Here is a 144,179-nt window from a genome sequence, read left to right as displayed (position 1 = left end):
TCATACATTTTCATGATCTAGCTGAGGCGGGCATTCCCATGCTCAGCTTTATAAACACATTTTGGTACATAGAACAGACAATCGTCTGATTGTAGACTGATAATTCTCTGCTGAAATTATCATCCTTTGAGAAGGATGATCATCTGCTGCAATGATGTACATATCAAATGTCTTAATATCCTGAATATATATCGCAGCCCGGATGGATGAAACTAGATCCGGGGTCTTCAATCTCTTCCGATCTTCACTCGATGTACAAGTCGATCCATGTGAGAATTTCTTGAAGTCGAACATGGAAAGACATCGCTTGATTACCGGTCAATGATGTAAACCGTTAACAAGCGCGAGAGGAATCACCGATAAGGATGATGACCCTCAAGGTACGGCAGTACAATTCACATGGTGGGAATAAAGGACTTGGCGTCGACCACCATGCAAAATCTTCTGGTCGAAGGTCATTGATGTATACCTGTCGCCGGAAGTGAGAAACTTGCCATTGAGGCATGCAAGTTTCAAAGTACTGAAGGGGTTGTTCCTAGATCAACTCCTTGGATAATGAGCTGATGTCGACAAGGAGCGATCCGTCAAAGGAGGGCCTTAATGAATCCCACATCAATGACACGGAACGGAGCTAATGATTGTGATGAGGTGAAAACAAACTGTGATGTATGATTCAGGGTGGCGGTCATGAAATGGATGAAGGACAATGTATGGCAGTGGATGGGACACGGTTGACTCTTTGCAGAACAACATATCTTGAACATATAACGACACTGATGTGATGGATCGGTAGCATTACCCCAAATGTGGATGGTGTGGCGAGGACCATGGTTATGAGACCGGTGAATGAAACAACCCAACCCGATGTGATATGGAGGACAAAGTGTCATGTTCAAGAGCGACTTGCTACCATTAATGCTGTGAGGTTCTCCCAATTTTTCCCCAGTCATTGCTGACCAGTACCTCTTTATTTTTGTCAAGCTTGAGGAGGATAACATATGCTTGTTCTATAACCTGCCCTTCGGGCAAGCCCATCGCTATGTTTTAACGAGCCTAGCGATAGGGAAACTCGTTCTTGTCTAAAGACAAGTTTGTCACTATTTAATGAATTTAACGAGTCTAACGACAAGGATAACTCGGTCCTTTTCATTTTTAGAGAGTCTGAAAAGGTACGTAAAGTCAACTCCAAAATTCCTTTTTCGTCATCTAATCCCTTCAGTCCGGAAAAGTATAAAACAATACAGAAGGGATGAATTTTCGATTGCTTTAACGAGCCGAACAAAACAAGCGCTCGATCTTTTTGTGCAATAATCCCTCAGGTCCAAAAAGATTAAAATCTAAAGGAGGGATAGCTTTCCAGTCGCTTTAACGAGCTGGAAGGCCAAAACTCGGCAATCTTTTCATACTTTACGAGTCAGTGAAAAGAGCTTAAAGACGACTCGTCTTTCGAGGAACGAGTGATGAACAGGGCAGCAGCAGATTCCAGGTACAGGTTGGAATATTCCAATCATGGCAGTGTCACAAGGATGGCTTAGTGAAATCACTCTTCGCAGCTGTTCCTCAAAATGGGTAAACAAACATATGGAGATGAACGATTGGCCAAATGAACGGATGGAGGTGAGACTGCAAGAACACGACCAAGGGCTTTAATATGGCTGTCAAAGGTTACATTTACCAAGGTTATTTACCGGTTCATTTTTTCTGGGTGAGCTTGAACTCTAGGGGAAGATTGCTCACAACTTATGTTTATTTTTTAACGAGCATGAACTATGTGCTAAAACTGCTCGGATCTTGCGTTTATTTTTTAACGAGCATGAACTATGTGCTAAAACTGCTCGAACATACCAGTCATAATACAAGAAACGCCTCAGGTGAGGTAGTCATATTTAAGGAGCTATACCTCACTAGTTACTCCAATTTGGCAAGTTTTAACTTTTGCCCCACATCCTTTCTTTATGCAAGCTGGAAACGGCTAATCCTACGAGTTTAACGGGTTAGACCTACAGGTTTAAAGGAAGGACCTAAAAATTTAAAAAAATAAATAGTCGTCCCATGCTTGCACTCCAAAAGGTTTGCATACCCCCAGGTATAAAGTATAATTTCGAGGCGCTGCCTCTTACTTATTATCCGAAAAATAGTTCTGTTCGCTGCCGCAAACTAAACTCTCTTTTCGGCGGTGTCTATCATTAGGTTGCTAAGGATGGTGACTACTTGTTGCAGCAATTTCATCTCTTTCTTTGAAGACTGCCCCTACTTATCCTTCAAAACATATTGTTTTAATGGGTGAGGCTTGACATTCAAAGATGGTGGCTACTTGCTGCCACAAATGGATCTCCTCCTTAGGAGAGCCTACTTTTTTAGACAAAGGGAGACGATCTTTTCGCTCACATAACTTTGACAAAAGAATTTTATCCTAGAACAACCCTCTCTTCCTTTTTCGGACGGGGTAAGGACTAGTCTATTCTTCTGCGGAAATTAACTTTATACCCAAGGTTTTCTCTGCCCAAGGCAGGCCAGGGTGCATGCCCCTAGGTCCCAGTTCTTTCTTTCCAAATTACTCGCATTCATCGGGAAGTAGAACCGGGGGTGGAGGCATTTCTTGAGTGAATAAGCCGTTTAGGGTTAGTATTTGACTATTCGCGATGCGAGATCCCGGAAATGAAAGTTGGTCTACGAGCTTGACCATCTTTCCTTCGTGTGGAAAACACATTACTCTAAAGAGTGAGGAGACTATAGCTCCCATGCAATATATATAGTCCCGTCCAAGGAGTAGGTTATAATCCAAGGGTCCTTGGACGACCATGACATTCATATGAACTGTCTTCTTCCTCAATGTAATGGGAACATTGGGGAGAATCCCTAATGGGCGACTGGTTCCTTTATCAAAACCTGATAGATTTCTCATCTCAGGTAAAAGCGCCGGGGAACCCAGTGCTTTCCAAGCAATAGAGGAAAGGATACTCACTGATGCCCCTTCATCAATGATGGTTCCAGCCATTACCATTCTATAGATTTGGACAATGATTCTGAATGGTATACTGGTTGGTAACCGGGGTCTACCTAGTTGATTCCAATCAAAGGATACAACTAGGTTGCTTGGTGGTGGGACCGAATACACGGCCGGATACGACCCTGACGATGTTCCTTCCTGCAATAAAGGAATGGGCGCATTGCCCTGATGCTCATCAGAGTCTGTGTTGATGAAAAGAATCTGGACGGTGTCATCCTTATTCTCTTCAGTGAGGGTGTCATTTGAAGATGAATCTTCAACGACGGTGTCATTTGAGGATGAAACCTCTGAAGGAAGAACCGGGTCAACTGCCGTTTCGACCTTTAGACTTTCGTCTGGTCTGGATTCAGTTGGTTCATTCTCAATGACCGACACTTCAGCTGACCACTTGAGCGGGCCAGCTGGATTTTCAACTATCGAGGGATTAGGCACGAGTTTTTGGTATCTAGGAGGAAGTCGTAACGGTGATACCGGACGATCTTCCAAAACTCTCTTCGCCTCGTCTAAGAATGGACATCGGTGGATGGCATGATCGCCTTCACACAACATACAGGGTGATCTTGGTCTCCCTTTTCGTCCTTCACTCTCGCTAGTTGATGGATTGCAATCAACATGACTACCAGAGGTTGATGCTACCGGATTGTGCAACCTGGGGTACCAGTCCCTTAGTATCCGGGGAATACAAGGACAATCACGATGGAAGTGGGTCCCTTTGCAAATGACACATGGCAATTTAGGCCCGGTCGGTGCAGTGTGTGGATTTTTGTCAGATGTCTTTTGCTTGCCCCCAGTCACCTTCGCCATAGGCCCCTTCTACTTCTTTTCTTTCTTCTTCTTTTCCTTCTTCTCCATGGGAGGCTGACTTTTGCCGGCTCTACCTTGTGAAGATGAAGGATCAGAGGAAGAAATGTAAGAAGTGGAAGGCTGGTGGGCAGCTCTAGACTGGTCTGACTGTTGATTCGACTACTCAGGATTTGTGGCGATTTGAACTACATTAGTTGAAAAGAGCCATACAGGTAGGCCAATTGTCAATCCTGGAAGTGACAATGTGGCCATATGAGGCGCACCAACATCTCCCCAAGAGGAGAAGGGATTGGGACTTCCACCAAGGTTACTTCCTTGGTTGGTGGGCTCCATACTTTTCAACTGAAAGATCAACGTGGGAATAACAGGTGATTATGTTCCGTTTAAAATAAATTTTATTAACGACGCTTTTAGACACAAACTTGCTTTTTCATGTTTTAAGAGTCGAGAAAAAGCTAAAGATGACTCTAGTCTCCTTCGATGTATTAACGAGCCCGAAGTGACAAATGCTCGGATGGAATTTTTCAGTTATAGAGTTTGAAAAAGGCCAAAAGAAACTTCTCTGGAGTTCTAGGCAGAGGGTGTGCCAAACTTTTCGCGAAACCACAGAATACGTTTTACGGTACGGGTGGTCGATTTTCGTGAATGCTGTGTTCACTGCATCGCGATCAGTAGGGCGACCGACACAGCTTCCTATGGATAAAGGATAATTGCCTATAGGGGTCTCCCAATATATACGCGACGGTACGTGGGAGCACAAGTCCGTATTAGTGCCACCGACTCTCAGGAGGAATCACCCACCTTCGTGGAGATCGACAGTCACTATGTTTAACGACGCCGGAACACGTCTCTACCTAAACCTCTATTTGTTTGCGTTATGTTACAAAGCGTTGTTATGTAAATTGGATTTATTTTAATGTTGATCTTGCTTAGCAATTTGCCTTTAAGGATCACCATGAGATGTATGTAACAAATTCCTGAATGCAGTCTAAGATGAGAAGCAAACTTTTCAATCTTTCAACTTTGAAAACCTTAACTACTGAGGGAAAAGAAAGGCAAATCTTTTCACACAGATCATAGAGCACACACTAAATGCAAATTTTTCCTAAATCGTCAAGCAAATAGTCAAATGCAAAATGCACAATGCATGTATTTTCTTTTCCCTTTCTTAATGTGGATGGGTTACAAAAAGAAAGTTGTTATATAACTTTGATTTCGATTTAAAGCGAAAGTAAACAAGCTTGTCCAAAATCAAAAGACACCTTAAGATTCACTTGCTTAATCACTGGAAATGCATGAAATCAAACCATAATGACGAAAGTAAATGACTAATCAGCTATGGACAGCAAACAAGCTAACTCTTCAGACCAGCAAAATGCCTAACACAGGTTCAGATCTAAGAGGCCAAAAGCAAGACTAGTTTACTTTTCGTTATGGGAAATTGTAAATGAGTAAGAAATACAAAGAACAAGTACAATTTTGTTATATAACGGAGGCAGAATGATGGCAAGTAATATTGGTTTCAGAACAGGTGCAAGACTGGTAACTGGCAGCCAAATCAATAGTGAAAACAGGCAAGAGAAAAGGAGGAAACCCCAACAGCACTAGGCAAAATTGGGCCAACGCAGGTGCTGCACAGCCAGTCTGGCTCTCAGCGCAGGTAGCCCCTTCGGGACCTGCGTTGCAAAGCAGGTAGCCTGTGTACTACCTGCTTTGGAAAACGAAAGTTGCGTTTTCACAGTTTCCAGGTCATAATTTTCTCAAAAATACACAGTTTTTGCTCAAATCAGAAGCAATCAGTCAAGCACACTCAAAGGGATGATTAGGAAGGTGAAAAGCTATCACTAAGAGCTTACAAGGATCCTTGTAGATCAGCTCTTCAAATCATGAACTTGCTCAGAAATGAGCCAGAGTAGCTGCCCTCTACTTCGCTTTTGATATAGTCAAAAGCTTTTCGATTTGGTACTCTCTTGTTCAGGAAATGAATAGCAAAATACTACAAACACAATCAAACAGATACGATCCCCAGCGGAGTCACCAGTTTGTTGTAGGGAAAAGTATCCGACTCGGATGACCCTATCCCACTCTAAGGGTGATAGTTCCTTAGCAACAACTGTAAAACAAACTACTTAAGGTTTACTTCTTTATGAAAGCAAAAGAGAATGGAGAAATGCACTAACCGTTGCCTTGCGCTTAATGTCGAATCCAAACTCTTCTCTTTGGCCGCTTGCTCCTAGCTCCCTGTTCTTTTGCTTGCCTAGCTACAATGAGATCCTGCAAAATAACAAAGAAGGAAACTACAAGAGGCATGCAATCATAACTGGTTCATGGATTAGTGTAAACCAAACATGCAATCATCACAATATATTATTGAAACAAGAGCACATAGAAGAACCTCAATAGCTTTTATTAATGAAGAAGTAAAGGTTCTGAGAGTATTACAACCATTGAAGGCTCCAACCCAGCAACACCTCCCAGCAGAAAGAATTTCTCCTCTTCACCTCTCTCAAACAATCACCCAATAGTTCTATAGTGAAACCAACAGCATATCATTACTTTGCACAAAATTCCAGCCTCCTGAGCTCATAGGAGAGAGCTCAATATATAGATGAATTGAGAAAGGATGAGTCAGCTTGCAACTGATGTGTAGCTGCCTTGTGTCCTCTCTCTCTTCAGTTAATCTTTAGTTGAACTTCAGTTCTTGAGTCCACTTGGAGAACCTTGCTTCCACTTGGAGAAACAGAGCCTCTGACTCATCACAAGGCGAAATACCTGATCCAAGTGTCATTTTTGGAAGATTCCAGAGCAATGACTCAGTGTGCCACATGTCCAAACTCGCTCAACGCAGGTGGCCTTTGCTCTACCTGCTTTGCAACGCAGGTACACCATGGAGGAGTTGTGTTTCAGCGCAGAAGCCTAGTGGAGCACCTGCTTTGATTTCAGGATTGCTTGTTTTTGAGTATTTTCAGGTGGAGAACTGATCTGAGAGCTGTTGGTTTGTTGACCTTGTTCCTCTAGGGGTAAGAACATCATGTTTAGGGAACTCTGGATCCCTTGGATTATTGACAATTCATGTCTGTTGCTGTAAGGCACAAAATTGTCTATAACAGGACTACGAATCCAAGATAATAATAGTCCTGGTGGAACACACCCTAAGAACCCGGGTGGGGTATGTTCCAAGAGAGACAATGATTAGGGGGTCTATAAATAATTGGTCTCACCAGCATTGATCTCACATATTGTGGAGAGATAGAGTTGTTAGTCAAGGCCTTGCTATGAGACAATGTTGTTTGATATGATGTTATACAGATGGGTTACCAATCCGATCCTTCTTATGATAAAATCTTTAGATTGAGAATGACCAAGTACCATTATGAATACCCTCCTAGTTAAGAGGGAGTGTTGAAAAGTGTAACTAGGCTCGGTCTTCATCATGACATGTGTAATTGTGATTTTTTTGTAATTGATGTAAATAAGAAACATAAAATGATTGTATACTTGACTCATAGTTTTCATGAACAATGATTTTATTTTTAGATGCCTCCCATTGTGAGAATTTAGCTTTTGTGATCTAATCATAAAAGGCAAAGAGAGTTAATGTCCTGTATGAAGAACCCTTATTAGGAACATTACTAATGTATATGAATCTATAGAATTGTCAAGAAGACCTCCAAAGACAATCACGAGTTATATTCTTCAAGTCGACCTTAAGACAAAGTAAAGAACTCATGTTGGCTCACCTAATTGGAGGCACACCTATTCGTATTCACAAGTCAGCTTATTTATATGGGACAACTACTATATATATGTGTGTTGGGTCTTCACATTTCATATAGTCAAGGAGTTTGGATCCCTCTGAAATTCAGGTGGCAAGATACAAAGATAATTTCGGATGGATAGTGGAAGTAACAAGTTTGGACCTCTGAAATTTGGGTGACAAAATATAGTGAAAAATTCGAATACCTCTTTAATTCAAATAGGAGAATGTAGTGACACGTTCGAAGAAGTTTCAGTTCCATAAAAGAGTTTGGACAAGGGTATAGAAGCTACAATTTAGTGTAATTACATAGGTCACAGTGTGGATTGGAGTAGAGAAGTAAGACAAGGTTTCGGTGATACCACAGTGATATCCCTTCACTCTCTCAAAACTAAATCACAGTAATGATATCAATGTAATATTTGTCTTACAACAAAGAGATCTCGGTGCTACCACAACAAAGAGAATTCAGTGCTAACACAAGAAGAAGGTCACAAGTGTGTGACAAAGTCTCGGTGCCATTATGTGAAGAAGGTCTCACGAAGAATGTCTTGATGCAAAGAAGGTCAAAGTGGAAGAGGAGTCAAGAAGAAGATTAACTTTCAAGAGAACTTGTGTCTTGTTCTTGGAGTGGGAAATAGGTCAAGGGTCTTGGTCTTGGTATTCATCAATTGGAATCTCTATAAGAAGAATTTGTGTGGGTTTTCCTCTCAAATAGTAAGAGGTTTTAGCCATGGCTCATAGCCTACATTCTATGTCTCTTGTCTATTTATGTTCATGAATTGGTAGTTGTTTGATGAAGAAGAACAATAATAACTTAAGTAAATAAGATATTAATTTAAAGTTGTAAGAAGCACTCACAAGTAGTTACTAATTGAAGAGAAATCACCTAATACATGATGCCCTAGATTTCTCAACACCTCCCAACTTGTTTCCTTCAAATATTAAATTACCTTGCACCAGAGGTTTTATTTTCCCTATCCATCACCAAAACCATGACACAATTAGAAGCAGTGTTCTTGATTTATTAACTCTCTTGCGTAGTTGCATGTATATTTTAAAATTAAGTTCTTAACACAATTTTTGAATTACCGCCAAACCCCACCCTATCAAATTAAAAGTGCATTTTTTTATCGACAAGCCATCAAGGTTATCTAGAATCAGTTGTGTTTACAACTTTAAAGGAGATTCATCCAAGTTGTTGATTTCCAAGATGACGCTCGTTATGTCACAACACGACATAATTTCCTTCTAGTCGACTGGAAATTTGATCTAGAAAATCCAATGTATGTAAGGGCCACTGCAATTAGAATGTGGATTGTGATTGGGATTAGTTTTGGCAGTTTAGGACCTTTCTATTTTTCTCGGTAAAGAATCATTAATATCGTAGTACCGCATATTATTGAGGCCTAATATTTCTAATTTGAGATATCTTTGGTCAAAGAGTGCTTTAAAAAGTTATGAAGACCTATGAGGTTACCTGTAAAAGATGAAACTACCCAATGAGACTCAACTTGGTCAGTTGGCCTTTGCATATATCTGATTTGTTAGTAGTTGGATGTTCTATATTGAACATATTATTTGCCATTATCTGGACAAATATATATATATATATATATATATATATATATATATATATATATATATATATATATATATATATATATATATATATATATATATATATATATATATATATATATTAAAAGTTAAAATGTAGTGAGTCATAGTCAAATTATTTATTATTTCCATTTATGATGTTGCTATCCATTAACTGATTATTATATATCAATTATTCTGTGGTTGAGTCATGAATGTTGGGAAAAGTGAAGCAAGAAATAAGGATCAGAGTTGTTTTATAATTTTTTTTATATATAAATAGTATTTATTTTTTGGAGAATGATGGATTATGGATTTTTTTAAATGTAAAGGATAATTGCAACTTGTAACTACAAACAGACTCCACTGGCTAACCAGCTCTAGACTTGCACTTGGTACTCTAGATTTTCAGGTGTTCATTATGGTTTGTAGGAATCCTCTTGGAATCCTTTTACTCTTTGTCCCTCGGATTTCTTTCAAGCTCAGGCTCACTCTGGGTTGGGAGACTTGAATTCACTGGGGCATACTCTGGTAGAATGTTGTTTAGTTTTTTTGTGTGCTCAGTCTTACTTCAACTTCTCCTTTGTTTGTGTGCCCTTCTTGAGTATGTTATGGATCATAAAGAAGTAATGCAAGTTCTTCAGGTGCACGAGGATTAATCAAGGATAACAAGGATGCCCTTGGCACAATTACATTGAAAATTCAGAATCATGATCACCAAATCACTTCACATAATGAATCTATTATGGGGATCCTATCCTATTTGAATCAGAAGGTTGCACAGTTGGAAGTTGAAAATGACTTTCTAAGAAACACGTAGCAAAGTCAGAATGAAATTTCAAGTGCTTCTAACCACATGAATTCAGACTCAAAATATCATGGTTTGATCAAGGAAGAAGACACTATTCAACCACTCTTTAAAGCCATGGAAATAGGATATTTTGAACCAGTGCAATCTGCACAAGGAATGAAAGAAGGTGGCAATTATAACATATTTTAGAATTTTTATGTATTTCAAGGTTTCACTGATACTAGGAAGTTCTTATATAATGTTGGAAATATTTTTTTAGTCGTCTTTTGTAAAATGAGACTTTTGGACGAGTATGATTATGTCTATCTGAAACTTTCAAGAACAATGTACTTGTGCTATTTATCTCCGCTACAACATCTTTTTTAATTAACATAAAAAAGTTTCTTCATTTCAATCTCAATGAAAAAAAAAACATAATTGCCTGAGTGAAAACAAAGATGGTTTGCAAGGAATTCTTTTTATAAACATAAAGGGAAGCATTCATTCTTTTTATAAATGTAAATGGAAGAATTAGTAGGCACGGTTTGTAGATTATTAAGGAACATTGGTTTCTATGGGGAACTTGTTATTAGTTTAATTATTTAGCCTATTTATATAAGAAGAATGATTCCAAATATGTAGGTGGACAATCAATTCCTTTGCATATTTTAGTAGTACAATGAATTCCACTATTAACCAAAAGATTAATTCCTCTACATTAGAATGTATTTACTCTTAGACAAGAAATTTTGCTTTACCTTTACTGCAACAATCTCTTTCAAACTCTAGATAGTAATTTATCTGGGTAAGAAGATTCTGTATTTAGAATTACAAGGGTAGGAATATAGAAGTTATTCATCATTGATGCTTCAGTAAAGGTTGATGAGCAACTAGAAAGAAGTCTGAGCATTGTGAAGAAAATAGGCACACAGTGGGAGGTTAAAGCAATATAATGGCACTCTAGCAATGGCGAGGTGATGAAATTTATGTGGCATGCGATGCATAAATGGCAAGTAAAAAGTATATCATGTTTATTGCAAGCACCATTTATGTGTATGCTTCTGGCAGAAAGGATACCGCCACTGAATATTAATTGGTAAACTCTTTCTTTGAAATCAATAGTTTTTGTGTATTTTACAGAGTCTAGACAAGACCTTGATCCATTCCCTTGAAATGTGAACCTCTTTTATAGTGCAAAACTTGAAAAAAAGTATGAACGTGAAGGGATTTAATCCTCTTCAAAATGAATCTATATTGGTTCTATATATGCATATAGCATGTGTAACTTATCATTTTTTTAAATGCATTTTTGAATGCATAAATGGATACAATGCCTTGAAAGTTTACTTGGACACCTGGATTGTGTAAACTACACCACATAAATTTACAATTCCAACAAATCTTCGCTAGACAAAATTTAAATTTAAATTTAAAACTGGAATTAATGGCTCCAAGAAAATGGCTCTAAATTAATTAAAAAAAAGAGGAGATAGCTAAAAATCTAAAACCAACCCCTTTCTTTATGTTGATTGCAAAATATCCTGGATTCTGAAGGTCACTCGGGTGAAAGATGATCTTTACTTAATCTCATTATCAACACACTAAATTTATTCATTTCCTATGTGGAATTAATGTTTCTCCTCATTACCTATCATGTTATAGCTTGGATATAAATATGTATATAAGATTTTGACATAGCGGTATGATTGGAGAAAATGATTTAGCCAGGAACGGCGGTTTGAGCAACATCTGTCAAATAGGCATGGACACAAGTGTGATATTGTTGCAAGCCTAAACAAATTTTGTCCCCTCCATCCTCTACCCTTTAGGTTGTTATCTTTCCTTTGTTGCAACATTTTTGAATTAACATCATAGGCATGTTCAATTCCTTCAGTGTATCTTTGCACCTTTAGGAACAATTGTGGTACAATGCTTTATTGATTGACTTTACAATTTAAACCATCCATCCCACCTTTTTTTCTATATTTTTATAATAATCCTAACAAATGAATATTAAACTAACAATTAAACTAGTGTGTCTAAATATTATTTAGATGGTACTCCCATGTATAGTTCTAGACAAAATTAGTGAAAATGTTCACTAAATATGTAGTAATCTTCCCTTCTTTTATGGAATATTTACGATTATAGTTGCAATTTCAAATTTATGTTATTTGTTAAATGTGACATTTCTAATTAGATTGTTAAACATTTTATAAATTGCAAAATCATTTGTTGACAAGTACTATGTTAGGTTGGCCATGTTTAATAGGTAAATTATTTTATGATAGATAATTTATTTTTAAATTCAAGTTTCTATGATCTATATCTTAAATAATGAGAAATACTTTCGGTAGAAACCATATCAAGAATGTTTGGTCAACGCGTTTTGAACTATCTAGTGTGGCTCATCATCAAGACAAGATGGATAATCAGATCATGGCATTAGATTAAATGAGAGTGTGATGCATAAAACTTTAATTATAACGGCTAGACTACAACAGTTACTTTTCAACAAGAATTATTTTATTAATAAGGAATACTTTTTTACAAAGAATGATTAATGTTATTCCTACTATATCACTATTTATTTTGTTTGATACATGGTTTCGGCGATAATCACATCGAAATTCATTCATGGACGTGTTTCGAACCAGCAAGTGTGCTTCATCATCAGGACAAGATGAAGAATCAGACCATGGCAACAGATTAAATAGAGAGATTGATCATTCCAACGGCTAGAAAGAAACAACCAATTTGACCAAAGGTAACGGCTATAATTGACTGGGCAACAACTATATTTGACCCGACCCAAATTTAGACAAAATTAGTGAAAAATTTAAGTAATTTATTAATATATTTTTATATTCTAAAAATAAACTAAAAAGGAAATATAATTACTAAACAATTCTAAGATAATAAAGAGAGGTCAAAATTAAAGAAAGAAATGCACGTCAAGATTGAAAAAAAAAAAAATACACAAATCTAGAACAAATAGAAAAAATCAAATAAATTTTAGTCGAAAAATTAAGGTCAAAATTAATGACCAGATAGAAAATAAATACTAAAAGATATAAAATAATGAAAAACCTAGTCAAAATCGATAAATGCGGAAAGGACAAAAAAAAATTAATTAATTAGTTGATTTTAATATTATTTCTTTTTTGGAAAACCAACCAAACCATATTGGTGGGCTGGAGCTCTGCAACTTGAGAAGAGGTTTGAAGTTGGCGCCAAGTTTTGATTTAGGGTTCTATGGTGGGTCATGCAGGGGGGAGCATCGCTCCCTCCTACAGTCAAGCCGTCACGGAGGGAGGCAAGGAGGCAGGAGGGAAACAGTTCAAAACACCGATGGAAAAGATTTCAGAAGCAAGAGGCAAGGAAACAGTGGGAAGAAATGAAGTCCAGAATCAGGAAGAAAATCAACAGAAAATAAGTAAAGAAAAGGAGAAGGAAGGTAGCAGCAGAAAAATGCCTCATACGAAAACTACGGGAGTCTGCAAACCCAAATCGAGCATCATCCCCTGGGTCATATTAAGTGATCCAGCGATTCAAGTGCACAGGGACCATATGAGAGAACATGCGATCATCTGCAAGTTCATGGGGTTATGGCCAACGGAGAGGGCTTTATACATCTGGATCAGGAGCCAGTGGAAGCCAAAGGGAGGAATACATTTGCATCTGGGTTCTAAGGGCTTCTTCACGGTGGTGTTTGCGAGCCTAGAGGACAAAGATAGAGTGTTTGAAGGGGGACCTTACTTCTACGTTGTGGCAGGACTCTACATGCGGCCATGGACGATGAATTTTGTTCCGGAACGTGAAACATTCACATCCATACTGGTTTGGATCAGACTATACTCATTACCTCTGGACTACTGGCAACCAGAGTCCTTGAAAGCCATAGGCAACAAGCTGGGGCATTTTCTGAAAATTTCATAGGCAACTCTCAAAGGTAAATATACTTCCTTTGCTCGAATATGTGTGGAAATGGATCTATCTGGAGCCCTTCCGGAAGCCATAATCTTAGAGGTATATGATGAAGAATGGGTGCAAATGGTGGACTATGAGCACATACCATTCAGATGCTGCAAATGTCATGAACATGGACATCTATTCAGAGACTGCCCCACAAACAACTTGGAAAGCAATGGGAAAACCTCTATGGACAAAGATCATGAGGGTTTTACCAAGGTTGGGGGCAAAGGGAAAGGGGGTAAATGATCACACAAGAAAACAAGCAAAGACAAACAAACAAGACACAACAGTTTCAAGATCCTAGAGGAAGTGGAGGAGAGCGTGGAGATAGTCCAGGTCAAGGAGAACGTCCTTAAGGAGCAGGATATGGAAGCTGAAATGGAGGATATCCCAGCGAACAACCAACAGACAGAGGAGCTACAAAGCTGCATGGAGATCAGCAAGGACCATGAGATGACTCCAAGTGAGGCAGGTACGGAGGACCACGAACTACAGGAGATTCTAGACAGGGAAAATCTAGATCTAGAGCAATTTCTGGAACAAGGAAAGAACAAAGGAGTGGACTCATTGCCAAAAGAAGATTATGATCGAGTCCAACAACTCTATCTATGGAGGGCACAATCGAAGGGAACTGGTGTCAAAAGAAACCATGAAAGCCAAGAGTAGAGTGGAGTCAAAATGATGGAGAACCCACAGACACTATCTCCAAAAAACCCAGGGAGGAAAAGAGGAAGGAAAAGACAGAATGAACTGCTAAATGAATGTGGGAAACTACTGATTAACTCAGGTAAGATGAAAGATCTTACCAGCTATTCTTTTACCAACCTTTCTTAATGAAGCTTACAACCTGGAATATTAGAGGTTTAGGCAATAGAAGGAAACAAAGAAATCTTAGTAGTAGAATAAAAGAAGAAAAACCAGAGATGGTCTTTATTCAGGAGACAAAATGTTCAATGGAGAAAATAAGAGAAATTCATAACAAATGGTTAATCAAGTATGATTATTTAGAAGTTAAAGCTAATAACTCTACAGGTGGGATTCTCACGCTGTGGGATCCACAAAATCTGGGAATCCTGGATGCTGAAGCATCCAGGAACTATCTTTCTGTGGTGTGTAGTCCCGTAGGTGACAAGGAGACTTACATGCTAACTAATGTATATGGCCCTCAATAGCAAGCAGATAAACTCAAGCTTCTTACCTCCTTGGAAGGTCTCAGAGCACGTTATCCCAATATACCCTGGATACTTGCAGGTGATTTCAATATGATAAGATCTCTCTCGGAAAAAAAAGGAGGCACTAGACAGCTTGGCAGAGACTCTGAAGCCTTCCAAGATTTCCTCTTGAACATGGGACTAGTGGACACCAAGACTATAAATGGAACCTTCACTTGGAACAACAAAAGAGGAGGGGTTTCCCAAGTGGCGTCAAAACTAGATAGGTTTATCATTTCTGAGGATCTCCTCCTTACAGGATCAGCCATCACAGCGTCCATTCTACCCTTTGGAGGCTCGGATCATTGGTCAGTTCAACTATAAGCTTCCTTTCTGGGCACTCCGAGAAATAGGCCTTTCAGATTCGAAAATGCCTGGCTCTCTCACCCCAATTTCACCAGTAACATTGCCAAATGGTGGAAGGAGGATTTGAATATTTAGGGTACTAAGATGTATATGCTCCAGTAGAGACTGAAACACATTAAATCCAAACTTAAGGATTGGAACAAAAAGGAATTTGGTGATATTATCAAGGCCAAAATGAGTACTGAGCAGAAACTCCAGGAAATCAACCAGATCAACATCACAGATGGCTTCAATGAGGAAAGGCAAAAAATAACTAACTCTTTGTAGGAAGAATGGGAGGAGCGTTGCTTACAAGAGGAAACATTTTGGAGACAGAAATCCAGAATTCAATGGATAAAAGAGGGAGAAAGGAACACTAAGTTCTTCCACAAATCCACTATGGCCCACAGGGCACATAACAGAATCACAAAGCTAAAGGATTCTCAAGGTATTGAGCTTGTCGCTCACAAGGACATGGAATTAACCCTAGTACAACACTTCTCTAACATTGGAAAGGAGCCATTGGAAAACAGATCTAGGTTCATTGATAAGTTCACCCAACACATTCCCAAGTTAGTCACCATCGAGGACAACCATAATCTCAATAGGCCAGTCTCGGAAGAGGAGGTCAGTGAGGTGATCAAGGAAATGTAAAGTGGAAAAGCACCAGGCCCAGATGGTTTCAATGTTGATTTCTTCAAAGCCTGCTGGGATACAACCAAACAGGACATCCTCGAGGTTGTTGAAGACTCAAGACAACACAAAAAGGTTTTAAAAGCACTAAATGCAACCTTTATAGCTTTAATCCCCAAAAAGGAAAATGTTATGACTCCAGATGGGTTTAGGCCCATCGCCTTATGTAATGTGGTGTATAAAATCATCTCCAAAGTGATAGCCAACAGACTCAAGCCATTGCTACCTTCTCTCATCTCAAAATAGCAAACAGGCTATGTGGAAGGAAGACAGATTCTGAACAACATCATCCAAGCACATGAGGTGGTACACTCTCTCAAAAGCAACAAGCAAGCAGGTATGATCATTCAATTGGACCTTACGAAAGCCTATGACAAACTCAACTGGTCTTACATTAGAGCCATTCTAAAAGCCTATAGCTTTGACCAAAACTAGATAAGATGGGTTATGGCACTAGTCACCTCGACCAGTTTCTCCATTCTGCTTAATACAGCTCCCTCTAATACTTTTACACCTTCCAGAGGGCTCAGACAAGGCGATCTGCTCTCCCCCTTCCTCTTTTTCCTCATGATGGAAGGGCTTGGTAGGGCAATCAAATTGGCAAATGTTGAAGGCAGAATTCAGGGGATCAAGCTCACCCTGAATGGAGAGGCTAACACTCATCAAAAATTTGTGGATGATATTATGTTGCAGCATATACCCATAGTTAGGGAAGCAAAGGCAATCAAAGATATCTTAAACGATTTCACTATGGCAGCAGGCACAAAGGTAAGCCAAAACAAGTCTAAAGTCTTTTTCTTTAACGCTAATATTGCTATACATAGAAATATCACCAGGATTCTTGGTTTTCACAGGGACCAGGTGCCTTCCAAATATCTTGGCATTCCTCTTACAGACAAACCTCTGAGTAAGCAAATATGGGAACCCATTTTAAACAAACATTAGGACAAAATTAGCAATTGGACTTACAGAGCTTTAAACTTTGCGAGGTGACTTTTGCTCACTCAAGCGATATTGCAGGCCATTCCCATTTTCATGTTTGCAGCTATCCCTACTCCTTAAGGTATTAAGCAGCAAATAAGAAGCATTCAAAGAAACTTTATGTGGGGCAGAGGGGAAGAGAAAAATAAGTGGGCTCTAGTTGCTTGGGACAAGCTCTGCAAGCCCAAAAGCCATGGTGGTTTGGGGCTGCATGATCCGGAAACTCTGAGTCAAGCTTCGGGAGTAAAGCTCTGGTGGCAATGGATCAAGGAGCTAAGAGCCCCCTGGGCCAAGCCTTGGACACAAAAGTATGCCAAGAACTGGCAAGAACAGGATCACATTAGAATGATAGGACAAATCAGGGGCTCACACATATGAAACATTGCGTGGGAGAACAAATATATTGTTCAACAACATTGTTTTTGGGAAATTCAAGCAGGGGACCGAGCTCATTTCGTAGAGGATAGCTGGCAACAGGAACCCATCCTGAACAGGAATGAACTGGCAGCCCTCAAGAGAGACACAGACAGCAAAGGTCTTTTATTAGTAAAAGATTTCTGGGATCAGGGGAGGGATAAGGAAAAATGGAGGAAATGGAAGGACCTAAGTTACAATGAAGAGAGCCCTCTGAAGGCCATGGCAGAGGTTCTTGCCATGGACTTAGAGCAGAGAAGGATTTTGGTTTCCTCCTCACCTAACCAATTAAGATGGGGAAAGAATAATGAAGGCAACTATAACCTCAAAGAGGCAAAACAGGCAATCACAGGATTTAACTTTGTAAATGCTGAGAAAGTCTGGCAGGAGTTGTGGCAAACTCCTCATTGGATGAAAATAAAATTATTTATTTGGCTAGTTCATCAAAGGAAAATCCTAACTTGGGAAAACCTTCTTAAGAAAGGTTTCATTGGCCCCTCTAAATGTCACCTTTGTGGCTCTCATGAGGAAATGATTGAACACCTTCTAAATCTTTGTTCCTTTTCTGCTAAAATTTGGGATTGGGTGGCCTCAAGCTTCAGATAGACCGACAGGGATAGGCTTAGCATATCCAACACTTTAACAAAATGGAGGAAGAACTTCTCAGAGAATGAGATCATCAACAAAGCCTGGATGCTTGTACCAGGCTTTGTCATTTGGAATATTTGGAAAGAACGCAATATGCGGATCTTCAAAAATAAAGCCAGAGAGCCCCTGCTTATAATCAATTAGATTTTAAAATAGCTCAAGGAAACAGTTAGGAGCATTCTGAGAACAACTCCCTCGAATCCTCCTCTGCCTCATGAGGAACACATTATTATTAATTTGGGTCTTCAATCCATCAACCCTCAAGGAATAAAGAAGGAAGTGAGAGCAATAGACTCTGGGGATTAGGGTTGGCAGCCCCCTCAAGAGGGCTTCTTCAAAGCAAATATTGATGAGCTTCTAATGGAAATCCCGGGGAAGCTGGCTTTGGGGGTGCCATCAGGGATACTGAGGGGCACACCAAATACATTTTCCATGGTCATGTGGAAAAGGGTACCAATAACATGGCTGAACTTTTGGCGTTGGATTAATGTTTGGAGATCCTGGTGGAGGCAAATTTACAGAATGTTATCATTAAAGCAAATTTGGAATTGGTCATCAAAGTAGCCAAGAAGATTCAAAATGGAACCTCACCAGATAAAGTGTCTAAGCACTTGAAGCTGCTGCAGGTTTTTCACCGTATCCACTCACACTTACAAATCCTTAAAACAATAAGATTTGTTCATGTTAGAAGGAAAGCAAATATGCTTGCAGATAGGTTGGCCAACGAAGGAGTGGCCAATAAGGACAGGGACTGTCGGCATCCATGGGAGTTGCTTCTTGCTGGGAAGCTACGAGAGGATTGTTTCATGCTGGCAAATGTAGATTGGGATTCATGGATGGACAGTGCTGATCTAGAGGACAGGGGTGAGGATGACATTGCCTAATCCGTCTTCGTTTTCTGATCATGGTTACTCTTCACAACTTTCATGGCTTTCGGATGACGGATGAAGGTTTCGAGTCGGGTAATAACTAAAATTGGACTACCGGTGTGCAGTTGGCTCAGCAGGTTTCTGTTAGCGACTCCAAGTGGATGGCTTGGAAAGGCAGGGCTCAGAATGGCCGGCAGGATCGGACGGATGGTCTTCAATTGGCGATACCACGAACGCAAAACCACAAGTGGTATATCGCACAGGCTTTGGATGGTATCTGGTTTAGTGGAAGGAGCACGCGATTCCACTCAGGGGGTTACACGTGGCGTTGTGATGAGAGAGGAAACCGCTCTCATCGCGTGGTTAACCTCCGTGCATCTCAAACGAGCGATATCTTCGTGGGGCGTTGGATCGGGCTGCTTCTTTCTATGGTTGGGATTAGTCGTGCGGGTTACTCAAGGTTCCGGACCTGATGGTCCATGATGGGACCCTCTGTGGGCCCGGCTCTCCACAAAACCAAATCCCATTTCCTTGAATGGTTATCGCGTGGCACTTTGTTGGTTTCTGGTTTTTTGGTTAATGCTAGTGATTCCAGTCAGGGGGTGACACATGGCAATGAGGGTAGAGAGGAAACTGCTCTCATCGCGTGGCTAATCCCCGAGCATCTTGGCCATGCGATATCCGTGCTAGCCGTTGGATCGGGACCTTGTCTTCAACGGCGGGGATTGATCGAGCTAGTTGCTTGCTGACCGCTGGTTCGGGGTGTCGGTCTGTTGCGCATGGGTCTCGTACCCGTTTGCTCAATGGACTCTCCTTTTTGTTGTTGTTGAGTCAATCTGGGGGTTGGTGTTAGCGCTTCTTTGGCCTGGTTGTTTCGGTCCTGTAAGCTTCCTTGCCGCCCCTACTATCTGGGGCACTCTGTATATTATGTAATTTACTTTGATTAATAGAAGGTTCGTCTCTTACTTATAAAAAAAAAATTGTTTTATTTGTTTAATATACAATTATGAATAAAAAATAGCAAGGAAAATAAATGACAATTTGAACACACACACAAATATATATAACTGAAAACATAATATAAACAAAAGTACATGTTTTAACAAAAAAACATAAATAAAGATATGTTTTTTTAATGTTTTTATTATTTTTAATTTTTAGTGTTTTTCTTTTTCTTTTTAGAATTAATGGCATTTTTTTATGTTTTTAATTTTTGTTTTAAGGTTTTTTTTTGTTTTTTCTTTTAAACTGTATATTTTATTTTATTTTATTTTATTTTATGTTTACTTAAAAGTTTATCTCAAACATTTTTTTTTAAACTTCAAATTTTATCACTTCTTGATATAAAATTCATAAAAATATGATAAATTTTCCTATTTTTCCAAAAAAAAAATCAATTTCTTTGTAATATTTTTTTATTTAACATTTCATTTTTAGCGAAAAGATATGCAAAATGTATATTTTTTGTCTAGTGTTTAAAATTATTATTTTTTAGTGACAATTATTTTATGTGTATTGAAGTATTAATTAACGATATATAAATATAAAAAAATCCTAACCTCAAAATATTAATGTTATTTTTTTTATTTTGCAAAAATAAAATGATAAAAAAACATTGCAAAGAAAAACAAAAATCACATGTTTAGAAAACTCTTGAAAAACAAACATGTTAGGACGAAAAACAAGAAGAGGAATAAGACAACTTGAAAAATGGTTAAATAATCAACATTTAAAAATAAAATTGTGCATACTTAAGACAAAAAAATTTAAAGTGTCAAAAATATGCCTTAAAAAAATTGTTGATGCTTTTCAAAATCTGCATGAAAATCACCAACATTTAAAAAAATTATCCACAATTAATACATTAGAAAATTTAAAGTGTTAAAAATAAACCCTATAAAAGAAGTGGTTGATGTTGCATCAACACTTTTCAAAATCAGCATGAAAATCACCAACATTTTAAAAAAATTGTTCATATTTGATACATAAAAAAATTTAAAGTGTCAAAAATATGCTAAAAAACAAATGTATTTTGAAACAACACTTTTTAAAATTGGCTTATTTTTTTTCTACCTCATAAAAACGAGTAATCATATCAGTTCTTGTTTCAAAGTTTACATTGTTATGTTGCAAATATAGTGTTGACACCTCTTAAGTTTGTACGAACCCCAAGTTGATAATTTAAGTTCGTAGCCTTAGGAGTTGCAACATTCTTGTTGCAATACTGAGGCTCATCAATAAGCAGAAGCATTCATGGAAAGAATCCAAAAGATACATGGAATACCAAAATTTTCACTAGAAATTTTTGGACTAAATTATTTTCTTATTTGGGTACTCAATTGCTTGCATCTCATCTTACCATCCTTAATTCCATGGAAATACTAAAATTGTTAATAAATATTTTATAAATATATTTACATTGCTTTTCATCTAATAAATGGGTTAAGTGGTTAACCATGGAAAATTAGTGGTGCAAGACATCCTTCCACATTTCATAAAAGAATGTCCCCATTTATGGGACTTTATGGTGGAACTTTTGGCAGTAATGTTATGACTGTTGAGAGAGCATCAGTTGTATGTCAAATTTAGTAAATGCAGTTCTTTCAAATAGAGGTTCATTATTTGGGGCATGTGGTTTCTAAAGAAGGTATAGCAGTGGACCTGGAAAACATCGGAGCTATCATGGAGTGGAAACTACTAGGAATATTGATGAGGTCAGATCATTCATGGGGTTAACAAGTTACTCTAGGTGGTTTATCAAGAAATTCTCATGGATTGCCTACCTTATTACATCATTGCCGAGGAAGGGAGAGAAATTTGAATGGACAAAGGAATGTGTAGCTAGTTTTGATTAGTTGAAGCAATTTCTTTCAAATACTCCAGTTCTAAAGATTGCAGATCCAGACAAAGAGTTCGTTCTATGTACAGATGCTTGTAAGGGAGGACTTGGTGTAGTTTTGATGCAAGAAGGATAGCTAATATGTTATGAATCAAGGAAATTGAATGAGCATGAGAAAAGTATGTGACACAAGACCTTGATTTGGCAGTGATCATACATGCATTGAATATGTGGAGACACTATCTTCTTTGCAGGAGGTTCCTATTGATGAGTAATCACAATGGATTGAGATACCTTTTTGACCAACCTAATCTAAATGTCGGGCAAGTGAGATGGTTGGCCACGCTCAGTGAGTTTGACTTTGAGATCAGGTACATATTGGGTAAGGAGAATATGGTTGTATATGTTCTTAGTAGAAGAGTGTAGGTAAATCACATAACAACTATCAATTCATATGGGACAAATTTACAGGATCAAATCTTATAGGTAGGAAAATAGGATGACAGGTACAAGGAGCTTAGGCACAGTTTACAACAACAAGGTACAGGTGAACATGATGTGGAATATCATCTCATGGCACATGGTTGTAGGTTTTAACCATGTATAGAAATTCCCTACAAACAAATTCTTTAAACAAAAAACTAATGTCGAGAACATAAAACCAACACAAACAAAGATTTCCCCCTTGATTCGAAAACCAGGACTACCAGATTGATTTTTCATTATATTCCTTTCACTGTTACAATACATATATATACATTCTAAAGCATTCATAAACCTCAATCCACTAACCCTGGATTAGAACCTAACCGTAGTTCCCTTGACTAGATCTACAAAATACCATGGGAAGAAAACCATCATGACCAAAACCATGAAAAGAATATAATACATACCCAACATTCTCCCACTTGTTTTTTGTTTCCACACAAGGGGGCATAGAAGTGCATAGTCATTGATCCAAGGCTACAATGTCCATTGTTTCTCTACACCAAGAAAACTTCTTAGTTCTCATAGACTTCGTCAATGCATCTAGAACATTCTTCAAAGTGTCCACCTTTACAAGCAACAAATTTTTGTCTTCAGCCATATCCCTCACAAAGTGATATTGAACATTATTGTTCTTTGTCTTTGAATAATAAGCATGGTTCTTTTCCAAGAAAATTACACTTTGGCTGTCATAGTCTATTCTTATAGCTTTCTATACCAACCCCATACATGAACACAATATTTGCAACCAAACTGCTTCCTTGCCTACATGAGTGGCTGCCATGTATTCAACTTCTGTAGTTGAAAGTGCCACTACAGACTGTCTCTTTCTCATCCAACTGACTTCTCCTCCAAATAGGTTAAACACATTCCCACTTGTAGATCTTCTTCGATCCAAATATCTAACCTATTCTGCATCAACAAAGCCACGATGTCCAAAATGATGTCCAATCTTGGTCTTCCTTGGTAGCACAAACCATAATCACTAGTGCCACACAAATACCTGAAAACTAGCTTCATTATTGTCCAATGCTCCTTCCCTAGTTTTGACAAAAACCTGCTCAATACTCCCACCACATGTGCAATGTCTGGTCTGGTGCCAACCATATTGTTCAGCAGATAAATTTACACCTACATGAATAGGAACCTTCACTGGTTTATTATCCTACATATTAAACCTTTTCAATATTGTCTTGACATACTTTTTCTAGTTTAACCAAAGCTTCCTTTTTTCTTAATCTTGTTTAATTTCCATGCCCAAAATATAGTTTGTAGCACCAAGATTCTTCATGCCAAATTTAGAGGACAATTGGGTCTTCAAATCCTTGATAATTTCTTTGTAATTTCCAATTAGAAACACATCATACACATACAAGACCAAATAAATAACAAGGTCATCAATTAATATAAAATACATACAGTGATCCACTTTGCTCCTGGTGAAGCCAAGTCCCTGTATATATGTTTCAAATTTATTATACCAAATCCTTGGTGATTGTTTTAACCCATACAGATAATTTTCTAACCTACATACCATTTTTTTCTTATCCTTCACTACAAAGCCTGAAGGTTGCTTCATGTATATCTCTTCTTCGAGATCCCCATGAAGAAATGTTTTCTTCACATCCATCTACTCTACTTCAAAATCAAAATCATCAACAAAAGATAAAAGTAATATAATAGAAGCTAACTTGGCAAAAGGAGAAAAGATATCACCAAAATCAATTCCCAGCACCTGGGAATATGATCCGTAAATTGTTGTGGATATTCCACTAGACAGTTCGTCATAACTAATCAGACAATATTATATCAAAAATATGAACTTCTACACTATTACAATTTTATTAAATTTCTAGATCTATATATTTTACTGTGATTAGTGCATGCATGCAAATGGAAATTATGCAGAAAATAGAGAATGGTAAAATAGAGCTCACAGACAGATAAGACATAAGATATGCTCTAAGAAACCCTTTTGGGAGAAAACCCAGCTGGAAGGTGAGGTTTCTTCGCTCTCTTTCTTTGTCTGGAAATATGGCTGCAAGTACAAAGAAGTAAGGCTTGTTGATCATGGGCTGCTATAGATCACAAATCCTCTTTGTGTGCTCTACCTCCTATATCTCTTAGCTATATTTTCTCAGCTATCGAACAAAATGCTCTCGACATAATGGAATGCCTGTTCCTCCTAGTGGCCCAGTTATAACACAACCCGATAGCCTACTAGTGGTTAAGTTTGACTACATAAACTCTTAAATATAATTACAATATAGACTATTCTAGAGTCTTTTACATCAAAATCACATTGCTAGCCCCTTTTCCATGAATAATGGGGGTTGATGTAGCATCCTCTCAAATTATAGGTGTGGAAACGAGAAGGTCAACTTCTAAGTGGTATAACTTTTTCAAATGGACTCTGATTGACGTGATTCCTACGTTGGTGGAAATATATTTGTGTGTAGAATAGAATGAAAAGTTTTTTCACTAAAGTTGTAAATTTTAACCCCAAAAAAGCGTTGTTTGATGCCTCAAAATGCTCCCGAAAAGTTTCAGACCCCATTTTTCCAAACTGAGTTCTGCTGGTAGAAATGAACCCATGAGATGATTCCTCCAATTTTTCCACTTTGAATGCATCGATATGGATGAAAAACAATATAATGATCCAATATGGATCACACCTCCCAATTTTGGGATGATTTTGGTGCCAAAAATCTTCTATTGAATGAGGTGAGGAATTTTTTTTCTCCACCTTCTTTTTGATGTACCATTTAGCTTTGCCTAGAAGTTGTACCTTTAACCCAATCTTCCAAAGGTCATGCTACCCTCGCCTTGTAGTTCTGGACTTATTCTAAAAAAATGTATCTTTGTCAACTTTTCCTGAGCATCATGTGCCAAATCCTCCACTGAAGGTAGGACGTGTTCCTCTTCTTGATATAACATGGAAGGCTCATAGAGTTTTAAATTATCCACATTCACAACTCAGTAAATGTGCATATATAGTGGTAAATTGAGTCAATAGGCATTATCACCCACCTTTTCCAGTATCTCAAAGGGACCATACCTTAGATCCTTGAATTTCTTATTAGACCCCTGCAACCTTTCCTTGTTCAACTGAAGCCATACTTTTTCTCCTGCCTTAAAAGATTTCTTTGTTCTGTGTTGATCATGCCTAGCCTTATACTTCTCCTTCAACTTTTGTAGTGTTTCTTGTACCTGTATATGGATTTGTCTGATCTTCTCTATAAATTATTCAACCCTCAAAGTATCTCCAATAATATCTTCCCTCACTCCTCCATGCTACCCATATGCAATATCCAAAGGTGAAGGTGGAAAATATCCAAAAATAAGTTTCAAATGGGGACTTTCTTATTGAAGTGTGTACTACTCTATTGTAAGAATGTTGTATATATACCATATTTTCATCACAGGTCTTTGGATGCTTCTGGTTGTACCCCGGAGAAGCTGCACTAAAGTCATGTTGACTAATTTTATTTTCCCATCTATCTGTCGATGGAGTGGTGTAGATCTCTTCAACTTTGTGTCCATATTCTCCCACAATGTAGTCCAAAATACATTGAGAAATCTTGTATCCCTTTATGAAATGATTCTCCTTGGTGTCCTAAAGTGCACATAGACCTGTCCAAAGAAAAAGTTTGTTTATTCTTGCCCATTGATGGTCTTTTTACAAGGCATCAGAACACACATCTTGTTGAACCTATCAACTACCATGAACATGTAGTCATGTCATTTCCTGGTTGTTGGTAAACCTCCCACAAAGTCCATGGAAAGGCTTTCCCAAGGAAAAGTAGGTACTGGTAAGGCATGATAGAGACCTTGTTTCTTGCTGCTAGGCTTTCTCATACAACAAATCATGCATCCTCTTATGAACCTAGCTACCTACTCTTACATTCTGGGTCAATACATATACCTATGCAAGTTATCTATGGTCTTCCCTACACAAAATTTCCATTCAACCTTGGAAGTGTGAGCCTCTCTAGTCAACTGTAATCACTCATCTTCAGGAACACATAGTTATCCAACTTGTAGAGTAACCCATCTTGGAGATGGTAGTCAATGGTGATGTCACCATCGTGCACATGACTTTGACTTTGCAACTATTGGTACACCTCCTTGAAGTCTCGATCTTCTGAATATGCCTTTTTGTATGCATCATGGTTAAATGGCTCCATGTGCATAAGAGTCCCCAAAGTTGTGATATTTGTTGTGGGTGACCTTGAAATCATGTCAGCCAACTTGTTTGTGTTTCCCTTCTTATACTTGATTACCAAATGAAACTGCTATAAAAAACCCATCCACTTGTAATGTTTGATTTGTTGTAGCTTACTCTGGGCCTACAAGTACTGTAATGGTTGGTAATTTGTGTGGATTATTGTCTCCTTTCCCATAAAATAATGCTTCCACTTATTCAAAACTTGCACCATGGCATAAAGATCCTTATCATAGGTAGGGTAGTTAAGAACTACCCCATGAAATACTTCAGAATGGCAACATACATGCATTCCTCCCTGCATCAAGACAAATCCCATGCATACCCACTCTCATTATCTCCACTTCAAAGGGTCACTACAAGTTTGGTAATGCCAGAATTGGTGCTTGACTGATCTTCTTCTTTAGCTCCTTGAAAGCCTTATGCTGACCTTTTCCCCACTGGAAACTCTCGCCACTCGCTGTTATGGCATGGAGTAGTGCGACTACTGTTGAAAATGAGGCTATAATTTTCCTCAGGTACTTTGTTTCCCCAATGAAACTCTTGACCTCATAAACATTAGTAGGAACTGGTCATTTCATAATGGCCTCCATCTTGGAAGGATCTATCTTCAACTCTCCTCCACCAATCACATACCCTAGATACACCAAAGGCTGTTGTGCAAATTCACACTTCTTGAGATTTTCTATCAGCTAGTACTTCTTCAATGTTTCCAGCACTTGCGTCAAATGTGAAATATTATCCTCTTAGGTAGCACTATCTACTAGTATATCATCTAAATGGACAATAATTAATGAATCTATAAAAGGGCATAGTTCATCATTCATTAATCTCAGAAATGTAGTTGGTGCATTACATAGGCCAAATGTCATAACTAACTACTCATACAAACATTTCCGAGTTTTGAAGGTGGTCTTCCATGTATCTTCTTCTTTGACTTGAACCTAGCAATATTTAGACTTCAAGTCGATCTTGGTGAAGAATTTTTTTTGCTACATTTGATCCAGCATATCATCTATTCTGGGTAGGGGGTATTTGTTCTTGAGCGTGATTTTATTTAACGTGGTGTAATCTATACACATCCACCAAGTCCCATCCTCGTTTGACATAATGATAATGGGTGACCCACACGGTGATGTACTCAATTGAATGACACCCCATTCCAGTAGCTTCTATAATTGTTTCTTCACCTCAATTGCTTCTATAACAGATTGTTTGTACATCTTAATATTTGGAAATGGGGAGTCTGGCAATAGTTGTATCTCGTGTTCCACTTCACTCTTAGGTGGTAACCCTTTAGGCTCTCAGAAAACATCCCTGTATGCCTGTAACAATCCCTCGAATTATTTTTTTTGTTTCTTAGTACACCCCTCCATGGATGAATTGTCTCTTATTGACTCCTCTTCGGACTGACTTTATCTTAAAAATAATAAAACATATCTTCTGTTGGAATTGATCAATCTTTTGGCTTGGTTAGCACTTACCAATGAAATATTCAACTTACCTTTGTGTGCGTTGATGATGAATGATTTTCCATCCTTAATGAGCTGGTAATTATTGGCTCACCTCATGAATATTGCATCTCGCATGTACATGTATAGACCCCGAAACACGACTCCACATACATAAAGTGGAACCATATCTAGATCTACTTCATCAATATAATCAGCGCTTATAATATACAGGTTACAAATGCATATCTAAACATAGGGGTCTCATACTTATCTGAAAAACATCAAGAAGTTTTGATGTCCTCTCACAATATCTGCAATAACATCTATTAGGTCATGCATTCGTTAACTATTCATTTACTAATCAAAACCTGATGAGGGCCATAACTAAAGTCTATCATAAAACCATGCTTATAACTAGCATATAACTAGAATAATAACATTGATAGAACAACCATCAAAGCCACATAATAACAAGTATTAATACTCATGAAATACAAGAAGAAAGAGCTCTTATTAACATTTGAAAATCAAACCATGTCAAGGACTTTCACATACCACCCAATGATAAATTAGGATGAGCCAAATATTCTTTCAGCCAATCACCCACGTGCCATATTCCAAGCATGAATGTAGGACTCACAAAAAAAAACAACTAGGGCTTCCTCATGGTTTAATGCATATCCCGCCATTACCGGTAATGGAATTTCTAGGCTCGAAGCAACCCAACAAGGCTTGACCGCAATCCCACCATTACGAGTCAAGGGATTCCTAGGCCCAAACAAATAAACATACACTACCAGGATTTACCAAAATCCCACCAAAATAGGTCAAGCGATCACTAGGCCCTAACAAGCATGGATGCCTCCGGATTTCTTCACCAATACGTTAAGGAATTTCCCCGTCTCCACCCTCAAGATTTACCAAGTGTCCCACCATTACCGATCAAGGGATTTCTAGGCCCTTGGGAATTTTTTGAAGACCACCCCACCCAGTTCCAAAACCATCCAAACATCTAAGCTCAACCAAAAAGAGAACTTTATCACACCATGGCTATCCAGAAATAGCAAGGAAAAGCTAAAACCATCGTCACACTTGGCGAAACCCATGCCATTGACACTAAGAGAACCAAATACAAACATGCATGTGTCATGCATGCCAAATCTAGCAAGGAAATCAAACATGCAACTCAATACCTGCAATGTAATCATGTTGTAGCCACTTGATCCAAATCTTCCTTGTTTGATCTTTGCTTCCCTTTTCTTTATTGTCCTTCCTTTGCCTTCCTTTATCCAATGCTAGAGTGATCCAAGAATTCTCTAAGTGTGCAAGAGTATGGGAGAATAAATAGAATATAGAGAGAGCTCCAAAACTGAACTAACAAAAGGTTCAACTAAAAAAAATTGTGAAGTGATCTTTAGAAGCCTTTTTATCAATTAGGCCTCTATTTTTTTCAATTTACAAAAATTTTCCTTCAATATCCTCCTCACATGCAACTTGTGAACTTTCACCTTCATTTTCTCCTATTTTCTATTATTTTCATAAATAAAATGCTAATTAATGTTGTTTTCCTTTTCAATGCCTTTTCCATTACCTTTGCCAATTTCCATAGCCATATTAAACTAAATGCACACCCACTAGGATGCTTTGCCCAACATTTTGTTTGGAATACGTGTCCCATGACTTTGGTCTTATTTTTCCTTTATTGACTTTATTACATTAACTTTTATCCCAGGGCTATTTCGTACCCCCTACCCCTTAGGGGAACACCATCCTCAGTGTTCTATGACACCTACAAGTAGTAAAATTGCTGAAAACCAAAAAATATTTCCCATGGAGCCTTAAAACTTAGCTTGATGCATTATTTATAATGAACAACCTGCTAAAAAGAAAAACCAACATGACAAACATAACAACATGACAACCATACCTCTTATTGGAGCTTTATAACATATCTCGTTATAGTATTTAAAATAGCCACCATACATAAATATATACATATACCAAAACTCATTTTCCTTCACCGAAAAATAATGAAGGATACATAGCCTCCATCTTATTACCAATCTCCCATGCAATTTCATCAGGCCCAAAGTACTTCCACTGCACTTTAACTTGCTCGATTGCTCAGTTCTGGAGCATGAGTTGTTTCCATTGCAAAATGCACTGAGGTTCCAGATAGAATTCTCCTTCTAGTTCCACCTGCAATACAAACCAATCAACCACATGAACAACATCCTTTACATATATTTTAAGAAATGAAACATGGAAAACATCATGGACTTTCACTATCAGAGGCAGTACAAGTCTGTAGGCCACTAGTCCAATCCTCTCAAGGAAATTTAAAGGCCTGCAATACCAAGGTGCCATCTTCACACATGACCCAATCCTCAAGGAGGTTTTCTTGGACTTGAAGTGCAAGTACACATGCTCCCCAACCTGAAACTCCTTAAATGCCCTATGTTGATCTACATAAAAAAATTAATGTCCTATGCTGCCTTTAGATTCTTCTTGATAACCTATATTTATTATTCCATCTCTACCAACATGTCTGGTCCTATCAACACCATATTCACTGGATCACTCCATTTGATGAGAGTATTACAACTCCACCCATAAAGTGCCTCAAATGGACTCATCCTCAGTGACTCCCAATACCCATTGTTGTAAGAAAACTCTATCAGTGGAAGAAACTCCTCCCACCTCCTCCGCTAGTGCATAACATACATTCTCAACATGTCCTATAGAATCCTGTTAACCCTCTTTGTCTTTCCATTTTTCTGTGAATGATAAGTTGTATTGAAGGCCAATTATGTACCCAAACCTACAAATAACTCTTTCCAAAACCTAGAAGTGAACTTAGCATATTTGTATGACAATATTCTTAGAAATACCATGCAATCTCACTATCTCCCTAATGAAGACCTATGCTACCTCACTAGTTGAATAAGTAGACTTAACTGCTATGAAGTGAGCTACCTTAGTCAACCTGTCAACCACAACCATGATAGAATCATGTTGTTTAGATGTCCTCAAAAAACATATATTGAAATCCATGGAAATTACCTCCCATTTCTATTCCAGAATCAGAATCGAATGTAATAACCCACTCAATGCTTACACTTTGCCTTTACTTGTTAACAATCCAAACATCTAGCCACAAACTCTAGCACTTCCTTCTTCAAGTTTTGCCAATAGTAGAACTTCTTCACCACTATCAATGTCTTCTAATATCTCATATGACCTAAATATGGCCTAACATGAAATTCCCGCAAGATAAGCTACTAGAGTTCATTGTTGTCAAGCACATAGATCTTATCCCTAAATATGACGAAACCATCTATAGTGAGATGATAGTCCACATCATGCTCACATGTACCCTACTTCTGTAATATATACCCAAGATCCTTGTACCTATCATCCTATTGTCCTACCTCTAAGATCTGATCATGTAAATATGTCCCATAAGAACTCATGGCTTCTATGTGATTCACCTGTATTCTTCTGCTAATGGCATATGCAAGCTTGTTATCCTTACCCTTGATGTACCTGATCTCGAATTCAAACTGACTAAGCGTGGCCAACCATCTAGCTCTCCTAGCATTCAAATTAGGTTGGTTAGATAAATATCTCAGCCCACTGTGATCACTCATCAATAAAAACCTATTTCCAAGAAGATAGTGCCTCCACATCTTCAATGCATGAATGATCACTGCCAACTCAAGATCATGTGTCACATTTTTATGCTCATGCTCATTTAATTTACTTGATTTGTAGCATACCACCTGTCCCTCTTGCATCAGGATTCCACCACCTCTCTTGAAAGCATATGTACATGCCATGAACTCTTTATCTGGATATGCAATCTTTAGAAATGAAGCATTGGTCAACAAGTGCTTCAACTGCTCAAAACGTGTTGAACATTATTTTCTCCATTCAAATTTTTTTCCCTTTCTCTACAATGATGTAATAGGATAGGAAATCTATGAAAAATTCCCTATGAACCTCTTGTAGTAACCTACTAGCCCCATGAATGATCTAACCTCATCCACATTTCTAGGAATTTCCCATTCCATGATAGCTCTTATCTTTTCTAGATCCACTACTATGCCTTCCTTAGAAACAACATGCCCCAAGAAATTTACCTCTATCTGAAAGAAACTACATTTGCTAAGCTTGGAATATAACTGATTCTCTCTTAGCTATCTCAATACTATTGCTAAGTGTTCGACATGCTCTTCTTCATTCTTAGAATATATCAATATATCATCAATGAATACCACAACAAACTTGTCTAGATAAGGACGCAACACACTTTCATCAAACACGTGAAAGTAGCTAGAGGATTAGTCAAACCGAAAGGAACTATAACAAACTCATAATGCCCATACCTGGTCTAGAAATTAGTCTTGTAAATGTCCTCTTCTTTGATGTGTACCTAATGATAACCTGATCTCAAATCAATCTTCGAGAACATTGTTTCTCCCTTGAACTGATCAAACAAGTCATCAATCCTCAACAAATGGTATATATTCTTGATCGTTACCTTGTTCACTGCCTGTAATCAATGCATAACCTAAGAGTACCATCTTTCTTCTTCACAAAAAACACTAGTGCACCCCAAGGCAACACACTTGGCCTAATGTATCCCTTGTAATCATTTCCTTCAACTGCAACTTCAGTTCCACTAACTCTGGTGTGCTCATCCTATAAGGTGCCTTTGACGCTGGTGCTACCCTTGGTACCAACTCAATAGAAAATTTCACTTCCCTGTGAGGCAGAAACTCTTAAATATCTACTGCAAACACATCCTAAAACTGTTGCAAGACTGAGTACCTCTTTAATACTTCTGCATCCTCAACATCCTTACCTTTGTCATTAGAAACATGAATTTCAAATAACACACTCTTTCCTACGACTATGCTTTCACTACATAGCTATAACCATTATAATTGTTGTTGCCTTCTTCTTACCTTGTAAGATTCTTTGTTCTCCATTGTCATCCAAGCACTCAATGACATTTTTATAAACATCCACCTTAGTCTTGTGAAGATACAACCAATCCATACCCAAAAGCATATTGTATGATCCCAACAGAAGTACATACATATGTGTGAATGTAAGCATACCATTTAACTCAAATGCACAAGATCATATCTAATGATGAACTCTCTTCTTAGTATCTATAGCCAAGTACTTTAACCAAAACTTTGCATGCACTTGTTTTCTCAAACAACACTTATCCACCAAGTCAGGGCTAACATAACTATAATTAGATCCAGGGTCAATCAAAATAGAAACAACTTGATCACAAAGCTTACAAACCATCTCGATAATATATTCTTGGTATCTGCCTACTTGTTATCCAATTTTTCATATATCCAAGGAATTCTCTACCCAACATCCCCAACTATCTGTGCCTCTTGCAGACTATATATTTGATTCCTACCACCTTGATATGATGAGAAATCCTTCTTGAGATGCTCCTTGCCACATATCCAACACTACAAATTTCCCCTACCACCGCCTCTGTTCTGCTTCTCTCCAGGTTGTGACCCATGTCCCTTCTCAACTACATTAAAATTCTTGTAAGGAACAACATTATATTTCTCACCTGCATCCTAAGATCTTGCTCGTTTCAATGTCCATTTACCTTTAGTCATGTCTTTCCCTTTCCAGTCCTGTTGAGACTATATCTTACGCTTTGATTGCTCATAACAGTGTTTCAACTTCCCAATTACTTCTTCCAGTGACTGAAGCTCATCATACTTAATCAAATCCTTGAATGCTAATGGTAATCCACTAGAAAATCTATGAAATTTGTCTTTCTCATCCTTAATATATTGTACATACCTCAACAACTCTAGGAACTTAGTTGTGTACTCCTCATTTGTCATCGATCCCATCTTTAGCTCATAAAACTCCTTATCTTTACTATCATAGTACCTCTCTGACAAGTACTTCTTTCTGAAAATATTTTTGAACTCATGCCAACTCAACTCCTCTATCCTGATGTCTCTGACCTGCTTCACATATTCCCACTAGATGTATGCTTTCCCTTTGAGGCTGAAAATAGTTATCCTAGCCTTAATGTTCTCAGTATAATCATGAAACTCGAATAACTTCTTCATTCCAAGCAACTTGCCTCTGCATATTCGGACTTCTTCAATTATCCATAAAATGTAGGTAGCTTCCCTTTCTTGAACTCATCCGAAAAATATCCCCTATCACTCATGTTGTAAGGATGCTAGTAGAGATGATGATGATGTCTGTCTGAATGAGAACTAGAGTAAATCCCATGTCTAGTGGCTCTCCTATCAGGTGTATCCAAGGACCTACCATCTTTGACCGTTTCATTCCTATCTAACCTATGCCTGCCATGACAACTACTAACATATGCCCCATTAGTCCTATCCACGACTGATCCTAAGTGGTCCCTGTCTCTGCAAGTCTGATGAAATCTAAAGGATAACTGCATTCACATCTACTTGTTTCTCCTGTGTCCTGACAAGTATCTTTTATGACCCAATGATCTTGTCATTATCTCCTTTGCAACTTCCAATTTATGCTTTCAAACTTCTCAATGTGTCTTCTATGTGAGGGGAGTACTCATCACTTGACTGTTCATCTGATCTGTAGGGAGAGTCTCATGAACTATAATACACCATTTTGATAGTCATATTTGATCTTCTACTTATTGAAAACATATCATGTCAGATAAACCAAACATAAACATAACCAACATACCTTAGTATAGTTCAAGGGAGGATATCTCATCTACAAGATCAACCAGATTAGCACAATACATGTATAATCATAATCATAACAATATATCTACCTCATGCATGACAATACCAACTGCATACCATAACCTCATGCATGACAACCATGACCATAACAAATAGACACTAACATGCATAGCAAATACATATACAACCGACATTCATGCATGACAAACACATTCTTTCCATCTAGTCCAAGTGTTGAAGCATGCTCTGGTATCACCTTGTAACACCTTCCTCCCACACTTACCCAAGTTCACCGATCCACCGGGGTAAATATGTGATGAAGAGTTATTATGATATGACTCAACCTCCTAGGTACAGTTAAGGAAGTGGAATTGACAACCTGTAACTTTAATAAGCATATTTAGCAGCTGTAGGACCCAAGGAGCAAACTAACCAATCCATGTGCCATAACCCTAAGCTAACTTATTTTTCACTAACCTAGGCTACCAGTCGCATGCATAACAAGGCAATCTAGTGACTGTAAGCCTCTAGTTGCATAGATAACCCTGCCTCCTAGTGGTTGTAGTCTAATTTACCCAATTCTGTGCATGTGACCCCGAGATCTGAGCCACTCTTTTAGGTCTAGGATGTGGACCTCTCCCCAGAACTTGATAGAAATTTCCAGAATGATGAATGCCACGAGGAAAAATCCATTAATGCAAAACTTGGTTAAGAACTTTACCGAACAAGGCCTGACAATGACAAGAATTTCGTCAAACATATTGTGAACATGTAATCTACAGGTTATAAATAAAGATCTGAACATAGGGGTCTCATACTTATCTTAAAAACATAAAGAAGGATTGATGCCCTCTCACAATAGTTTCAATAACATATATTAGGTCATTCATTCATTAACCATTCCTTTACTATTAAAAACATGATGAGAGTCATAACTAAAGTCTGTCGTAAAACCATGCTTATAACCAACATATAACCAGAATAATAACAGTGATACAACAACCATCAAATCCACATAATAACTAGTATAAATACTCATGAAATATTAGAAGAAAATATCTCTTATTAACATATGCAAATCCAACCAAGTTAAGGACTTCCATGTACCATCTGACCATAGATTAGGTTGAACCAGATATTTATTTCAACCAACCACCCCCATGCCATATTCCAAGCATGAATGTGGGACTCACAACAAAAACAACTAGGGCTTCCTCAGGAATTACTTCATATCCAAAAATTATCAGTAAAGGGATTTCTAAGCCCGAAGCAAGCACCTACCCAATCAAGCTTTACCACAATCTTGCAATTGCTGGCCAAGGGATTCATAGGACCTAACAAAGAAACATACACTACTAGGGTTTACCACAATCTCGCCAAAATCGGTTAAGGGATCACTAGGCCCTAACAAGCATGGATGCCCCTAGATTTATTCATCAATACCTTGAGGAATTTCCCCATATCCAACATCAAACTTTACTGCATATCCCACCATTACCAGTCAAGGGATTTCTAGACCCTTGGGAAGTTTCTTGAGACCACCTCACTCAGTTCCAAAACCATCCCACAATCCAAGCTCAACAAAAAATAGAACCTTATCACACCTTGGCTATAGGAAAATGGAAAGGAAAAGTTGAAACCACTGTCACACCTAGCAAAACCCATGCTAATCATAGCAAGGGAACCAAATACACACATGCATGTACCATGCATTCCAAATCTAGCAAGGAAATCTTACATGCAACTCGATACCTGTAAAGTAATCATGTCATGGTTGCTTGATCCAACTCTTCCTTGCTTGATCTTTTCTTCCATTTACTTTCTTGTCCGTCCTTTGCCTTCCTTTCTCCAATGCTAGAGTGCTCCAAGAATGCTCTAATTGTGCAAGAGTATGAGAGAATAGAGAGGATATAGAGAGAGCTCCAAAGTTGAACTGATAAAAGGTTCAATTGAAAAAAGTTGTGAACTGATCCGCATAAGCCTTTTTATCAATAAGGCCTCTATTTTCTTCAATTTCCACATTTTTTCCTTCAATTTCCTCCTCACATAAAACCTCTGACTTTCACCTACTTTTTATCCTATTTTCCCATTATTTTCATAAATAAAATGTCAATTAATACCTCTTTGCCTTTTCAATGTCTTTTCCATTGCCTTTGCCAATTTCCTTATCCATAATAAACCAAATGAACACCCACTAGGATGTTTTTCCCAACACTCTTCTTGGAATACGTGTCACATGGCGTTGGTCATATTTTTCCTTTATTGACTTTATTATATGAACTTTTAACTCGGGGTTGTCACAACACTGATAATAAATCTAATTTTTCATTGTTTTGTTACCTTCCGATTTGCATCCTTATTTACCCATCCCAGTGGATATGGGTTGGATGATTATGAACTTCTAGCCCCAACTTCTTGACCAACTCTACTACAATGAGATTCTCTTGCGATCTTGAGTCAAACAGAGCATCAATATTTGTCTTCTTGACCTATATCTTTATATGGAATAGTTTGGTCATTTCTTTCTCTTCTTTTTGCTAAAGGCTACTCATATTCTCCTCCTTCTGCACTGACATACAGATGATCTTCTCAAAAATGTCTGAGCTAATTTCAACTTGGTTGCTCGAATCCATGGTCATGATATTCTTCTTCTTATTATGTTTCTTCTTGTTCTTTGGTTTTAGCTCTGGATGCAACTTCCAGTACTTCTCCTCTGTATGGCCATCAATGTTGTAGTGATTGCAGTGGTTACTAGGATCTTTGCACTGGTGTGTTCTGGCTGCCATATTTTTACCTTCTCCCTTCCCCCTTTTTACTTCTTCTTCCCCTCCTTAATATCATCTTGTTGCTCCTTCTACTTCGATCCACTTGATTGTGCTCTCTTAAGGCCTATGTTCTCTAGGTACTGTGCCTGTACACAAGCCTCATCCACCAATTTTGGCTTTAACAACATCACTTACTCATGCAAATGGTGGTACAGACCCCCAAAATACTTGAGGAGTACTCCTACACACTTTGGCCCGATGTTTTCCTGAAGTAATACCACCAGATCCACTAGTCCTCCATGTACCCAATGGGATAAAAATATGACTTAATGAGGATTTTGAAATCTTCACCTCAGGGTTTCCGTGTGCCTCTCCCACCAAGTACATGGCCCTCCAACTTCAACTGCACAAATGAGAATTTTTGTCCTTATCCAACATGATGGGCACTCAAATAAACTTCTATTTTCTATAACCAATGGTTCAGCTTCAAAGCATTGATATCGTTGTGGTATGAGTCGATATCTACTTTTTATTCCTTTTTAAACAGGGCCTGTGATTGTTTCACTACACTCAAACTAGGTTGATCTTTTTTGGGTTCTTTCTTTGGCTAGTTCTCCATTTCTCCCCGATATTTTGATCCCCATTCTGATTTATCCTCTGCATTTGAACCCCCATATTCTCCAAATATCCCTATCTTTTTATTCAAGGTTGTCATGAGGAGGTTTACATTGTAGTTGATATCTGCGATCTATTATTCTAGTGGTGTAAACCTCACCTCTGCAAGATCACAAGGGTCATTTACAGTTTCCTCGCCCATGATTGAGGTCTTATGATTTTCAGCCCCACCGATCTAGATCGCTGAAATCTCCACAAAATACCCAAAGAAACCTACTATGATACCGATATGATCCATATGATTCCATGGATATTCCACTAGATAATTGTCACAACAAATATGACAATATTATATTAAAAATCTAAAATACTACAATCTTACAGTTTTATTAAATTTATAGATCTGTAGATTTTACTGTAATTAGTGAATGCATGTGAATGGAAATTATGTAGAAAATAGAGAATGATAAAATATAGTTCACACATGCATAAGACGCAAGATATTCTCTACAAAACCCTTTCGGGAGAAAACACAGTTGGAAGGTGAGGTCGCTCCGCTCTCTTTCTCTGTCTAGAAATATGGCTGAAGGTACAAAGAAGTAAGGCCTATGGCCCATGGGCTACTATAGTGCAGAGATCCTCTCTGTTTGCTCTACCTCCTATCCCTCTTGGCTATCTTTTATTAGCTATGGAACAAAATTCTCTCAATATAATGGAATGCCTCTTCCTCCTAGTGGCATGTTTATAACATAAATTGATAGCCTACTAGTGGTTATGTTTGACTACATCAACTCTAAACTAGAGTTACAGTCTAGACTCTTCTATAGTCTTCTACATCACTATCACATGGCTAGACCATTTTCCATGAATAATGGGGGCTGACGTGGCATCCTCCCAAATTATAGGTGTGAAAACAGGAAGGTCAATTTTTGAGTGGCATAACTTTTTCATACAAACTCCGATTGATTCGCTTCTTGTGTAATTGGAAAGATATATGTGTGTAGAATAGCATGAAAAGGTGCAGCACTAAATAAAAAATGTTTTACCCCCAATAAAAATTTCACTTGTTGCCTAAAACTATTCCTGGAAGGTTTCAGACCTCGTTTTACCAAATTTGGTTTTACCAATAGAAACAATCTCGTGAGTTGATTCCTCCCCTTTTTCCACTTTGAATACATCAAGATAGATGACAAACAATATAATGATCTAATCCATATCATAATAATCTTTTGCTACCAATCGAGAATTTTATTTCTCCACCTTGTCTTATGCATTCATCTTCTTCTTAAACACCCACTTACAGCCATTAGCTTTCCTTCCAGCCGACAACTCCACTAGATCCCAAGCCTCATTTTTATCCAAAGATTCCATTTCTTCAACATAGGCCTCTTTCAATAGTTTTCCATCCATTTAATCCACTACCTCCCTGATGGTTCAGGGATCATGATCAATAATAGATAAATCAAAATTTGAACAGAAAGCAGATGGACTATACCTCTCTGGTTGCCTTCTCTCTCGAACTGATCTTCTCAAAACTAGAGTTTGTTGCTCTTCCTCTTCTAATTCTTATTTTTCTCTAGAGTCTGATTCTTCCTCCTTCAGTTTAAACTATATCTTTTTAGGTTCGCTTGGTAGGAATTTGCGTTTAATAACATCCTTCACCTATCTAAACACCACATCTTGGTTTTACACAACCTTCCTTGTTTATGGGTTATGAAGCTTATAACATTTTAAACCATCCTTATACCCAATAAATATGCACCTTTCATATGTACTATCTAACTTGGTTCTTTTCTCTTTTGGAACATGTACATATGCATCACAATTGAATACCCTGAGATCTGAGAGAGAGGGTTTCTTACCAGTCCATACCTCATGTGGAGTTTTATCCTCCAATTTTGATGAAGGTGATCTATTAAATAGGTAACATGTAGTATCCACTACCTCTCCCCATAATTCTTGTCCTAACAAAAAACCACTGAGCATGCTTCTTTCCTTTTGCATCAACGTCCTTTTCATTCTTTATTCAACTACATTTTGTTGAGGTGTGTGTGGAGTAGTATTTTGTTGTGCTATACCACACTTCTTATAAAAATCTTCAAATTGCTTCTTGTAAATTCTCCACCATTATCTTTCCTCAACACCTTGATCTTCTTCTTTGTCTGATTTTCCACCAGTGCCCTAAATTATTTAAACATGTCAGAAACTTTAGATTTCTTCTTGAGGAAATGTATCCATGTATTCCTTGAGAATTTATCTATAAATGGGACATATTACACAAACATACCTAGTGATGGAACTAGCATAGGTCCAAACACATCACTATGCACAAGCTATAATATCCCTTTCGTCCTCTTAGCAACTAAGGGGAAACTCCCCGATTATGCTTTCCATATACATAATGTTCACACAAAATTGAAATCCAAAGAGAAATTAGACATACTTTCTACCATACAATTGCCATGTAGTTTTCAAAAGCCCTTCTCTCTAATATGTCTAAGCCTTTGATTCCATAGCATGGTATTTTCTCCAGAGACCACTAAATTTTCTGCTCCACTTATAGGAACCACAAAAATCTTGCACCCATTAATAAAAATGCTACCCTGAAGCTTGTATAGAGTTCCAATCCAAACTCCCTACATCAATACCATTTCTCCCTGAAGCATCTTGCAAGTATCTTTCTCGAACTTTATTTTTACACCTGCATCATCCATCTTGCTTATAGAAATCATATTTTTGGCCAATGCAAGAATATGTAGAAACTAGGAAGTGTTCTAATCCTTTCATCTGGAAACTTCATCTCACTTTTCCCATCTCATGATTTTGAACTTCCTGTCATCCCCTAAGAAGACAACACCACCACCATATTTTTCCTACTCACAAAACCACTCCCTATGGGGAGTGAAGTGAAAGGATGCACCTGAGTCAATCAACCATGCCTCATAGTCTACATGTGTACTTAAAGAAGAAGCCAAGTAAACATCCTCAACTTCATTTGAGGTGGTTTTCACCTCTACAGAAGGGGCATCATTAGATCCCTTTCCTTTCTCAAGAGTTTTATATTTACAATCCTTTTTTTAGTACTTTTATTTTCTGCTTTTCCAGTATATCTTCCCAGGTTTTCCTAGAGATTTAGGTCTCCCTCTAGATCTAGATCTCCCACTTGAGGACTTATGTCTATTTTTATTATGGGATCATCCTCTTATAGGAAATAGATTTCCATTATAGATCTCCATATTTTTCTGTCTCATCTCCTCTGACAACAAGGATGAGACTATTTCATCAAAATTCAAGGTATTTGTATTACTACCTATAGCAACAACCAGAGTATCCCACGAATTTGGTAGAGAACACAGAAAATTGATGCACTTATCTTCATCCAGAATTTTTATATTGACAAATAAAAACTAGATTACCACAACATTATAGGCATTCAAATTCTCTATCATCGAGTCTCCATCCTTCATCCTTAGGTTATACAACTTTTTCTACAGGAACAATTTGTTCACTATAGAATTAGATTGGTACAAAGTCCCTAACTTGTCCCAAAAATACTTTGTAGTAGCTTCCCATAATACATTCAACAATACTAAATCTAAGAGACACAATCATATTGTCCTCTTTACCTTTCAATCTAACTTTTTCCAGTCTTTTTTCGACATTCCTGTTGGTGTCGTACCTAGATCTACAACAATCGACTAATCTCAATCCACCAAAAGATCCTCCATCTTGAGATTCCACAACTCAAAAATCTAACCATTAAATTAATTGATCTCTATCTTTACAATATTCACCATCTTCTTTCACTGCAAGAATTGATCCTGCTGATCTCCCACTAAATAAGGTCTACCACAGGCCCAAGAAAAACCCCTTAGTAGTAAGGGCGTCCCCTTGTAGCCGAAATTGCTCTAATACCAAATGTAGGTTTTAACCCTGTACATAAATTACCGGCAAATGAATTCTTAAAACAGAAAAATAATGGTGAGAAAATTAAACAAACATACACAAAGATTTTCCCCTAGATCCCAAAACCAGAACTACCAAATTGATTTTTCATTATATTCCTTTCAATGTTACAATACATATATATACATGTTGAAGCATTCATAAACCCAAATACACTAACCATGGATGAGAACCTAACCATAGTTCCCTTGTCCGAATCTAAAAAATACCATGGGAAGAAAACCATCATGCCCAAAACGATGCGTAAAAACCATGCGCAAAATCACCTAGAAAATTGTTTCTGGGGTGTTGGCCCGGGCCCCAAAAAAAATTATGGGGTGATCATGGAAAATATATAACACATACCCAATAATGGTTTGGTCATATTTAGGGATAGGATCTATGTGCCAAATAGGAGTGAGCTTAATAAGATTATCTTGAGGGAATTTCATGTCAAGCCATATTCAGGTCACCCGAGATATTAGAAGACATTGATAGTGGTTAAGAAGTTCTACCATTGGTTGAATATTAAGAAAAAGGTGGAAGATTTTGTTGCGAAATGTTTCAATTTTCAATAGGTAAAAATAGAGTGCAAGCATCTAGGTGGTCTATTGTAGTCGATTATGATTCCGTAGTGGAAATGGGAGGTCATTTCCATGGATTTCATCACAGGTTTATCGACAACATCTAGACAACATGATTTCATCATGGTTATGGTTGACAGGTTGATTAGGGTAGCTCATTTCATAGTGGTAAAGTCTACGTATTCAACTATTGAGGTTTTTCAGGTCTTCATCAGGGAGACAATGAGGTTGCATGGTATTCCTAAGAAGATTGTATCCGACAAAGATTCCAAGTTCACTTCCAGGTTTTGGGATTTAGTTGCAGGTTTGGTACAAAATTTTCCTTCAATACAACTTATCATCCACATACATATGGACAGATAGAGAGGGTCAGTAGGATTCTGGAGGACATGTTGATAATGTATTTGGGAGGATTATCTTCCACTGGTTGAGTTCATTTATAACAATTTGTAATAGGAGTCACTGAGGATGAGTCTGTTTAAGGCAATTTATGGGCAGAGTTGTAATACTCCCATCATCTAGAGTGATCTAGTGAACAGGGTATTGATAGGACCAGACATGTTGGCATAATGGAACAAGAAATGTAGGTTATCAAGAATAATATAAAGGAAACACAGGACAGGTAGAAGAGTTATGCATATCAACATAGGGTGTTTAAGGAGTTTCAGGTTGGGAAGCATGTGTACTTGTGCATCAAGCCCAAGAGGAGCTCCTTGAGGATTGGACCATGTGCTAAGTTGGTACCTCAGTATTTTGAGCCTTTTGATAACCTTGAGAGGATTGAAATAGTGGCCCACAGACTTGCACTACTACTAACATTGAAATTCCATTATTTTTTCCATGTTTCATTGCTTAAAAGATATGTTAAATATGTTAATCATGTGATTGATTGGTCTATATTACAGGTGGAGCCAGAAGGAGAATTCTAGCCAGAAACTTAATGCATATTGTAGCGGAAATAACTCATGCTCTAGAAATGAGCAATTGAGAAATTTAAAGTCTAGTGGAAGCACTTTGGGCCCAAATAAGCTACATGGGAGATGGTTGATCATATGCGGGCTATGTATCCTTAATTATTTTCTGTTGGGTCCCTATAATACTAGTGACTACCCCATTACTATTGTAGTTATACCCCTTATTTATATTGTTGTGCCCCTATTACCCCCATATTGTTATTTCTGTGCCCCATAGAATCCCTCTATTGTTATTTTTGTGGCTTTATATTATTATTGTTAGGTCGGTTGGATTATATTGTGACTCCTTAGACTCCTATATATAGAAAGGAGGTTTTTTCATTTGTATCATCCAAGAATTGTTCATTTATTTAATGTAAAGGAGGTTTCCCCCTCGAGGAGGCTGAATTCTAAGGCGTTGATCTATCTTTTCTATATTTTCTTGAGCTGGTTTCATAACATTTGGTATCAGAGCTTTGGATTCTAGGGTTTCGCTGCTCCAAACAGGTCATCGTGGCATTTTCACTATAACTTTTTTTCTGTGACGTTTCAGAAGTCACAAAAAAAACCCATTTGAGAAGAAATAGCGTTGAACCTTGGGTCCGAATTTCAGAGCTTTTTGCGTGATATTTGTGGACATATGATCTGAGGAAGTTGGTCTTTTTGCAGACTCCTGAATTACATTCAAAACAGGTGACCTGGGGAAAATCATCATAACTTTATCTCTGGGAATCAGATTGAAATTTTGTTAGAAGGTACAGAAAGAGGACAGATTGTAGTTTCTTGTATATCTTTTTCAGAACTAAAGATAGAAAATTGTACACGTGGCACTTCATACAATTTCTCTCTTCTGGAAAGGTCTACAATCAGGTCATCTTGGGAGATTGTGCATAACTCTTTCTTGGAGGATCCAATTTGGATCAGACTGGTGGCATTGGCAAGAGGACATAGAGAGCTACTACAAATCACAAATTCAGAACTAGATGATTGGAAAGTACAGAGATACATCAGAGGCAATATCAAGCTCCTACAAAGTGAAAAAAGGTGTGTAGATTTTTTTAAATTTTTGCTTAAGCTTGGTTTGAAAATTTATTTTGAAGGAATTCAAAGGGCATAGTAGAGCATTATTATCGGTAATTGATGCCCCGAGGAAAGAAAATGCAAACACCTAGTAAGGAACCTGAAAGCTCTAGCATGACTCATGAAGAAGAGGAAGAAATGCTACATGATATATCAAAATTACAAGAACAAGTGCAACAAATGTCACGCTCACAAAAGTTAATAGAAGCTAAGATAAATGGCGTGGAAGCTAAGATGAATGGCATGGAAGCTAAGATGGACAATTTGAAGATAGATTTGAACACAAATTTGAAGACAGACATGGCAGATTTGAAGACAGATTTGACAAATTTTCTACAAGAAATACTTACTCATGGTGAAAAGGTAGTAAAGGAAACTCATGATGAGAACAAAAGAAATGTTAATCATGATTCCATAGACGCTAATGTTGGATCGAAGAATCACCATATTCCAAAAATCGATATGAGGAAGTTTGATGGCAAGGATCCCGCCACATGGATATTACAGATGGAGCAATTCTTCGATCTCAATAATGTGCAAAACGCACAAAAGGTACGTATGGCAACTATATATTTGGAACCAAATCAGTTTGTATGGTATCAATGGCTTTGTTCTCGTAAACAATTTATCACTTGGGCAATTTTTACGGAAGAATTGATAGCACATTATGAGGATACAAAAAGCAACACTTTTTTTAGCCAATTGATAAGTCTCAAACAAAAGGGTTCAATAATGGAGCACATTGAGGAGTTCCAAAAATTGAACATAAGGGTAAAAGATATTCCAGAGGAGCATAGGATTGATGTGTTCATAGGGTCTTTAAAGGATAATATCCAACATGATGTTCGCCTTTGGGAACCTGATTCATTAGAGAAGGCATTCAGGTTAGCAAGAAAAATGGAAAGCAAAATTATGGCAACTAGGAAGCATACCATTCACAACTATAAAGACGGAAGTGTTGTTGCCCCTAGTCTTCCACAACCTACAAGGTTGACACCACAACAATTGGAAGAAAAAAGAGAAAAAGGGCTTTGTTACAATTGTGATAGCAAATACACAAAAGGTCATAAGTGTGCTGAGAAGAAATTATTCTACATAGATTGTGAAGAGGAAGAAGAAAAGGAGCAAGAAAGGTCAAAAGAAGAGGATATACTCCAGGAACAAAGCCTAGATGAAGAACAAATAAATCCGACCATATCTTGTAATGCATTGGCAGGAATTACCACTCCTCAAACCATCAAGATAGAAGGACAAATCAAGAAGAAAAAGGTAATAGTGTTGATTGATTCAGGAAGCACCCACAATTTTATTCATTGTAGGGTAGCAAAAGAATTGAATTGCTTCCTATATCCAGCACCAGAGTGTCAAGTGATGATTGCAAATGGAGGAACAATAAATTGCTCTGGAAAGTGCCATAATATCAAGCTATCCATGGGAGAATATGTATTGACTAGCCCAATGCTTTCCATTCCAATGGGAGGTGCTGATGTTGTACTAGGAGTCCAATGGCTACAATCCTTGGGTACAATAGCTTTTAATTTTCAAGAACTTTTCATCAAATTTTCTACGGAAGGAAAGGAAGTTGAATTAAGGGGTATTGCAGGGAAACCAGGAAAGATAATCAGCTCTAATGGCATGACAAAGCTTCTAAAAAAGGAGCAAAGAGGTGTAATTGCACAATTATGTTCGCTAGATGTTTCCACATTGGAATCATCTATTTCTCCAGATCTCCAAAAAGTCCTGGACAATCATTCCAAGGTATTTGAGACTCCCAAAGGTCTCCCACCTATGCGTGATCATGATCATGCTATTCATCTGATTCCAGGAAGTGTTCCTCCAAACATCAGGCCGTACAGATATCCCTATGTCCAAAAAAGTGAAATTGAACGTATGGTTGCAGAAATGCTAGAGGCTGGTATAATTCAACCGAGTCAAAGTTCTTTCTCAGCTCCAGTAGTATTGGTGCACAAGAAGGATGGATCATGGCGCATGTGTCCGGATTATAGGGAGCTCAACAAGCTCACTATTAAAGATAAGTTCCCCATTCCTGTCATTGATGAATTACTGGATGAATTGCATGGATCAATTTACTTCACCAAGTTGGATCTTCGTTCGGGATATCATCAAATCAGAATGAAGATTGAAGACATTCCGAAAACGGCATTTAGAACTCATGAGGGTCATTATGAATTTTTGGTCATGCCTTTTGGCCTTACCAATGCACCTTCAACATTTCAAGGTTTGATGAATTCAATTTTCAAACCATTCCTTAGAAAATTTGTGTTAGTATTTTTTGATGATATACTAATCTACAGCAAGTCTTGGAAGGATCATGTTGAACATGTTGACAGGGTGCTACAACTATTGGAGGAGAAACAATTATATGCAAAAAGATCCAAATGTTTCTTTGGAGTCCAGGAGGTGGAATATTTGGGTCATATTGTATCTCATGAAGGAGTTAAGGTAGACCCTAGCAAAATTAAAGCCATTAAGGAATGGAAAATCCCCACATCCATAAAGCATCTGCGAGGATTTCTTGGGTTGACAGGGTATTATCGCAAGTTTGTTAAGAATTATGGGAGAATAGCAGCACCTCTAACAACATTATTGAAGAAAGATTCATTTTCATGGACTCCGGAAGCAACAAAGGCCTTTGAACATCTTAAAGAGGCAATGTGCCAAGCACCGGTCTTAGCTACACCGGACTTCACAAAAACCTTTATTGTGGAATGTGATGCTTCAGGAAATGGAATTGGTGCTGTTCTAATGCAAGATGAAAGACCCATTGCTTTTGAAAGTCGTCCAATCAAGGGAAAGTTTTTAAGCAAAGCTATTTATGAGAAGGAAATGTTGGCAATACTCCATGCACTTAAGAAATGGCGACCCTACCTAATGGGAAGACACTTCAAGGTAAAAACGGATCATGATAGCCTTAAATACTTTTTAGAACAAAGATTATCCTCTGAAGAGCAACAAAAGTGGGTCACAAAGATGTTGGGTTATGACTTTGAAATCATCTACAAAAAAGGGAAGCAAAATGTGGTGGCAGATGCACTCTCAAGAAAGGATGAGGATGTGGAAGCATTGTTGTGTGCCATTTCTATTATCCAACCAGATTGGATAAACGAAGCAAGGGAGGAATGGAAGAATGACGAAGAAGTGTGGGCACTTATTCAAAAGCTACAACAAGATTCCAGTACTTCTGATACATTTAGCTGGCAAAATGATTCGTTATGGTACAAAGATCGCTTATACCTCTGTAAGAATTCCCAGCTAAAACAAAAGATTCTTATGGAATTGCACACTTCTCCCTTAGGAGGGCACTCAGATTTTTAAAAACTTACCACAGGGTTAAGAAGGAATTTTTTTGGGATGGCCTTAAATCAGATATTCAAAAGTTTGTGGCGGAATGTTTGGTTTGCCAACAAAATAAAGTTGAAACAATTAAGACACCGGGTCTATTACAACCTTTATCCATTCCAAGCCAACGTTGGGAGGAGGTTTCAATGGATTTTATCACAGGTTTACCCAAGTCTGAGGGAAAGAGTGTCATCATGGTGGTAGTTGACAGACTTACCAAGTATGCACACTTTTGTGCATTATCACATCCATTTAAAGCCAGTACAGTTTCTACTGCATTTATGGAAACAATTCAAAAGCTACATGGAAACCCAAAGATTATTGTAAGTGACAGAGATCCCATTTTCACTGGAAATTTTTGGACAAAATTATTTTCTTGTCTTGGTACTCAGTTAGCTCATAACTCATCTTATCATCCTCAATCTGATGGGCAAACTGAGATAGTAAACAAATGTTTGGAAGGATATCTTCGTTGCTTTGTATCTGATAAACAGACACAATGGGTCAAATGGTTGCCTCTGGCTGAATGGTGGTATAACACTTCCTTCCATACAGCAACAAAAATGACCCCATTTATGGCACTTTATGCGTATCATACCCCATCAATCACATCATATTTAAGAGCAAATTCTAAGGTTCAGGCAGTGGAACATCACATCAAACATCAACAACAAGTCCTCCAACTCTTAAAGGATAACCTCGTGTTGGCACAAAATAGAATGAAACAATAGGCAGATCAACATCGCAGTGAAAGAAGTTTTGATGTAGGTGATTGGGTATTCCTACGGCTACAACCATATAAGAAAATGTCCCTAGAGCAAGCTAAGAAGGATAATAAATTATCACCAAAGTATTATGGTCCGTACAAGGTGTTTCAAAAGATTGGTACTATGGCATACAAATTGGAGCTTCCTGCAGCTTCTCGATTGCACCCAGTTTTCCATGTTTCATGTTTAAAGAAGGTTATAGGCGACAAGCTCCCAATTCAAACAATATTGCCAGAACTTGACAAGGAAGGAAAAATTATATTGGAACCGGAGGCAGTCACAGAAACAAGAACTTGACAGCTACGAAATCGATCGATTTCAGAGTATCTTATCAAGTGGAAGAACCTCTCCGCTGAAAATTCCACATGGGAGGATGAGAATTTTATGCAGAAGTATCCAGAACTACTCAAGAGTTGAGGACAACACTTGTTTGAAGGAGAGGGGCATGTTGGGTCCCTATAATACTAGTGATTACCCCATTACTATTGTAGTTATACCCCTTATTTATATTGTTGTGCCCCTATTACCCCCATATTTTTATTTATGTGCCCCATAGAATCCCTCTATTGTTATTTTTGTGGATTTATATTATTATTGTTAGGTCGGCTGGATTATATTGTGACTCCTTAGACTCCTATATATAGAAAGGAGGTTTTGTCATTTGTATCATCCAAGAATTGTTCATTTATGTAATGTAAAGGAGGTTGCCCCCTCGAAGAGGCTGAATTCTAAGGCGTTGATCTATCTTTTCTATCTTTTCTTGAGCTGCTTTCATAACATTTTCTAGTTGAGGCAAAGGAGATTTGGTATATGTATAGTTTTTATTGTAAAACTGCAAGGAGCTATGTTACAAAGCTCCAATAAGTGGCATGGTTGTCATGTGTCATGTTTGTCATGTGGGTTTTGCTTTTTAGTAGGTTCTTCATTGTAAATATTGCATCGAGTTAAGTTATAAAGCTCCATGGGAAGTATTTTTTGGTTTTCGGCAGTCCTTCAAGTCATAGGTGTCATAAAACACTGAGGGTGGTGTTCCCCTAAGGGGGAGGGGCATTTAATAGCGTCGGGTTAAAAGTTCATGTAATAAAGTTAATAAAGGAAAAATAAGACCAAGGTCATGGGACATGTATTCCAAGCTGAATGTTGGGAAAAACATCCTAGTGGGTGTTCATTTGGTTTATTATGGCTAAGGAAATTAGCAAAGGCATTAGCAAAGGATTTGAAAAGGAAAAGATGCATTAATTGGAATTTTAATTATGAAAATAAAGGAAAATAGGAGAAAAGGGAGATGAAAGGTCACATGTTTGCATGAGGAGGAAAATTGAAGGAAAATTAGAGGAAATTGAAGAAAATAGAGGCCTTAATAATAAAAAGGCTTATAACGATCATTTCACATCTTTTGTCAGTGGAGATTTTGTTGGTTAACCTTTTGTCAGTTTTATCTTGGAGTTATCACCTATTCTCTCACTCTCTCATACTCTTGGACACTTAGAGCATTCTTGGAACACTCTTGCATTGGAAAAAGGAAAGCAAAGGAAGGACAAGGAAGCAAAGGAAAGAAAGGGACAAGCAAGGAAAAGTTGGATCAAGTAGCTTCAACAAGAATACTTGCAAGTAACAAGTTGCATGTGTGATTCCCTCACTAGTTTTTGAATGGATGGTACGTGCATGTATGTATTTGGTTCTCTTGTTGTCATAGGCATGATTTTCTCCAAATGTGACAATGGTTTCATCCTTGCCTTTCTATTTCTGGATAGCCATGGTGTGATGGGGTTCTTTCATTTCATTGAGCTTCAGATTTCTTTATGGTTTTGGAACTAGGTGAGGTGGTCTTAGGAAAATTCCCAAAAGCCTAGGAATCCCTTAATCGGTTTTGGTTGGATTGAGGTAAAGCCTAAGGGTGGAGACAGGAAAATTCATCAAGGTACTATTGAAGTAATTCTGAGGCATCTAAGATTTTTTTTGGCCTAGTGATCCCTTGAATGGTTTTGGTGGGATTGCGGTAAATCCTAGTTATTTATGTGCTTTTTTTGGGCCTAGTGATCCCTTGACTAGTTTTGGTGGGATTGCAGTAACACCTGGTTGTTTATGTGCTTGTTTTGGGCCTAGGAATCCCTTGACTAGTTTTGGCGAGATTGCGATAAATCCTTAGGAAGCACTGGTTGTTTCTTCTTGAGTCCCATATTCATGCTTGTAATATGGCACATGGGTGATTGGTTGAAATAAATAGTTGGTTCAACTCAATCTATGGTCGGGTGGTACGTGGAAGTCCCTAAATTGGCTGGATTTTGCATATGTTAATAAGAAATATTTTCCTCTTGTATTTTATGAGTAATTATACTTGTTATCATGTGGCTTTGATGGTTGTTCTATCATGGTTATTATTTTGGTTATATGTTGGTTATAAGCATGGTTTCATAACAAGTTCTAGTTATGGCTCTTGGATTGTTTTGATTATTTGATGAATGGTTAATGAATGCATGAGATAATAAATTTTATTGTAGCTATTGTGAGAGGGACACCTTCTTGATGATTCTCATATAAGTATCAGACCCTTATGTTCAAATATGCATTCATGACATGTACATTACATGTTCTCAATATGTTTGACGAAATGATTGTCATGGTTAGGTCAGGTTATATCAAGTCTCTGACACAAGTTTGAATGTTTAGATTTTTTGTCATGTCATTTATGCATCTAAGAAGTTACATGAAGTTTTAGGCAGTGGTATGGACAATGAGCTAGAATTTAGGCTCAGAATCCGAGACAACATGCTCCTAACTGGAAAGTTCTAGTTCAAATCGCATGGATGTAAGCTTTTACATGCAGTTGGAGGTACCCAGCAACATGGAGGCCTTGTTGTGGGAGCGATTGAGGGACCAGGGTAGACAAGGAGGGGTCCAACTTAGGATTTGGCCACTTGGGATGTTTTCTCAACCCCTGAGGGTCATGTGGCTGTTGTAGGAGGTGTTGAGTTGTTAGTTTGTCATGATTAATCAATCCCACTTCCTTAATAGGATCTAGGAGCTTGGGCCATGTCATAGTATCCCTCAGCTCATGTTTACCCCAACAGGAATGTGAAAGTGAGTAAATGTGGGAAGAGGTGGTTACAAAATTTTCTAATAAAAAATATTTATTTGACATGTAATTTTTAGCAAAAAAAAGTCTTAAAATGTGTATTTTTTATCAAATGTTTAAAATTATTATCTTTTAGTGACAATTATTTGATGTACATTGATATATTAATTAATGATACATAAATATATAGAAAATCCTAACTTTAAAATATTGACCTCTTTTTTTAACTATGCAAAAAAATGAAGATTTCATTACAAAAAAAATTGAAAAGTAAAGCAAAAAAAACATAAACCTGAAAACACTTAAAAACTAAATATCTCAGGGAAGAAGAAGAAGAAGAAGATTACTTCAAAAATTGTTAAATTTAAAAAATAATTATCTACACTTAATACATTAGAAAATTTAAAGTGTCAAAAGTAAGCCCCTCAAAAAAAGGGGTTGATGTTGCATCAACACTTTTCAAAATCAACATGAAAATCACTAAAATTTAAAAAAAAATTGGTCATACCTAATACATAAGAAAATTTAAAATGTCAAAAATATGCTCCAAAAAAAAAGGTGTATTCTGAATCAACACTTTTCGAAATCAAATGATTTTTTTCTACCTCTAAAAAGTGAGAACTCGACAAAGTTCTTGTTTGATTGGAAACTTTATTCTATGCAAGGGAGAGGGTAGCATTTTTTTCACCATGATATTGTTGAGTTCCCAATAATTTACACACATCCTCCATGTGCTATCCTTCTTTGGCACCAATACTATGGGTGAACAACAAGGAGAAGATCTAGGTTTGATGATCGCTTGGTTCAACATGTCTTGCACCTGCTTCTTGATCTCCTCCATTTCAACAGCTGACAACCTATACATGCCCACATTAGGAAAAGTATCATCTTGTTGGAGATGAATTTCATGTTGGATCTCCCTTTTAGGAGGCAACCCACTTGGTTCCTAAAAAACCCCACCATAATTAGAAACAACATCATACAATTATTTCCTGTGAGAGGGATCACAACCTTGAAAAGCATCAGATGATTTCACATTTTTTTCCCTTACAGCCATGAGCATGTAGTTTTTTCTAGAGTTAATAATCCTTTTCATCTAGCCTACATTAACAAGGTTTGCATTGATGTTCACACGATGGGCTTTGACAATATACTCCACCCCATTCTTGATGAGATGGTATTTGTTATCATGTCAGAAGAAGATTGCTTTCCTGTCATACAAATATAGAATTCCGAAAACTATGCCACATATATCTAATGGGACAACATCTAGATCAACCTCATCTACTAGTTTTGATCACAAACCTAACCCTACATTGCTTGGCTACATGGAGTTTTACATTGTCGCATACCTAACCAAAAGGGTATGGCTCTGGATAAGGCTTGGTTTCAATTCCCAACTTCTTAACAATTGATTCTAAAATCAGATTGACTTGAGAGCCTGGGTCAAATAATGTTTTTATTTTGATATGTTTTGCCATAACCCTAATATGGAACAATTCACCCCCCTTCCATTCATCAACATTAGGTTCATTTGTAGAACTTGAAGTAGCATGAATTTCAGAGCTTGAGTTAACATGAAGAGAGTTATTACCTTGTATGCCCATAGTCGTCACCAGAATTAGATCCAACATCTTGTTTCACAATTGCAATTGTCTTCTGCTTCCCCTTTCCGCCATATCTCTTTGGCTTCAATTCTGGATGTAGGTTCCAATAATGCTCTTTATCATTCCATTCTTTCTTGCAGTGTGTACAATATGACTTTCCTTCTTCTTTCTTGGTTGTAGCTTATGGGACTCTAAATTAGACATAAATTAAGGCCCATATGACCATTCTTCTGCAAATTAAACCTCTATTTTCGCATTAGATAACGCATTTTTAACTTTAATAGGTTCGTTAGGAAGGTTTATGGATAATTGCATATTTGTGCCTAATATTATTTATTTTTGTGGAATATTGTGAGAATATTGGGCAGATTATGGAGATTTGGAGGAGGATATAATTTAGGAACTTTATCCCTACTATAGGAGGATCAATATTGGATAATAAATCAACAAGATATTTTAAAATTATTGCAAAAATTTTGAAGCTCCAATGATTGAGAAAATCTAGGAATATGTTCCCTACCATTTAATGCAGATTCCTAGTGTTGGGAACTAGATCCACTATTCAAGGGATTTTGGAGGGGAAATCTTCCTCCTTTCATGGATAATTCTTCCTAATCATTTTTTATAAGTACCAATTTGAATATGCCTCTAGAGGTGGTTTTTTCTTACTCTTCTTGTGGAGAAAACTTGTATTTTTGCAGCTCTATTTTCATTTCTTACAAGGATGTAATTGTATTGATGGAAATAATGTAGATTGGTGCTATTTTCAACTTCTAAATCTTGGTATCCTTCATATTACTCTGATTTTCCTTGGGCTTGGCCATCCCAGGAGTCTCAGAGCCCTTTTTTATAATTTACTTTTCTTCTTTTCACTTTCGATTCACATGCATCTCTTGTTCTTATTTTTTCCTATTTTTGCATTTAGTATTGATGATTTCTTGTTGTAGGATTGGGTTAAATGGTTGAAGTAAGTTATTTTGCAGGATCACAAGTATGATTTCATCCTTGGAACAGATTTTGAAGGTCATAGTAATCATTGAGCTACTTGGATTAGTTTTCTTATTCCCAAATCTAAATTTCTGGAAGTCCCTTGTGGCAAATAGTAGTAATTTTCTGCTATTTTTTAGAACATTTTAATGAGCTTCAATTGAGTTGATTCCACTTGAATTAGATCATAAAAAAATTTAAGTTAATAAAAAAAATATCCCATTTCATTTTCACTTGATTAGGTTAGGCATTTGATAGATTAACTAGCTCACTAGTTCTCGAATTTCTAGATTTTAGACTAGTAATTTTCTGCTATTTTTTAGCATGTGTTAACATGGATATTTTTTAGTGAATCAACTTGTAATGGAGACCTAAGACATAATATTCAATGAAAAAAATTTCCATTCAATTTGGATTTGATTTTCTTGGTCATTCAGTGAATTATATCTTCATGTAGCAAATCTCTAACTTCTTATAGCAGCACTTGTAACTTCCTGTAGCACTCTTCCAGCATGTATATACTTACCCAAAGTTTCTCAAAAAGCTTGGTTTGTGTCACTTAGTGTTGAATGATAACCCATAGGTTCTAAATCAATGGTTGAGGAGGAATAAAAACCAATTAGGACTTGCCTTTTTACCCCTGCAAAACATCTTAACAATTTGGGTTAATGGACAGATTTATGAATTGGATAATAAAATAATGATTTTCTTGATTTCCATAGCCAATGAACTCTATCAATGGATCTAAATCTTTGAAATATAATTATTCATATTTATTTCATGATATTTACTTTATGCACTTAGAATAGGTTTTCTTTCCTTCTATTTTATTTCCTTCAATAGGTTAAGGTTTCCATTTCGAGCATTTCCATTTCTACAATTAGTTTAGGATTTGATTTCATTACATTCACTCCATTACATCATGAAAGCAAAGGAATGACACCTTTTATGTTGCACATATAGTGCCAATACCTCTTAAGTTTGTATGAACCCCGAGTTGATAATTAAAGTTGGTAGCCTTGGGAGTTGCGACATTCTTTTTGCAATACTCAAGCTCATCACTTTTTGGCGCCGTTATCAGGGAGGTGTCAAAGGATGCATTGTTTTCTTCCCTAGTTGATTAATTTATTTTTACTTTAGGCAAAAAAAAATCATTAGGCATCTTGCATTGCATTAGCATTCTAATTCAATTTTTTTCATATAAAAGAAAAAAAATACTTTTCCAACACCAACCCCCACCCCCATTTGATCACATGGTGCAGTAAGAGCCACACCACCATCCACTTTTGCAGGTAGAAGAAGAAGAGGTGACATAAAAGGTAGAAGAAATGGATGGAGATAATGACAATGCGAAAGATCCTCTTAGATTTCCCATTTAAGATTTTGATGTTAGTGTACACATGAAGAACATCCCTCCATCTTTTATTCCAAACTTTCATGTTCTAAGGTCAGAGGATCTGGAAACCTTTCTCTTTGAATTTTAAATCCTTTGTAGATCTTATGGTTACTTATTAAACGCTCAAAAATTGAGATTATTTCTGGAGACATTGAAAGATAGAGCTCTTAAATGGTTCATGAGTTTAGGGACTAATTCAATAAGATCATGGAATGATATGCAAAAGATATTTCTAGAAAAATAGAAAGATCATGACCTTAAAGAAGAAATATTTAGAATGAATATAAAAGAAGATGAGAGCCTTGAGGATCTAATAGAGAGGTTCATGTATAATGTTAAAAGGAAAAAATTACATCATGGCGGATCTGACACACTAAAAACCCTCTTACTTAGAACAATTAGGGACAAGTGGATTGATCATATTGATCTCATGAGTAGAGGTGATGTATACCAATTATAATTTGAAAAAATTTGTGAAACATGCAAACACATATCAATAGGAAGGGTAAGAGTAAGTAAATTGGCATCAAGATCAGTAAGTCAAAATAAACTTGGAAATTTGTTTGATGACTTTAAAACAAAAATTCTTAGCAATCTAATAAAACAAGTAGAAATGTTAAGAATGCAAGATGAGGAAAAATAAGATGTTGATATTTGTGTTTTCCATGTAGAATCACATGTTTTTAAATATGTCCCATCAATACCAAGGTTGAAGGAAGTTTACCAGGAGGACAATGGAGCAAATCAATCACCAAAGAAATTATGTTATGTAGCTCCAAGAGGACCATGGCAGCCTAGTCAACCTAGTATGATGCAAGAGCCTAATTCAAAATTTCAAGCTTATGCACATCCATCTCAAAGTAATTGGAACACACCCTTTCCTTGGCAACCTTGGCCATCTCAACCCAAAAACCAATCTTGGCAACAAGGTTCGCAAGGAACTTATGTGAGCCATCCACAATATCCTCAATATTTTCCTCAATATCCTCCATACCCAACTCCATTTTATCCCTACCATCCACCTCCACCACAACCAAAACCTCAACCACATCCATATCCAATATCCACTCCCACTCAACTACCTGTACCACCATTTCCAAATGCACACAAGGAAGTAGCTTAGCCCACTTACAATGTTGAGGCACAACACTTCAAACATGTCCTCTTGATCGAAATGGTATTCATCTTTGATAAAGAAAGGTATTGCAAAAAAGAGATTCTATTCATGTTATTGAAGGACAACATCGAGAAGAAGAAGATTCAAATGGGGAGACCAAAGGATCATGGGTTGCACTTGACGGAGAGAAGACAACAAAATCATATATTGAAGAAGTTACATCATGTTCACCATTAGATCATCTATGTGTTCAAGAGAATAATCAGCAAAAAGAAGAAGATCTGAATTTCATGGAAGAAGAAGACATCCAAGATGATCCAAATCAGCAAGTGGACCAGGGGCATCACAACTATATTGAAATGTGGTTACAGACAATAATTAAGTTGCAGCAACACACTCTTCTTCAACAATTCCTAATCTCATCTCAGTCAAAGCATTTGGTCTCTTACATTCACGCACATGTTAAAGAATATGTTTCGAGCCTATACATGATTTTATCTGTCATCCAGTTATGGGAGTGATTCCATTGGAAGTATTCCTACACTTAAAAATGATTTTTTTTTTTCAAGTAGAGTAGGATAGGAAAAAAATAAAAAAATAAGAGAAAAAATAAAATCTCAGCTGAAAACCTCCTTTGAGGCACCTGAGATTGGCTCATTGATTGAAAACCTCCATGAGGTGGTCAATGGGTTGGAAAAGAGAGAAAAAGAAAAGATCTTAGGTGAAAACCTCCTTTGAGGTGCCTAGGCAGACCTACTAGTTGAAAATGTTATTGAGGCAGCTAGTAGGCCTAAAAGAAAAAAAATGAAAAGATGAAAAAAGAAAATTCCTTTTCTCCATGTATCTCTCTAATGAATGTAGGTTCTCTCCAACCTCTACAAGCAACAAAAACAAGTTGGCAAAAAAAGAAAAATTTGGTCAAAATTCTAGTCAAAGGAAGTTAAACTTGGACTTTCTCCCCCTTTGCTCAAATGCTCCAGAAGGACCAAGTCCATGCCAATCCATCACCCTCATCTATTTCCAACATCCACCCATCATTCCCAAGATTTTTCCAATGATTTTCCTTGTTGTCCTAAAATGCTACAGGAAGGCTCTGCTTTGCTACAGGAAGTCAAAATGCACAAAGCAGAAAATTATTTTTGCCCTATCTTGAAAACCATGCATCCATTTGCTGAGTTGTTTCAAGGAGAGATGCATATGGATGATGGTAACATGACAAAGAAATTTCAGCAAATTCTGGTGCACACTTTTAGAGAAATTGACCTCCATCACCTACAAACATTTTTAAATTTTCTCGAGATTTGTGCATCGATTTGTTGAGTTGCTTCATGGGGGATCCATATGGATGATGGTAACATGCCCAAGCAATTTTAGCAAATTCTAATGCAAACTTTTCGAGAAATCAACTTCCATCACCTACAACCATTTTTATTTTTCTTGAGATTTGTGCATCCATTTTCCAATATTTTTAATGGGTAGATGCATAGGGATGATGGCAACATGTTCACTGAATTTCAGCTCAATCCAATATACCATTTCAGATACATTCATAAAACAAGTTTGCTATAGGAAGTTGTCCTGAAATGCTATAGGAAGTTCAAAATTGCTACAGGATGGCCAAGAAGAAGTTACAGGGGGAAATCCTATTGAAGCAAGGGGTCAAAAGGTCATGTATTTTTTAGGAAAGGTTTAGAGAGGCCCCCCAACACCACTTTCATCACTCATCCACTCCATTTCACCTAAACTTGAGCAAAATGTTCACTTTGTCCTGCCTAAAAAACACACACAGAGCATTGTTCTCCATTTCTCCATTCTTCACATTACATCCTCCTGACTCCAACCCTATTTACATGGATTTTCATCACTCCCCTAAACACCACCATGCCGATTGAAGAATAGAAGAAAGGATCTAAAGGCTACTACAGGAAGAAACTCCTCTTATAGCAACCTGTGCAGTCACAATAGAAATCTCTGAGATACTTTTTTTCCCACCAAAAAAATCATGATGAAGCCATGTGTGCAATTAGGAAGGGACACGTCATCCTTAGGAAGGCATTGCACCAGTAACAACAGCCTAGACATTGGAAAGGCACCTACACACACAAGAAAAGTTATCAATCAAGGTATAATCAAGTTCTAAAGACATGCACCAAGATATCATGATGTATATGGCCCAGCAACAACATGCAATCACCTCCAACACTCTAATCCACAGGTAGGTACAAGTATGCAATATTCTTTACATCTTCTCTTGAGCGTGTTATGTTTAGAAATTTGTTGTCTATGCATAAGAGGTGATCTTCTATAAGCTAAGGATGGGTCAACAGTATCGACCACCCTCAAACTAGTTAAGTGCAACTAACTCATCACTCATGCACCATGTTAAATCCAAATTAAGAAGGGTGATGATTACGAGGAATGGGGAAAACGTTTAAAAGAGGAAATTTGTGTAGAGGCCAAGTCACCAAAGCACTCTAAGCCCTCCATCCAAACTCATGAGGCACTCTACCACTCCAAGTAGGACTCTACACCAACAACAATAACACCGTGGTCATCAACAAAGGACCTGCACACATAGCAACAACAACAATCAAATACCATGAAGAGCAGAGAAGATATACATAGGAACAGGAAAAGCAGGAAACCCTGAGAAGGAGCACTAGGAGAAATGGGTGGAGGATTTAATGGAAGGGAAGCAACTTTTGAAACTTGTGAGGAGGCCAACCAATAGAGAAACCATAACTAAGCATCTAAAGGCACAAACTTCTTTGCTATAGGAGGAAATGGAGTGGTTACAGGAAAAACAGGGCTACTATAGGAGACAGTATGTCTACTACAAGATTGTCCCAAGAGGAAAAAATGGGCCCTATCTTGAGAATCATTGGCCACAAAACCCTATAACTTTGAAGGAGTCTATAAGAAAGGGGTAAGTACTTGATCTATCACCTCTTACAAACAAAAATTCTGTGATTTTTTGCAAAATTCCTCCACTAAACATTTGGTAGCAGAGCCATAAAAATTTGAAGTGTGGAGTTTTCTTATGAGGATGATCATTATGATGGGAGAATAAACTTGTTTTGAAAGTGGCATACCATTCTTCACCTCACTCATCAATAGGAAACACTCCTCTTGCCATAAGTTGAAATTATGAGTGCTCTGAAATTGACAATTGGTAGTAGGGTTCCCTTGCATAAACCTTGAGAAGACATGGACAAATGTTGTTGACATGGGTAGAGAAGATTTTTTGGATTTAAAGTGACAGTCAAGGATGGATCTACTAAAGAAGAAGAGAGTGGAAAAGAAAAAATAAAATGTTGAAACATAAGATAAAGTGCCTAAAAAAATTAGAACAAAGGATAAAAGAAGAATAAGAAGCAAACTAAAGAGATAACCTCCCTCCAATCCAAAAGAAAGGAGACCCAAGCCTCTTAGAAGAAGCCAACCACCAAGGAGCCATGACTAAACAACTAAAAGAAGAATATGCCCTCCTACAGGAAGGCATAAATTTTCTACAGCAAGGTAGAAAGTTGCTACAGGAAAGTTGTAGAAATTTCACCTGTAGATCAAACTGGTAATGCAATGTACTAAAGAAAAACACATGATCTACTTCTACAAAACATTAAGCGGAAGAAAAATCGATTTCATGAGCAACATCAACCATAAACACATATAATTGATCAAGAGAAATAATCACACATAACACAGATATATCACTGGGGAAAGCACCAGCATAAAACCCCAACACTATATTATCAATCAAGTGGAAATCCTCTTCTGTTTACAAAAAATATCAGCTCAAGAGCTATCCTGTACTCTCTGCAATCAAAAGATGATGATCATAGACTCATTATGCCTCAATATGTAGGCCTCAAGTCCACCAATCCCCTATTTCCTTGCGCAATTTTGATTGGGGTCCAATTACAAAACATATGTGAATTGGCCCCAATCATACCTGCTGTCAACCATAGGTCCAACTACGCAATCCTTGAGGACACTAGTTCCTCCTGCATGCAAGGAATATTCCATGGGAAGATCCAAGCATCTGATAGTACACTGTCCCTCATCTGATCTCAACTGGGTCTCTGACAGAACTAACATGCAACAGTTATCCATGAGTGAATCCTCAGTTATCTAAAATAATAGTTGTCACATGCATTCAAGCATTAACAAACTATATTTTATTATTTTAACAACTTGTTAAAATAATCTAACTGGACTTGACTAGTTAGAACTGAGTCAACTGATTCTCTCATTATAGAACTCATACTTAATTCCTCAATCAATGGGACAAATAATTTGCATGTTCTCACAAAGACTTCAAGTTTAATTTTTCCAACTAATTAACTCATTGTTATATACATATTTGGGCACATCAACCCCAAACTTATATGTCGATAAACTAGGGCTCCTCGACCCCTAAAAGAGTTGTTTCATACCCTAAAAGGACATAGTCATCTGATTACATCATTCCCCAAAAGTTCCACCTGAGAAACCATCCAGAACTGGCCTAAATTGGACCATACTGACTGCTCCACAGAAGGGTGCGATGCATACTGAGTGGTACACTGCTCAGGTGCGATGCATATTGATTAGGCCTTCTATAGGGTGCAATGGACGAGGATGGACAAATTTCTGAGACAGTTTGCTAGGTGGTTGCTCATGGAATCTTCTAGAAACTTCCCCTATGCCACTTGCCTCTCTGAATTCACCCAGGGATGAGTAAGAGATCCAAGAAATCTCCAAGTGGAATCAATTGTAACAAGTGGAATGACACTAATCAAAACCCCAGAGATGACTCACACCCTTGCACACATCTATAAAGGGATCCCTCATCTAAGAGATCTGAAGGCTGGAATATTGTGAATTGCAAGGAAGTGTTGATAGTTTGTAATTGAGGAAAGAGCATTGTATTGTTGGTGTGATCTTTCTATTTCATGAGGTGAAGAGGGATTGAAGTTGGGAGGATGATGCTGGATCAGACAACTAGGTTGTAATTCTCCCTTCTATTTAATAAAGTTCTTCAGGTTTTCTTCCATATGATTGTGCAATTGTGAATGTTATCATTTGTGAATGCTATCACTTGTTCATTATATATCTGATTCTGTAATGTTTCTGTTGTAATATATCAAGATGCTTTGATGGTTATTTGTTACTGTGTTTTCTGCAGGTACTCTCCAAGCGGGTTAAGTACGAGGAGGAGTTGCAAGCTCTGTCAAGGGGGAGAGAGATCAAGCAAGGGATTAAGCGGAAGTTCCAAGTTGATTCCATTATCTTTCTCTCATCTGTTACACATAAAAGAAATCATTGAATTGCTTTAAACTGTTGTTTCTAGGGTAGTTGCCAATTTGTTTCGGGGAAAACTAGTGTCTTGTCAAACTGATATATGTGATGCAAGTAGGCTTCAACAAAGAGGCACTGTTCATAAGATTAGGATTAGTAGATGTTTTTGTGTATTTGTTCATCATTTACAATCCTTTGTCGAAAAGTTGCTTAAATCGATCTATCGTTTTCGTACAAAAGTGTCGTAATTGTCATTTTGTGTCGAAAAGAGAAGTGTCATGGATTCTTCCTTCCCTTGATAGTCGATTGAAATTTTCTTCATGTATTTGGTTTGATTTGTTTTATTCGAAGTGTCGAAAGCATTTTTATTCAAAAATTGAAAAGTGTCGTTTAGTCTTCCTTTCTCTTTTGAAGAAGAAATTATCGAAAATGTCATTTTGAAAGAAACATTTCAGATCTTTACTGCGTTTAGTTTTCCTTTTTGGCATTTTTTACATTAAGGAAAACGAAAAACAAATACATGCATTTGCATTTGCATTTATTTTGTGTGCGAAAAATGATTTATGAAAATGCACTAATGTGTGCTCTTTGCTCTTTGTTTGAAAGAATTGTAATCTTCTTTCCCTAGTAGCTAGGATTTTCATTGCTCAAAAATAAACAAAGATTGTTTATCATTGTAGATTGCATTTTAGGAATTTCAAATCAACATCACGTGGTGAACCATTGAAAGGCAAACTCTAAACAAGATCAACTCTAAAATAAATTTCAATGAACCTATCAACGATTTGGAACTTAACGCAACACATCTAGAGGTCTAGGCTAGAGACGTGTTCCAGTGTCATTAAAACTAATGGCTATCATTTTCATTGAAGGTTGGGTGATTACTCCTCCTTGATACGACAAGTACTAGCATGGACTTGTGCTCCCCGTACCGTCGCGTATATATTGGGAGACCACAATAGGGTTATATCCTTTATCCATAGGAAGCTAATTCTGCGGCCATATTGATCGCAATGCACTGAACACAGCATTCGGGAAGATTGACTGCCGTACATAAGTCCTTGGTAATTTAATTTATCACCAAGGTGTATATTGCAGTTTTGTGATTGGTTTGGTAATCCCTCTGTCTAGATTTTCTAGAGTAGTCACTTTCGTTCCTTTTCGACTCTTTAAAAGAAAAGGTCCATCTGAGCACTTGTCACTTCAGGCTCATTAAAAATCGAAGGAGACTAGAGTCATCTTTAGCTTTTTCTCGACTCTTAAAAACTGAAAAAGCAAAGTTGTGTCAAAGCGTCATTAAAATTAATTGAATTCAGAATAACATCCCTGTTCCTTAGTTGATCTTAGGTTGAGACACATGGCATCGAATCCGGAGTCCACTAATCAAGGAATCCCTTTAGAGGGGAATCCTAGTCCTTTTTCCTCTTGGGGAAATATCGGTGCTCCATATATGGCTACATTGTCCCTTCTGGGAATTACCATTGGCCTGCCAGTATGGTTGTTTTCAACCTCTGTGGTTCAAAATGTCGTGATTCCTCTGCAATCGAATCAACCTCTAGTTGATACTGAAGTTGACCCTTCACCTTCTTCTTCGTTTGTTTCTCCCTCCCCTTCTTCCTCTTCGCTTGGTGAAAGTAGTGATGCTAGTAACCAAGTGGCTGAGAAGAAGAAGAAAGGGAAGGAGAAGAAGAAGAAGCCAATTCAGCAAGGGGGCAACCAAGCAACCATTGCTTTGAATGCATCATCTGGTGAAAATCCGCACATTAAACTTCCTAAACCCAAATTTCCATGTATAATTTGTAGAGGAGACCATTTCCATCGAGATTGTCCTTGCTTTCCTTGGATCTTGAGAGAATGGTCTCCCCGTTCGCACTGCCCAGTGTCATCAACCTCTAGTGATCATGTTGGTAGCACACCATCAACTAGTGATAGTAAAGTTCATGGACAGAAAGGAAAGGTCAAAGTTCCGTGTAGGTTATGTGAAGGAAATCATTCCCTTCACCGTTGTCCTTTTTTGGATGAAGCCAAAAGAGTGTTGGATAACCGTCCTGCTTCACTGCAACGACTTCCATCTGGCTACAGGAAACTCTCCCCAAGTCCTTTACTAGTTGAAAAACCAACTGACTTAAATCAACCGTCGGTTGAAACCACTCTCTCTGAAAGTGAATCTTATGAGTCTATAACTGACCAAAGTCAACAGGTCGAGCTGATAGTTGACCAAATTCCACCTTCAGATAATCGTACCATTCCCAAAGAGAGTGAGAATGATACCGTTCAAATTCTTTTTGTTACTTCAGATTCAAACGAACTTGGGGGAAATCCACCTGTTCCATCTAGACAGGAGGAAAACCTTCCAGTTCTTGTAACACAAGGGGTTAATTCACCCATCTATTCGGTACCCCCTCCAAGTAGTCTGGTCACTTCCTTTGATTGGAATCGACTAGAAAGATCTCGCCTTCCTTCTTATGTACCTTTCCGGTTCATAGTACAAGTTTGTAAAATGATCGTGTCCGGCACTATTATAAATGAAGGGGCATCAGTGAGTATCCTTTCCTCAACTGCTTGGAAAGCGCTTGGTTTGCCATCGCTTATGCCTGTTACATAGAATCTGTTAGGCTTTAACAAAGGAACCAGTCAACCATTAGGGATCCTTCCTAAGTTACCGATCACTTTGGGAAGGAAAACCATTCATCTGAACGTGATGATAGTCCTAGGACTATTAGATTACAATTTACTCCTTGGACGTGACTATGTTTATAACATGGAAGCTATTGTTTCAACACTCTTCCGAGTGATGTGTTTCCCGCATGAAGGAAAAATTGTCACCGTTGACTAGCTTTCATTTCCCGGTCCAAGCATAGCTCCAAGTCAATCATCATCCCTAAATGGTCCATTTACGTCAATAGTGTCACTTGAACCTTCGTTCTATCCACCTGATAGCCAGGAGTAATTTGGTGAATGTAACGAAGCTTAGGGGGCATGCACCCTTTTCTATTCTGGATGCACCTAGTTGTAAAGATAAGTTTCCCTGTAGGTTATGTGATTGGTCTGACACACCATTCACCTTTGTCTATTCTGGACGAAGCCAAGGAGGTATTTTGTCTATTCTAGATGAAACCGTCCTGCCTAACCACAGTGATTTCCATATGATTACAGGAGACTCTCCTTTTCATCATGCTGGGGGCATGCAAACCATTTTTCATTTTCAATTTTTAGTTTTGTTGTTTCATTTTCAAATTTTTAGTTTTGCCGTTTTTCAAATTTTTAGTTTTGTCGTTTTGAGCTTGTGTAAAAAATGACACTGACTCCAAGCATAGTTTGTTCGTTTCAATCTTGTAAAAACATGAAACCAAAACCAAGCATAGTTCCCCCATGGTTCAAGCTTGTCAAAAAATGAACCCACCTTCAACTAAATAACCTTTGTCATTGCCATTTTATCAGCCTTTTGAACCTTGGTTGTGTACCTCTCATCACTACCATCCCTTTGGCCGATCATACGCTCTCACTTGGTTGTTTTACCCGTTTTGAGGAACAGTTGAGATTAGTGGTCTTATTAGCCACCCTCTTCACAGAATTCACCATGTTTTGAGAAGTTCCAAATTCACCAGGAACCAATTGCTACCCGAGACACCACTTGTTCCTCAAAATTCGAGTCTCCTTTAAACCCTTTTCAAACTCGTTAAATATGAAAATATTGTCGAGCAATTGGCCTTTCCAGCTCGTTAAAGTGATTGGAAATGTCATCCCTCCTGTATTCCGGACCCGAGGGATTATCTTACGAAAAATTCGAGCGCTTGTCTTTTTCGGCTCATTAAAGTGATCGGAAAAGTCATCCCTTTTGTATTATTTTATCCTTTTTCGGACTTGAGGGATTATTTTATGAAAAAGAACTTACGAAGTTTCCTTTTCGTCCCTTTTAAAACTCTCTAAACATGAAAAGGACCGAGTTATCCTTGTCGTTAAACTCGTTAAAACAATAGCGATAAACTTGTCCATTCTAGACAAGACTAAGTTTCACTGTCACTAGACTCGTTAAAACATAGCAACAGGTTTGCCCGAAGGGAAAATTATAGAACAAGCATATGTTATTCTCCTCAAGCTTAACAAAAATAAAGAGGTACTGGTCAGCAATTACTGGGGAAAAAAGGGAAAAAACTTGAAGAACTTATGGTAGCAGGCCACTCTTGAACATGACACTTTCACTCCATCTCCATTATTGAGTTGGGTTGGGTTGTTCTGTTCACTGGTCATCTCACCATTGGTCTTTCACACCATCCATCTTTTGAGGTTAACGCTACCAATCCATCTCAATGTTGCCGACATGTTCAAGAGAATTCATTCAGTTGAGAAACCACAATCCAGTTAATGCCTCATCCACTGCAATACCTTCAACCTTCATTTTTCATGACCACCATTCTTGAACCTTGTGTCGTCAGATCGTTTTCACCTCCAGAAATCATTTGCTTCGTTTCATGTCGTAGATGTGGGATACATTAAGGCCCTCCTACGACGAGTCACTTCTTGTCGACATCAGCTCATTATCCAAGAAGTTGACTTAGAAACACCCCTTTCAGTGCTTTGAAGCTTGCATGCATCAATGGCAAGTTTCTCACTTCCGACGACAGGTTGACATCAATGGCCTTCGACCGAAAGATTTTACGTGGTGTTCGACATCGGATCATATATTCACACCACATGAATTGTACTGTAGTACCTTGAGGGTCATTATCATTATCGGTGATTCCTCTCGCGTCTGTTAACAGCTCACATTATTGGCTGGTAATCAGGTGATGTCTTTCCATGTTCGACTTCAGAACATCTCTTCACATGGATTGACTTGTACATCGGGCGAAGATTGAATGAGTTTGAAGACCCCAGATCTAGTTTCATCCATCCAAGCTACGATATATTCAGGGATATAAAAACATCAAATGTACAAAGGTGCTACATAGATGGTCATCCGAACCATGGATGATGACTCTACATCTAAAGAATCACCAGTCTGCATCTACAAACGACTATATGATCTATGTACATGAAATGAATTTATAAAGCTGAGCATGGGAATGCCTACCTCAGCTAGATCATGAAAATTATATTATGATGATGTATTGTATTGTAACTTATGCAGGTCACCTTCCAGTTCGAAACCTCAGATCCTCATGATAAAGCATTTCACCCGACATCAATATTTACGACTTCATGCTTTAGGGGGCAACTGTTATAGACATATTTGGGCACATCAACCCCAAACTTATATGTCGATAAACTAGGGCTCCTCGACCCCTAAAAGAGTTGTTTCATACCCTAAAAGAACATAGTCATCTGATTACATCATTCCCCAAAAGTTCCACCTGAGAAACCATCCAGAACTGGCCTAAATTGGACCATACTAACTGCTCCACTGGTAGGGTGTGATGCATACTGAGTGGTACACTTCTCAGGTACGATGCATACTGATTAGGCCTTCTATAGGGTGCGATGGGCGAGGATGGACAAATGTCCGAGACAGTTTGCTAGGTGGTTGCTCATGGAATCTTCTAGAAACTTCTCCTATGCCACTTGCCTCTCTGAATTTTCCCAGGGATGAGTAAGAGATCCAAGAAATCTCCAAGTGGAACCAATTGTAACAAGTGGAATGACACTAATCAAAACCCTAGAGATGACTCACACCCTTGCACACATCTATAAATGGATCCCTCATCTAAGAGATCTGGAGGCTGGAATATTGTGAATTGCAAGGAAGTGTTGATAGTTTGTAATTGAGGAAAGAGAATTGTATTGTTGGTGTGATCTTGCTATTTCATGAGGTGAAGAGGGATTGAAGTTGGGAGGATGATGCTGGATCAGACAACTAGGTTGTAATTCTCCCTTCAGGTTTTCTTCCATATGATTGTGCAATTGTGAATGCTATCATTTGTTCATTATATATATGATTCTGTAACGTTTATGTTGTAATAGATCAAGATGCTTTGACGGTTCTTTGTTACTGTGTTTTCTGTAGGTACTCTCCAAGCGGGTTAAGTACGTGGAGGAGTTGCAATCTCTGTCAAGGGGGAGAGAGATCAAGCAAGGGATTAAGCGGAAGTTCCAGGTTGGTTCCATTATCTTTCTCTCATCTATTACACATAGAAGAAATCGTTCAATTTCTTTAAACTGTTGTTTCTAGGGTAACTGCCAAACCTAGAGGGCTAGTCGTTTGACAAGACACTAGTTTTCCCCGAAACACTCATGGAGATTAATCAATTAATATTTTAAACTGTTGTTAAGACAAAATTCGATTTTACTTCCTACAGATAAACCAGGGACTACTATAAATAGGAAGGGACCTAGAAATGCTATTTTTAGAACTTTCTATTTTTAGCAGTTTCACCTCTCACCCAAGGTGGGCAATGACCTCACTCTCCAAACTGCTATTTTTAGAAATGCTATTTTTAGACATTCTATTTTTAGCACATTCTAAATTTAGCATTTCTTGTTGCCCACTTGTCAACACTCCCTCTCAACAAGAAAGGGATTATCAACAACCCCAATCTTGTCTCTGTGGAACTCAAACTTGCCTTTTGACAATGCCTTTGTCAAAATATCTGCATCCTATTCCTCGGTCGAAATGTACTGCAACATCATGATCCTCTTGACCACACAATCCCATAAATGATGATAGGCGATATCTATATGCTTGGACCTGTCATGAAACACTGGATTCTCAGAGAGTTTAATGCAACTCTGATTATCACAATATATCACTATAGGATCCATCATCTGACCAAACAATCCCACTAGAATCTTCCACATCCAGATGGCCTCACATGCAGCCTAACTAGCTGCCATGTACTCTGCCTCCGCTGTGCTAAGTGCAACTGATCTTTGTTTCTGGCTATACCAAGAAACTGCAGCTGACCCAAGGTTGAAGATTCCTCCAGAAGTGCTCTTCCTGTCTGATGGACTACCTGCCCAATCTGCATCTATGAAGCCTTGGAGCTTCACTCCCTCTGTCCGCCTGTACCATAATCCATATTGTGTAGTGCCTCTGAGATATCTCAGCACATGCTTTGCCACCTTCCAAAATAACTTGGTTGGCTGAACCATAGCTTGACTTAGCTGGTTCACTGCAAAGCTCAAATCTGGTCATGTTTTCACCAAATACATGAGTGAACCCACAAACTGCCTATAAACAGTAGCAGCTACTACCTCACCTAAAGTAGCATCCTCCTTCCTCCAGTTACCTGCTAGAGGAGTCTCGATGGGCTTGCACATCTCCATGTGGAAGCACCTCAGTATCTCATTGGCATACTTGCCCTGAGACATAAATACTTCCCCATCTCTCTGCCACACTTCCATGCATAGAAAGTAGTGCATGAGGCCCATGTCCTTCATCTCGAACTCTCTTGCAAGATCCTTCTTGCAAGACTTGATCAACTGATCATCACATGTCAAAATTAGATCATCGACATAAAGTACAATAATCAATGGCTTACCATCTACAATGATGTGGTAGAGGTTTGCATCTACTTCACTCTTGGTGAAGCCCAACCCAGTGAAATAGTTGTCAATCCTAGTATACCAAGCATGGGGTGCTTACTTCAGCCCATACAATACTCGCTTTAGCCGACACACATGTGACTCCCTCTGGCTTCTCTATGTATACCTCTTCCTCAATCTCCCCATTGAGGAATGTTGTCTTCACATCCATCTGATGGATCGCCAACCCATTTGTGTTGATAGTGCTAGAATCGATCTAATCAATGAGTACCTTGCAATAGGAGCAAAGGTCTCATCATAGTCAATGCCCTCAACCTGTGAGAAACCACGGGTAACAAACCTTGCCTTGTGTTTCTCAATACTACCATCAGCTGCCTGCTTTACCTTGTAAAGCCATCGGGAAGTAACCACTGACTTGTCCCCCGATCTAGGAACAACATCCCATACACTGTTTCGCATGATAGAATCATACTCCTCTGCCATCACATACACCCAAACCGACTACTACACTGCCTCCTCAAAAGAAGAAGGCTCGGTCGCTACACACTCCCCAACTAGGGCCATGTAGCCAGTGTATCTATCAGGAGATCTCCTTTGTCTGCACTGAGAGGATGGCTACCCCACATTCTCTCTCGCATCCTGCATCAATCTGTCACCTTCCCATGAGCGTTTCCACCCATCTCTAGAAGACTCTCCAACAGTGGTGATCTCCACCACTAGAATCTCTGCATGCGGCTGCTTCGCATTATCAGGAGGCTCCTCCTCCTTAGGAACTAATAGTTCCTCATCATCACCATGCAACTTGAGCTCCCTCTCAAGTGATACTCATAACGCTTGCTACTCATCAAACTTCAGATCCCTACGCACTACGGTCCTCTGATTGGCAAGCAGAAACACATGATAGTTGTGAGGTGTATCCGTGTACCCCACAAGTATTCCCAACTTAGTTGTTGGGTCTAGCTTCTTTCGAGCATCTTTGGTCACATGACAGAAGACTGGTGATCCAAAGATGCGGAAGTGACTCACATCTGGTCTCTTCCCCGAAAAAGCCTCCATAGGTGTCTTCATCCCCAAAATACAATGAAGACTTTTATTCTGAAGATATATTGTTGTATTGCATGCCTCAGCCCACATATGAAGTGGTAGGCCTTGGTCATGCAACATCGATCAAGCTGCACCCACAATAGATCTGTTCTTCCTTTCAGCCACCCCATTCTGTTGTGGGTTATGAGGTGCCGTGAGTTCCCGTTTAATTCCTTTTGAAGCACAGAAGTCCTTAAACTGCTGGGAAATATACTCTCCACTGTTATCACTTCGCAAGGCCTTTACTTTCATCCCTGATTCTTTCTCTGCCAAAGCTTTGAACTCACAAAACTTCAAGAAGGTTTGATCCTTCTTTTGCATGAAGTAGATCCAACATCTACAAGAAAAATCATCAACAAAAATAACATAATACCTTTTCTTTCCGATGGAGGCTGTAGAGAAGGGCCCGCATACATCTGAATGAACTCGCTCCAGAACTGCTCCTGCTCTACCATCCTGATCATGAAAAGAAGATTTTGCATACTTACCCAAAGTGCAACCTTTGCATGTGCTCACTTGCTCTAGCTTGCACTTGGGTAATCCGATAGAAATTTGCTGCATGATCTTCAAGGCCCCATGATGCAAGTGGCCCAGTCTCCTATGCCATAACTCGCCAATATCTTGGCCATGCATCACCTCTGCTTTGGAACTCAAAGCAGCACAGTCTTCTACCTGTAACTTATAGAGATTCTTCACTCAAATCCCTATCTGTTTGGTCTATCCAGTGCCTATATGCCTTAGGAAAACCTTTCCCAAACTAAAGACTACATCATAGCCTTTATCCTCAAGCAAAGCAATGGACACAAGATTCTTTTTCAGCCCTGGTACATACATAACATTAGAAAGAGAGAGGGGAGAACCATGCTCCCTCTGAAACACAATCGTACCTTCACCTGAGACACGGTACTTTCTGTCATCACCCATCTCGATCTGTATCTGGAGATCCTTCTCCTCCAAAGTGCTGAAAATAGTCTTGTCACCTGACATGTGGAAAGAAGCTCCACTGTCCAAGTACCAAACACATCCCATGCTGGATGAAACCATGCATGCAATAAGTGAGAAATCCATCTCAAATTGTGAAGCTAGAGCATCACCATCAGATTCCTTGGAGGAACCTTTCTTGGACTTCTTCCTCTTTGGGCAACTAGTAGCATAGTGACCCAACTCATGACAATGAAAGCATCTCACCTTCAACTTGTCAAACTTCTTCCCTCCTTGAGAAGACTTGGATTGGGATGCCTTCCCTTTCCCTTTCTTAGCTTTAGATGCTAAAGCCAAGTTCTCTTCATCATCATTCTTTGATGAAGAAGCTCCATCTCTGGTGTTCCGTCTGATCTCCTCCTGCATCAAATCTAACCACAGTCATTCCCAATCTGGCAGTTTGTCCCTTCCATTCACTGAGTCCTGGTAGCTATGCCAGCTCTTAGGAAGGCCAAGGAGTGCTAGACTCACCATATCATCATCAGCGGTAGTGACCCCTATGCTTGCAAGCTCATCTCCGCAATTGGTGAGCTTGTTCAGGAATGTAGTGATCGTATCGTCCTTCTCACACTTGATCTTTCAAAGCTTGTCCTTTCAGTGCCAGCTTCCTCTGATCACTACTATTCTGATATAAATCTTTCAATGTTTTCCACATTGCAAACAGAGTCTCCTTCCCATGGAGGCTCGAGACTATGTGATCTCGAACTCCCTCTAGGATGATTCTCCTAGCTCTAGCCACGTTCTTCTTCCAGTTTGCAGCCTGAGTAGCATCAGTAGGCTTGGGGACATCTTGATCAATGAAGTCCTTAATGCCATTATCTTCCAATACTGCCTCCATGTGATCCTTCCAAGCTATGTAGTTTGAGCTGCCATCAAGGGCATACTCAAGCCTCAACCCAATGAAGGCCATCTGGATGAAATCTGAACTATGATGAGAACTAGATATCTATATCCCGAATAATAAACTTCGACTTTCTTTCTCTTGCTTGTATATTATTCCTTGCTTGATTAATTGTGCTCTGATACCATGTAGAAATTTCACCTGTAGATCAAACTGGTAATGCAATGTACTAAAGCAAAACACATGATCTACTTCTACAAAACATTAAGCGGAAGAAAAATCGATTTCATGAGCAACATCAACCATAAACACATATAACTAATCAAGAGAAATAATCACACATAACACAGATATATCACTGGGGAAAGCACCAGCATAAAACCCCCAACACTGTATTATCAATCAAGTGGAAATCCTCTTCTATTTACAAAAAATATCAGCTCAAGAGCTATCCTGTACTCTCTGCAATCAAAAGATGATGATCATAGACTCACTATGCCTCAATATGTAGGCCTCAAGTCCACCAATCCCCTATTTCCTTGCGCAATTTTGATTGGGGTCCAATTACAAAACATATGTGAATTGGCCCCAATCATACTTGTTGTCAACCATAGGTCCAACTACGCAATCCTTGAGGACACTAGTTCCTCCTGCATGCAAGGAATATTCCATGGGAAGATCCAAGCATCTGATAGTACACTGTCCCTCATCTGATCTCAACTGGGTCTCTGACAGAACTGACATGCAATAGTTATCCATGAGTGAATCCTCAGTTATCTAAAATAATAGTTGTCACATGCATGCAAGCATTAACAAACTATATTTTATTATTTTAACAACTTGTTAAAATAATCTAACTGGACTTGACTAGTTAGAACTAAGTCAACTGATTCTCTCATTATAGAACTCATACTTAATTCCTCAATCAGTGGAGAGAATAAAGGATAAATTCCTCAATCAGTGGGACAACTAATTTGCATGTTCTCACAAAGACTTCAAGTTTAATTTTTCCAACTAATTAACTCATGGAGATTAATCAGTTAATATTTTAAACTGTTGTTAAGACCAAATTCGATTTTACTTCCTATAGATAGACCAGGGACTGCTATAAATAGGAAGGGACCCAGAAATGCTATTTTTAGAACTTTCTATTTTTAGCAGTTTCACCTCTCACCCAAGGTGGCCAATGACCTCACTGGCCAAACTGCTATTTTTAGACATTCTATTTTTAGCACATTCTAAATTTAGCATTTCTTGTTGCCCACTTTTCAACAAAAGTATTGGAAAGTTATAGAACAAATCAGGGAGGCCACCAAGGCCATGAATGAGGCACAATGAGGTCACTAAGTTGCTCAGAGGATGAGGAACACTTTCAGCAGGGGGGTATGATGGGCTTATAAATTAGACATAAATTAAGGCCCATTTGACCATCTTTCAACACATTAAACCTATATTTTTTCATTATATAACGTTTTTTTAACTTTAAAATGCTCATTAGGAAGGTTTATGGATAATTGCATATTTGTGCCTAATATTATTTATTTTTGTGGAATATTGTGAGAGTATTGGGTAAATTATGGAGATTTGGAAGAGGAGATAATTTAGGGACTTTCTCCCTACTACAAGAGGATCAATATTGGATAATAAATCAACATGATTTTATGAAATTATTGCACAAAATCTGGAGGTCCAATGATCGAGAAAATCAAGGAATATGTTCTCTGTCATTTAATGCAGATTCCTAGTGTTGGGAACCAGATCCACTATTCGAAGGATTTTGGAGGGGAAAGCTTCCTCATTTCATGGAGAATGCTTCCTAATCATTTTTTATAAGTACCAATTCAAATTTTCCTCTAGGGGTGGTTTTTTCTTAGTCTTCTTGTGGAGAAAACTTGTATTTTTGCAGCTCCACTTTCATTTCTTGCAAGGACGTAATTGTATTGATGGAAATAATGAAGATTGGTGCCATTTTCAGCTTCTAAATGTTTGTCTCCTTCATAGGAATCTAACTTTATTTGGGCTTTTCCATCCTAGGAGCCTCAAAGCCCTTTTGGATAGTTTACTTTTCTTCTTTTCACTTCTAATTCACATGCATCTCTTGTTCTTGTTTTTTTCTATTTCTGCATTTGGTATTGATGATTTCTTGTGTAGGATTGGGTCAAATGATTGAAAAAAATTATTTTGTAGGATCATAAGCATGATTTCATCCTTGTAACAACTTTGTAAGGTCATAGTCATCATTGAGCTACTTGGATTAGTTTGACAAATAGTAGTAATTTTCTGCTATATTTTAGAACATTCTAATGAGATTAAATTGAGTTTATTCCACTTGAATTAGATCATAAAAATGTTTAAGTTAATAAGAAAAATTACCCCATTGCAGTTTCACTTGATTAGGTTAGGAATTTGATAGATTAACTAGCTCTCTAGTTCTCGAATTTCTAGATTTTAGACTAGTAATTTTCCTCTATTTTTTAGCATGTGTTAACAAGGGTATTTTTGAGTCATTCCACTTTTAATGGAGTCGTAAGACATACTATTCAATAAAACAAATTGTCCCATCCAATTTGGGTTTGATTTTCTTGGTCATTCAGTGAATTATATATTCCTGTAGCAAATTTGTAACTTCCTGTAGCACTCTTCCAGCATGTATATACTTGCCTAGATTTGCTCAAAAAGATTGGTTTGTGTTCCTTAGGGTTGAATAATAACCCCTAGGCTCTAAATAAATGGTTGAGGAGGAATAAACACCACTTAGGACTTTCCTTTTTACCCCTACAAAACATCTCAACAATTTGGGTTGGACAGATTTATGAACTGGATAATACAATAATGATTTTCTTGATTACCACATCCAATGAACTCTGTTAATGGATATAAACTCTTTGAAATGTAATTGATTATATTTAGTTCATGATATTTACTTTATGCACTTAGAATAGGTTTTCTTTCCTTGTATTTTCTTTCCTGCAATAGGTTAAGGTTTCCATTTCGAGCATTTCCATTTCTGCAATTAGTTTAGGATTTCATTTCATTACATTCACTCCATTACATCATGACATCGAAGGAATAACACATTGTATGTTGCACATTTAGTTCCAATACCTCTTAATTTTGTATGAACCTCTAGTTGATAATTAAAGTTGGTAGCCTTGGGAGTTGCAGCATTCTTGTTGCAATATTGAGGGTCATAAGTGGCTATCATTTTTTCCTTTCCCTCTCCTTTTACTTTGAATTTGTTGTTATGAGGTTTGGATGATCCTCCTTGTCATGTTTACCCCTGCTTTCAAGATGGATAGATTTCACAGTAGCCGCATCAAAAATAGTGGATTCAAATAACAATAAGGAATTCTAGATATAACTATGTAAAGCACCAATATATTTCATCACAGTCTGAGGTGAATCTAAAGGAATGCCCAATTCTAAATCTTTCTTACTAAATTCCTCTACGAAACTTTACACATTTTGGCTTTTTCCTTACCTCAAATATTTCCATTCCATCATGTCCTTTTGCTGATAGTCGAAAGGATAGAATTGATCTCTCAATGCATAAACGAATTCATACTAGGAATAAAGGAGTTTACCCACATGTTTGTTTCCTTTTTGAAGTTTTCTCTCCCACCATACAAGAGAAGTGCCTCCTAATCGAAGAGATGTGTTTGGTAATTTAATTGATGTTAAATTACCACATAAATTATCGAGCATGACTAGTATACTGATGAAGTGTATGTGCATTGTATGTATTAGAAGTCTTTATTATTCAAGCAATTCCTAGATTAAATAGAGATATTGAGATGCACATGTTTTCTCTAACAATTATCACTCTTACATGAAAGTAAATATTTCATTCTTTAACAAAAATTAAATCAAAATTATTTCACTTAAAAGAAATATCACACTTTACTTGAAAGAAACATCACATATGCTTGGAATAAATATCACACTTGCAAAAATAAATATCAGACCTACCTAAAAGAAATATTAACTAGAATTATCACACTTAAAAGAAATATCACACTTGCAGGAATAAAATTACTCTAAAATCAAACCCAAATTTCTTCAAAAGAAAAGGAAATTAATCTAAAATATCACATTTTATCGAAATCTTCTTCACTCAAATGTAACTTAAACTAAACTGCAAATCCTAAATCAATCCACACTCTATCATACTACATTTCATGTGCATAAGAGATCTCGGCTTCACTCATTCATCCTACAACAAAATGATTAAACAAATCATGTTTTAAATTCTTTCCTACACATTCATTCAAAATCGAAACTAGACAGTTAGATAAACTAATTAAACACTATATAAAATGCAAAATTGAAATGCTAATAAAAAACGATAAAACCTTACAACTCCAAGGGGCCCTCCTATGAGATGTAGGTAACAACATGACTTCTTCAAAGGATTATGTATGCATTGAGATAACGCACAACAAAGTTATCAAACAAAACAGATTTTTTGTAACTATAAACAAAGTTTTCAAAATAATATCCAAGCTTGTGTTTATCATGCCAAGAGGTAGATTTATAACCTCCATCAATATATGTTTTAGAGATTTATGAGCCTATCCTACTTGAAAAAGACTAAAAATAACATAAGAAGATAATTACTCATGATTTTCTATCGGAGAAGCAAATCATGAGGCTAAGTATCTGGTTCCATTAATTTCCTCGCTTGCCTGGTTCACCTTGACTCCTTCTTCGCTGGTTGACTCCCACATTGACTGGGCCTATGTGGTGTTCTCATCATTGATCCAAATCATGAAGATAGGTAAATATCATTATGCCAACTATTAGCCACCTGTCCATGTTTCTCATTCCTTGGTTAGAGTTTCAGAACCCATCGAACCTTCAATTATGTTGTAGAATGAGTCATTAGATGTAGAATTGGTGCAATTTAGTAGCTTATGAAAATATTGAGTTAAATAATAAAGAAAAATGAAACTTATGAAATAAAATATTTTTAAGTACCTCCTATTGCCATGAACCTTATAAAATGATGCTCAATTAGAGTTATTAGTGTTAAAAAGGAGGATGGAGAGTAAGAAGGTGGTAAAAAGGAAACAATTTTTGACATCAACATTCCCCCACATAGAAGACATTGCATGTCCTCATGCACAAAATTTCAAAATTTTTAATCCTCCTCTATTATTGAGCTTCTTCAGAAGCCTGAGCAAGAACATCTAAAATAGTTCTTCTTTCTTTCATGATATTGACTATTTCCATCCTTAATTTCTTCATTAAGATCCTATTTTGCAAACTTGTGAGCTTTTTCTTAAGAGATTTATTTTTAGCTTTCAATTTCTTATTTTTCTCATACCATAAACCAAGATGTAACAATATTTTGTCATTTTGAGTTCTCTGGGTTTCATTTTGTGCCTTTACTATTTCATGTTCCTGCTTCAAATGTCTATTTAATACCTCCAATTCATAGTAAGTGTGTTTACAATTTAGGGTTCTTCTGGAGGATCAAAATGAAAAATTTCTTCTCGGTTTAAGGATGATTCAAAAGTTTTTCCTGTAGATCTTTGTTCCAAAGATTCTATGTAGTCATATATTTCTTGTTGGACAAGATCAATTTCTTGAGTTCTCCTAGCTAGACTTCCAAATGGTTTTGTATCAATTCTTGGAGTTCTCCTAGATGGACTTACAACTGGTGATGGGACTCTTGATTCCTCTTCTTCTCCTAAAATGATGAATCCTGGAGATTGTTGAGACTGTGCATGTATTGGCTTATTAAGCCTTACACTTCTTCTTATAGTTGATTGTGAGTTTTCAGTAGTATGGGGATGCTTTTTGACTTCTTCTTGTTTTGTTTCTCCTTTTGATGTACTTTCCATTTTATTGTTCGCTATCTTTCTTCTAACATTTTTTTTCTTAAGAGTTTCTAACACACTAATAAGAGGGGTCTCATCACCAGAATACTGATCTTGTTGTGTTTCTTGTGAAGGTGAGTTTTCGTTAGGGTTTGAGGGAAAATTTCTTTTACTCTTTCTTGTTTTATTACTAGGCCCTTCTTGTTCAGCTTCTTTGAAATGATTTCTATTCAAAAAATGTTCCCAGTTATCCCCTTTGCTTTTCAGATGGGCTTCAATTAAAATTTTCACTAACCCATGATGGTAAAGGGAATTATTTATGGACTGTATTTTCCTCTGAACAATTCTAGTCATTTTTCTCAAACTATTAAATAGGAAGTATGGTAGGCTGATTTCATTACCAACAAGAAAATTCATCATCAGGCGAGCATGGCAAAAGAACATGTTTCCAAACCTACCTTCACAATTTATGAATTTTTGAATAACTAATAGAAAATTCCTCCATTTATTCTTTAAGGTTGTGACTGGGATTCCATTCTTAAAGACAAAGATTTCCATACCTGGGTATTTAAGGAAGACCTCCCATTCTTTCTCCTTAATCTTCCGGTTCTTGAACCAGCTTTCCCCAATTCTCAGTAATCTAGTAGCTTCTGCTACAAATGACTTTGTCATAACCAATTTAATGTCTCCAATCTCTACTTATATACCATCATATTCCCTAGAAAATGATTTTGTAACTTCTTTCTCATGCCCATCAAAATTTTCAACAAATCCTAACCACTGCGCTTGCTGCAACTGTTGTTTCACCTGCGGGTATCCTTCAAGAAATTTAGCCCCATTTGGCTCTGAGCATACAATGACTCCCATGTTGAAGAAGTCTTAGTCCCTAATTTCTCTTTTTGATAGGGTTATGGAAGGAGTTTGGTTATGGAGTAGGTCAAAAAGATGAAATTTGGGTAATAGGTGAGGCGTTTTTGGCAATGGAACAGGATCAAGTGGAATGGATATGATGCAAGGAACTGTGATGGTACACGAAGGAAGTGGGATAATATATGGAAGGAAGGGAGTAAATTTGAATGATAACAAGGTTTCATACCAGATTTATATCCTTTTGATAATATATTTTCGTTAGAACCGAATTCATGTCGTAATGAAAGTAATCATTATACAAAATGGAGGTAGCAACGATCATACATCTATTTAATTTCATAATTCAATGTTTTTCCCTTTATTATATAACTAATATTTACATACCTGCTATCTTGCCTTACTGATTCTAGATTTTTCCTTTTGCAGGTGTTACACAGTAATTTGTCACCATTGGTCACCGTCCCTGTTACCCCTTTCCCGTACTTTGGAGGACTCATTCCGGGACCTGTGAGCAATGACATAACTTAAAAACACTTGCATTATGTTCCCCTAAGTATGGACTTCATGTGCCCTGAAGACACCTCCTGCAAAATATCCCTGAAAAGTGCCCTTTTTCCATTAGCGCAGGTCCACAATGTACTACCCGCGCCAATCAATGAGATCCTCAAAAGAAGGTGCGACCATTGGCGCTCTGTCTTAAAGTAACACTCACGCCAACCAAGTTTGGAAAAGATTTTTAACAAACGTGCGCCCAATGTTTTTTCCCTTCAAGTCATGAAGTCTTTTGAGGATAAAGCTAATCTTCTAGATGTCGAGAGTCATCATCTATCCTCTACATCTATCCACAGCGGCTTTTTGGAGATAATGCCAATCCATAATGGGTGTCTTGATGCATTGTATCTTCCTCCCCTTCTCCATCTATAAAAGTCTCTCCTCATGCATTTGACAAGCTAGTTTTTGGAGTGATGCTAGTAGTGATAACGCTTGTTTTGAGTGATAGTAAGAGCCTTGAAGCATAGGGAGGTTATGCTGCCGGAAGCCTGAGAGAGAGAAGGTCTATTGCAAGACATGTATAGCTTCTCGCCCAGCCAGAGGAGAGGTTCAACGTCAGAACGTTGGTTGTATCTTTCTCTGTTGATTATTCATTAATAAACGACTATCATTATGGTTCCGATCTTATTGTTCATTATGATAATGTTTGATCTATTTCCTTTCTGACTGATATATAGTTGTATTTTAGTGGATTTTATGCTTGTATTCGCTTCGTTCTTTGCATGTGCAAGTATCCATTCACGGAGATCGTGAGGATCGTGACCTGCCGAAGCAAGGGGACGGGAGTATCAACTCTTCTACCACATTAGCGTTGGACCCCAGGTTGGTTCTCATAATCCACTTTCAATTTGCAACTAGGAACCTGCATGATAGCGTTAATTGATTGTTGCTAGACCCATTTTGGGCTAGTGGGATCGCCTCTGTCCGCAGAGGGGATTTACCTCTCCAACAATTTGGTGACTCCGCTGGGGAGGAGCTATTTTTTGTTTGATTCATAAACCTTGGACGGAGCCTGAAGCACGGCTAGGCAGCCTTCGAAATGCTATTGCTTTGCATTGGCGAAGTAGATCAACGCCACTCCAGTCAATCTCCGGTTTGGTTTACGAACCGAACAACTTAGAGTTTGTCTTTTGTTTTGGTTTTTCTCTTGCTTGCCTGCGCAAATGAGCATTCTGGGTCAGTTTTAAAGTTGTTTCTTGCTGTTTGATCTGTCTGAATATTGTCGACCAGACCCTGGATTGCTTGATTTATTTTTTGGGCCAGCAAACTTTATTGGCGCGTTTTTATATCTGACAGTCGCGTCAGTTGGCGCATGTTGCACAAAAGAAACTCGCGCTAATTTCTTAATAGTGCAAGTTACATGCTGACAGTCGCGCCAGTCCTGTGAACTTTGCCAGTTTCTTTGTTGGAAGCTTTTTAAACTCAGATTTCTGTCTTTTTCAGCTACTGGAGTGTATCAGAACTCTGTTTGACTGGTTTTTTACCTTTATCCTTCGGCTGTTTGCCTATTTCCCTCAATTTTATATCGCAGCCCTAGAGCATCTAGTGGCTTTGTATGTCGAGCCTTCCGTGGGAGTTTTCGGTTTTTTGATTGTCCAGTCAATTTTTTGGTTGTTTTCTACACTTGTCTAGTGGTTGCCAAAACTTATTATTTTGTGCTTCGAGCAATTCACCTCTAGCTCGTTTGGATTTTGCTTGACTTCGTTTGAGCTTAGATCACATGGTTCATTGAGGTCTTTGTGATTCTCCTTGTTTTGACAGTTCATCTTGGTGTTTCAGATTTGGTTCTATTTGCATTGAGTGAAATTTGCCTGTTTACGCTTGTTAATATCTCTCGAGATTTGTTTAAGTGCATTATGCCATTTAAAAAAAAAAAAAACAAATGATCTTTTTGCATTATATTAGTTAGCATTTATTGTTATTGGCAATTAGTCACTTTTAAAAAGAAAAAGAAAGAAAAGTTCCATTTACTGCTATTAGCTGCATTAGGATCTTTGTTGATTGTTTAGTGATCATTTTGTTTGTTTGAAAATCTCAACTCTTCTGTAGTTAGCATTCATTGAACGAAATGATATATTTTGGCATATAGTTTGCATTTAGGGAATTCTGAGAGATCACATACGGTAGGACTAAAAACTGAGACCTAATTGAAGATCAACTGTAAAATAAACCGAATGAATCTAACAACGCATTGGAACCTAACACATACATTCTAAAGGTCTAGGCTAGAGACGTGTTCCGGCGTCGTTAAACCTAGTCACTGTTGTTTCACATTACGGTTGGGTGATTCCTCCTCTTGTGACTCGATAGTGGTCTAGCACGGACTGAGCTCCCACGTACCGTCACGTATATAAGGGATACCCCACTAGGTTATCATCCTTTATCCACAGGAAGCCGTGTCTGCCACCTTACAAGCCGTAATGCACTGAACACAGCATTTGGGAAGATTGACTGTCGTACGGGAAGTCCTTGGTTTTCAGCTGATTGCCAAGGTGTATAAGCAGTTTTACGGATTTTTTGGTAAACCCTTTGCCTAGAATCTCCAGAGTAGTCACTTTTGATCCTTTTCGGACTTCTTAAAAGAAAAGGTGCCAGTGAGCCTCTTGTCACTTCGTGCTCATTAAACATTCGAAGGAGACTAGAGTCATCTTTTTGTCCTTTTCTCGACTCTTAAAACATGAAAAGGTCAAGTTGTGTCTTTGCGTCTTAAAATTTATTCGGCCACGATACACATTTACCCGGTTAGATTTTGTTTGCGTTAGTTTGAGTAGGATTTTGTCTCTTTAGATTCCCTAAGATTTTGTTAAGTTTCATCCTGGCGGAATTACCAATTTCATCTTCTTCCGAGATACCGGTTGTAAGTGAAATTCTTCCTGTTGTTCCGAGTATACAACCGATTAGTTCTCGTGCTCCAGGCGACGCGACTTACGAGTTTCATTGGAACCCTATTTGGGAACCTTCTGAGGACGGTGTCCCTTTTTGGGACTACACTTCTCCTCGTGTTTCAGTCCCACCTTTTTCCTCCGACATGGAGAACGTTTCCCCTACTTCGACTGAAGAATCCGTTGCAACGAGCGGTGAAATTCCTACCGCAACGGAACCTACACTTGTTAGTAGCACTCCTACTACTGGGAACCTACCTCCAGGCTATAAATCATTAAGGGATACTATGCCCTCTGGAACTCCTTTCACGGGTTCTATTTGGTCACAACTCGCTTTTCCCACCACGGAGCCTTTTACTCCACAAAGTCGCAGTACGTCTGTTACCTCAATCACAACCGCTCCAACGGTATGTGTAGCTTCCTCGACTCCTATTTTCAGTCGTCCTTCGGCTTCTTTATTTGGAGTCTTTGATCCTACGTCAAATGTCCTAGCAGAGGGGCCATACGATCGATATTTGCCGTCTCAACCGATAGTTGAGATTTCAGTTCCGTTGTCAATTGATTGGGGCTCCACCTCTTTTCATGGTGGCCAAGTATCGTCTGCGCAATCTCCAAGACCATCTCATCAAGACCAACAAGGGCAATCCTTCCAGGGAAACCCTTTTGCCTCTGGTGGTCCGTTTTTCCCCTCTTATGTTCAACCTTCTAGTAACTCAGGTCAATCTTCTGTTCAACAAGCCTAACCTGGTATCCAGCAAGGTTATCCTACTGGACAAATTGGTCAATCATATGTTAACCCAAACCAACCCAATGTCCAGTATGGTCCAATATCTGGACAAGCTGCTCAACCACATGGTCAGCCCACCGTCCAGTATAGTCAACCTTCTGGGCAAGTCGGTCAGCCTCAAATCCAATCAGGCCAACCAACTGCCCAACCCACTCAGTCATCTGGTCCGTTAGGACAACCTTCAGCTGTACAACTCCACTCCCAACAAGTACAACCTTCTGGGCAGGTAGGCCAACCTCAATATCAACAAGGTTATCCTTCCGGACAGATAGCCCAACCTACAAGACATCCTTCTGGCACTGCTCAACCTAGTTTTTTGCCCCAGGCTGGACCCCAGACCCCATCCGGTCTTCAAATGCAAGCTGGAGTTCAATCTCAACCAGTCTATCAAACTCAGCCTGTTTCTCAAACCCAGTTTGGAGTCCAGCCACCATATGGTTACCAGCAACCTCAAGGGCAACCTTTGTTTGCCCCATATCAAAATTATCAACAACTGCAGGCGAATCCTTATCAGAATTATCCGCAACCATATGGTGCTCCTGCAAGACCATTTGGTAATCCATGGAACGCTGGGGGGCAGAACCCAAATCCCTACGGACAAAACCCTATGGGGCCAAATCCGTCCGGACCAAGCCCTTGGGGGCAACCGCTAGTTGGTTGGAACCCTGGTGCTCCATCCCACCAGCAGCCCCAGATGTCCTTTAATCCTCAATTACCTTTCTTAGCAACTTTAGAATTACCGGATGTGTCCAAGTTGACCAATGATCCTATTCTCCATAATCCATATTGGCCTCCGGTTCCAACGAAAATTCTCGGTGACTGTCCAAAGTTTGATGGTAAAGCTAATGAAGATCCACAAGCTCATGTCATGACTTATCACCTGTGGTGTTCATCCAATTCATGGCTTGATGATTCAATTCGGCTTCACCTTTTTGAAAGGACTCTCACTGGCTCTGCAGCTAAGTGGTATATTGAGCTCAATCGCGGATCCTTTCAGGATTTCAATTCGTTGGCTATGGCATTTCTCACTCATTTTCAGTTACCCATTCGATATGAAATGGGTACACACCTCCTCACATCCTTAAGACAGACAACGGCTACACATATCTCTGATCATATCCATGAATGGAGATGGCGTAGACGTATGATCAAATTTTGGATTCCCGACCAACTTCTTACTGATTGGTTTACGACTTCGTTCGTTCCTCCAATAGCTCGGGACATTGCCATGGGGGCGTGTGTCACTGAAGAGCAAGCTATCGCGCGCGCTCAGTACCTTGACTTGGTTTATTCTCAGTCAGGTGCATTGTATGATTATTTACCTGACGCCCTGAGACCAGGAACATCCAAAGCCCCGCCAACACCAACTGTTGATAGTATTATTGGTTGTGTTAATTCCTCCTCGAAGAAAAATTCCGCGAACCTTGGGAAGCAAAAATCAACTGCTTCGAATGAACAGACTTCTCAGGTAACACCCACTTCGAATATTACTTCCGAGGTCAATGCCGTCCAGTCCACTACGGCAGACAAAGCCTCGAAAGGAAAGAAGAAACGGAAAGCGAAAAATAAGCCAGATCAACCTAAACAGGACTCCCCTAAACCTCCACCCGAGGACGGTGCCAAGCGCAAACCCAAGTATCCTTGTCTTATCTGTGATGAAGATCACTATACCAAAGACTGCCCTAGGCGGTCCGAAGTTAGTCGTTTGTTGAAAGGCGCTCTCGAGACTCCTGCGGTGCTCAAAGAACCCTTTCCCTCACAACAAACTCAAACAACTCAAATGGTGGCTGACCCTTCTCAACCTCCCTCTTCCTTCGGTTCTCAAGTGTTTATGGCTGGAACCATACCTGTCAATATCAGTACTCGAACAAAATATTATCTGTCATCTGTCGGGAAAGAGCCTGAGGTCCCCTCTAGTGCTCCTCCGTTCAGTTCAGGCCCACTCCACATCAAGAGACCTACTACTGAGACGCCTCTACGACCCCCTCCAAAAGGAGTACTCTGGAAATCTTCTTACAACCCAAATGCCCATGCTGCACAGCACTACAATATCGTTGAGGACTTAGCTCAGACTCCATCGGCTATGTCCGCTTTAGAAGTTCTCCAGAGCTGCCCTTCTCAGAGGAAGTCCTTGCTATCCGCTATTGGTGGCATCAACCCGGCTGACTCGGACCTAATTACTTTTGACTTAGAACGCCATACGCAGAGACTGCCTCCCCAAATCGCATTCCTTATACAGGTTATTATTGATTCCAAAACTATTCATCGTACAGTCATTGATGAAGGTGCTTCTACTTGCATCATGTCTGTTGCCTGTTGGAAAGCTATTGGATCTCCAACGTTGAGCCAGTCTCCCACAACCTTGGAAGCCTTTGATGGAAGAGCATCCCGTCATTATGGTATACTCCAACGTTTGCCCATCTCTTTGGAAGGGAAGACGGTCGAAATGGAAGTTGAAGTTGTTGATGCTACTCTTACTTACAACCTCCTTCTCGGACGTAGCTGGATATATGCAATGAAAGCTGTAGCTTCATCTTTGTTTCGTATCATTCGTTTCCTCATCAAGGGAAGATTGTTACCGTAGACCAGCTATCGTTCTTCGCTTCCTCTTCTGAAGGCAACATCCCTTTTGTGGAGCATACCTCTAAGTTATCTGAAAGTCTGGGAGACGGACTTTTCAAAGATCCCGCCCTTATGGGTGTTTTTCTGCTCCCACCTCCTAATGTCGCTTCTGTTAATATGATTACTACTTGTTCTGATCCGTGGATCATTCCTCCCACTGACCAAGTAGATTCTTGGGGCGACCAGATGCCGTTGAGTCCTGCCGAGCTCAACTATGTCAAAATCATTGCTGCATCGGCTCCCTCTTCTGAACTTGCTCCTTCGAGCAAGGTTCTCCACTCGTTCGCTCCATCCTCAGGGCTCGTAGATGAGACTTCTTCGGATCCTTTAAAAGAAACATTCCCTTCCGACGAAGCCATTATCGAGACTGTGTCTCTCGAGGAACCTCCTTGGCATGATTCTCACCATCGTTCCTCGTTTCTCCCTACCCCTCAGGATATGCTGACTTGCCTTGAGCGGTTTGCTCCCTATCTCCCATTTCAAATCCTTCAAACACCTATCCAAGTTTATCAAGTGTCCTCTGAAGGAAATATGGCAAATATTACGCAAACCCAGCCCATCGACATCTCTGTAAAACTAGGGATTGTCGAACATCTTCACATTGGAGTCACTTGTACTCCGGAGGAGATTCAACTTTATTCCAATCTTTTTCGCGAATTTCGTGACGTCTTTGCATGGTCCTATGAAGAAATGCCCGGTATTGATCCTAGCATAGTGGTGCATGAGATAATCACGTACCCAGGTGCTAAGCCTGTTTGTCAACGTTTACGCCCTGTACATCCCCGAAAGGCTGCAGCTATTAAGGCTGAAGTCGAGAAGCTTCTTAAAGCTGGTTTTATTTATCCTATCCCACTCACAGATTGGGTTTCCAATATCGTACCTGTGAATAAAAAACAGGGTACAATCCGTGTTTGTGTCGATTATCGTGATATCAATCGGGCCTGTCCTAAAGATAATTTCCCCACACCATTCATTGATCAAATTATTGACGAGTGTGCCGGAAGTGAAATGTACTCTTTTATGGACGGTTTTTCTGGATATAACCAGATCAATATTGCTCCCGCTGATCAACACAAGACCGTCTTTATCTGTCCATGAGGCACTTTTGCCTATAAGAAGCTCCCTTTCAGTCTTAAAAATACCGGTGCTACCTTCCAACGTGCAATGTCCTATGTGTTTCATGACATTCGACACATTGTACAGCCATACCTGGATGATCTTCCAGCTCATTCAGCCAAACGTCAGGACCACCCTACTCACCTTCGTGAGATCTTTCTTCGCTGTCGATACTACCGCATCCGACTTAATCCTCACAAATGTGTCTTCTGCGTTGAATCCGGCCGACTCCTCGGGTTTGTCGTCTCCCGAGAGGGCATCCGTTTGGATCCCCTTAAAGTCGAAGTTATCGTGAATCTTCCTCCCCCTGCTTCTTTATAGCAATTGCAGAGCTTGCAAGGTAAACCAAATTTTCTACGACGTTTCGTTCCAAACTATGCCGAGGTGGCCAAAGGTTTTACACGATTACTAAAGCGCGATGTCCCTTTTCATTGGGATACCATTGCCCAGGAATCTTTTGAGTGTCTCAAGGGTCTCCTTGTTTCTGCTCCATTGCTCCGTCCTCTGAACTATTATCGTGACTACACTCTGTATTTGGCTGCCGCCGACACCACTATCGGCATGGTTCTTGTTCAAACTGATGATGATGACACTGAGCATGTTATCTATTATCTCAGCCGCAACCTTTTAGATACGGAAACTTGATATGCCTATGTTGAGAAGTTGGCTTTAGCCGTCGTTTGTGCTGTCCAACGCTTCCGTCACTACATTCTGCTGCGCACTACCACCGTGATTTCTGATTGCAACCCCATGATGTATATTTTGTCACGCCAGTTGCTGGGGGGCAAGTACTCAAAGTGGATTGTTATCCTCCAAGAGTTCGACTTGGAATTTACCACTTCCAAGTCCAAGAAATCCCTTGTATTTGCTGAGTTAATTTGCTCTTTGCCATCTTCTTCCCTGACCTCTCACGTAGAGGATCAAATTCCGGATGAGACTTTATTTCTTATCAGCACCCTCGACCCCTGGTATGGAGATATCATTATATATCTGCAAACGTCCTCCTTTCACCCTGGCATGTCCAAAGACGCTCGGCGAAGGATTCGTCATCAGTCTCAACCATACCGTATCATTGGGGATACACTATATCGCCGCGGCGCCGACTCTGTTCTCCATCATTGTTTAACTCTCGAGGAAGCTGAGTGTGTCTTGAATGACTGTCACTCTGGTGCCTGTGGTGGTCACATGTCTGGATATGCTACTGCCCAAAAAATCCTCTGTGCTGGCTACTTTTGGCCCTCTATCTTTAAGGATTACATTCTTGTCGTCCGCTCTTGTCATGAGTGCCAGATATACCAACGGAAGATGCGAGAGCCTCCTACTCCATTGCACCCTGTTGTCACCGTCGGCCCTTTTTCAAATGGGGCATTGATTATATGACCTGTAACCCTCACTCGGCCGGGGGGCATGGGTTTATTATCGTTGTCGTCGATTACTTTACTAAATGGGCCGAGGCGATGCCTACATTAACTGAAGACAGTCACATAGCGGCGCAATTTTTATTCAACCATGTTATCTTGCGGTTCGTCGTCCCTCAAGCCATCATCACTGATCACGGGACGCATTTTTTCGTAATCACATGATGACAGAACTAACAACCCAGCTAGGCTTACAGCACGATAGTTCAACTCCATACTACCCTCAGTCCAATGGCCAAGTTGAAGCTATCAATAAGATTTTGGTTACAATTCTTCAGCGTACCGTTGGCATACATAAGTCTAACTGGCATTTGATGTTGTTCCCTGCCTTGTGGGCCTACCGAACCTCCGTGAAGGATGCCACTGGTTTCACTCCATTTCAACTAGTTTATGGACTAGAGGCTACCCTTCCAATCAAATGTGAAATCCCTTCATTAAAATTGGCTGTCGAGCTACTTCCCAACACTACTCCGTTAGAAGAACGCCTTCTTTACCTAGAAAGGCTAGATGAGACCCGTCGCCTGGCCTCTTTGGCCATCGAAACACAAAAGAAGCGAGTCAAGACTCACTTCGATCAGACTATACATCCACGTTCTTTTGTTGAGGGAGATTTAGTCTTGCTCTACGATCAGGCAAAAGATAAGCTAGGAGCAGTAAAGCTCGAGCCTATGTGGCTAGGCCCTTACATTGTCAAGAAAGTTTTGCAAAAAGGGGCCTACGAGCTAATTGATTATGAAGGGAACCCTCTTAGGAAGCCCCGAAACGGGCTGTATTTGAAAAAGTACTATGCATGATGCTGGTACATTTTATTTTGTACATACATGTACTCTAGCAAGTGTATTGTGTGTATGTGTGTCAGTTTTAAAGGCGTAGCTGCCACTTATTGTGTCTTTCGCTTCTTGTGCAGATGTCTGATACACCTTATGTTGGTTTCGCTGATGGTGCCTGCCGCAGTACTCGCAACTTGTCCTCTGCGGCGTGGGTGATCTATGATCCTCATGGCGAGCCGTTAGATTTTCAAGGTGTGTGTTTGGGTCGTACCACTAACAATGTTGCCTAATATTGTGCTGTAATCGAGCTACTTGCTGAAGCAACTAATCTCGGCATTCGTGCATTGGTAGTGAACTTGGACTCTCAACTTGTCGTCCACCAGCTCAACGGGAAATATTCCGTCAGAGACCATCGCATTCTAAGGTTGTATTTACGTGTGAGATTGTTAGAAAGGAACTTTGATTTTATCACATATCAGCATATTCCACGACAATTAAACACATTATCCGATGCATTGGCTAATCATGTATTAGATAGACATCTGCGTAATTTGTAACCAAAACATTATACAAGCAAGCACATGAAAGCACAATAATAAACCATAAGCATATGTATATATATACGTGTGTATCATAATGTTCGCGCCGCGCGCATTACATAATCCAAAAAATAATACATGTCCAAATCTCCTATGGCCGCAGACAACATGTCTCTCAAAAATATGCAAAAATGAAACCTAGGCATCTAATCACGGTGATGCTCATGATAGCATGTCACCGCTCGCACCAAACGTCTCAGCAGATGGTGGACGCGAGTCGGTACTCCCACTGTGTGCCTCTGGTATGCGAAGGGCACATCCACCAATCTGGTATAGTCTGGAATCCCTCGAGTGAGTCCCTCAAGGTTCTGTACTAGCTCTTCACCTACACCACCCTCTACCTGAGGGTCGGCTGCGGGTTGTACCCTCCGTGCTATGTGAGACAGACCAGCCAGTCGCTCTGTACCAACATCTGCATACATATATATAGTTGTTGTCAGAGACATACATGTATTACAAAAGAAATTAAATACATCAAAAACATCAAAAACACAAAGAGTTCTTACCAAGCTCCTCATCCCAGTTTTCTCCCGCAGGCAATGGGAGATCTGGGTCTCTAGTAAAATCGGTGCCCGCATAGGGCCAGTCCTCTATAACGATCATCTGATGATGGAGCCATATGAAGAACTCGGGCCTCCAGGCCATCTGCTGGCCCCCTCCTCCTCTGGGCATGAGTGCTGCCCATCGAGTCAACCTCGGTTCCCGTGGCACTGGATCTGCCACTATCCCTCCCTGAATCCGGAAAGTTGGCAGTCGCTCCAAGAAGAAGGATACCACAATGGATCCATACCCGAACTGTTTGTTGCCCCTGTGCTTACACTTCGTAAGTTGCCTCTTGATGTTTGTAGTCACTGCTGTGGCCCAGTCAAACAGAGTAGGGTTGAGACACTCGGTTGCCAGCAGTAAATGATTCTTGCTGGCCTCGTGGGGCGCCTGTACCCCAGCCGTCCGTGTGATAGTGAATAGTATCACTCATAGCACTAGGTCTGGAACTGTGACAATATCTACCTTGGCACTGTTTGATCCAAACTGTGCCCCAGGGCAAACCCGTTCCATCACCTCCCCCATCTTTTCCCCGGAAGGCCTACTTCCTGTCAAGATGGGTCGTGCACCTCTCCGCGATAATCCAGTGATAAAGTAGACGTCGGAAACATCCAGCTCCAATGTCTGATCTTTCAAGCGGAATACCTGATCCTCTATGTCCCAAGCATCCATGATGAATCGTAGTAACTCCGGTTGTGCACGCAAATAGGAGGTGAGGAAAAATTTCTTCAAGCCGCAGTCCCTCAAAGCATCCATGCAGGCTTCATCCTCTAGTTCCAGGGCATCTATGGCATCATGCTCTCTTTCTCTCCATTCTACAACCATTTTGACGAATCCCTGCAACCATAAAGTTGAAAATACCATCATTAGATCACTGGTGAAACCATAATTAAAGGAAAATTGCAAAATCAACGGTGAAATCCATGGGAAAATTAGGTCACGCGGTTGGCGCAACTTTTTTCAAAACAGTCACGCCAATGTCGCGCCCCCTTTTGGAAAATAATACCATTAGCGCGATCCCGAGCGAGAAACCCGCGCCAATGGCGCAACCCTAAATTTTGCAAATCCCCTTACATGGGATCCGTCTATGGATGAAAAACTGAAAAAATGGAATGAAAATGAAGCTAAGGACAAGACCTCTTACCTGCTCCAGACGGCGGCTCGATTGCTCTCCTGGATTGATCGCAATCAACGGTTGAAGTTTGCACCCAAAACCCTCCAATGGTAAACTCACAAGGTGAAAATTAAAAAGTAAATTTGTTTTTTACCATTTCACTATTTTATAGCATTTTTGACCTAAAAATACATTAAAAATATTATTTTTGGGGTATTTTTTAATATATGTATGTTAAAATGGGTTTTACGTTGTTTTTGGTATGATGACAGGGGTTGGTGCAACTCAAGCGACGAAACGAGCTCCTTTTTTCTACTTTTTCAAGCTCGGTAAAACATGTGAAAAGGTTCCTTCAAGGTCCGCTTTCAACTCTTTTCTGACCGTTTAAAGACGAAAAGATTGCCGATTTACTCCTCTTGACTCGTTAAACGTTAATAAGGGGCGGTCATTTTAAGTTCTTTTTGTCGACCGTTAAAACATAAAAAGATTACCGGGTTTTTGTCGTTTCAGACACGTTAATGATTACGAAACGACGTGGTTTTGATCGCTTTTTTACTTTTTCAGGTCGAAATCACTATTTATGAAAAGTACTCCTCGATCGTAATGGTCGGGCGGTTCTTTCGAGCATTGTTTTATACTTTTTCGGGCTCGAGAAACACAACTTTACGAAAAAGGACACCCTTGGAGTTTCGTTTTCTGCTATCTTTTCAAACTCTCTAAACATGAAAAGACGCCGAGTTCTTCCTTTGTCAGACTCATTAAAACCCGATGACATCGGATTCTGTCGAAATGACGCACCACAAGCATATGCTATCCCCATCAAACTTGTTAAAAATAATTGGGGTACTCGCCAGAAATGGCAGGGGAAAAAATGGAACCATAATTATTGTCATGTCGGCAGTATGTCGCTCTTGAGCATGGCACTCATCTGCTTTCGTGTCTAGGTGGGGATATCTCATCTCGTTTTTCACTTGCCTCCGTGGATTTGGGTAATCCTGTTTGACCTCTCATCTGCTCATTGCCTCGTCACCATGACCTCTAATCCATTGATGTCAAATACTGCCAATTCCACTATCGTGCCGCCGATATGTTCAAGAGAAGTTGACCTCTGCAGAGAAACAACCTTCCCCTGATAGCTCACATAATCTTGACTCACAACATTATCTCTCTGTCTCGTGTCGATGATGTGGGAAACATTATGGCCCACCTTCGATCAAGGTCGCTTCCTATCGACTTCAGCTCATTATCCAGGAAGCTGATCTAGAGACTCCTTTCAGGTGCCTTGGAGCCTGCATGCCTCAATGGCAGGTTCTTCGTGTTCGACGTGAGGTTTTCATCATTGGCCTCTGATCGAATGATTCTACGGGTGTTCGACGCCAGATCACTAATTCGCACGCCGTAGATTGTACCTATAGTACCTTGAGGGCCATTGTCATTATTGGTGGTACCTCTCGCGTCTGTTAACAGTTTTCATTATTGACTGGTAATCAGACGATGTTCATGCATGTTCGACTTCAGCTCATATATTCGCATGCTTGAACTTGTACTTTTGTTCGGGTCGAGATGGAGCACGAGACCCTGGATTTTGTCTATTGTAATCCAGGCGTGATTCTTGTTACATGACTCATTCACTGGATGGCTGCGACCATACCTGAGTCGATTCATTGATCCTAACCAGATGGCTGTGCCCATACTATGGATCTAGATTATTATGTACTCTCTTATGGATGGCTGCGACCATACCACATATATCATGTACTTGAGCTATCAGTTGTATCTCTCGATGCAGATTCTCGGCAACAGCTACATGTGTTCTTGTAAAGCATTTCACCCCTCTCTCTCTCTCGGGCCTCATGCTTTAGGGGGCATCTGTTACTCAGTAATTTGTCACCATTGGTCACCGTCCCTGTTACCCCTTTCCCGTACTTTGGAGGACTCATTCCGGGACCTGTGAGCAGTGACATAACTTAAAAACACTTGCATTATGTTCCCCTAAATATGGACTTCATGTGCCCTGAAGACACCTCCTGCAAAATATCCCTGAAAAGTGCCCCTTTTCCATTAGTGCGGGTCCACAATGTACTATCCGCGCCAATCAATGAGATCCTCAAAAGAAGGTGCAACCATTGGCGCTCTGTCTTAAAGTAACACTCACGCCAACCAAGTTTGGAAAATATTTTTAACAAATGCGCGCCCAAATGTTTTTTCCCTTCAAGTCATGAAGTCTTTTGAGGATAAAGCTAATCTTCTAGATGTCGAGAGTCATCATCTATCCTCTACATCTATCCACAGCGGCTTTTTGGAGATAATGCCAATCCATAATGGGTGTCTTGATGCATTGTATCTTCCTCCCCTTCTCCATCTATAAAAGTCTGTCCTCATGCATTTGACAAGCTAGTTTTTGGAGTGATGCTAGTAGTGATAACGCTTGTTTTGAGTGATAGTAAGAGCCTTGAAGCATAGGGAGGTTATGCTACCGGAAGCCTGAGAGAGAGAAGGTCTATTGCAAGACATGTATAGCTGCTCGCCCAGCCAGAGGAGAGGTTCAACGTCAGAACTTTGGTTGTATCTTTCTCTGTTGATTATTCATTAATAAACGACTATCATTATGGTTCCGATCTTATTGTTCATTATGATAATGTTTGATCTATTTCCTTTCTGACTGATATATAGTTGTATTTTAGTGGATTTTATGCTTGTATTCGCTTCGTTCTTTGCATGTGCAGGTATCCATTCACGGAGATCGTGAGGATCGTGACCTGCCGAAGCAAGGGAACGGGAGTATCAACTCTTCTACGACATTAGCGTTGGACCCCAGGTTGGTTCTCATAATCCACTTTCAATTTGCAACTAGGAACCTGCATGATAGCGTTAATTGATTGTTGCTAGACCCATTTTGGGCTAGTGGGATCGCCTCTGTCCGCAGAGGGGATTTACCTCTCCAACAGCAGGTTGTACTCAGGTTGCTTTAGCTGTGATCTTCATTCAATTTGCTTTTTCCATGATCTTCATTTTCCCTTGTTGCAATCTATCAAGTCAGCTGTGAGATTCCATGAGAGCTACAAACTATTGACAATTATGTAGTTGTCTTATTTTTCAAACGAGGAATAAAAATAAATGGGACAAGAATAGGGAATTAAAAAGAAAATCTATGCTACCAAGAATTCTTGGTTTTCAACTTAGATTTTTTCTATAAACATGCCAACAATGTTGTTTTTCATGTTTATACAAAAAAATTATTTTCATTCATTTTTATTTTTACTTTTATTTGTTTATTTTTATTTCTATTTTTATTTTTGAAAAAAGAAAGTAAAATGCTAAGTTGGAGAGGAAGACGAATTTACCTTAACCAAATTCAAATCAAGATTATCTTGCATATTTCTTATGAACTCTTCCTTTGTTAATGGTTTATGATATATTTGTAATCTATGACCATTTACAAGGAAAGTTACTTTGTTTTCATTAATGGTTCTGATAATGATCACTACATTTATCAAATACAGTTTCAGTCTCATAAGGACCAAGCCAATGAGTTTGAAATTTTCCTTGAAAAAAATTTAAATTTTGAATCAAAAAGCAATGCCCAATCACCATGCTGGAATTTTCTTTCTTTAATAAACTTATCATGCCACCTGGATCTTTTTTGTTGGACTATATTGGTTCTATGAATAGCATATTTTTGTATCTCATCAAGTTCATTCAATTGCTCCATTCTTTTCTTTGGGCTTCTAATAGATTAAGACCCAATTTGGTTGTTGTTTTAAGTCTTTATCTAGAACTCAATAGGAAACATGACTTGCTTTCCATAAACAAGTTCGTAAGGAGTGTGTCCTGCTGTGTTTCTCCATGTGGTATGATATGCCCATAAATCTTTTGGAAGAGTTTTTACCCAGTCCCTTCTATGCATAGGCACAGTCTTGGGAAGAATTGCTTTAATTACTTTATTGGTAGATTCAACTTGTCCATTGGCTTGTGGATGATATGGAGTAGACTTCCGATGTTTGATTTTATATTCCTCCATTCTCTTCTGTACCAAATTGGATGTAAATTGAGTACCTTGATCTGTCACAATTTCCCTTGGGACACCAAACGCATGAAAATATCCTCAAAAATAAATGAGACTACATCATTTTTAGTAGCAAAAGGAAGTGCTTTAGCTTCTACCCATTTTGTGGCATAATTTGTACAAACAAGAATGTACCTTTTTTTTCTTGATGGTGGATTGATTGGACCAACAAAATCTAAAGTCCATTTCTCAAAAGGTTCAATAAGTACCTGAGATTGTAGAGGCATTTCATCTAAAGGAATAGGCTTCCCCATTCTTTGACAATTGTCACATCTCTTAACATAGTCTTTGGCATGCTTAAAAAGATAAGGCCAATAATATCCTAAGAGAAGGATTTTATAAGAAGTTCTTTTATCAGCAAAATGTCCTCCACATGGTTCATCATGACAATCTTTTAATATCTCTAGTACTTCATCCTCTCTAACACATCTTCGAATGATTAAGTCAGGTCCTGTTTTGTACAATTCTTCATTTATCCATGAATAAGATGCACTAGTTTGAATAACTTTCCTTTTCTTTCGAGGAGACAAGTATGATGGTAACTTCCCTGTAGCCAAATAATTAGCAATATCTGCAAACCAAGGAGATTTAATAGATACTACAAAAATTTATTCATCAAGAAAATTATCTTCTACAGGAACATCATTATTATCACTTTGAATTCTAGATAGAAAATCAGCAATTGTGTTTTTCTTTCAAGGTCTATCCAAAATAGTAATATTGAATTCTTGTAATAACAATAACCATCTTGTAATTTTTCCATTAGTAATTGATTTATTTATTAAATATCTAATTATATAATGATATGTGTGAATGAAGGTTTCATAACCAATGATATAATGTCTTAATTTATTGATGGCATGTATAACAACTAAAAAATCCTTTACTGTTACAGTCTAATTCAACTATGAGTGAGTCAAATTTTTTCTTGTATAGTAAATGGAATAAGGAGTTAAATATTTGTGTCCTAATACAGCTCCTAAAGTTGTATCCGAGGCATCAATTGAAATGTGAAAAGGTAGTTTGGTCCTCTTAAAATGGGTGCTTCAGAAATATTTTCTTTCAATGTTGCAAAGGCTTTCTGGCAGTCAAAATTCTAGATGAATTCACAATCTTTTGTAAGAAATTTGAAAAGTGGAGAGGTTGTCTTCGTAAAGTTTTATATAAATATTATATAATAGCCGGTAAAACCAAGAAAACTTCTAACATATTTTTGACAAGTTGGAACAAATAATTTAGAAATGACTTCTAACTTAGATGCATCCACTTTGATTCCATTTCCTGAAATATGGTGACCTAAAATAATTCTCTCGGCGAACATCATAAAACATTTTTCGCGACGGCTTAATGAGAGATTTTATTCTTTACACCTAATGAGAACTTTTTCCAAATTTTTACAAGTTTCTTCAAAAGTGTTTCCATATACAATAAAATCATCCATGTAAAATTCCACACAATCATGAATTAGATTAGAAAAAAATGCCTAAAACTGCCCTTTGGAATGTTGCAGGTGAATTACATAACCCAAAAAAAAGTACTCAATAAGCATAAGTTCCCCATAGACAGATAAAGGTTTTTTTATCTTGATCTTCTGGAGCTATTTGGATTTGGTTAAATCCACTAAAACCATCCAAAAATGAAAATTAATTTTTCCCTACCAATGTATCAAGGACTCGATCTATAAAAGGAAGTGGAAAATCATCTTTTAAAGTATCTTTATTCAATTCCCTATAATCAATGCATAGTCTCCATTTTCCATTATTTTTTGGAACAATTACCAAAGGTGAGACCCAATGGCTGTCTGATATTGGATAAATGAAATTTACATTTAACAATTTTTGTAATTCCTCCTTAATAATTTCCCTTAGGTTTGGATTCATGCTCCTCTGGGGTTGTCAGATTGGTCTGGAATTTTCTTCAATATAAATATGATGCATACAAGTGTTCTTGTAACAACTTTACTAATTCTTTCTTTTGAGATTCTTCCAGATTATCATCGATATTCAAAGTTTTCCACGGAAAAAATTCTATTAAAGAATTTCCAATTTCTCCATAGAATTTAAAGTCATTTGACGATATGATAGATATTCAATATTACATTGTTCTTGAAAATTTTGGTTTTGTTCACAATATGAGGAAGATTCATTATTTTCCATTAATTGGTCGTATAACAAAGTTTTTATTATCATTATCTATCCATGTTTCAATTTCTACTTCTATTGTTTTTTTTGCAAGCGGACATAATGTGAATTTTTTTGTTGAACTTCCATCAGAGATAAACATATCACCATATCTACAACTTATAAAAGCATCAAATGTAGCTAACCATGGTCTACCTAGAATCAATGGGTGTCCTAGATTTTTCTTGGGTGTCAAGATCATGAAGTCAACAAGATATTCCCAAGAATCTAAGGATACAAATACATATTCTAACACAACATCATGTTTTATAATAGATCTATCTACTAATTGCAATAGTATAGGTATATATTGAAGATTAGGAAGTTTCAATTGATTCATAGTTTGTTTACTCATGATATTTATGGTTGCTCCTAAATCCATAAATGTACATGTAATAGCAGCACCATTAATGTGTGTTTTCACAATGGGACTTCCTGGATCTAGATATTTCTAATTATTGTTTTTCCCATCATGATATCAGCAATTTTCCCAACTAACTGGATTCTTTTAACTTCTTTTATTTTTCTTCCTGGTTTTTTAATACTTAACTCCCTGTTTTTCTTTGCAAATATTGGTATTTCTTTGATAGATTGTAACAAAGAATTTTTTTATACAAACATTCTTCAGTTCATCTATCATATCATAATTAGGCAACATAATCTATTTTTCTACCCCTTTGCCAATTTTCAATCTTTCAAGAAAAGGTGGATTTTGAATAGAAATTGAAGGTTGTTCTATAATAGGAGTTGAGTTTATTGGAGTATCATCAGAATGTACAGGGGTGGATTTTTTTTAGGATTTTCCTCTTGATGAAGAGATGTCCCTTTCTCAGAGAGGTCATCCTTCTCAAATTCCTGGATAACAACAGATGGTGAATTATTTTCCAATACTCTACCAGATTTAAGTTGGAAATTGTTTAGATCTAATGGAGTTATCATGTAAGTTTGGAAATTCTGCCCTTCTATATTGTAAACAAGTTGTCAGTTTTTATTATTTGGATTTGGAAGTGGCTGAGTAGGCAATTGATTTGGTTTTTTTGGAAATGGTAATGAAAGTTGTGGGTTTGGATTTTGAGGTTGAGAGGGCTGAACAGGCTGAGGAAAATATTGTGGTGGAAAAACAAGGTAAGGTTGTTCAAAATCGAGGATATTGAGGATACTTGCCATAAGTATTTTTCCATCCTTGTGCCCAAGGTTGAGGCCAAGGTTGCCAAGGCATGGGTGCAGTGTAATTGTTTTGTGATCATTGTGCATATGTTTAAGTGTTGAAACCTTGAGTCATATTCGATTGTGGATTTTTCCATAGTCGCTTAGCAACAAAACAAAGCGGTTCTACTTGATTTTGCATTAATTCCTCTTGATAGACAAATTTAAGACCCGTATTGAAGGGAATTCCTTTGTATCATGATTTTCTGCACATATAACATAGGTTTCTACATTTTTTAAGTCAAGAGGACTTTCTCTCAAGGCATGCTTCTTTCGACATTTTGGACGAAAGATAGATAATGCAACATTTTCAGCCTTTTGTTTGTTTTGTATTTTAAGGGTATCCATTTGTTCACTAAGACTCCCCAAAATATCTATTTTGAAATTTTCAAGCAAATTGCCTATTTCAACCCTACATGTTGTCACAACTGCAGATTTATTAATCTTATACATAACATGATCTCTTGGTTTTTACCAGTTCTTGCCTTTCCTCTTGAAATGTGTATACATAACTCACAAATATCTCTAAATGATAATTGAGAAATGTCTCCTTTACCCATCAGATTGAGAAGATCTATCCACTCATCTCTGATAGATTTCAACAAGAGAGCTTTCAAATTTTCTTCATCTAGAGTATGAATTTTAGCCCTTTTTACATTATAAGAAAATATTTCAATGAAATCTTCAAGATTTTCATATTCTTTTTTCATCATTTTAAATACTTCATATTTAAGGTTATGGACCATACAATAATCATTGCATTTTTTTTATTCAACTAGCTCACAAAATAGAAGAAGGGATAGATCAACGACTTCAAAATAAGCCTCTTCAAGGGGGAAACCTCCTTTACATTACACAAATGAACAATTCTTGGATGATACAAATGACAATACCTCCCTTCTATATATAGGAGTCTAAGGGGTCACAATATAATCAGAGGCGACATAACAATAATATTGTAAAGGCACAACAATAACAATAGTGGGCTTCTATGGGGCATAATAATAAAAATATGGGGACTAGATGAGCACAACAATATAATAATGGGGTTGCAATAATAACAATAAGGGGCTACACTAGTAGTATTGGGACCTAACAATTTTTCTAAGAATGCATTTTTCATTTCTTCCCATGTTCTTATAGAATGTGCTCCTAAGCCCATAAACCATTTTAATGTTTCATATTTAAGAGTGGCTGGAAACAATTTCAACTTTTGAGTATCAATCAAGTAGTCATAGGATCTACACAAAAATTCAAACTCAAAGAGAAATGTTTCAGGATCCTCGTTTCTTAATCCATAGAAATTAGGGAGGATAGAGAGTGAGATATTTTTCATTGTGGTTCTAGTATCTTCATCAAAGATGGGAAATCCAAAAGGTTCTGGATCTCCTCTACCACCTCCTCTTACTCTTCCTCCACCTCTTCCACCTTTACTATTTCCTCCTCTTCCTCTTCCTCCACCTCTTCCACCTCTGCTATTTCCTCCTCTTCCACCTCCAATCCTATGTTCACCATTCACATTATGTACTTATCCTTCCCCTTCTCCTGGGATTGTAGATTTCTCAGAGCTAATATAAGTTTCCAAAATTGGGTTTTCTAGTTCCTCCTCTGGTCCTTCTATCAATGGAGTGTTAAAATAGGTTTCTTCTTCTTCTTCTTCACTATGGATTTCTAGTTCTTTATCTAGAAGTTTTTCTCTAGTTGAAGATAGAAATATTACTCCTTCTATTGGGGATCTAGGATCTTCTTCTTCTACTATGGTTTCAGTAGATGAATTTGGTGAATCTTTACGTTAGATTTCAGATCTATGTACCTCAGGAAGTCTATGTCTGCTTGTAATTGATGGAATATGAGTTTGGGTGGATGGTGTGGCACTACAAGGTTGTGGTGGGGCGAGTGATGATGATGGAATTAAACACCTACTTCTACTTACGAATCTACCTCTAGAAAAAGACTCCTATAAACACTTCCTCGAAAATAATGCATAAATGTTTGGTAATTTAGTTGATGTTAAATTACTACATAAATGATCAACGAGGGCTAGTATACGGATGATGTGTATGTGCACTATATGTACTAGAAGTCTTTATTATTCAAGAAATTCCTAGATTAAATTAACATATCGAGATGCACATGCTTCCCCTAACAACTATCACTCTTACATGAAAGTAAATATGTCATTCTTTAACAAAAATGAAATAAAAATATTGCACTTGCTTAAAATAAATATCACTCTTTACTAGAAAGAAACATCACACTTGCTTGAAATAAATATCACACTTTCTTGAAAGAAATATCAAACTAGAATTATCACACTTACTCAAAAGAAAGATCACACTTGCAAGAACAAAATTACTCTGAAATCAAACCCAAATTGCTTCAATAGAAAAGGAAATTAATCTAAAATATCACACTTAATCGAAATCTTCTTCATTCAACTATAACTTAAACTTAGATCTAATGTAAACTATACTGCAAATTCTAAATCAATCCACACTCTATCATACTACTTTTCATGTGCATAAGGGATCTTAGCTTCTCTCATTCATCCTGCAGCAAAATTATTAAACAAATCCTATTTTAAACTCAATCCTAAATATTCATTCAAAATCGAAATTGGACAGTTAGATAAACTAATTAAACATTGTATAAAATGCAGAATTGAAATGTTAATAAAAAATGATAAAACCTTACAACTCCAAGGGGCCCTCCTTCGAGATGTAAGTAACAACACAACTTCTTCAAAGGATTATATACACATTGAGATAACACCCAACAAATTTATCAAATGAAACAAAGTTTTTATAACTAAAAACATAGTTTTCAAAATAATATCCAAGGCTGTGTTTATCATGCCAAGAGGTAGATTTATAACCACCATCAATAACTTTTTTTATAGATTTACAGGCCTATCCTACTCGACAAAGACTAAAAATAACATGAGAAGATAATAACTTATGATTTTCTCATGATTTTATATCAGAGAAACAAATCATGAGGCTAAGTATCTGCTTCCATTAATTTCCTCGCTCACCTGGTTCACCTTCGGCTCCTTCTTCGTTGGTTGACTTCCACGTTGACTAGGCCTATGTGGTGTTCTCATCATCAATCCAGATCATGAAGATAGGTAAATATCGTTATGCCAACTATTAGCCACCTGTCCATATGTCTCGTTCCTCGGCTGGAGTTTCAGAACCCATCGAACCTTCAATTATGCTGCAAAATTAGTCATTAGCTGCAGAATTGGTGCAATTCAGTACCTTATGAAAATATTGAGTTAAATAATAAATAACAATGAAACTTATGAAATAAAAGATGTTTAAGTACGTGTTATTGCCATGAACCTTGTAAACTGATGCTCAATTAGAGTTATTAGAGTAAAAAAGAAGGAGGATGGAATGTAAGAAGGTTATCAAAAAGAGACAATTTTTGGCTTCAACAAGATGTTAACTAGATCTTCACCTCATCTTCTTTGATCTATTGAATCCAACAATACACTTCAATTTGTATTATCCAATTATTTAACATTTCTGCATTACATTCTCCATTGAACATGGGAAAATTAAATTTACATCCAACTTAAAAAAGACTTTTTAGAATCTTTGTTAGGCTAATTAGTAGAATGATGAGAAGAAGATGAAGAGGTAAAACATTCATTGGACTATGGAGATGGAGGTTCAAGAGGTTCTCCTCCATTTTCCTAATTTAGTGAAGCATTGTCTCCTACTTTCTCTTCCCACTTCCTTTCCTTCTTTACCAATTTCCTCTCATAATCTGTAAACAATTTTTCTACATTATTTTCCATGGTGTAGAATGCTTTGTGAAAATCTTCCTCCTCCTCAATACGGGAATCGTCATCTGCCATTTTCCTTCTTTGTGTTTCATGTCCAATCTCTAAATCAAAGGATTTAAGATTACCTTCACCCTTTTTGAGCTTGGCCGTAATTATCATTCACACTCACAATTCACATCATCAAGAAGATAACTCTAATACCAAACATGATCCAGATATTTACCTCATTGATGTTTACATAATTGCATGGAAAAGAGCATGAAAAAACATATGTGCAAACACTTAAAGAAGAGGAAACATAAAGGAGACCATAAAGACAAATCACACAAAATTTTGATAATGAATTTTGTCCAGTGTGGACTACGTCTCTGGACACTACTTTAATAGTGCAGAGGCGTCTTCATTCATCTCAACAAAAATAAGGAGTACATGGAAAAGTACATCATCATACCTAAAATACTAGGAGTGACCTGAAAATGGGTTGCTTAGATCCAAAAACAGATTTTGCCAATGAAATACTCTCAAAATTATAAGAAATTTGAGTATAAACTTCACTATATTCTATAACTTGCAACTATGCCCCCTTAGAGAATCTAAAAGATTCCACACATATTATGTGGGAGAATATTCCTAGATTATTCTAGGGAATATTCCTATGGTATATTCTTATCTCAAAATCTACGCCACACAATTTCACCGTCAAGGTTTCCATCATGTGTGTGGTTCCAAACTCTTCGTTCTTGGCCCAACCATTGGCCCTCCTTCCGTATGAATGAAAACATATGGCTTAAATATATGTTGGTCGGCAGAGTTATCAACACATGGGTTGTTGGCCCAATGGTCATGTGGTGGAATATTTAGTCATTCGTTGTGGGAGGTTGGGGGTTCAAACCCTGTGATCTGCCCTTACTTTGTTTTTTTAATGTATATTGGAATTTTAGTTTGGTTTGGCGAGACTTTCCAACTTGGAGGCCCTCCAACTATATTAACCTTTCCACCGACAATTAACACATATGCCACCAAATTTATCATAACCTTCACCAAATCGGTTGACCCTTCCCACTTATCTCCTACTAGTGACCCTGCTAAGTTTGGCCAGGGTTAACTGGCCATACCATGTTGCACCCCGTGATTGGGCCACTTAATATGCCTAGTCATGCATGTGTTTCATCCTGATTTGCCAAGAAGATTATGTACCACAACTAACAAGGTTTCATCCATACTACCATGTGGTAGCCTGTGGGAGTGCCACGTGGCACCCTGAGGTACACCTGCAAAAAAAATTGTTGTTTGAAAAAAACTTCATATGGCCATAAATTTCACATATGGTGTCAGATTGAGGTGTCGTTCACGCCGTTGGATTCAGAATGATGATATCTTAAATTTGAGCTAGGTTTCACTGATATTTGAGGACATCAAAATTTTTTCCTTTTGGATTCCTCCTAGATCACATATGTTTATAACATATGAGTATATTTTGGACTTATCTTCACCCTTTAGAATTAGTCACAAGTTCTTTGAAAATCACTTCCTCATCTTCAGCAAGAGCCCTAAGTTATTGATTATATTTATGGGGTATCTAATTAACATCCTAAGAGGAATTTTACCCTAGGATTCCTTGGGTTCATTAATATTTTAGGCTTGTTTGGGAAGTATCCCTTGTAGGGATAATATGCAACCACCAAAACAATATGAGAATAGATACTAAGGTGAGAGTGATGGTCGATCTCATTGTTTCCCTATACCTAGATTGCCTAATAAGGCTTTAAAGTGGACTGCTAGATTTTGTTGTAACAATCATCTATTGCAATATAAAATAACATATTGCACAATGAAAACACATGGGTAAATGGAAAATAAGTGTAAACTTTTAGTTTCCCTTGCTTGGTATGTGCTTGAATATAATTACCATTTCTTTTTAATCCCAATATTTTGTGTTAGGGTTGAAGGTGTCAATGTTTTCTTCATATGAAGAGTGGATTAGAAATATATGTGTTCTTATATCCTTGAAGAATGTTGTTTTTAATGTTGAGTTTCTCACACCAAAATGTTTAGATCTCTTGTTGCTAAAATTGTGTAGTTGAAGAAGTGAATTGAATTTAACAACGACTAGATCTCATGCTCAACTTCCCTATTGGGTGGTATCCCTTTAAGAGCCAAGAACACACCCTTGTACACCTATAAACTCTTTCAATTTTTGTTTCTATTCCTTAATGCACCCTCCAAGGATAACTTGGCTCTTGTGGACTCTTCTACAACCTAATTTTATCTTAAAAACAAAAAAACATACTTCTTTCTAGAACTGGTCAACTTTTTGTCTTGGTTAGCACTTATGAGAGAGGTATTTAACTTTCCCTTATGTGCATTTATGATGAAGGATTTTCCATCCTTGGTGAGGTAGTGGTGATTGGTTATATGTATGATCACATATTGCATGTACATAATGGGATTCCCAAATGAAACTCCACATACATAAGGTGGAACTACATCCAGCTTTACTTCATCCATAAAATCATCACTAATTGATTTCTTTATGTTTATCTCTACCTCCTTATTAGCCCAAACTAGTGGATATGGGCTAGGATGGCCATGAGTCTTCGATCCTACTTTCTTGGCTAGATCTACTGATATGAGACTCACCTATGATCTTGTCTCAAATAGAGCATGAATTTTCATCTTCTTAAACTATATATTTGTTACATTGAAGAGTTTTGTCATTTCCTTATCATCTTGTTGTTGAAGGATACTCAAATTCATCCTTTTTACATTAATGTACAAATAATATTCTTATCTATATCTAAGCTAATTTGCACTTGGTTTCTCAAATCAATGGCCATGCTATTTTTCTTCTTAGCATCTTTCTATTTGTTCTTCAAATTGAGATCTAGATGCAAATACCAACACTTCTCCTTTGAATGACCATCAATATTATAGTGGTTTTAGTGGTTGTTGGGATATTTGCACTAGTGTTTTATGGCTACTTTCGTTTCTTTCTTTCCCCCCTTTCCACTTCTTATTCCTCCCCTTGAAAGCTTCCTATTGCTCCTTACACTTTGACCCACTTGATTTCCCTTTCTTCTAGCTTATGTTCTCCAAGATATGCGCTTGTCAAAAATCCTAATCCATCATTCCTGGTTTGAACAACATCACCTTATTACAACTTAAATTTTTGTATAGACATATGCTTGAGGAGTATGTATGGGTTCTCTAGGGAGATACAGAACATTATTTTTGTCTTCCAATTTGGTGGTGTACATAGTACAGTGTTCGACTGCCTCTACTTGAAGTAATGACACTAAATCCATTGGTCCTATACATACTATATAGGGTAGAACTATGAATTTATGAGAGTTTTAAAAACTTCCCACTCAATCATTGGAGGATCTCCTTCTAGTCTCAATGTTTCTATGTGTCTTTCCCACCAAGTCAAGGCATGGTCCTCTAATTTCGTATGTGCAAAAAAAAATGTCCTCTATGTGGTTAACACTAAAGTAATCCAGTAATTGATGCAACTAAGGATTTAAATTCAAATCATCAATCTCACCTAGATATGGCTTGATTTCAACCTTCACTTCCATACTGAACAACGAAATTGAATGGTGCATAACACTCGAACTGGGTTGTTACTTTTTAGTTCTTTCTTAGGCTCCCTCTTTGGTTCTTCCCAATATCCAAATCTCCCCTTTGATTTAACATCTTCATTAGAACCTCCATCTTATCCAAATAGCCTAAGCTTATTTTATAAGGCCTCCATGAGTAGGCTCACATTACAATTTATTCCTATGACTTGTGCTTCCAACCATGCAAACCTCTCCTTTGTAGGATGTTCAAGGTTTTTAATAGATTCATTGGTAATGGTTTGGGTTTTATGAGTTTTAACTCAACTAATACAGATCCCCTGTAGCTCCCCATAATATACCTAAAGAAACTTACTATGATACCAATATGATCTTTAAATTGTTGTGGATATTACAGTAGATAATTCATCATAACAGACCTGCTAATAATTATACTTAAAATCTAAAATATACACTATGAGGGTTATTTTCCTTAGAATTCATGATTTATTAATTATTATTTTTATCCATGCAATATATAAAATGTGGAAAATAAAGAATAGAAAAAATAATAATCACTAACATCCATAACAATGCAAGATATTATCGGGAAAACCCTTATAGGAGAAACCCCATCTGTAAGGCAAGGTTGCTCATCTCTATCTTTCTCTAAATGGAAATGAATGAATATACAAATGAGTGAGACCTATGTCTCAATGGGATTCTATAGTACACAAAATATCTCTATTTTCTCTCTCGATGAACTCTCATCTACTCTATGATTCTATGGAACAAAATTCGCTCCAACATAATGAAACCCCTTTTCCTCCTAGCTATTTGGTTATGACGTAACCTGATAGCCTACTAGTGGTTAACCTTGACTCCTTAAACTCTTCATTAGAGTTACAATATTGAATTCTAGATTATTCTTCATCATGATCACGTGGCTAGCCCCTTTTACATGAATATTGGGGATTGACATGACATCCTCTTGAGTCATTGTGGTCAAAACAGGAAGGTCAACTTCCAAGTGGCATAAATTTTGTATATATACTCTCTTTGAGGTATTTCTTGCATTATTAGAAAGGTATATGAAATTATAATAGAGCTAGGGAGTAGAGAGCATAAGAAAAAAAATACCCAAAAAAACACCATTTTTTGTGTAAAATTCCTTTTGAAAGGTTTCAAACCCTAATTCGCCAGATTGGGACCTATTAGTGAAAATGGTCATGTAAATTGATTCCTTCAATTTTTCCACTCTAAAAGTGCTAAGATGGATAGAAACTAATATAATGATCTAATATGGAACATTTCATGACAAAATGAAGGTTCATGGTTAGATATAAACCACTTGGTATAATAAAAGTTCATGCTAAACCAAAATCACTTAAGAATTATTGTGGTTAAAGGTAAGCCAATGTAAAACTCAGATGATGTAGTTGTTGAAGGTAACCCATAAAATCCCAGGATGTGGTTATGTGTAAACCAAATAAAACCAATAATTATGATTAATGATGATGTATGTGGATTAAAAGTTATGTGTATGAAGATTTGTGATTCAACAAATATTTATAAGCCACATACAAGAAACATTTTCCTAGAGAACTAGTGGAAATAGTGGCTAGTGAAACATGTATTTTGGTGGATGGTGCCTTTATTATATGGAATTAAACAAATAAAATTTATATCTTTTAGGTACAATATGAAAATTCAAGGAGATTTAATAAGAAAAATGAAGAAGACTAGTTATGGAAATTGCAAAAGACAAAATATTGAAGAAGATTGAAGAAAAAGATGAAGAATAGGCTAGTTAAAAAACTAAATATTTAACCTGCATTTCACCCAATTTGGCCTCAAAAAAATATAGATTCAAACCTATGTCCACCAAAAACATATAGAAAAAATATTACCTCTAAAAGTTACACCACTAGCAAATACAATACCTCCAAAAGATCTACCACTCCACTAAAAATCAATTTTGACTATTCCAACCCAAATTTGCTAGAAAGGGAAATTACTTATATATGTGGACCATTTTGAACCCTAATTTATATTATTAGAATTGATTTAGTCATCTTTAAACAACTATTTAAATACCATCCATTTAAATAAAGGTTGAATCCACTCTATCCACCAATCCATTCATGGTAAGACTATGCCATCAACATCAAAATAATCATCTTGAGGACCTATTCCTCTTGATAATGCATTTCTTATTTAGGTACCTTTCTCACACACTAAGGAGGTGAACTTACATACACAAAGGAAGCCAAGGACTCATCCAAGGAGGGGCTTTGGAGCCTGCAATCCTTAGCAAGTCTACTCCCAGTGTGTCATATGTTCCCTATCTATTTCGCATGGATTTATTCTTTCATTCTTTGTAAACTAATTTTCATGTTATTGATTTATTCCTTGCTTTATTCATTTGTTTCCATGAATAATGTGAGTTCGACAATAGTAGATATATATTAGAATTATGGCTTCTAATTCTTACAACTTATTGTTTGTTCTTCATTACAACCATCAAGTTAGTGATTCACACACCATAGTAACAAATTGTGCATGGCGTCTAATTATAACATAGTTTTTATGGTGACCTATTACTATATAAAGGGGAGTATTGTTTAATAGAAACACACAGGAGTAGAACGGCTAGATATAATTTCTTCTTTAGCAATTTCCTAAGTGTAAAATCCAATTTTCCTTTGTTGTGCATGTGTCTAAATGCAATTCTACTAATTATTAATCCCAACAATCTAAAGGACCCTTAGTTTAATAATAACCATTCAAATTAAATCGTAAAGTGGAATTGATTAAAATGCCTATATTAGATTAGTATTTGACCACTAATCTAAGATATATTTTTTACCATTAAGTGTTTTTTTTTCCACAAAAATGATGGAAAAGAATGTACAAGAAAAAGAAATAAAATAAAATAAAACAACATCAAGGTTATATTTATCTTAGTCCAATGAAGAAAAATCACTAATTATGTGGTTGTCAATGAAACCATTGAATTGAAATCCTTCACCAGTCTCTTTAGTAGCTTAGTTTGTATTAATTGTGTTATGCTACGAGGATTTTATGGCATGGCATCTAGTTACCATATTCTCTGCAATATTTTCTAGCATTAGCATTAGTGAAGAATAATATAGCACTTAATCAAAATTTAAAAAAAGAGAGGTTAGAAAGGTTGGGAGAATGAGCCCATTTAGTCTCCTTAGAAATGATTTGCATTACCATATTAGAAAACTCATTCAATGTTTATAAGGAAAAAAGATGAATTCATGGCACAATATCTTTTCCCAAGGCCCTTAGCCATAGCTCCATGGTGGGATTTCAACTTACAATGTAGGGGTGTAACTAAGGGTTTCCTATTAGCTTTAGTGTTAGTGGAGGTTCAATCACATGTTTAACTCCTTACTCTAGTGAGGTTGTTATAAAGTTTGAAAAGAATGATTGTCTTGCTTATTAGTTGGTAGGTATACAATTATACATGTCTCGTGAAAACTATCCTATATAGTTAATTAATAGTATACATGGAAGCACAACAATTTCAAAGGTAGTTACCATAGATTGGAGAGTGATAGTGATAATCAATATTACTAGTATTGGATTAGTGACAATAGTTATTAAATCTAGTTATTATTGGATATTTGTGCATGTTAGTTGGTAAGTACATTAATATTGCCTGAGGCCTTTGCTCTCTAGTTTCTCTAGTTATCATATGAGTTTCATAATAGTTTGTTTATTCATCATCTAAGTCTTAAAGCCCTTTATTATTTTGAGCTCTTATTTCACAAAAAATTGTAGGAAATTAGCAATATCCACATATTCAGTGATGTGGGCTTCTCTTTGGTACAACTAATTACCTTAATGAATTGTGGGTTGTTACCATAGTGGAGTATGGAATGGAGAAGAGAGGGAGCGGGGATAAGAGAAATATTAAAAGTAAGAGGAGGGAAAAGAGTTAATAAAAAAAAAAAAGAGGAAAGGGGAAGAAAAAGAGGAGTGGGAGAGGAAGAAAAGAAGGAAAAAAGGGATAGGAAGTGAATGTAAAAGGAGAGACAGAGGAAGAGAAAAAAATTATGGAGAATAGGGAAAGGGAGAGGAATAAGAAGATGGAAATATGGAAAGGTATCAATAGAGCGAGGGAGAGAAAGAGAGGAAGAGGAAAAAGAAGAGGGAGAGAAGTGGAAGAAGTAGAAAATAGGTAGATAAAGAGAGGAAGAGAAAGGAAGAGGAAGATAGAGAAGAAGAAAAAATACGAAGAGGAAGAGGGAGGGTGAGAAGGAGAAAAAGATAGGAAGAGGTAAGATGTGATTCTTAAACCCTACATTATCTTTTTTGTTGCTTTATAAATTCATAAAACCCAAATCCCATCCTATCCCAAAAAAACTCATATCCCATACCAAGTTCCAATCACAATTGGCTTAGAAATGGGGTGAAAATTTGAAGTTGGGTCACACTTTTGTGAGAAGTTCCCACGAAAAATTCATAGTCGTAATTTATCGGCCTAACCAAAAAAAAATTGGCCGAATTATTTACATTTATTCGGAAAAACTATTATACAAACTTTCAGCTGAACAATTGGCTGTTTAGATTAATATCAACCGTTTAACGAAATTTTTACCGGAGGTGTAAAAACTAGTAATAAGATTTTTTAGCTGAAAAAACAATTTGGTTGAACAATTTTTTCAGCCGAAAATTGTTTTCAGCTGAAGTAGTTTTTGTTGAAAAAACACCTATATATGAGATAACCGGCAGGATGTTGTAGACCTTTTTTTAGTTTTTGGTTCATTGGTTGTTTGTGTTCATTGGTTGTTTGCGTTTGTTGGTTTTTTGTGGCCATTGTGTGGTGTGGTTGGCCTTGCGGTTCAGTTGCCTTCCAGTTACGTGATTTTTTATCTTCCCAGTAAGTCTCAGTAAAATAAGTTGGTGGTTTTTCTTATAGATCTTGAGTGATGGGATTTATAATTTTTCCATTTAACCAATGTGACTTGCTATAAGTTTAAAGAGTGTGCTTAACTTTCCAAGCTTAGCTTTTGTTGAGCTTATTCATTTGCTGAGCTTAACTTTTCAATTTTTTTTAAATAATATAAATAGAACTCTTCTTTGAAATCCAGAACGTGAAGAGAAAAATGCATATTTCTTGATAGATATGCACTATTAAGAGCAGTTTTCTTTTCATAACTATAGAATGATGCCAAAGTATTGGTTTTATTTTCCCAAAATTTCGAGGTGTACAGTATCATGAATGATGCCAAAGTATTGGTTTTAGTTTCCCAGGTGGAGAGTGTGCTACAATTCCCTAAAGAGGGTATCATGCTTGTGTTCCCCAACACGCGTAATAGAGAGGTGTTTTGGGCCAAAGACCCATGTCATATTCTTATAGAACCCGTGGCGTAGACTCAATCCTTGCATTTTTACTTTTCCATATGACTCGGTCCCTCCAATGCCTAACCTAAAAGAAATATACTCCTTGAGTTAATTCCCCTACCTATTTTTATACCATGTGCCTTCTCATCACTGAATTACCATATAGTCACCTTGGCCTCTCTTATTGTGGGGACTTTACCTTATAAGATCCATTAGTCTTATTTATTCTAATGGTTACAATTTTATCACCACGATTGATTAAATTACTAAATGAATCAAAAGCATATCTCTTGCATGTATTATAGATCATGTCATAGCTAAATTCATACTAAAACAAATCATTTTCCACTTCGAGGTCCCTTATACCATAGTCATAGATAATGAAACCTAGGTGAGGTAAATTGAGGTAGGGATACTATTATTCAAGTATAACTTAAAGTCAAAATTTGCCACATCCTTAATTTTTAATGATGGTCGTATCACTGCTCGAGGGCCTTTAGTGTTTTTCTTGAGGTGCTATTGTAATTTGAGAAGAACTCCTTAATCTGCTCATAGGTAATTGGCTCTATGGCTTCCTCTATCACCAATTATGCTACCGTAGCCTTTGTGGGTTATGAATATCGACCTAGGGGAGATGTTGTAGACTCCCAAAATGAAAGGGGTGCCATTACACCAAATGCTACCTATGTGCTTGGATAATCTTCTCTTGAATCTCAATCTAAAGCATCTTGACCCTTTATAGGAACGTACTCAGTAATTGTAACTCGTGCATAATATGGAACCATACGATGGTTCCTAGAAGGTATGTTCCTGCTCCTGGACTTGCTATAAAGTCAAAATTTGCCACATCCTATTGCCTTAGCAGTGACTATCAAATGATTCCAAAGTATTGGTTTTAGTTTCCCAAAATTTCACATTCCAATGTTGCAGTAATCCTCCTACTTGATGTCGAGATTAGCCTTGCTTGTTGTTCATGGCCTTTGGCTGGGAGATACTCCCATCCATTTTCTATTTGCTACATAATTGACCCAAGTTTGGGTCGAAAAAAATTATTTGTCAATTTTTAAAGAAATTCTTTTGGGTAAGAAATAAACTATAAATCGGATATGGTGTCATGAGTTTGTTATGATTTTGAATTCAACGTTACTTTAATATAGATAGATAGATATATATATATATATATATATATATATATATATATATATATATATATATATATATATATATATATATATATATATATATATATATATATATATATATATCTATATATATATATTGATTGGTGCATATCATATCATATGTAAATTGTAATCTTTGTTGGAGGAGGGCCACATTGTTGTTGTATGGACATGCACAGTTTTTCACATGTACTTGTATCTGCTCTGTTGCTATACCTTTTATTTTTCAGAGGAAAAAAATACTTCATTTCATTATAAGTAAAAGATGAAGTACAATATCATGTATCTCATATTCCCTAATATTCTTCTACCCAGCCCAATTACAATAAAAGTTCTACATAAATCCTATCTTTTGTCCTTTTATCTTCTATGTAGCTCATTAACTCTAGTTCTTCCATCACTCTGGATATCCCTAATTTCAATTTTATAGCCTTTTTTCCCACTTTTTTCTTCCATATTCAAAAATATTTACCTCCCCATACAATATCCTTACAAAAAGAGGTATTCAAATTTAAAGTATTATACTTTGTTGTTGTACCTTCCACTGCACTTTCTCTGCATGTACTTAGGTTTTCTCTGCTCGATCAAGCCATTAATGTTGCTCTGTTGGACACACTATGAGATTAAACCAATGTATTTTTAGTGCTTAGAAATGTGTTCAAATATCCCAAATGACATGTTTCTTTATTAATGTAGCCAACATGTTAACTACTACATCCAAGACTTGATGGAAAAATTGATGGCCAAGATTTATGGTGCATTTCAACAAACAAGACAAGAAACAAGTACTGTGCATATTTCACAGAATAGGTACCAACGTAGGTTATGTAGTTTTTATGAGCTGATCCAATAAGTGCTTAATTCAATACAGTGTCAGCATAATATTATCGTGTTGTCAGACTTTGTATGTGGTGTATGTATTTAAGTATTAGTATATGTATTTATTCTAATATTACATTTGAATTGAAGGCAGTAAATATACTCATGGAACCACTGTGCAACAAATATAATATTACTCAATGAGAATTGGTTTTGATGTAAAAGATGACTAAAAACACAGAAATGAGAACCATGTAATCATATAAAGAAGTAGCATTTTTTTCTCTGCAAAAAAAACCTAATGGCAATGCTTATATGATTCAAATAATCTATGGTTATCCTTGGTAGAGATTTTCTCTTGCTTATGGGATGAGTTTCCATTGTCATGTCGTGTGCCTCTCACTCAGAGGGAGGTTTTCCTATGAAACACTAGGTTACTGATGTAGTAAACTGTAATAAAAAAATTGATAATGTTACATATTGAGTGAACTTTCCAATGATATATTTTCTAGTTTTCTAGAACCTAATATAGTACCAAAATTTACCATGTGTTCACTTAAGTAGTGGCTTCCCATAGCTCAATTGATTTTCAAATTTTCTTCCACTTCACAATATTTTAAGGGGTCATAAGTTCAAAGTCACCAATACCCATGGACCAATACCCACCATGGGTACTTTATGTCACCAAAGCATGTGGTCTAACTAACTAATTAGAATGAGTCTCACAATGGATGACAAGTACCAAAGTAATGAGCCTCCAAAGTGGCAGCGACCAAGTAATTTATCATTTCCCAAAGGACTTGATGAAGTCCACTATCAGATTGAACCTCTTATTTGAAAATACAAGGTACTAATATAGGTTCATGAATATTAATATAATCCACTTATATATAATTATTTTAAAAAAATTATATTCATATGTATTCACTTTACAAAAATTGGGTTTTACCCATGTTCACACATTCTACTTATACATAATTATTGTAGAAAAATTCATACTCATACATAGCTATTTTATAGAAATTAGGTTTTATCAAGAGCTTAATTAATCTGTATAATCGTGTAGGGATATGCAACCAACTGTTGAATTGTACCTGGACCTTCTAGATTTGACTCTATCTGTTTTAATTTCAACTGAATATCAATAAGATTCTTCTGTTGATGTGTTATGTCATGCAAATCAGTCTCCAAGGATAAAGCATTAGACTCCAGGTCTGATGTACTTGTATTTTGGTCTGTTGCACTTGCATTTTGGTGGATACGAGATAAGAAACTTTTTGCATCAAAATTTCCAGAATGGTACATTTCCTTTCCAATTTAATTTTAAGAGGTATATTAGCGTATTGAATTTCCATTCCTCAATATTATTTAATTACTTCTTATTTTGATTTATTCAAGTGGACACTCGTCATATATGTAAGTATGTAAGTAAATAAATTCTAATTATTTCAATAGCATACCCCTTTGGGGTGGCTCTTCAAGTAGTTACCCCTTAGGAGGTAATATATTACACATTATATTCCTTTGTTGGTGTTAATCATCATAACCAAGTGTCAGATATAAAATTCTAGGCTAAATCCTTCTTGTAATATTCCATCATTCAATCACAATATGTATATATTTTTCATCATTATCCCATAAACCAAGGCACTTGCAATAAATAAATATATTATTCATTTTATTGAAAAAAAAATTACAAGGATAAGAAAACCCATTAAGCATGGTTGAAAAATGGACATTATGGATAGAATTTTCTTGTTATCCCAACCCAGCGCAAGTAGTGATTACTTATGTGCTATGCAATATTGTGACAAATAAAGTCCTCCAAAGGAAAAGGAATGTACTTGGAAGGACAACAAACAATGAAGCATATTATATTGCATTGATAGAAGGCTTAGGAACAACCGGGGACTATGGATCCAATGAAATTATATTCTTCACCAATTCTAAACTTGTGTGCAACTAGATGAAAGGCGTGTACCAATTCAAAAAGGAGAGGTTAAAAAACTGCATGGAGAAGCAAAAAATATTGTTAGTCAATTTCATGCATTTAGCATAAGACATTGTGCAAATGTTAAGAGGATGTCTAGTGATCTATTGTATGGGGCAATGCCAATTCAAGATTTGTGTGTGAAATATGAATGGTGTTAAGAATCTCTCCATCAAAATTTATTGATGGACATTGTAAAATATCTTTGATATGTGTGTGTTTTTTAGTTATAAATGTGTTGTTTTTAATGACCATGTGTTTTTTTCAATTCTATACTAAGTGTGCCCCCACTATGTAAGCACAACTTGGTGAACCTGACATGTTTTAGAAAAATTTGTATTTAATTTTCAAAATGTGCACTTCAACATTTGTGTTTTTAGTCTTGAGTATATTTTAAATGAAGAATTTACACCAAATAATTTTGAAGAAACCCTCGGATAGTTACATTAATTTTCTGAATTCTTGATCTTTTTAAATAGCAATTTTAAGATATTTTGTATTTAATTTTCAAAATGTGCACTTCAACATTTTTGTTTTTAGTATTGAGTATATTTTAAATGAAGAATTTACACCAAATTTTGAAGAAACCCTCGGATAGTTACATTAATTTTCTAATTTCTTGATCTTTTTAAATTGCAATTTTAAGATATTTTGTATTTAATTTTCAAAATGTGCACTTCAACATTTGTGTTTTTAGTCTTGAGAATATTTTAAATGAAGAATTTACACTGAATGATTTTGAAGAGACCCTCAAATAGTTACATTAATTTTCTACATTCTTGATCTTTTTAAATAGCAATTTTAAATATTTTTAAATGCATGAGGTAACTTCAAGGGTGTGTATATATATATATATATATATATATATATCATGGATCGAGGGCTTGGGTCATCACATGAGCATTTGCCACTTGATTCTTTGAGGCAAACATCAATTGAGTCTCATGCATCGACTAGAGGGGGAGGTCATGGATCGAGGAGATTATCAAATGAATCGGGGGAGGTCCATCATTCATTACATCATGATCGTGGTATATATATGTTTATGTGCAAGTTTTTAAATTATATTTGAATATAATCATATGTACATACATATGAAATTGTTTTTTTTTCTATTTAGCTTTATTAATTTATAATAAATTTCATCTTTTTAGGAGCATCTCTCACTACTAGGTCAAAGAGAGTATCTACTCAATCAATGGAGGGTCATTGTTCACATCATCGTGGTATGGTATATATATGTTTATGTGCATTTACTTAAATGATAAATAGGTAGAATCATATGTACATACATATATTGAATTGATTTTTGTCAATTTAACTTAATTAATTTATTATAATTTCTATTTTTTTTAGAAGCTTCTCTTACTATGTCGTCACATGAGGGTGGTTAACATTCTCCTGGTTGTCAACATTCTCTTGATGGTCAACAATCTCAATCAACTCATGTACTTGGGTGTGATGGTGCTCAACCATCTCCGGGTGGTCATCAATCTCAATTGGATCATCATGATCCTCATCATTTTGGTAAATTATATAATTGTTTTTATGTTAAAACAATTTTTTACATCTAACTGAATTGTATGTACATATACATGGACATGTCTATCATGCATGTGTATAAATATATTTGTTCACATGCTTTTATATTTATGTAATTATATTAATGCAGGGGGTGAAAATGTTGATCAAAGTAAACATAAGCGAAGTAGGGAAATTCAAGAAGAAGACCATACACCAACTACCACCTATCCATCTGATATTCTTGATGAGATTCCTTGGGAAAAAAAACATCCAACAATGTATGTTACAGAGGTGCATAGGTCATTATTCAAAATTGAGGAAAGATATTGCGAGTTTGGATCTCCCCGCAGAGAGTCAAAAAAGCTTAGAAATAATTGTGCACTCTCTAAGCTCATTTCTTGATATTTACAAGAAGCTTGGGCCAACCACTGATTTCTTTATATATATGATGAGGCGTAGAAAGGAAGTGGTAATGGGTCTCGATAAATGGGTTGATGTAAGTAAAAGGGTTACAAGCGTACATGAAAAATCTATGTTTAATTTCAAAGAAGGGCCAGAAAGAAATATGCTCAAGGTGAAATATTTCAAGCACCCTAAAATAGCCAGCCATTTGTATGATAGGTTCCTTGCAACGTATGCAAAGTTGCCATGGAATGATGAGGTTCCACATCATTTTGAAAAATTATTTTACACAGAATTTTTTTTGGGTATAAGACCTGATTATACTGACACTACATTTGAATTTTATCATACTAGGAGAGGTCGGATATATGAACGTAAAGGTGAATTAAGGGATACTGAATTGCCTCGCCCTCAGCCACTTTTGGTACCTCAACCTCCTCGTCTGGTAACTTTGTGATTGAATATGGATGCCACTTCTCAAATTGGTTGATATGAAAGGGATGCCATTATAGACAACATCCAGACTGCATTGAATGGAATTAATGTCAGTCTAAATTGACAAAGAGCACGAGTTGTTGCACGTGCTAATTTTGTATATAAAACAAATGATGAGATAGATAATATGAATATTGAGGAGGTTAAAGCATATGCAAAGGGTTGTCATGATGGTTGGCAAGACATAATTGGTCATGAGGAAGAGGGCATGGAATCGATATGTATTAATGGTTAGGGTGGATATTTTAATGTAATGTAATGTATTTGTTAATGTCAATTCAAATACATTTTGTTAATTTTTTCAGATATAATCTAACACAAATGTATCATATGTTCACCATTTGTAGTTAACTCATTTGTTGAACGAAAAAATTGATAATATCATGATCCCAGGTTCAGGTTCCAATCAAGATATGTTGAGAGATGTTAGTTTTTTTTTATAAGATTTCATGTTGATACTATTATTCTAATTTTATTATATCGGTATCATGAGGACATATTTTTAAAAGAAATAATTACATATATAATTAAATGTTAACAAATTCTAATTTCGTCAGACGTTTTCGACATAGCACCACCCTCGTTCGACGTTTTCAACATAGCACCACCCTCTTCATTAAAAAATGAGATCTCTATCTTACAGTTTTAAAATTTTGAATTTTAGGTTTGTGGAGACAGTTTCCATTCTCCATGGACTTTAGCGATGGAGTTAGCAATGGGGATAGGATCATCTAAACAATTTGAAAAAGTTGTTTAACAATTTTTTTAATATTGCGAGTTTATGCATTTTCATGTGCAATTTTAAATTTTTAATATATACATGTACATGTATTGTACAGGGAATCCATGAGGGAAATGTAGGGGGAACACCACGAGGTATTGCATGGAATTTGAAACTTGAGTCAGTTACAGGGATTGAATCGTCTAGACAATTTGAAGAAGTTGATACTTGATTTTTTTAATATTGTGAGTTTATGCATTTTCATGTGCAATTTTAAATTTTTAATATATATACATGTACATGTATTGTACAGGTTATCCATGAGGGCACAATGCATGGCAAACACCATGAGGGCACAATGGAGGGGGAACACCATGAGGTATTGCATGGAATTTGAAATTTTTTATAATTTTGTTTTAATGATTACATTCTCATTTAATTTTAAAACATTAAAATTAAATTTTAAAACATTAAAATTTAATTTTAAAGTAGAGAATCTTATGTATATATGCAATTACACATGTTGTGCAGGGAACCCATGATTCTGATGAGAGCATGAGGATGTTGATAGATCATATATTTCAACGAGATTCTCTTTGATGCAACTTTTTATTTGACAGTCTTTTTATATTATATTTACTTTTATCATGATATAAATTTTGGACATATTTAAAGTAAAACTCTTTATTATGAATTGATCTCTTTGATGCATATTTTTATTTGACAAATTTTATTATATATTTACTTTTATAATGATATAAATTTTGGACATATTTTAAATAGAACTCTTTATTATGATTTAATACATGCTAATTTTGGAGTTTATGTACATTTTGCATGATGATTCTTATAATTGTGCATTATAAAACATGGCACAATTTGCATAATGCATGGTTTCATTCTTAAAGGTTTTACATATTTAAGTTCATAAATATGAAGCAATGAAAGCAAATTTGCATTAAGTTTTGTTAACGGTGCTGGACCCACCAACATTCAGGGGATCACCCCGGTATGAAGAACCAACTAGACCTCACAGCATTTCGTGTGGGAATCCCATCCATTATGATGGCCCGATTTCCATTGTCTTAAGGATTTGCATCAACTCTTGCTTGTCATCACAGGAGATTGGTGTGATTTGCCTTCGAGAAGTGAGGTTCGTGTGCTTGGTGAATGCTAGTGTACTTGTGTCAATGGTTCTTTCACTGTAAGGGGAGAGGGTGAGAGTGGGTCCCAATTTGGTTGGGATTAAGTCCCAACTCGGCTAGGAACACACAACACAACAAGACATGCACAACTTCTAGAGGAGCAGTCCACACAGATGCGGCAGTCGCAACACACAAGGTAAGATAACACGTACATCACTCAATGGATGAGTCTGAATGAGTGCAACGGTGTTACAACAATCTTTATGTGAAAGGTATGTCTGATATCTTGGGAGATAACCACCATGGGTGAGACAACATTAACAGCATACACAACACACTTCCACTAACAGATTATGTATTAAAACAAGTGAAATAGTTCCAGTGTTCAACATAGGTTAAAGAAACAAGCATTATAAGTGTTCAAGATTAGTCTTACAATAGTTACAATACATGTGTGAAAACGTGATGGCCTGTTAGCAGGCTTCTGAATTAAGCGAAAGTTCCAAGACACATCGTTACACCATACATCATTAACCCCATGAGCGGGGTGTTGGAGCCACTACTTACTCCTCAAAGAAAAGATTACAGACTCTCTTGGCTACGTGGGAGGAGCTGAGGTGAAAATTCCTTTCATGTACAAATGAGGGGGTATTTATAGCCAAGGGTGGAACTATCCCTTGTGGCTGTTCGACTACCCTCATGATTGTTTGACATCCATGACTTTTTGACTTTTCATGACTCTTTGTACAACAAGTGGGTCTCTTCGACTTCCACATTACATTACATTGATTGACAACATAGCCCATAGTAGAGATGTGGGCGACATGACAGTGCTGGTACATTCATGCTGCTATTGGAGTGCATGTCGAGCTACAATGTTGCTAGGTGATGGATGTCTTCATGGTGTAGCACAGCTTCACCTCCGCATGGCAAAGTGCACAGAGTCTTCGATGGTATTTGGTTCACTTGATGATGCTTTGGCACGTTGTTCCTTACCTGCATGTTGGAAGGCTTGACAAGCTCATCTATTTGTGAAAGGTGCATGTTCATCCGTTCATCCGTCCATGAGCACATCTTTCATGTTTGCTCATTCATCCATCCGCGAATACATATTTGCATGATTATTTGTTCGCGAGCACATCTCTTCGCATGCATTCTTCATTTGTCCATTGGTGAACCTGTCCTTCTGCATGTGCTCCTTTCGTTCATCCCTTTCATTGTCACGCCATGTTTGTTAGTCTACCTGTGCCTGCAATCACTTATGACAAGACAACAACAAATCCAAAAACATCCTAGTCTACCATGACACATGATCATTTCGGATGCACATGACTAGGAGAGGCAGCAAGGTTGTGAAGCGGGATGATGGCTCTGGGCACTGTTGATGAAAATTGTGCAAGAGTTAATGAGTGATGAAGATGGGAAATCCAAGTCGACAGTGATTTTTCACAAGGTCCGGCTGGAAGGAAAAATTGCGCAAATTTTGGGAGGGACAGTGCGGGTTGCAGGAAGGCAAGGTAGGAAAAATTTGCGCAGTTTCTGAAATGAGTGGGCAGTAAGGGTTGGAAGGCAAAATTTGCGTGAATTTCTGGATGAATAGGCTGGGATGCAAGGAGGATCCACAGGCAGAAATTGCGCAGTTTTTGGGAGTAACTAGTCGGGAGTCTAGCAGTCAAAATTGCGCCTTTCCCAAATGGAACTGATAGTTGGCTGTTGGCTCACTAGCAGTTGGCTGCTAGGTCACTAGTAGTAGAAACTACGCAATTCCGAAGGGGAATAGGAAGTCAGCTGCTAGGAGCTGCTAGTGAGGACAACTGCACTGAGGCTGATAGGTTGGCCTACTTATCATCTCTGCACAGTTTCTGAGCTGAGCAAACTATTGTCCAGTAGAAGTCTTGCTCATGAAAATTGCGCAATTTCCTGCACAAGTAGTCGGTCTAATTTTGGGAGGACTGACTGGGAAAACTGTGCAATTTTCTGAGGGAGACAGTGACAGGAATTTAGTGTCTTTCTGGCCTATCTGCACAATTTCCTCAGTAAGCAGAGCAGGCTAGGTCAATAGGCTCTACGCAATGTTTGAGGGGAGTCAGACCCGGGGTTGCTGTAGGGTCCTACTGTCTAGGTGGTCAGCATAAAAGCTTATTGGATTGCTTGCAATCAGCGCAGCTTGGACAGACTTGCTTGGTGCTTCTATGCCATTCTGGGTGACAGTGGATCGAGTCGATGGCAGGGTGATGGTCCGACTGTCAGAGGGGAGTTCGGTCATCAGAAGTTTAGCAAAATGACTAAGTGTGTGAATGATCGAAAGATGCATAGGTGATCATGCAAACACACACTCACATGACTTGACGATGAAACAACTCAAAACATCCTAACACACATGTTCAACATGACTGACCGACGGTGCAAGCGACAAGCATGACACTCGTGATTGATCGTTGATCGACCTAATGACGCATGTGCGGCGGTGAATGTGACTCAGTGTGTGAGTGCGACATATGCTTTCATAGCGAACACAAAAAGTACACACAAAGTGAAGACCTTGAGCATAACTAGAACATGGTCACAAGCATGACTTAGACACCAACATGAAGAAACTTAGGTGGAATGAAAAAGCAAGGCGGATGCAAAGACTCCCACCAGCTCACGGAGTGCACCTGAGGGCTTGTAGTCTTCAAGCGAAACTCCTAAGGGAGGCTTTGAAATTAGGTGCAGGCCAAAATTTTGGAGGGTAGTTGTAGTCGCTACAAGACTTGGTGACACACTGGTAGAAATCTAGCTTCTTTGTTTTGGTTCATTGCTAGCACAGGGCCTTGGTCTTTCGGGAAGTATTGAATCATTGTGTGGGTTACTTCGTCTTCCCCACTTACCCCATGGACATACATGGTTCATCATTTTCCAACTCAATCAAACACAATCAAAAGTTCAGCTTATATCTTAGTGTTTCGAATCCGGGAGGGGTAGTTTAGCTCGCGAGTTGAAGATTTTCAGAGTATAATTTTTCATCTTTGGTGTTGCTCTGCTGCCAGAAGGCCTGGATAGTACCCTGATGGATCACGCAAGAACACACACATTGCTCCACTTCCAGCAAGCTTGGTCAGTACCCCGGTGGAGTTGCATGCTTCACCTCTCTATGCAGGAAGCCTTTCTCTTCTTTCAGCTTTTTATTTTTCAAGATGATTGTGCATAGGAACTTATTTATTTTTGGCACAGAAGAGTGATCCTGACTTATTGAGAGTAGCAAAGGTTGTTCCTTCAGAGAAGCATGTAAGACCTCTGACATAGGTTTTCTCGTTTGGATTTTCCCCTTCTCCATTTCTACTAGTTGGATGAGCTTGAACACACAGAGAAGAAGGCCGAGTACAGGCATGGGGCTTCCCAGTGTGGACACAGGTTCATGGTTGGACCAAAACTTCCCTTGCAGATGACTCGTATTTTTCATCAAGACTTCATTGGCCGAAGGTTATAACCAAGCACAGAGAAGACAAACACAAGACTAGCCAAGTGTTGCAGTGTCACAAGTCTCTTCAAATTTCAGCCACATACTCTATTCAAAATCCAAAATGTAGTAGTTGGCAACACTTATTTCTGGAAACAAAAATAGTAATATACCAAGCAAACAAAACAAACGTAAAAAAAAATAGTAAGTAGAATCAAACAAAGTAAAAACAAAGATAATAAGCAAAGCAAACAAGATGAAAACAACAAGCAGCAAGCAGACTATGTACATGGCATGGGCGCGGCCCAACCTACTGAAAGTAATGCTTGAGATCTTGGCCATTGACAGGAAGGTTGTCAATCCTCCCGTCAAGTGATTGCAGATGATACATGTGTGGGCCAAGCTTCTCGTGGACCAGTGTAAGTCCATCGAGCTCCGCTACCGAAACCTGGTGGCATTCGAAAAAACCTTTAAGTGAAGACAACACCACTGCTTTAGGTATTGCGTGCAACATAGGCTCGGATGATGGCATGGGGTAGTTGTTTTTATTCCGGGAACAGTTCAAGTTCCTGAAATCAATGCATAAGAGGATTTTCCCATATTTCTTATGTGTGGAATTTAAATTAGAAACCCAAGTATGATAACGAAATTTGCAAGTAACCCAAACATCCAACAATTTAGTCAATTCTTTCTGTATAAGGAGTCCAAATGACATATGTGTTTTACCTGAATTTTGCTGCAATGGTTTTGCTTCTCCTTTACTTGGAATCTCGTGTTGGGTTATTCGCGTGTCATATGTACTCAGGTCATCATCTACCCTCACGGGCACATCCTGGTACTCTTTGATCAGGCATTCAGAAGATGACCATTGTTGTGGTGTGCAGTTTGTACCAAGATTGACCATATTCGGATTGTGATTGGTCCCCGAGTTGCTTTGTTCGCTCATAGTGGTGGGCTTATGGGTTCTACTATTTCTTGGTCTTTGACCAAAATTCTTCAAATCATAGAGGTTGTTGATAAAACCCAACCCCTCAGGGACGGGGTTCCTTTCTTGCCCTTAGCTACAGTTTTCAGAGATTTCTCGTGCTTATCTTCATCAATTGTTATGTGCTTGAAAGTATCAACACTGTTCGTGGAGTGTAGTATTACTTTGAGTGCAACCATGTTGAGGCTGAGGGTTCTTGGTAATCCCAACATGAGTGCTTCGTGCTCAGCGATGTTGTTTGTGCATTCGAACTTCAAGCAACTTGAAATCATGCATTTTCTGTTGTTTTGGGTGACTGAGCTATACCCGGTCCTTGAGCCATCATGTGTCTTTGATTCATCAAAATCCATGGCCCACAGCTTGTTTATACACAGACCGTTTGACATGCTTGTACTGCTGCTACTACTGCTACTATTGGTACAATGAACTGTACAGGTTTCATTACCATCAGTTGGGCAAGGAAGGAGTCCCAACTGTGTGTCTGATGAGGTTGGAGCTGGCCGTGTAGGATAACACTCCAATGTTGTTTCCAGAAGGCAGTTGCCAAACATGAGTTTTGTGAAGGCCAATGGTTCGTTCTCGCTATTAAGGGGAGTGACGTTGTGTTTCATATACCTCTCGGATAACACTCGGATTTGGTTGCATTTTCCCTTGTACGGAAGCCACATGTGAGACTAGTTTGTAGCAAAATATCCATCTAGCTTGTTGGACCAGTCTCTACTGAGTAATAGACCATATGCTTCCGGTATGTCCACAATAACTATGTTGATGCATTGGTGGACTCGACTGTCATGAGATAGTCAGATGATCACGTCTCGTAGTTCATCGATGCGTGGTATGGATGTTCAATCAAGTTGAATGATTCAAGTGGATGTCTCACTCCATTGCGCATTGATCTTCCTAGCGATGGAGAGTGACATGATGTTGGCTGCCGCGCCAGAATCAACCAAGCAGTTGTGAACATTGTAGTTAAAAACTTCAAATGAAAGTAGGAATGGGGGGCAACCTGAGTTTTCCTCTTCCATCCAGATTATATTGAGCACAGTGGAAAGTGATTCACGAGATGTGCATGCTCCCTTGCCGGTAGAGGCTGCGATTTCCATGGTTGTCTGTCCCAATGCACGCAACAGGATATCTCACTGACTCTGAACCTTGGCTAACTCGAAAAAATGATGTTCGCTTGAGTTTTCTTCATGTCATCAATAATGTTATAGTCCAGAGGTGGTAGAATCACCAAGGTGTCTGGGGTGGAATGGATGTTCATGTTGTCGGTGGAATGTTTTGCAATTTGCTACTCATGGATGTACTCTTATCCATCACTACCTTCTCGGACTTGCTTTGTGTTCTCTACTTTAGGGTGACTAGTGGATCGGCCTTCTTCATCAACAGTCTCATCTTCTCTTGCATTTCCCCAAGTGTAGGGGGAGCCCCTTTACTCCTAAGATTATAATGATCATTTTTATTTTGGAGCTAATTCTCGGTGTTCGTCTTTGACATTACTTGTGAGAACTGATATGTGTTCACCACATGCCCAGAACTTGATGTTTCATCAGGTGAAACCTCTTCATCATCGTCAGTGTCTTCCGGCTACTCCTACATATTTATTTCCGCATCGAGTGTATGACTACAGACATAGCTAACGACTCGCTTCCAATCCAAACAAGAGTTCTCGGGGTGATGTTCTTCGTGGAAAGAACAAAACTTAGGATCTGCACACTGTTCGAGTTGGAACATAGGCTTCTACATAGTTTTTGAAGCAAACTGGTTGCTGCTTGATGAGCCTCTCAATGAACTATTTTCCTGTCTCTGTCTGGGTGGATGGATACTTGCAAATGTGTCTGTTTTCCTTTGCTTGATCTCAGACACTTCCGTGATCAAGTTCTTGACAAGACGAGTGAGGCTTTCAATATCGGTTGCTTTCTTGTCTCTGCCCTTTCTCGCCATTGCTTGGGGCTTCTTGCTCGCATCCTTGGAGTCCTTCATTGATTTTTCATCCTTGATGACTCCGATCACGTACAGGTCTTTCTCAACAGAAATAACCTCTTCACAACTTTCCAAGAGTGTTGGTTTCGCAGCTTGCTTGACGAACTACGCAATGCTAGTTGGTAGTGCAGACGTGTAGTAATCAACAATGATGGAGTCAAGAGGTTTAGTGTCCACTAAAAACTTGTTCAGAATATGTGTAAACCTCTAATTGAAGTCTTTTACATTTTATTTTCCCTCCATCTTTATGCTTCCCAACTCTTTGGGTAGCATGGCTGGGGTTTTTTCGTCAGCAAACTTCTCAAGGAACATGCGTTTGAATGCACCCCAATTCTGTATAGAGTTTGGTGGAAGGCTATGATACCATGCAGCTATGCGACCATCTAAGGTACATGGGAAAAATCTACATGCTACGTCTTCAAATCATACCACAAGGGTCTATAGCTATACGTAGAAGTTGTCTAAGTGGTCTTCCGCCTTCACCGTACTGTCAAGGTTGAACTTGATGTTCATTCTCTCCACTCGCTTTGGCATCTTGTGCAAAACATCTGGGAGAGCCAATGGTCACTGAGTCATCCATTCAAGGTTTAGGTCAGCCATATATTCTTCCTTTTCGCCCTCTTCCTCTCTTTCAGGGTCTGATGGTTCTGGCTCTGAGTCTGTCGGTTCATCTCCGCCTTCGCCTCCTCCAATACCTTCCCCCCCACCTCCTCTACCAAATTTTGATCCCAAGATCACAAGAGTGTCTTGATCGCCTTGCCGAAAGACCGGAGGTTCCTCTTTGTCTTCAATAGCTTCTGCCAAGCCTTCAACTATGGCAAGGACTGTTTCTTCCATCGATGATACAACAACTCCTGTGGGAGTGGCTTTTGACTTCCTTGGTGCATATGAAAGATGTTGTATGCCTAGGATCTGTCTGACTACTTTCGCGAACTAGCGAGTGATGGGGTGGATGGAGCGAAGTTGATGATACGAAATCTTGTGTTCAATACAGGAAGGTGAGGAGTAACCAAATGCAGAGTCACGTGTAGGTGATAGGGAGTGCAAGTTACTGCCTTGACCAGATGGTTGATGAATGAGTGTGAGGGGATGTTCATCCATATACAACTGGTTGCCCTCCTTCTAGCACCAGAAATGTTAATGGTGCTAGACCCACCAACATTTAGGGGATCACCCCGGTATGAAGTCCCAACTAGACCTCACACAATTTGGTGTGGGATTCCCATCCAGTATGATGGCCCAGTTTCCATTGTCTTAAGAATTTTCCTCAACTCTTTCTTGTCAGCACAGGAGAGTGGTCTGCTTTGCCTTCAAGAAGTGAGGTTCATGTGCCTGGTGAATGCTAGTGTACTTGTGTCAATGGTTCTTTCACTGTAAGGGGAGAGGGTGAGAGTGAGTCCCAAGTTGGTTGGGATGAAGTCCCAACTCGGCTAGGAACACACAACACAACAGGACGTGCACAACTTTCGAAGGAGAAATCCACACAGAGGCGGCAATCACAACACACAAGGTAAGATAACATGTACAACACTCAACAGATGAGTCTGAATGAGTGCAACAATTGTTACAACAAGCTTTATGTGAAAGGTTTGTCTTATGTCAGGGGAGATAACCACCACGGGCAAGACAACGTTAACAAAATATTAAACACATTTCCATTAATATATTATGTGTTACAACAAGTGAAATAGTTCAAGTGTTCAACACAGGTTAAAGAAACATGCATTATAAATGTTCAAGATTAGTCTTACAACAGTTACAATACATGTGTGAAAACGTGTTGGCCTGTTAGTAGGATTCTAAATTAAGTGAAAGTTCCAAGACACATCGTTACACCATACATCACTAACCCCATGAGCAGGGCATTGGAGTGACTACTTACTCCTCAAAGAAAAGATTACAGACTCTCTTGGCTTTGTGGGAGAAGCTGAGGTGAAAATTCCTTTCATGTACAAATGAGGGGGTATTTATACCCAAGGGTGAAACTGACCATTGTGGTTGTTCAACTACCCTCATGACTATTTTACTTCCATGACTTTTTGACTTTGCATGACTCTTTGTACAACAAGTGGGTCTCTTGGACTTCCACGTTACATTACATTCATTAAAAACATAGCCCATAGTAGAGATGTGGGCGACATGACTCATGAAATGAATCGACATGACAGTGCTGGTACATTCATGCTACTACTGGAATGCATGTTGAGCTACAATGTTGCTAGGTGATGCATGTATTCATGGTGTAGCAGAGCTTCACCTCCACATGGAAAAGTGCGTGGAGTCTTCAATGGTCTTTGGTTCACTTGATGATGCTTTGGCACGTTATTCGTTGCTTGCATGTTAGAAGGCTTGATAGGCTCATCTATTCACAAAAGGTGCATGTTCATCTATTCGTCCATCCGTGAGCACATCTTTCATGTTTTCTCATCTGTCAGTCCACGAACACATCTTTGCATGATTATCTGTTTGCGAGCACATCTCTTCGCATGCATCATTCGTTCATCCATTGGTGAACCTGTTCTTCTGCATGTGCTCCTTTCATTCATCCATTTCGTTGTCACGCCGTGTGTTGGGCTCTTAATTTGTCATTATTATTACCACTTCTTAACATTCATTTCATGTATTCATGGTGTAGTAGAGCTTCACCTCCACATGGAAAAGTGCGTGGAGTCTTTGATGGTCTTTGGTTCACTTGATGATGCTTCAGCACGTTGTTCATTGCTTGCATGTTGGAAGGCTTGACAGGCTCATCTATTCGCAAAAGGTGCATGTTCGTTTGTTCGTCCATCCGTGAGCACATCTTTCATGTTTTCTCATCTGTCAGTCTGCGAACACATCTTTGCATGATTATCTGTTTGCGAGCACATCTCTTCGCATGCATCATTCGTTCATCCGTTGGTAAACCTGTTCTTCTACATGTGCTCCTTTCGTTCATCCATTTCGTTGTCACGCCATGTGTTGGGCTCTTAATTTGTCATTATTATTACCACTTCTTAACATTCATTTCATCTATTTCCACTATTCTTTTATCACATTATTCACCATAATTTATTATATAATTCCATTTCATAATCATTTATGCTCTTGTGGATAAATAATATCTGATCTCATTTATTTTTAATAATTAATGATTATTATGCATGATTTTGGTTTTTTCATTCGTTACAACCTCACTCATTATTTTAGGCTCCAAGATCTCTTCTAGATTGCAGATTTGGTCTTCAACAGATAATTGGATATTCCAACTCAGGAATTCGTTGGCATAAGAAGTGACAGTTTTGTGTTGGACGTTTTGGGAAAATGAAAGCGAATGTAGAAAATCAGAGACATGGGTTTTGTTCATAACGAACCAAATCCATTTCCTATTGAGCAGTTTTCAGAAATTCGGTTTGTATTGGGAGAAAAACAAGGTTCTTCTAAGGACATATTTGCAGATTTGCTATTGTGGCCGTTTTCCAGAATTGCCAAATTGTAATATCCAAATTCGACTTGTTCCAACTGAATCATGATGGAAAGATCTCTCAGATATCATCTTGAATATTGATATCAGTTTGTTGTAAGTTTCCTTTGGATGTTTTTATATTTAAAAGGCACAATTCAGAGAGAGGGGGAGCTAGCTGATGAAGAATTAAGCATTGTAACAGTGGAACTCTTGTTAATGAAATTTCTAGCCTTCTAATATTTTCTTCAATATGTGAATTAATCACAGCCCTGACCAGGGAGTTGGGCCTACTCTTCTGATCAAGTGTTGTGCGTGTGTCCTTTTTATGTATATTTTTTACTTGTTGTATTTTCTTTATTGTTGTTACAGATTTCCATAGATTGTTGTGAATGCTTTTCTTTCTGCAATTTAATTTCCATTACTGTTACAGCGATGCTTTAATTTCTTAGTCACAAACTGTTGGTCAATGTAAGATTGTAACCTTGCTCCTGCATATACCTTGTGTATTATCTTGAAAAGTGTATGCACCCAGATTGATGAATTAATGTAGGAAACAGGATTGAATAATTTGTTCATACTTGGACACCAACATTTTGGTGTCATTTCTAGGGAAGGCTAACAAGGTGCAAGACATGATTTGTATCGACTAGAGGGTCAATCTCTCGTCCTGGGGAGAGAAGGAGTTTTCTCACTCTGCTCTAGGTCCTGAGCGTAGTCATTTCTTTGTTTTGTTGTTTCTCTTTCATTTTTTTTTCCATTTTTATCTTTAGGCCCAATCTCTCATCCTGGGGAGGGAATGGTCTTTTGATGCCCTACTCCAGGTCCTGAGCTTAAATTTTTCCTACATTTTTGTTTGTTTTGATTTTGGAAAAACTAATCTCTCGTCTTGGGGAGGGAATGGTCCTTTGACGCCCTGCTCCAGGTCCTGAGCTTTAGATTTCCTTGTGTGCATTCTTTTCTTGTTTGGTTTCTTGTCCTAGGGAGGGAAGGGTCTTTTGACACCCTGCTCCAGGTCTTGAGCTTTAGATTTCCTTTCAAATTGTTTTTTTTGAATAACTAGGAAGAAAAAGGTAGAAATTTGAAGAAATCTTATCATTTCACTCAAGTGGTGATGTAAGCACCACCCATTCCACTAACAAATTGACAGGAATATTTGAAGGAGGAACCTAAAAGAATCACATAAAGAACATCTTCTATTATGGTAAGAAATGGCTCACATTGTTACTTTTGAATTCCCTTTCAACAATCTAGGAGGAGTGACACAAATGCACATAATTCCTCCATCTTCTCTACCAAATTTTCATGCTTTGGATAATGAGGACCCAGATACATTCTTATTTGAATTTGAAGTACTTTGGAGAGGATATGATTATTGTACTAATGATCAAAGGTTCAAAGTGTTTCCTCTTACTCTAAAAGGAGCAGCTCTCCGATGGTTCATGAGCCTTGGTGGGAACTGCATCAAAACATGGGAGGACATGAAGAATGTATTCTTGGAGAAGTACCAAGACTATTGCAAGGCCAATGAAGATGTTTTCAGTATGATACAAGGGAAAGATGAAAGCTTGGAGGACTATTTGGAGCAATTTAAATACAACCTTCAAAAACCAAAGCATAAGCATTTGGAAAAAGAGATCTTAAAAACACTCATTCTTAAAGGGATCAAAGATGAAATTTTAGAAATCTTAAATCTGTTAGGAAAATGTGATGTTTTTCATCTCTCATAATTTGTGATTTATGCATATTAAGGTATTCAAGAGGAATATCCAAGGCTAGTAAGAATTCTAGAGAATTTTATTCTTTCCTTTCCAAATCTGCTACAAGAACAGGAGATATAAGAGATGAAATCAATGATTTATTTTAAAATTTTAAAGTTGATTTTATTAGCTCTCTAAATTCACAATTGCATGTTTTGCAGGTTAGAAAAGTCAAGCAGAATTTGATGAAGTGATTTTTTCTCAATGCCAAAAGGAGCATCCCATGGATAGTTTCTCTTTATTACTTGGGATGAAAACAACATTTCCAAGAGATTGAGAAGCTGCAGAAATTTCACAGCCATTGAAATCTTGGCCTACATGTATGTTTCAAAACACTTCCTCTCCATTGTCTTACTTGCATAATCTATTATGGAATACTTGTGTTAGGGCAGCCATGCCAATGTCAATATAACCCCCATCAATCTTGTCCACAAGTTTGGCATGGTTCATCCTATGATTACATGACTACTCTTCCTCATCTTGTAGCACAAAAATATCATCCATCTTCTCAAGAACACCTTGCTTACTTGTCAAAATTATCCACACATCCCAATCAACTACATCATCAAAATCCTCCATGCCCTACACAATATCCTGCTCAACTCATTCCACACCCTCATCATAATAAACCAGTACAACATGCTTATAGTGTTGAATTGCAAAAGTTACCTACCATTCCCACCCAATCTATCTCACATACACAATTGCAGAAAACTTATATCGATATTGGAAATGTTTCAAACCCAAAAATTGTAGATGTTATGGAAGAAAAGGAGGTTTCTTCTAGTCTGCGTCAACAAGTTGTTTTATAAACTCAAGAACTTCATGATATGACAACTATGGGAAATCAAGAAAGTAAAGGATATATTGAAGATTGGTTTCACTCCATCAGTTGTTTGCAACATCACTCCATACTTCAACAATTTTTGACACCATATTTTCAAGGGAAGTTGGTCTCTCATACCCTAGTATTTATTGACAGACATTTCTCAAATTCGGGTGTGTATACACTTGAGGCCTTATTTCTAAAATGGCTCCATTGGAAGTACTCTTATACATAAGTATGCTTTATTTTTCAAATTAGAATAGGTTAGTATAGAAAATAGAATAAATACGTATATAAATAAATTTCTTTATATGTAGAAAGAGTTGTGTTTGCTGCAACTTACTAAGTATATCAATATCAATGGTAAATATTTGAATTTATTTGTGTATGTAGATGTATTATATTGAAAAACAGATTTCTACAAACACTCATCATAATTTTGAAAAAAAAAAAAATGATTATCATATCTTAGGGCGTGTGGGCTTGATAAAACCACTAAAATCATAGTCGGTACAGTCATGTTTGAGGGACAAAATGGGAATATTTTCAAAACTTGTTTCTATCCTAAGTATCCCTTTATTTCTACTTTCTAATCCAATTTGAATCACTCAATTTGGATTTGAAACGAAAATGTTATGACTAAAACATTGATAGTATGCCTAGTAGGCAGCTCAGGAACAGAGTTGGGACAGTCAGCTTTTGGAGGCCTAAATGACTAGATTTTAGAAACCTATTTCTATGGTATATTCATCTATTAATATAGTTTACAATTCAATTTGAATCACCCAATTTCGATATCGTATGAGAAAGTTATGACCAAAATACTAAATGTCTATCGTAAATAAACACCTTTAAAACTCTGTTTTTCCGACTGTTCCTGTGCACATTTGACCCATCAATTATTCATGCTTTTAAAAAAAAATTCTATTGGACATATTTACATGAATCTACTTTAATCTCCAATTTTAATCGGTTCAATTTGTCATCAAATGAAAACGTTATGCTTAAAATATCAACTATTGGTCTAAGTTGGGAAATCGAAAATGACTATTTTATGCAAATTATTCTAAGTAAATTTCACATATCATACCATGGAATTTTCAAAACATGTTTCTATTGGTAATATACCTTTGAATTATCTCTCAGTGGGCTTTGGAATCACTCAAATCGAATGAAAAACAAAAGAGTTATGATTAAAACACTGCTAGTTAGTATGGTCGACCACTGCTCTCCCACAGGTGACAAATAATTTTTTCTTTGTTTATCCTTCTGTGGATTTGTTTTATAGAGTAACTACTTGTCTTTTTCTTCATATTTTAGAGAACCCGATCACCTCTCTTCTTCCATGATTATATATTTTATTGCAAGTAGACACTCGTTTTTTTGCAAGTCCTAGGAGAATAAAGGAGGTCAATTTGTTTTTGAACGAGTGATTATTGAAGGCAATGATAATGAAATAATATATTTTCATCCCAGCATCTATTAAGAAATCTAATACCATATAATTTTGATTCTTTCGAGGTGCCATGGAAATTGATCATAAGAGTTTGTTACAAATTATTCCTGTTATTTCTCACCAACAACATGAAGACTTTTTCATTACCTAATGGATTCATAACAAGAGAAATGGAGAATTGATTTCCATTTGAAGATCCAAGTCATTTCCGCCAAAACATTTTTCCATTCATTTACCATTGATAGATTATTGTTTCTGGAATCAGATCGGTATTCCCTTAGGAAATAACACTGCTGCAGTCAAAATCATAGTCGTTGCAACTTAAGTTATTTATTTATTTATTATTTTTCAATAAAATTGTTGTTTCTTTTCTGATTCCTCTTATGTTTTTTTCATGTGTTCAAAGTCACAAATTTTGTTCCTTCATCAAAATAAAAGGAAGTTCTCAAGTTTCATAATGTTGCTCCATATTTATCCATTTGTTCCCGAGTCTTATCAGTATATGGTTTCCTTAGATCCATTAGGTGTTGTTACTCTGTGATCCAGGTGGATATTGGTGGCCACCTGCCAAGTCCACCTGGACCCCCACCATTGTTCTTCTCAGCATTTTCAGTTTCCTTAATTGTAGCACAACTTACTATTTTTAGCAGTTTTTCAGGTCCTGAACTTCCGGAGCCGTTTTGAGGCCCTAAACGACGTTTTTTGGGGAATCTGGGGGCAACATGGGTCCATGGACCGATGTTGCTTGTTCCAACAATGATAGTGCTCGGATAGATCTTTCTAACGAGCTATTGTATGCGTCAAACGGAGATCGTATGCCAAAGTTACGACCCCGGGAAGTTGATGTACCAACTTACCCCAAACGGGGCCCATAGTTTTGGCGTTTCATCTTCTAGGGTTAGGTTTTGGAATGTTAAGGGTTTTTCCACTGTTTCTCAACAATAAATAGGCCTTCGAGCCTCATTGTAAGACAGTTCAGAGGCATGTAGCCATCACATCTCTTCTCAGAGATAAGCTACCATCGCCCTAGCTGGTTTATTTCCATTTCTGGTTGTAAGCATATTTCAGTATTTTCCATTAATGAAATGAAGTATTATTTCCGCTGCATCTTTGTGTATATGGTTATCTCTGTAATTTGTTGCGTTCCTGTTTAAATCTGGATCAGTGGTATCAGAGCGGTCTGCTTTTTCTCTGTTTTTCTTTGCATGTCCCCAACAAGGTCGGGATATAAGGAGTTAGGGCTTGAACTAGTTGAACCTTTGCAAGACCAGCCTCGCAAATCCCGACGGCCTCCCATGGCGGATGAGAAGAAAGACGAGGGGGCAGGAGATCCCATCAAAATCTTGCTCGAAGAAGCCCTCGAGCGACAACGGAACGCGATGATGGACAGCTTTGCCCAGATCCTTCAGCGGCTACCCAGAAGCAACGCATCGGCTTCCAGCAGCTACTCTGGAAATGCCACACCCTTTAAGGTACAAGTTAATTTTGAAATCCCCATATTCGAGGGTCAGATAGACGCAGATGCCGTAGATAAATGGTTAAATCTGCTAGAGGGTTATTTTTCTGTTCATGAATTTTCGAGTCGAGAAAAGATTGTTTTTGCTCTTCTCAAAGCAGCCCCCCACGTCAAGGACTGGTGGGAAACCTACTGCGAGCAGAAGGATGAAAGTACTGGCTCACTATTTTCAGCCGCACCCACCTGGGATTCGTTCCGGGATGCCATCAAGGAGCAGTACTACCCTGTTGGAAGCTATGAGGATGAATACATAAAGTGGACCACGCTGCGGCAGGGAAGGGACCAAGACGTGTCGGAGTTCACCAATCTTTTCCATACCCTTCGCACAAAGTTGGGTATCAAGGATTCGGAGCAACATTTGATACTCAAATACCGTGGCTGCATGCACAAGTACATCCAGGAAGAAATACAATTCCTAAACATCTCCTTGCTCGGCGCAGCATACCGATATGACGTCAAGGTCGAGCAGAAGTTTAAACAAAAGAAGCGAGACTTTGGATCTGCGAATCCAAAGCAGGGGAAAGGTGCCCCTAAACCACAGAACAAAGGACAAAGCCAAGGCGGGACAGCCCAAGACAACCAGCCGAAGCTGCAAGCAAAGAACAGCGCCGCGAAGCCGAGAAAGGACACTGGAAAATGGTGCGAGTTCCATAAGAGCTCCACTCACAACACAAGTGAGTGTCGGGCCAAGCAGTCACTGGTGGCTGAGCTAAAGGTTTCAGAATCAGATGCATGTTCCGACTCTGAGTCAGAACCCGATAAGGGGAATGAAAAAGGGAAGCAGATCATTGATGCGGATCCCAGCGCCACTGTCGCTACCGCAAAGATCCAGAAAAATGAACCCGAAGATCCAGAGGAGGAGGAGCATCTCTTCCACTCCCAGATGTGGGTAAAGGGCTCCCCGATACAGTTCATTGTTGATAGCGGGAGTCAAAAGAACCTCATTTCGGCAGAGGTCGTGAAGCGGTTGGGCTTACCGACCACAGCACATCCACAACCATACACAATTGGGTGGCTTCACCAAGGACGAGATCTTCGCGTGAGCCAGCAGTGTCGCCTTCCATACAACATCAAGCCCTTCACGGATGAGGTATTGTGTGACATTGCTCCCCTTGAAGTTTGTGATGTATTACTAGGACAACCATACTTGTGGAAGCGACATGCTGTGTATGAATCAAGGCCCCGTGCTGTTATTATTACATTGGGAAATAAGTTGTACAGGATACCAAAGGTAGCACCACCTACCGCCATCTCTTTGATTACTGCAAAACAATGCAGTAAGATCATTTCCAAAACCAGGAAATTTGTTTTCCTGATGATACGCCCTCAAGGAAAGAAGAAGACAGTGGCCGCGGCCTCCAGACGGGGTCCCTCTGCACGACAACTACAGATGGACAAGGTTGTGGAGGAGTACGAGGACATCTTCACCTCCCCGGCAGGGGTTCCTCTGCACTGTCAAGTCAAGCACTCCATCGATCTGACCCCAGGTGCGCCGCTACCCAATGGACCAATTTATCGGCGCTTCGTTCTGGAGAACGATGAAATCAAGAGGCAGATTCAGGAGCTCTTGCAGAAAGGTCACATCCGTCCGAGTTCATCGCCCTGTGGGAGCCCGATCGTGTTGGTACAGAAGAAGGATGGGACGTGGAGACTCTGTATTGACTATCGGGCGCTGAAAAAGATCACTGTCCGTAATAGGTACCCGATCCCGCAGATTGATGACCTCCTAGACCAACTAAAGGGGGTGAAATATTTCAGCAAGATCGATCTGAAGTCAGGATATCACCAAGTACCAATCAAACCCTCTAATGTGTGGAAGACTGCCTTCAAATCCAAGGAGGGCCTCTTCGAATGGTTGGTTATGCCTTTTGGATTGACGAATGCTCCTGCAACCTTCATGAGGCTAATGGATGACATCTTGCGGCCATTCACCAACTCCTTTGTAGTAGTATACTTGGATGACATTCTGATCTTCATCCAGAGTTGGGAAGAGCACCTCCACCACATCCGACAGGTTCTCCAAACACTGCGGCAACACAAGCTATGTGCCAATTTGGAGAAATGCACTTTTGGCATGACCCAGGTTCAGTATCTGGGATACATCATTGATGAACAGGGGGTGCATGTCGATCCAGCCAAGATCCAAGTCATTCGGGATTGGCCCTCTCCAACCACTCTAACAGAGCTCCGCAGCTTTCTAGGTCTTGCCAACTTCTACCGCAGGTTTGTGTTGGGGTTTTCTCATATTTCTTGGCCCTTGAGTCAAGTCACCAAGGGAGGGGCGAAAGAAAAATTCTTTTGGTCTGAATCTCAACAGAAGGCATTCATGGAGTTGAAGGATCGCCTCTGCACGGCACCAGTGCTCGCGTTACCAGATTTACAACAACCATTTGAGGTCGAGACAGATGCCTCTGACTATGCTATTGGGGCAGTCCTTACTCAACATGGACATCCAGTGGCATATCACAGTGAAACACTTTCAGACACAGTCCGGAAGTACCCCACTTATGATAAAGAGATGTATTCCATTGTACAGGCCTACCGACAATGGAAGCATTACATTTTGGGGAAGGAAACAGTCATCCACACAGACCACCGACCCCTGCAGTTCATACAGACCCAAGGGAAATTGCAGAATGATCGCCATCAGAAGTGGTCTACATACCTGCAACAGTTCCACTTGAATATCAAGTATAAGAAGGGTAGCACCAATAATGTTGTAGATTGCCTCAGTCGACCACCGATCATGGCGTTAACCACCGTGCTCAACTCTTGTGGGCACGAGACTTCTGATTGGCCACTTCTCTACAAAAGCGACCCAGAATTTGGCCACACATACCAGACACTCTTGGAGGGTCGGCATGTTCCAGATTTTCACCTTCAGGATGCCTTATTATGCCACCTCGGTCACCTTTGTGTTCCTTCAAGCGAGCGTGCCTTATTTGGGAAGCCCACTACAGTCGGGCTGCTGGGCATTTCGGGGTCGAGAAAACAGTGGCAGTTCTGCAAAATTATTTCTATTGGCCGAATCTTCGACAGGATGTTGGAAAGTACATCAGATCATGTACTGCCTGTGCCATTGCCAAACCGACCATTAAGAAGCACGGCCTCTATACCTCGTTGACTACCCCAAGTCGAACTTGGGAATCCATCTCCATGGATTACATGTCAGGCCTTCCTTCCACGAAGCATGGAAATGACTGTGTTTTTGTGGTCGTCGACAGGTTCTCGAAGATGGCCATTATGGTGGCCTGCAAGAAGAATATCACAGCAGAAGCCACTGCTAAACTCTTCTTTGAACGAGTGTGGGTGCACTTTGGAATCCCACAGTCTATCATCTCAGATCGGGACAGTCGGTTCCTCAGCACGTTTTGGTCCAGTCTCTGGTCAATGCTGGACACCAAACTCACGAAGTCCACAGCCTTCCATCCTCAAACTGATGGCCAGACAGAGGTTGTCAATAGGATGATTGTGCACATTCTGCGCATGTATAACTCAAAGAATCCACGCACATGGGACGAGAGCCTCCCCTATATTCAGCACAGCTACAACCGAGCTCTTCACAGCTCCATTGGCCATAGCCCTTTTCAGGTGGGTTTGGGATTCCAGCCACTATGCCCCATTGATGTGGCCATGCCACTTGCAGCTACTCACATAAATTCAGCTCATGTCCAGTCCGAAACAGATAAGGCCACCATCTTCATCGAGCGCATCCAACACATTCGCCAGCAGGTCCATGACATTCTTGAGAAATCAAATGCCAAGTACAAGCAGCGACATGATCAACATCGGGTGCCACACAAGTTTCAGGTGGGCGACAAAGTCTGGTTGCATTTGCAAAAGGAACGCCTTACTGGAGCCTATCGGAAATTGAGACCACTCCGATATGGTCCTTACACCATTACTAAGGCTATGGGAGACAATGCATTTGAGCTCAGCATTCCCCCATTCCTTGGCCTGCACCCAGTGTTCAATGTGGACCGCCTTCGGCCATACTTTCCACCATTGCTAGACACATCCGACATTGCAGAACAGCTCAAACCCACATAATTAAATCCAGATTGCATGGAACAAGCTGCAACTGATCGGATCATGGACACACAGATCAAGAACACTCGCCAACAGAATATCCAACTGTATCGAGTTGTCAAAGCAGGCCAACTCCTTCAGCAGGGCAAGTGGCTCACCAGGGAACAAGTTCAGCAAAAGTTTCCTCATCTCATGGAGGAGCTCAACGCAATGGGGACCATTGCTTCCTAAGGGGGGAGGAATGATCCAGGTGGATATTGGTGGCCACCTGCCAAGTCCACCTGGACCCCCACCATTGTTCTTCTCAACATTTTCAGCTTCCTTAATTGTAGCACAACTTACTATTTTTAGCAGTTTTTCAGGTCCTGAACTTCCGAAGCCGTTTTGAGGCCCTAAACAACGTTTTTTGGGGAATCCGGGGGCAACATGGGTCGATGGACCGATGTTGCCCGTTCCAACAATGATAGTGCTCGGATAGATCTTTCTAACGAGCTATTGTATGCGTCAAACGGAGATCGTATGCCAAAGTTACGACCCCGGGAAGTTGATGTACCAACTTACCCCAAACGGGGCCCATAGTTTTGGCGTTTCATCTTCTAGGGTTAGGTTTTGGAATGTTAAGGGTTTTTCCACTATTTCTCAACAATAAATAGGCCTTCGAGCCTCATTGTAAGACAGTTCAGAGGCATGTAGCCATCACATCTCTTCTCACAGATAAGCTACCATCGCCCTAGCTGGTTTATTTCCATTTCTGGTTGTAAGCATATTTCAGTATTTTCCATTAATGAAATGAAGTATTATTTCCACTGCATCTTTGTGTATATGGTTATCTCTGTAATTTGTTGCGTTCCTGTTTAAATCCGGATCACTCTGCCACTGCTGTTACTCCCGAAAATTTTCTAAGTGTCGGATGTTGTTACTCCTTGGATATTGTTACTCCTTGGGTGTTGTTACTCCGTCGTTGCAGTTACTCCTAAAAAATTTCTAAGTGTTGGATGTTGTTACTCCGTCGATGCTGTTACTCCTTGGGTGTTGTTACTCCGCCAGTGTTGTTACTTCGCCAGTGTTGTTACTTTGTCGGTGCTATTACTCCATCAGTGTTGTTACTCTGCCAATGCTGTTACTCTGTCGGTGTTGTTACTCGGCCAGTGTTGTTACTCTGTCGGTGTTGTTACTCTGTCATTGTTGTTACTCCGTCGGTGTTGTTACTCCGCTAGTGTTGTTACTCTGCTGGTGTTGTTACTCCGCCAGTGTTGTTACTCCGCCAGTGTTGTTACTCCGCCAGTGTTGTTACTCCGTCGGTGTTATTACTCCGTCACTGTTGTTACTCCACCGATGTTGTTACTCCGCTAATGTTGTTACTCTGCCGATGCTGTTACTCAGCCAGTACTATTACTCCACCTGTGTTGTTACTCAGCCAGTGCTGTTACTCCACCAGTGTTGTTACTCCGCCGCTGTTGTTACTCCGCCGATGTTGTTACTCCCGAAATTTTTCTGAGTACTCGGTGTTGTTATTCCTTCGGTGTTGTTACTCTTTCAGTGATGTTACTCCTCCGGTGCTGCTACTCCGTGGTGAAATTTTTTCTAAGTACCTAGTGCTGTTACTCTACACATGTTGATACTCCACCAAGGTAAGTCTTCAGGTACGTCCCTAATCAACTCTGTGTATTTGATTGATGTTTTAATTATGACCGAGGACAGTCATATCTTAGTTCGGGGGAGGTGTTGCATTTGATAGAAAATGTATTATATTTAATATCAATGATGTCATGTCATCATTGTTATTAAAATTTTGCGTCAACTCATACATCTCACAATTATTACCACCATAATCCATAACAATCCGTAACCCCCACTTATCCACACACATTAGAACTTGAATCATGCATGACAACATTAAATTGGTGAATGGGGAAATACATTTAATTGTCTAGGTCCTCTTTGACATAATGATTGGGTAGTCAATTTATCTTTATTTATCTATAAACATAATTTTATTTTTTAAGGAATAATTATGAAAAGACGATTTCATCATGGAAACTTTCAACTTTCCTAATTTGTCAAGTCCCTGATCTTGTAAAATTTATGATGATGACCACAAAATTGTACTTAAATCTTTCTATCGCTATCTAATGAATTATTCCTCAAACCTCAATCTTAACAAAGAAAAATATATTTATCAACAACCATTTGAAGGTTATTAGTATTTGAGAAGAAAAATTACCCAAGTTGAAAATAGTTACTACAAAACGTTTTATGCCATCCCTAGCTCTTAAGGAGCTGGCTTGCCACCCCATCTATTAAGTGATCTTTTGTTGATTAACAATAACCATAGTTAAATTTTAAACATAAATAGTCAACTGGAGGATAGGAGGTCTCATCACAAGCCGACCTACCATGATCATAGGTCCTAATAGAGTGACATTACCACTACTAGTCACTAAGCTGGGGTAATGGCCTTCAGTCATAAAACTGAAGGACAAGAGGTCTCGTCACAAGTAAACTTGTTCACTTTTGTTAGTTCCCGTGAATGGCATTGTTATTAACTGGTTACCAAGCCAGAACAATGATCTTCAGTAGACATCTAAGTAAATTGAAATGCTTTTGTAACTATGTACTTATTTCTAATAGATGGGACACTGGCATCTCAATGGGTTAAAAAGGCATCCCTGTCGAGGCTATGGATGCCTATTGGCAGCAGTGGCCATGCCTATGGTATAGAAGTTAATTCAATACTATGATCTACTTGGTTACCTTGTTTTCTCAAAACTAACTGCCGATAAAGCCACTGTTGCATATATAAGGTTTGCTAGAACTCATGGTTCATGGGGTAATATTTAATCAGTTCTTAGATAATGGTGGTTATGGTTTATATCTATTATTGAGTTATAAATATTTACTTTACATGTTAGGGATGAAACTTTTAGGATATTTGATATTTGACATTTTGTATCATCTAATCTATCATTCCTTTATTCTACAAGTTTCATATCTTTAACCAAAGATAGTTGCTTTACCCAATCAATCTCTATTTAATCCTAGCTTAACAACACTACTATTATTTTGGGGAAGGATGAAGAGGCCTAATTCTGATTTTGAATCCTAATGAATTACTAATTGAGGATACTCATGAGATGTGCTATAGAAATCTTGATGATAGGGAAACTAACCAGTTTGGGGGAAGGAAATCCTGCTACACTTTTTGATTACTTTCTTTGAGCTTGCATGGCTTCCACCTTTTGCATCACTTACACAAGCTCAACCTACATTAGCTTCAACAAATGTTAATCCATAGATGTCATTCCACATTATTTTGTTGAAAGTAACAATTGAGGTGAAATAACATGAGTGTTTGATTTATTAAAAGTTTAGGAGAATGTCATAAATAAATAAATAAATAATTAAAAATTATATAAAAAAAAAAAAAAAAAAAACCACTGAGCATTATTCACTCATATTTTTCAAACCATTATTTCCCCTACTTTATACAGAGGCATTGGGTTGCATGTGGGCATGCAACATATTCAGTTTGGGGGAATGCTGGGCTCTTAGTTTGTCATTATTATTACTACTTCCTAACATTCATTTCATCTATTTCCACTATTTTTTTATCACATTATTTACCATAATTTATTATATAATTCCATTTCATAATCATCTATGCTCTTGTGGATAAATAATATCTGATCTCATTTATTTTTAATAATTAATGATCGTTATGCATGATTTTGGTTTATTCATACGTTATAACCTCACTCATGATTTTAGGCTCCAAGATCTCTTCTAGATTGCAGATTTGGTCTTCAACAGATAATTGGATATTCCAACTTAGGAATTCACTGCCATAAGAAGTGACAGTTTTGTGTTGGACGTTTTGGCCAAATGAAAGCGAATCTGGAAAATCTGAGACATGGGTTTTGTTCAAAACGGACCAAATCCATTTCCCAATGAGCAGGTTTTAGAAGTTCGGTTTGTATTAGGATAAAAGCAAGGTTCTTCGAAGGACATATTTGCAAATTTGCTGTTGCGGCCGTTTTCCAGAATTACCCAATTGTAATATCCAAATTCGACTTGTTCCAACTGAATCATGATGGACAAATCTCTCATATCTCATCTTGAATATTGAGATCAGTTTGTTGTAAGTTTCCTTTGGATGTTTGTATATTTAAAAGACACAATTCAGAGAGAAAGGGGGAGCTAGCTGATGTAAGAATTGAGCCTTGTAACAGTGGAACTCTTGTTAATGAAATTTCCAGCCTTCTGATATTTTTCTCAATATGTGAATTAAGCACAACCCTGACCAGGGAGTTGGGCCCACTCTTCTGATCAGGTGTTGTGCATGTGTCCTTTTTATGTATATTTTTTTACTTGTATTTTCTTTATTGTTGTTACAGATTTCCATAGATTGTTGTGAATGCTTTTCTTTCT

This window comes from Pinus tabuliformis, chromosome 4_2 (assembly GCF_031772625.1).
Source record: "Pinus tabuliformis cultivar Carrire ecotype Pingquan chromosome 4_2, CPIR1, whole genome shotgun sequence".
In the NCBI taxonomy this organism is placed as follows: Eukaryota; Viridiplantae; Streptophyta; class Pinopsida; order Pinales; family Pinaceae; genus Pinus; species Pinus tabuliformis.
The sequence above is the reverse complement of the archived record's forward strand: the minus strand, read 5'-3'. Positions refer to the sequence as shown.